General features: G+C 61.8%; 2 protein-coding genes and 1 long non-coding RNA gene across 7 annotated transcripts; 2 read left to right on the forward strand and 1 right to left on the reverse strand.

Moving 5' to 3' along the window:
• The first annotated feature begins 6,239 nt into the window (after positions 1 to 6,239).
• Positions 6,240 to 19,596, forward strand: ZNF469 (zinc finger protein 469). The gene has a single exon (XM_030820086.1). It carries the CDS (start codon positions 6,313 to 6,315, stop codon positions 18,172 to 18,174), a length of 11,862 nt encoding a protein of 3,953 aa, XP_030675946.1. The 5' UTR covers positions 6,240 to 6,312; the 3' UTR covers positions 18,175 to 19,596.
• Positions 19,597 to 25,266: 5,670 nt separating this feature from the next.
• ZFPM1 (zinc finger protein, FOG family member 1) lies at positions 25,267 to 114,001 on the forward strand. 5 transcript variants are annotated; one of them, XM_030820109.1, is made up of 11 exons: positions 25,267 to 25,757; positions 29,896 to 30,146; positions 64,405 to 64,509; positions 67,438 to 67,560; positions 93,560 to 93,693; positions 105,620 to 105,722; positions 106,841 to 107,050; positions 110,815 to 111,048; positions 111,460 to 111,555; positions 111,634 to 111,780; positions 111,995 to 114,001. In XM_030820109.1, exons 3-11 carry the CDS (start codon positions 64,419 to 64,421, stop codon positions 113,812 to 113,814), a joined length of 2,958 nt encoding a protein of 985 aa, XP_030675969.1. In that variant the 5' UTR covers positions 25,267 to 25,757; positions 29,896 to 30,146; positions 64,405 to 64,418; the 3' UTR covers positions 113,815 to 114,001. The 5 variants fall into 5 exon arrangements, with proteins under 5 accessions (XP_030675969.1, XP_030675955.1, XP_030675983.1 ...); XM_030820101.1 differs by lacking the exons at positions 25,267 to 25,757; positions 29,896 to 30,146 and adding exons at positions 32,171 to 32,230; positions 62,153 to 62,771; XM_030820095.1 differs by lacking the exons at positions 25,267 to 25,757; positions 29,896 to 30,146 and adding an exon at positions 31,844 to 32,230.
• On the reverse strand, positions 92,313 to 105,600 carry LOC115836942. Its single transcript, XR_004031954.1, has 5 exons — positions 104,189 to 105,600; positions 102,617 to 103,431; positions 101,558 to 101,648; positions 100,781 to 100,876; positions 92,313 to 92,882 (listed from the first exon to the last, which is right to left on the reverse strand). It is a non-coding gene; the product is annotated as an uncharacterized LOC115836942 (long non-coding RNA).
• Positions 114,002 to 138,480: the final 24,479 nt, after the last annotated feature.

The raw sequence follows: 138,480 nt of genomic DNA on the forward strand, positions 1-138,480 counted from the left end.
GGCTTCCTGGAAGAGGGATGCCATGCTTCTGAGCAAACGTCTGCTAGACACCGTGTGCTGGTTTGTGTGCTCCATGAGGTGGCTTGCGTTGTTCTGTTTAACCCTCTGACCACACCCTGTGAGGTCAACACTCTGATCATCCCCATCTCACAGGTGGGAAAACAGGCTCAGAGAGGCTGGGACGGGGCCTGGATCCCACAGTCAAGGAGTGTGGGATCTGAGAGTCAAGCCCAGGTGGAGCCGGCCCCAAAGGCCCCTGCGTGGTTGGCCAGGAGCGAGTGGGGGTCGGGAAGAAGGGAAAGGGGAGGGGCAACCCAAGGGATCTTCTCCAGCAGAAGCCCCAGGAGGGGCTGGGAAGGAAGGGCCAGGGTGGGGCCGGGGGTGGACGGGGGAGAACCTGGCTCTCGAGGGTGGAGAGGCCGTAGCTGAAACTGAGCAGGTTGAAAGAGGAGGTGAGGGGAAGAGGGTTGAGAGCAGCGGCCAGGGGTGGGGCAGAGGCATGGGGGCAGGAGCCCAGGTGGGAGCACCCCTCCTTTCAGGCACTGGCGTCCCCCACACCCCCAGCCAGAGCCACCCCGACCCGCTCTTGAGTTACCAGAGCGCTTGGCCAGCTAAAGAGGGGCCAGTTCCTGTTTCTGAGAGAAAAGGAGCCGCTCGCACCCCTCCGGGGTCTCCCTGGTGCCAGCCCTAGATCTGGGGGATAGGATCTCCCGACTTCAAAGGGGTCCGGCCTACTGAAACCCACACCGATGGGCTGGCACCAAGGGGCTTTGCCAAGAGCCTGGAAAGGGCCAGAACCCAAGGCCTGGAGCACGTGCCGTCCCCATGCCCACCCCAGCTCCAAGGACTGGGACACATCCCCGAGCCCCGGAGGGAGAGCTGGCAGCTGGCCCTCGAGTGCCCCAGGATGCTGCAGGCAAATGTCCCTGCTGTCCTCGGACAGAGGAAAGGGGATGGGATGGCCAAGTTCTGCCTGCAAGCTGGGCAGGCAGAGGCAGGGCCACCCCAGGGGATGGGAAGGACAGAGGGACAGGGTGTGGAGGCAGTGGGGCGGGGCCACCCTTTGTTCAGCACAGAAGCAGCACAGTTATAGGCAGTCCTGCCTTCAAATCTTAGCTTGGCTGTGTCAGTTGTGTGACCTTGGACCCATCACACCACCTCTCTGGGCTGCAACTTCCTCATCTGCAGCAATTTCTTGACTCACTGACTTTCTGGTCAGCCCAAGGCTGCGAATCTGTCACATCACTGTGTGCCCAGTGCCTAATGCAGCGTCCAACACAAATGTAAAGACCTGTGGATGGATGGGTGGGTGGGTGGATGAGTGGGTAAATTAGAGGGGATTGGCGGGTGGATAGATGAATGGGTCAGTGGGTGGATAGATGGGTGGGTGGATGAATGGGTAGAAGGGTGGATGGGTGGCTGGGTGGGTGGGTGGATGGATGGATGGATGAGTGGGTGAATAGATGCGTGAGTGATGGATGGATGGGTGAATGGGTGGGTGGATAGGTGGATGGGGGGACGGGCACGTGGATGGATGCATGGGTGAGTGGGTGGATAGATGGATGGGTGGGTAGATGGACAGATGGGTGGGTGGGCATGGATGGGTGGATGGATGCATGATGATGGATGAGTGAATGGATGGATTAATGGGTGGATGGATAGATGGACGGATGGGTGGGTGGTGATGGATGGGTGGATGGATGGATGATGATGGATGAGTGGATGGATGGATGGATGGATGGATGGATGGATGGATGGATGAGTGGGGTGGTGGTGGTGGATGGATGGGTGAGTGATGGATGGGTGGATGGGATGGATGCGATGGTGGATGATGGATGGGTGGATGGATGGATGATGATGAGTGGATGGATGGGATGGATGGATGGATGGATGGATGGATGGATGGATGGATGGATGGGTGAGTGGGTAGGTGTGTGGATGGATGGGTATGGGTGGATGGATGGGTGGGATGGATGGGATGGATGGATGGATGAGTGATGGATGGATAATGGGATGGATAGATGGGATGGGTGGGTAGGGATGGATGGGATGGATGATGGATGGATGAGTGGATGGATGGATAGATGAGTGGATGGATGGATGGATGGATGGATGGATGGATGAGTGGGTAGGTGTGTGGATGGATGGGTAGGTGATGGATGGGTGGATAGATGGATGATGATGATGATGGATGGATGGATGGATGGATGGATCAGTGGATGGATGGGTGGGAGATGGATTTGTGGGTGGGTGGATGGGTGGGTGATGGATAGGTGGGTGGGTGGATGGATGGATGGATAGGTGGGTGGATGGATGGATACATGAATAGATGGATGGGACAGTGTGGCAAAGGCTCTACTGCTGAGTCCCAGTGGCTTCCTGCAGTTCTTCACCCTCCCTGGGCCTCAGTCTATACATCTCTGGGTAAGGACACGCTTCCTCCCGTGATACAGTGACTCACATTAGGGCCTTTGTGTTCTCTACATTGCTAGGAGGGGCGTGAGTTAAGATTGACTATTGCTGTATAATAAAGAACAGACTGAAACAACAAACCTTTATTATCTCTTAGTTTCCAAAGGTCCGGATGCAGGCACAGCCTAGCAGGTGGTTCTGGCTCAGGTTCCCTTACAAGGTTGTGGTCAGAATGTCAGCAGGGGCTGCAGCATCATCCGAAGGCCCAGCGGAGGCTGGGGAAGCCACTTCCCAGATGGCTGCCTCACACAGCTACAGGCAGGAGGCCTCTGTTCCTCACCTCATGGCCTCTCCATGAGGCTGCTTGAGTGCCCTGAAAGCATGGCAGCTGCTTCCCCACATGTGTGATCTAAGTGTGCAAGGAGGAAGCTGCAAGGCCTTTTAGGGCCCAGTCTTGAAGTCCAGCACCCCTTCTTCCAGCATATTCTGTTCATTAGTGGTGAGGCAGTAAGCTCAGCTGTGTTCAAGTGGAGAGAATGAGGCTCCACCTCTTGAAGGGAGGAGGGTTAAAGAATGTGTGGCCATATTTTAAAACCATCACAGAGATTGACAATTGGACAATCTCCCTCCAAATGTCAAACACAGGTACCCTTTGATGCAGCTAGGCCCACAGCGTTTGGAGCACAGGCTGTCGCCACATGGTGACCATTGCTGTATTGTTTCTAAGGGCCGAATGCAGGCAGCAGCCCCGTGTCCATCCAGACAGGTCTGGGTGCTCTGCAGCCCAGACGCGAGGACGAGTGGACAGAGAGTGAGAAACCTCTTCATGGAATGTTGTGGAATTATCTACAGGATATGTTGCTAAATGAAAAAAGTCAGGTGCGGAACAGTGAGTGTAGCCGATGATCTTCTGTGCAAGGAAGGAGGAAAGGCAGTGTGTGTTCCTGTGTGCTGGTGTTTGCATCAAGGGACTCTGGGAGGAAACACCAGAAGCTCTTCTAGTCTTCCCAGTGGGACTGGGGAGGGATCATGGCAGGGATGGGAGGGGCAGCGTTCTCACTGCACCTTGTAATAGAGTCTTGAGCATGAACACACAATCTATGCATACATAAAGACCCAACAAAAAGAAATGTGAGATAGCCATCAAAGCTGCAGCTGAGGCAGCCAGGTGACCCCTAAACCCTTCAGGGTCCCCTAGGCCAGCTGAGCTGCCCGCTGAGCTGTGAGAGGAGCTCACCCATCTCCCGGTGGCTCTTGGTGGCTTCCTGGTGCCCTGAGGCCACAGCCGGCTCTGCCCGGGAGCCGCTCCCTCCCACCTGGCTCCTCCTGGGGCTCTTGGTCCAGAGCCATGCACCACATTGGCCCTGACATGCTTTCCATTTTCTTTGCAGCCAAGAAATTCTCATTCCTCAGGAAGTTGTGCAGCGACCCAGCTGAGAGGCCCCCGATTCCCCAGGTATGTAGCGGCAGCAGCCTGCGCCGAGGCTGGCCAGAGATGCTCTGGTCTTGATGGTCCTGAGGCCCCCTCCACCCCCACCCGCCTGGCCTTCTTCTCCCTCTCAGGACAATAATCGGGCCTGTCCACTGCCTCCCGAGAGCTGACTCCTGGGGCCTGCCGGGCAGGGCTTCCAGCCACAGCTCTGAGCCAGCAGGCGGGCGTGTCGCCTGATGTTCCTCATGACAGCCGCTGGGCCAGCAGGCCTCACTCCTTCCCTTGATAAACCGACCACCTCCTTCCCTTGACAAAGGCCACTGGGCACAGCTGTGTTCTCAACACTCCCCACCATCCAGGACTCAGTAAAAGCCACCTCCTCCAGGAGGCCTTTCTGATGCTCCATCTGGGCTGAGGTCTCCACTCTGAGCCCCCTCCTCCTCCATCACCTCCTGGAGGACTCTGGCCATGGATAGGGGGTCTGACATGTGGGACTGGGCTTCATGTGGGGCCTGGCTGTTGCTGTTCCTAGCCCCACCCCTGCAGCCTGGCCCCAGCGGGTGTCTGGGCCGTGTGGGACACGGCTAAGCCCAGTGCAGGGCAGGAGATGTGCAGGGCTAGGAGCCAGCCCTCCCAGGAGGACCCCGCCTACACTGGCTGAGGCCTTGAGCGGGTTCCCCCACCTCTCTGTGCCTGGATTCCTCACCCATAAATTCAGGGCGACAATCACAGATCACCTCTGAGCCACCGTGAGCACAAGGGAGGCAGTTCAGGAAAGTGCTCAGACGCCCAGCTGAGTGATTTACTCACTCAACAAACCTCACCTGTGAATCCTGGCCCCAAGGACTCCCAGGCCTTTGCCCCCTGGCAGTGGATCCCAGAAGAGGGAAAGGGACCCTCCTGGGGTCATGGGACAGGAGGTACCTCAGTGGTGGCGGCAGAGGAGGAAGGGGCACCCAGGCCCCCTAGCTGGCATGACTCTTCCTCGTGCTGTGATGTGGAGCTTGCAGGCTGGGACCTCGCCCACCCTGGAGACCTTGGCCCAAATTGGGCAGGACCCTCCTCCCCGGTGCAGGCAGTCCCTGGGCACAGCAGGAAGAGCCAGCCAGAAGTGCAGGTACCAACCTCGTGCTGGGGACAGAGGGCCTGCCAGCCTCTGCGTTAGGAGTCCCCAGGCGGCTGTAGCACGGGAACTCCGGGAGGGGCATGAGACACCACCAGCTCAAGCCGGTGGGAGGGTCCTGTGACCTCAGGAGGCAGCCCCCCCTCCACAGAGGCAGCAGGGTCTCTGAGAGCGCTCCAGGCCTGAGGCCTGTCCCTTCAGCTCCCAGCTGCTCTGCTGCTGGCTGTGTGACTCTGGCCAAGTCATCCGCCTCTCTGGGCCTGCCATGAGGACCCAGCGGTCACTGGCAAGGACGATGCCCACAAAGCTGAGCCCTGCCTTGCTGTCCTACGTAAAGGATGCCCGGTCCCTGCTGGGCAGGTCAGGCCACACCTAGCGGCTGGCGCACCGCGTGGCCACAGCCCATGGTTCGGGTCTGAGTCCTGTCCGCACAGAGGACAGTCCCATATGTCATGACATGAGAACAGACATGATCAGCGTGAAGCCAGCCCTGGGTGAGCAAGGGGCCAGGCTCCTCTGGGCGGGTGCCCCTGCTACATCTGGCATGTGCCAGAATGGGAGGCGGCACCGTCCAGAGGCTGGGGGCTTCCCGCAGCAGGATCTGGAGGTTACCCGGTGAGGCCTGGTGGCAGGGAGACCCTGGCTGACGGCAGGGGAGGTCCCGCTTGGAACCAGCCGCCCAGGCCCTGAGAGGTTCAGGTTGAGCCTCTGCTGCCTCAGTCCCCTATGTCCTGCAACGCAGCCTCCTGCCTCAAGGCCCTCCCCATGGCAGGTGTAGGCATCCACCTGGGCCCCCCTGGACGCTGCCAGGACCCTGCCCTGGGGCAGTTCCTGCAGGCTGGGAGTTTGTGCCCCACACAGGGGCCTGTCCTCTCCACAGCCTGGCCAAGGACTGCTCTGAGGCTGTAAGCGGCCTTCTCACACCCCAGAAAGCTCCCCCCTCCCTCCCCCCTCCACTAGCTCTCTGCACTCCACCGCCCCTCTTCTCCCTGAGACGGGGAAGGGTCCCTGCTCCATCTGGCGGGACGCCCTCTCCCTTCCTGCTTCTCCTAGGGGCTGAGCCGAGCGTCCCTTCTAACCTTGGAGCTTCTGTGATGGCTGCGCGCAGCCTCTTCTGCTTCTGGCCCGGCCAGACCCACATGGAGAGCCTGGAAGTTCCCTGTCTAGGTGAGGGCCATCCAGCCCCTCTGCCCCACTCACCCCTGACCTTTCCTTCCAGGCTCCACTCAGGACCATGAGCACAGGCTTCCCTGGGACCCATCAAGGGCTGAGGATGGCCGTCCAGCCCACTTCCCGGGGCCCCCCTCGGACAGCTGCGTCGTCCTAGCACCAGGACGGAGGGGCCATGCCTGGGGAGCACCCCCGAGGAGCGCCGCCCCCCACCATGACCGGAGACCTGCAGCCCCGCCAAGTTGCCAGTGGCCTGGGGCGCCCCTCCCAGCCCCCACTGGAGGACAACACCCCAGCTACCAGGACCACCAAGGGACCCAGGGAGGCTGGTGGCCGGGCCCAGGCCACGGAGCTCCGCGAGGCCCAGCCAAGGCAGGCCAGGGATGGGGAGCTCAAGCCCCCACCCCTGAGAGGCCAGGCCCTGAGCAGCACCCCTGGGAAGGGGGACAGCCCCCAGACCCCGCCAGGGAGAAGTCCCTTGCAGGCTCCCTCAAGGCTGGCGGGCAGGGCCGAGGGCAGCCCCCCACAGCGCTACAGTCTGAGCATCGCCAGCTCGAGGACCAAGCCCACCCTGGACGAGACACCAGAGAATGCACAGCTGGAGGCTGCCCAGCTCCCTGAGGCGGACGCCCCCCAGGGCCCTGGGACTGGAGCTCCACTCAGGCCGGGCCTCCCAAGGACTGAGGCCCAGCCCACCGCCAAAGAGCTTGGCTTCCACAGGTGCTTCCAGGAGACACCCTCCAGCTTTACCTCCACCAACTATACCTCACCAAGCACCACCCCCAGGCCCCCAGCCCCGGGGCCCCCACACAGCAGGGGCACCAGCCCCCTCCAGCCTAGTTCCTATCCCGAATTCCAGGCCAGTGGGGCCGACTCCTGGCCTCCCGCTGCTGAGAATAGCTTCCCAGGTGCTAATTTCGGGGTTCCCCCCGCCGAGCCGGAACCCATTCCCAAAGGCAGCAGGCCCAGCGGCAGCCCCAGGGGAGTTTCCTTCCAGTTCCCCTTCCCGGCACTGCATGGGGCCAGCACAAAACTCTTCCCTGCGGATGTGGCTGGGCATGCATTCACTGATGGGCCACTGGTGTTTGCCTTCCATCAGCCCCAGGGAGCGTGGTCAGAGGAGGCTGTGGGCACGGGCCCTGCCTACCCGCTGCCCACCCAGGCTGCGCCCTCACCCCTGCCCTGCTACCAGGGCCAGCCAGGTGGCCTCAACCCCCACAACGACCTCAGTGGTGCCCTCTCTCCCTCTGGAGCTGCTCACTCGGCCCCGAGACCCTTCTCTGACAGTTTGCACAAGAGCCTGACCAAAATTCTTCCCGAAAGACCACCTTCAGCCCAGGATGGGCTGGGGAGCACAAGAGGGCCCCCTAGCTCCCTACGCCAGAGGCACTTTCCAGGGCAGGCATACGGAGCCAGCAGGGTGGACACCAGCCGGGGGCCTCTGGACACCGAGCTGGCTGCCCCAGGGCCCTCACCCGCCAGGCTACCCCAGCTGTGGGACCCCACGGCAGCCCCTTACCCCACACCTCCTGGGGGCCCCCTGGCTGCCACCAGGAGTATGTTCTTTAACGGCCAGCCCAGCCCAGGCCAGCGGCTCTGCCTCCCCCAGAGTGCCCCCCTGCCTTGGCCCCAGGTGCTCCCGACTGCCAGGCCAAGTCCCCATGGAATGGAGATGCTGAGCCGGCTGCCTTTCCCCGCGGGGTCCCCCGAGTGGCAGGGGGGCAGCCAAGGAGCCCTGGGCACTGCTGGCAAGACACCGGGACCCAGAGAGAAGCTGCCAGCCGTGAGAGGCAGCCAGGGCGGCTCCCCAGCACTGTTCACCTACAACGGAATGACAGACCCTGGGGCTCAGCCCCTGTTCTTCGGGGTGGCCCAACCCCAGGTTTCACCCCACGGGACACCTAGCCTGCCCCCACCAAGGGTGGTGGGAGCCTCCCCCAGTGAGTCCCCGCTGCCGTCACCAGCCACCAACACGGCTGGCAGCACCTGCTCTTCCCTGTCGCCGATGTCCAGCAGCCCAGCCAACACCAGCTCAGAGGACAGCCAGCTCCCCGGCCCCCTCGGGCCCTCGGCCTTCTTCCGCCCACCCACTCACCCCCAGGAGACGGGCAGCCCCTTCCCGTCCCCAGAGCCCCCCCACTCCCTCCCCACCCACTACCAGCCAGAGCCAGCCAAGGCCTTTCCTTTTCCCGCAGATGGGCTGGGAGCCGAGGGTGCCTTCCAGTGCCTGGAGGAGACCCCCTTTCCCCACGAGGGCCCTGAGGTGGGTCGGGGAGGGCTGCAGGGCTTCCCCCGCGCGCCGCCCCCGTACCCCACACACCACTTCTCCCTCAGCAGCGCCAGCCTGGACCAGCTGGACGTGCTGCTGACCTGCAGGCAGTGTGACCGCAACTACAGCAGCCTGGCGGCCTTCCTGGCGCACCGGCAGTTCTGTGGCCTGATCCTGGCCAGGGCCAAGGATGGCCACCAGCGGTCTCCAGGCCCCGCGGGGCTCCCCTCGCCCACCGCTGCCCCCAAAGTCCCTGCCGACTCACATCTGGGCTTGCTCAACCACACGAAGACCTTCCTGTTAGCTGGGGACGTCCAGGCTGAGGGCAAAGACGACCCCCTGAGGACCGGCTTCTTGCCCAGCCTGGCCACCACCCCCTTCCCGCTCCCTGCCTCGGACCTGGACATGGAGGATGACGCCAAGCTGGACAGCCTCATCACCGAGGCGCTCAACGGCATGGAGTACCAGTCAGACAACCCCGAGATCGACAGCAGCTTCATCGACGTCTTTGCGGACGAGGAGCCCTCCGGCCCCAGAGGTCCCAGCACTGGACAGCCCCTTAAGAGCAAGGCGGGGGTGACTCCGGAGAACAAAGCTCCGCCCCCGCTCCCAGCAGCCACGCCGGACCCCCAAACCCCCCGCCCTGGGGACAGGGGCTGCCCAGCCCGAGGCAGGCCCAAAACGCGTTCCCTGGGTCTGGCCCCCATCGAGGCGGATGCGCCCAGCCAGGGCAGGCAGCAGAGGAGAGGGAAGCAGTTGAAGCTGTTCGGGAAGGATCTGGACACGGCCAGCGCAGCAGAGGGGTCGGGCGGCGGCAGCAGAGCCTCCGGCCTGAGGCCCAGGAGGACGGGCAGTCTCGGGCAGCAGCCCCCACCCCGCCCCCGGGGCCTTAGAACTCAGGCCCCCGAGAGCCGTGCAGACCCCGCCCCCCAGGTCCCGAGAGCCGCCGCCCTCCCCGAGGAGACCCGGAGCTCCCAGCGCCTCCGGCTGCCCCCCAGGAAGGACCCCAGGAAGAGGAAGGCTCGGGGCGGCACCTGGGGCAAGGAGCTCATCCTGAGAATCGTGCAGCAGAAGAACAAGCGCTACCGGCGGCTGGGGCGGCAGGCGGGCAGGCGCAGCTCCCTGGCGGCGGAGAGGCCCCAGCCCCGTGCTGAGGACCGCAGGCTCCGCGAGTACGACTTCGCCTCGGAGTCCGAGGAGGACGAGCAGCCTCCGCAGCGGGGCCCCGGCTTGAGAGGCCGGAGGTGCCGAGGCGAGAAGACGAAGGAAGTGGACTTGACCCAGGGTCCCAGAGACGATGAGCAACAGAAACCCGGGAAGGCAGTGAGGCAGGAAGCCGGCAGGGACAGAGCCCCCCCGAACCCCGAGGAGCCAGGCAGGCCTCGCCCGGGCCCCAGCAGGAGCCCTCAGGCCCATGGCCCATCTCGAAGACTGGAGGTGGGAGCAGCCGCCAGGGAGAGAGGCCCCAAGTGTGCTGATCGCTCTTCAGTGGCCCCCAAGGACTCCCTGCAGGTCCCCACCAACAGCGAGACCTCAGAGGAAACCCGCCCATCGCTGGACTCCCCCCAGGAGGCCAAGGAGCCTGAAATTGCCAAAGAATCACCCCCGGACACCACAGAATTCACGGAGGCTTTGCATTCTCCTCCAGCCGCCTGTGTGGGAGAAATGGGAGCAAGCCCCCGTCTCCTGACGCCAGAGCAGCCGCAGCCCAGCAGACATGACACCGGCGCCCCCAAGCTATCGGGAAGCCTCGCCAACAGGGCGGCCCACGGACGCTCACGAACGCCAGGTGTGGGCAGCCTGCTGGGTGGTCCTGGGTGCACACAGGCCCCAGTCTCCCCCAACAGTGAGGACCCCCCTGCCCACCAGCCTGGGGAATTTCTGGCACCCATGGCTAATGCCTCAAGTACCGCCTGCCCCAAACCCAGTGTTCTGTCTTCAAAGATTTCCAGTTTTGGCTGTGACCCTGCTGGTTTTAACGGAGACCCCTTGGGGATTCCAGTTGCCAAAAAGGGGCCTCAGCCCTACAGCAGCCCCCACAGTGAGTTGTTCCTCGGACCCAAAGACCTGGCTGGCTGTTTCCTGGAAGAACTGCACCCCAAGCCCTCAGCCAGGGATGCCCTGCTGGCCAGCAGCTCCTGCCTTTGCCAGGACGGTGAGGATGCCGATTCCCTCGAGCCACAGCTGCCGAAGAGCCCACCTGGCACGGATGAGACGGACCCAGGCAGAGCTGCATCGCCACTGACCCTGGAGTCCACATCCCTCTTCCCAGACCTGCCGGTGGACAGATTCGACCCGCCGCTCTATGGCAGCCTGTCTGCGAACAGGGACTCCCGGCTGCCGTTGACATGTGCCGACCCTCCCCAGAAGACGGTGCCGTCAGATCCACCGTACCCCTCTTTTTTGCTGCTTGAGGAAGTATCCCCGATGCTGCCTAGCCATTTTCCTAATCTGTCAGGGGGAAAGGTGCTCAGTAAGACATGTCCCCCTGAACGGACAGTGGCTCCTGGCACCGCCCCGTCTTTGCCTGGGAAGGGGAGTGGATGTAGTGTTGCTGTTATGAGTCACCTGTCCGAGGACGAACTGGAGATCCAGAAATTGGTCACCGAATTAGAAAGTCAGCTGCAAAGGAGCAAAGACACACATGGGGCCCCGAGAGAGCGTGGAGAACCTGGGTCTGTGGACAGGCTGGAGCTGGGCACAGGCACAGAGCCACCCTCCCAACGGCGCACCTGCCAGGCCACCGTGCCCCACAAGGACACGTTCTCGGCAGCTGACCTCACGCGCGTTGGGGAATCCACTGCACATCGGGAGGGTGCGGAATTGGCTGTGGCCACCGTGGAAGGGGTTCAGGGGAGGCCCGGGGGGACGTGGCCCTGCCCAGCCTCCTTCCATCCGGGAGACGCAGCCCTTCTCCCCTGTGCCCAGGAAGACTTGGTTTCTGGGGCTCCTTTCAGCTCCAGGGGAGCCAACTTCCATTTTCAGCCAGCGCAGAAAGCCAGAGCCTCCAAGACTGGACTTTGCCAGGCAGAAGGAGACAGCGGGCCCCCCCAAGATGTCTGCCTGCCTGACCCCAGCAAGCAGCCTGGGCCACAGCTGGATGCTGAGAGTTTAGCAAAGTGCAGCCCCGACCAGGAACTTTCATTTCCTAAGAATAAGGAGGCCGCCAGCTCACAAGAAAGTGAAGACTCCCTGCGGCCGCTTCCCTGTGAACAGAGAGGAGGGTTCCTCTCAGAATCCGGCACAGCAGACGGGCCCCGCCAAGAGGCCCCTGCTCCAGAAGCTTTTGGCAGCCCTGGTGTCCATCTGGCCCCTGACTTGGCATTTCAGGGTGACGGGGCTCCATCTCTGGATGCCACCTGGCCTTTTGGTGCCAGTCACAGCCATGCTGCCCAGGGACATTCTGCAGGCAGAGCAGGTGGGCACCTCTACCCCACGGCAGGGAGGCCTGGCTTTGAGGGTAATGAGCTTGCACCGCCGGGGGCGTCCTCACTGACTGTCCCCCGGGGCAGGGAGGCTTGGTTGGTTCCTGTGCCAAGTCCTGCCTGTGTGTCCAACACCCACCCCAGCAGGAGGTCCCAGGACCCAGCTTTGAGCCCCATACGTCAGCTCCAGCTCCCAGGGCCTGGAGCGGCTGAGAGTACAGATGGCATCCTGGGCTTGCAGGGGCTGACACCTGCTGCCCAGAGCCCTCCACGAGTGAACCCCTCAGGTCTGGAAGGGGGCACTGTGGAAGGAGGGAAGGTGGCCTGTGGCCCTGCCCAGGGCTCCCCAGGGGGTGTGCAGGTGACAACTCTCCCTGCAGTGGCCGGACATCAGCTGGGGCTGGAGGCAGATGGACATCAGGGCTTGCTTGGCCAAGCTGAGAAAACCCAGGGTCAAGGCACAGCCAACCGGCTTCAGCCAGAGAACAGGGTGAGCCCAGGGGGGACGGACAACCACGCCTCAGTCAGTGCCAGTCCCAAAACAGCACTGGCCAGCCCCGCCGAGGGTGCAGTCCTGCTAGAGAAACGCAAGGGAAGCAGGGCAGCCATGAGCCTTCAGGAGGAGGCCCAGCCCACCCCAAGCCCCCTGTCCCCTGATAGGGAGTCCCTGGCGCTGGCCTTGACAGCAGCCCACACCCGAAATGGATCTGAGGGCCGGACTCCAGAGAGGGCGTCCAGCCCCAGCCTGAACAAGCCGCTGCTGGCCACAGGGGATAGCCCAGCACCCTCTGTCGGGGACCTGGCTGCCTGCGCCCCCTCACCCACTTCAGCCACCCGCATGCCCTGCAGCCTTGGGCCCCTGCCCCATGAAGACCCACTTACCTCGCCTTCCAGTGCCACCAGGGCCCAAGGTGGGCTGGGGGGGCAGCTGCCAGTGTCTCCATCCTGCAGGGACCCTGCCGGCCCCCAGCACCTGCTGGCCTGTTCTCCTGCCTGGGCACCTCTGGAAGAGGCAGATGGTGTTCGAGCCACGACAGATACTGGGGCTGAGGATTCCCTGGTGGCCCCCCTGTCCTTGACGACAAGCCCCTGCGATCCCAAGGAAGCCCTGGCTCGTTGCCTTCTCCAGGGGGAGGGCAGCCCCCTGGAAGACCCGTCCTCCTGGCATCCTGGCTCCATCAGTGCTGTAACCTGCACTCACGGTGGGGACAGCCCCAAAGACAGTACTTTAAGAATTCCAGAGGATTCCAGAAAAGAGAAGCTGTGGGAATCTCCTGGCCAAGCCACCTCTCCTCGCCTGGCGGGGGCCGTCTCCCCCAGCGTAGCCGTCAGGGCTGCCGGCCTGTCCAGCACTCCCACCGAAGATGAGGCACAGGCAGGCAGGGGACTCCCAGGGCCAGACCCCCAGAGCAGGGGAGCCCCGCCCCACACCAACCCTGACAGGATGCCCAGGGGCCACTCCTCGTATTCTCCAAGCAATACTGCCCGCCTCGGCCACAGGGAGGGCCAAGCTGTCACAGCTGTGCCCACTGAGCCTCCCATGCTACAGGGTGCAGGGCCGGACTCCCCCGCCTGCCTGGAAGGTGAGATGGGGACCAGTAGTGAGGAGCCGGAGGAGCCAGGGACCCCTGAGACTGGGCACTCTGGTGTTACCAAGATGCCCAGGGTCACCTGCCCTTCCACAGGACTGTGCTTGGGAAGAACCACAGCTCCAAGCAGCACAGCCCGTGACTTCCAGTCTGACTCCCCCCAAAGCCACAGAACTGCCTCCCACCAGACTCCCCAGGGGGACCCCCTCAGCCCCCAAGACCTCAAACAGAGGCCCCGTGGCTATAAAAAGAAGCCTGCATCTACAGAGAACGGCCAGTGGAAGGGCCAAGCTCCACACGGGCCTGTGACCTGTGAGGTCTGCGCAGCCTCCTTCCGCTCTGGGCCAGGCCTGAGCCGGCACAAGGCCAGGAAGCACCGGCCACACCCGGGAGCCCCCTCGGAGCCGAGCCCAGCAGACTTGCCTGCTCAGCAGCCTCTAGAGCCCCTAGCCCAAAAGTGCCAGCCCCCCAGGAAGAAAAGCCGCAAGGTGCCTGGGAAGGAGAGACCAAATCACTCGCGGGGGGACCCCAGCCACGTCACCCAGCCACCGCCTGCCCAGGGCTCAAAGGAGGTTCTCAGAACACCGGGCTCCCCACACAGCCAGCAGCGGCACCCACCAAGCCCTACTGAACATGCGGTAGATGTGAAGGCTCCAGCCTCCAAGCCGAGACCAGACCAGGCCGGGGAAGATGAGCTCCATCCCAAACAGGCAGAGAAAAGAGAAGGCCGGAGGTGGCACCGAGAGCCCACCGAGGACTCTCCTAGCCACTCAGAAGGGAAGTCAAATAAGAAAAAGGGAAAGCCGAGAGGGAGAAGGCTCCGGGAGGAGAGCGCTTTTCCAGTCTCTCCTGATGTGATTTCAGATGGGTGCAGCTCCAGACCGTCCCCTGCAATGGCCAGTTACGCAGCCCCTCCGAGCCACTGCCTCTCTGTGGAAGGAGGGCCTGAGGCTGACAGGGAGCAGTCACCTCGCTTGGCCACTCTGGGACCTGGGGTGATGGAGGGTGCAGCGGAGACTGACCTGGAGGCTCTGTGTGCAGGGGAGACTGGGGCCCAGAAGCCACCTGGAGATGGGATGCTCTGTCCAGGGAGGATGGACGGTGCAGCTCTGGGGGAACAGCCAGCTGGGCAGAAGGGGGCCTCGGCAAGGGGGTTCTGGGGACCAAGAGAGACCAAGGCATTGGGTGTGTGCAAAGAGTCTGGGAGCGAGCCTGCAGAGGACAGCAGCGGGGCCCACAGCCGATCAGAGGAAGGCGTCTGGGAGAACACGCCCCCCTTGGGCCCCCTGGGTTTTCCTGAGACTTCCAGCTGTCCGGCGGACAGTACCACCAGCAGCTGCCTCCAGGGCCTCCCGGACAACCCAGACACCCAGGGTGGAGTCCAGGGGCCTGAGGGCCGCACTCCTGATGCCTCCAGCTCTGGCTCCAGTGCCAGGGATCCTCCCAGCTTGTTTGATGATGAGGTCTCCTTCTCCCAGCTCTTCCCTCCAGGCGGCCGCTTGACTCGAAAGAGGAACCCGCGTGTCTACGGGAAGCGCTGTGAGAAGCCAGTGCGCCCGCTGCCAACCCAGCCCAGCTTTGAGGAGGGCGGCGGCCCCACGCTGGGCCCAGCCCGCCTGCCCACGGACCTCAGCGACTCCGGCTCCCTCTGCCTCTGCCATGAGGACCCGTGGGAGGACGAGGATCCCGCAGGTCTGCCCGAGTCCTTCCTCCTGGATGGGTTCCTCAACAGCAGGGTGCCTGGCATTGAGCCCTGGGCGCCTGGCCTCAGCCTGTGGGCCCTGGAGCCCAGCAGGGAAGCCGGTGCAGAGAAGCTGCCCTCCCACTGCCCCGAGGACGATCGGCCCGACGCCATTCCTGAGCTGCACATGGTCCCAGCGGCTTGGCGAGGCCTGGAGCTGCCGGCTCCTGCCGATGACTCCTCCTCTTCTCTCGGAGATGTGAGCCCCGAGCCCCCCAGCCTGGAGAGAGAACGCTGTGAGGGTGGGCTTCCCGGGAACACCCACCTGCTGCCGCTCCGTGCCGCGGACTTTGAGGTGCTCAGCACCAAGTGTGAGATGCAAGACCTGTGCTTTCTGGAACCCTTCGAAGACCCCGTGGGTCTCCCCGGCCCCAGCTTCTTAGACTTCGAGGCCACGACGAGCTCACAGGGGCCACAGAGCCAAAGGACAGAGGAAACTGCAGGGGCAGGGAGGGCCCAAGGCAGAGGCCGGCCGGCCAAGGGCAAGCGGGCGTCCTACAAGTGCAGAGTGTGCTTCCAGCGCTTCCGCAGCCTGGGCGAGCTGGACCTGCACAAGCTCGCCCACACGCCCGCGCCGCCGCCCACCTGCTACATGTGCGTGGAGCGCAGGTTCGGCTCCCGGGAGCTGCTGCGGGGGCACCTGCAGGAGAGGCACGCGCAGAGCAAGGCGGGGCCCTGGGCGTGCGGCATGTGCCTGAAGGAGGTGGCCGACGTCTGGATGTACAACGAGCACCTGCGTGAGCACGCGGTCCGCTTCGCCCGCAGGGGGCAGGCGCGGAGGTCCTTGGGGGACCTGCCCGGAGGCCTGGAGGGCAGCAGCGCTGTCGCCCACCTTCTGAACAGCATCATGGAACCCGCGCCCAAACACCACAGGGGCAAGCGCTCCGTCGGCAAGGCCGCCGGGACCCCGGGAGACCCGTCGGGGCAAGAGGGAGAAGCCAGGAAAGAGAGCCCGGGCGAGAGGGCGAAACCCCGAGCACGCAGCGCCCCCAGCAACCCAGACGGGGCCGCGACACCAGACAGCGCCTCTGCCAACGCCCTGGCTGACTCCGGCAGCCCGGGCCCCCCCAAGACGACCCCCAGCCCGTCCCCCGACCCCTGGGCCGGCGGGGAGCCCCTCCCGCAAGCCACCCCGGTGCACGAGGCCTGCAAGGACCCATCCCGCGACTGCCACCACTGCGGCAAGCGCTTCCCCAAGCCCTTCAAGCTGCAGCGCCACCTGGCGGTGCACAGCCCGCAGCGCGTCTACCTGTGCCCCCGGTGCCCCCGGGTCTACCCCGAGCACGGGGAGCTGCTGGCACACCTGGGCGGGGCGCACGGGCTGCGGGAGCGGCCGGAGCTGCAGCACACGCCGCTGTATGCCTGCGAGCTCTGCGCCACGGTTATGCGCATCATCAAGAAGTCCTTTGCCTGCAGCTCCTGCAACTACACCTTCGCCAAGAAGGAGCAGTTCGACCGCCACATGGACAAGCACCTCAGGAGGGGGCGGCAGCCCTTCACGTTCCGCGGCGTGCGGAGGCCGGGAGCGCCGGGACAGAAGGCCCGGGTCCTCGAGGGCACACTGCCCAGCAAACGGCGCAGAGTGGCCATGCCTGGCAGCGCCCCTGGGCCCAGCGAGGACAGGCCTCTTCCCCGGGGAAGCAGCCCCATCCTGAGTGAGGGCTCCCTCCCGGCTCTGCTCCACCAGTGCTCGGAGGTGGCTCCCAGCACCACCAAGGGATGGCCCGAGACCCTAGAGAGGCCTGTAGACCCCGTGACCCACCCGATCAGGGGTTGTGATCTGCCATCCAACCACCAGGAGTGTCCCCCACCGTCTCTGTCTCCCTTCCCAGCTGCCTTGGCTGATGGCAGAGGGGACTGCGCACTGGACGAAGCCCTGGAGAAGCCAGAGAACGAGGCTTCCCCAGGCATCCCCGGGCCTCTTCTCCAGCAAGCTCTCCCTCTGGGGGCATCTCTGCCGCGGCCGGGAGCCAGAGGCCAAGATGCAGAGGGAAAGAGGGCTCCTCTCCTGTTCTCAGGGAAACGCAGGGCCCCGGGTGCCCGTGGCAGATGTGCCCCTGACCATTTCCAGGAAGACCACACCCTGCTTCAGAAAGAGAAGGAGGTGTCCTCAAGCCACATGGTGTCTGAGCGGGGGCCCAGAGGCGCCTTCCACAAGGGCAGCACCTCCAAGCCTGCGGGCTGCCAGAGCTCATCCAAGGACAGGTCGGCAGCATCCACCCCCGGCAAAGCATTCAAGTTCCCGGTGCACCCAAGGAAGGCGGTGGGGAGCCTGGCACCCGGGGAGCTGGCCCGTGGCACAGAGAATGGGATGAAGCCCACCACCCCCAAAGCCAAACCAGGCCCCAGCTCCCAGGACAGTGGAAGCCCTCGCCCCGGCACCAAGACAGGAGGTGGCAGCCAGCCCCAGCCAGCCAGTGGGCAGCTCCAGAGCGAGACAGCCACCACTCCAGCCAAGCCCAGCTTTCCCAGCAGGAGCCCTGCACCAGACAGGCTCCCCCCTCGAGCCCAAGCCAAGAGCTGCACCAAGGGGCCAAGGGAAGCTGGTGAGCAGGGGCCCCACGGGAGCCCAGGTCCCAAAGAGAAGGGAGAGAGCAGTGTGAAGAGGAAAAAGGGCCAGGTCCCAGGGCCAGCCAGGAGTGAAAGTGTGGGGAGCTTCGGGAGAGCCCCCCCGGGCCCTGACAAGCCCCCCCGGACCCCTCGGAAGCAGGCAACTCCCAGCCGTGTGCTCCCGACCAAGCCCAACAGCCAGAACAAACCCAGGCCGCCACCCTCAGAGCAGCGGAAGGCAGAGCCGGGCCACACACACAGGAAGGACAGACTGGGCAAGGCCTTCCCCCAGGGGAGACCCCTGCTCAGGCCCCCCAAGAGGGGCACAGCTGTCCACGGTGCTGAACCTGCCGAGCCGCACACCCACCGGACGGCCGAGGCCCAGAGTGACCTCCTCAGCCAGCTCTTCGGGCAGAGGCTAACTGGCTTCAAAATCCCTTTAAAGAAAGATGCTTCTGAGTAATTTCTAGGAGCAAGAGCCTGGGAGCAGAGCTGGGGGTTCCTGTCTAGGCCTGCCTCCTTGGCCAGCTCCGGCTCCCTGAGATGGTCCACTCTGTGGCCACTTGACTTCTTGTGCAACTGCTCAGGCCTTGATGTCAGAGCTGAGGTGGTGATGCTTTGAACAGGGCCCAGGGTGGGCAGCATTCCCTTTCTTGCTGGAAGGCTGGGGGTGAAAGACGGGGCCACTGCAGCCATTTTGAGTCCACACTGCTGTTTTCTTGGTACGAAGTACTTGAAGAGACAGCAGCCCATCCCCCCAGCCCGCACCCCTGCGCCCTGTGGGCACCGACACCATAGAAGCCAACGTTTGGAGATTTGCACAACCTCCCGTTCCCCACATGGAGAAGGGAAGTAAGTTGAGGCAGCCGTGGGATGGTGGCATGTTCCCTCTTAGTCTTGCTGCTGTTGCTGGAATTCCAAAGTGACCTTAGAAACCACGTGGGGGAAGGCAGTGCTCACTACTTAGAAGGGTTGCTTCTGAGCCGCCTGGTCCCCCAAGAGCACAACAGGCCTCCTCCCTCTGACCACAGGGTCATGCCTCCTCCCTCTGACCACAGGGTCATGCCAGCCTCCATTTGCGCTGCGGGACAAAAGCCCATCTCTAGCGCACCTTGACCCCAGGAACCGGGTTCCCATATGGAACTGGGAAGAAACCGCCCCTGTGCCAGCTCCCGCGGGTCCTCCCCGTTCCCCCCCAGCCTCCACAGCCGCCCTCTACAGCCTCCCTGCTGTACGGAGCTCTGGGCTCCACCTATCTGCAATGTTACTCTGAAGTTTCTGGTGCTATTTTCGTGTTGTAATGTGAATACAGGCTTCCTTGATTTTTTTTTTTTAATGGGGGTATTGGGTGGGACAGACAGGGTCAGGGAGGTCCCACCATGGCTGCATCGAGGGCACGGGCACCTGCGTGGCGGCGCTCTCCCTGACTCCCCTGCCGGGCTGCAAGCCCGAGGTCTGTGCTGCCGGATGGAGATGCTCAGGGCTGGGGCTGCAGAGCCGCTGCCCCGGCCAGGGCAGCCTCGTGCACTGACCTGACCCAGGCCCGGGACGCACGTGTCCTCTCACAGAGTCGTGCCTGTGAAGGTGGGTCGAAGGGTGAGAGGGCTTCCTTCTCTCCATAAGTATCTTGAAGATCCATGGTTTGTTTTGCTCTATTGTTTAGTTTTTACTTTGGGTGCAATGTGTATGTCAAAAGTTTTTATTTTGATATTTGAAAGAGACCAAATCAGGCCCAGACCACCTCTCTGGAAGGTGCTGTGGGCCGTTCAAAATGCCTCCTGCCTCCAGAGTGTCATAAACCAAGCGCGGAGGGTGCCCGAGGTCGTACTGTAAACATCATAGTGACTTGTCTTTTCAAATATATTCCCACTATTTTCGCAGAAAACCTCCAGTTGTGTGACGTCTGTCCTCCCGCTGGCCCCCACCCCTGGCCTGCACCTCCCTGAGCCTCAGAACTTGGCTCCCAGGTTGTCCGCGCCGGCTGCCACTCTCAGGCCACCGTGGGCCAAGTGCCCAGCCAGGGCTGCGGGGCCTCGTGCAGGACCCAGTGATGCAACCATGGCTGTGTCCTAAGAACACACCTTCAGCAGTGGGGGGTGGCCAGGTTTTCCAGAAAAGGGCAAGCCCACCCCAGCCATCCTCGCTGAGGCCCCCCCTCACCCCAGAGGAGGAACAAAGGGGAGGCTGAGGTGCCCTGGCACCCCTCCCCCACATCAGAAGCAGCCCGGGGGGCCCAGGAAGCGATGGGGCTGGGCTGAGGGAGGGTGGGCCTGGGGCCTGGGCTCTGCCACCCTTGGGCCTCCCCCCATGCATCCGTCTGGTGCGAGTTTTCCAGCCTTCACATGCCAGGACACAGCCCTCCCAAGCTGGGGAGACAGGCCCCCTCACCTACACAGAGATGCAGCCTTGTCCCCTCCTCCCTCCCACTCTCTGGTCCCTGCAGGTGTCCACACGTCCCTGCCTCAAAGCCTGCTCCCTCATGTGCCCTTCCAAGCTTCTCCTGAGACTGTCTTCTGGAATGTTTTGTGGAAGTGCCTGCCACTGACCATCGAGGCATCCTCTCATCTCCTTGGCCAATGGACTTGGTCAGCTTTCACCCCTCCCCCAGGTGGGCGCTGAGCCCACCGCTTGTTGCTGGTGGAACTCACACCCTGCGGGTGTCTGCAAAGGGACGCAGCGTGGGGAGGGCAGTGCCTGACCTCAAAGCCCTGCGCTCGGGGTGGATGTCGGACACTGTCATGCCAGCTGCAGGGGCTGGAGGCATGGGGAGCTCTAGACCCCAGCAGAACCTGGGCGGGATCTTACAAACGATTCCCAGCAAGGCAGTCACACCTTCCCGCTTGTAAACACATGAAGATCATGAGGCCGTCAGCAGCACTGCCTCAGTCTCCCGCTGTGTTTCCAAAACTTCTTGGCTCTGGGATGGCGTCCTCAGGGAGCAGAGTGGCTCCATTGAAGGGGACGCAGGGAAGGGGCCAGGGCCGCAGAAGGAGTGGAACCAGGAGACCCTCCCCACCCAGCCTCCTGTGCCCTACAGAGCCCCTCAAAGATCCCAGTGTCCGGGAGACAAGTGACCCTCTCCAGTGAGGATGGGTCAGAGTAGACCCTCGACTGGGCAGATGAGGAGGCTGCTCAGAGGAGGCCCCCAGCCCTCCCTGCCTCACCAGCCTCGCTTTCCTCCCCTCTCCCACGGGAATCGGAGCTCCTAAATGAGACACCTTAACCGGGGTCTCACCACTTCTGTCCAAGCACATGGTGCCCCTCTTCCCTGGATAGAGGATAAATTCACCTGCGGCCTGCGGCTGTGGTGCACCCACCCCCACCGCCTCCCCACCCGCCGGGCCCCTGCCTGCAGGGTTCCCTTTGCCAGGAACACTGTTCCCAGGCCCGCACACGGCCCCTTCCCTCCTTTAGGGCCCCTCCTCTCACGCCCGCCGTCCTTTGCCTGGGTGACTCTCTGCTCAAACCCTGGTTTTGGGGTCTTCCCAGCCCTGACGGTGGCAGAGGCCACAGAGCAGCCTGGGCCAGGCCTGCCTGCGGGAGGGGCTGGTGCGGCCATCTGCCCACCCCCTTTGCTCACGTTGCCCACCCACTGTGCAGTGAGCCTGGCTCAGGGAAGCCAGCAGACGCAGCCCCCAGGCGGGGCCTTCTGAACAAGTGCTGGTCTGGCACAGGGACTATGCCTGGTGGGTGAGCGGATGGCTTCATCTCCAGGGAGGAGGCTCCGCAGAAGTGCCGTAGACGGGGGTTGGAGGGAAGGGCATGGAAAGGACCTTGCCCCCCGCACAGGGCTCTGAGTTGGTGTTGGGGCAGCAGTGGGTCATGGGTCTCCGAGTTGGTGTTAGGGCAGCGGTGGGTCACGGGGCTGCCTGTCTGGGCTCAGCGTGTGAAAGGGTCCCATGGACTTCATGGGTGGAGACCCTCGAGGTTCTGCCAGGTCTGCAGTCTGGGACACTCGCTCCTGTTTAGCGCAGTGTGTCTCAGGCAGGGCCCCGGCCAGCAGCATCCAGGGCACTCCACTTGGGTCAGCGGCTCTGGGATGGGCTGGGCACTCGCTCCCACCAGCCTCGGGGGCTGATGTTGGAGGGCCGCTGCTCTAGGCCATCTGAGGCCCTGCTCAGGGACTGCCAGGAGTGAGCCCTGCCCCCTGTCCACTCACCCCTCCTCCTGCGGGGCCTGAAACCACCGTTTGGCTGGAGACCCACGACATGGACGGCCCCCGCCTGGCCACCAGGTGGCAGCATTCGCCCGGCCAGGGGGACTTCACCTGGGCAGGGCGGCCGCCTGCAGCCTCCAGAGGCACGGCACCTGCCGACCCCCCACCCACTTGACCTGCAAACCACCCACGTGCACACCCGGCACCTCCATACACTAAAGGGGACAGACAGGTGGGAAGCCCTCGACTGCACATATGCACACAGCACAGCCTCACCCCTGCGGACACCTGGGCATTCAGACGCACGCCCGCACGCACACATGCACACACGCCTACTCAGCCCCTAGGGTGCACTCAGGTGCCTGCCAGTCGCACACACAGCCACAGGAGCAAGTGCTGCGGAGCCCCTGCAGGTTTCCCTGAAGGACAGGTGTTTGAGCTGGGAGCAGAGGAGCACTGGGCGTGAGCTGTGCAGGCCCTGTGGGGACCCCTGAGAGGGAATGGACACTGAGGCCTCGCCCTGTGCACAGCGAGGCTCACTGTCCACACCAGCCCTCCCCCTGGGCACAGCCAGGGTCACCATCCACACCAGCCCTCCCAATCTGGGGACCCCGTCTCTCCTACCCAGGATTCTAAGGCCCAGTTTGCCCCAAGACTGCAGAGTCCCTCTGTGGCCAGCACAGCTGTTGGGCTGCCCCGAAGCAGCAGGGGGAGGCGGGGAGGCGGGGAGGCTATGAGTATGCAGAGATCTCCCATAGACAGCCGCGTTATTTCCCATCATCCACAGCTAGATTGCAAGGCCTGACCCCAAAGCCGCTGGGGAAGTGGTGTAGGAGAGAAGTGGGTGCCCTGGGCCAGGCTGAGGAGACAGAGGGGGCGGGCAGCCGTGGAGGAGACGCAGGCAGGGGAGCACATGCCAGGTGCCCTTGGGTCTCACCCTGTGGGGCGAGGAAGCAGAGGGAGGGTAGGAGGGTGCCAGTGGTGAGCGGCAGGCCTGGCTTCATCCCCGCACCCCGCCACACACAGAGGAGGTGTGCAGGGCAGGGTCGGGGGTTCTGCGGGATGGGGGCACACCCTCCTCAGGGAACAGTTTACCAGGACAGTTTACCAGAAAACTCATTATTGAAAGCAGGCTCTCCTATACACTCCTACACTTTGAAGCATCTGGTCTCCTGAGAAGATGTGTGGATGGCCGGGCTCACACAGTGGGGAGAGGGGGATAGAGAGGGCTGGCTCCGGGGAAGGGGCTGTGTCCTGGTGACTTTGGGGCAGCTGATGTGGGGATTCCTTGAAACCACCGGAGGTGACGGGACTTGGAGGCCCTGGAGCCCATGGGGAGCTCAGTGCTGCCTGCGTCCTCTGTCCACGTGCCACGTATGGGCCACAGAGATGCAGCTGAAGCTGGGGGTTCCAGCCCCAGTGTCTCCCCCTCCCGGCGCAAGGACAGCAAGCAGGTCACGCCAGGTTCCATCTGGGATGCAGCGGGAGGCAGTCCCCAATTCTGGGTGGATTGCAGCCCCAGGACAGCCACGCTGAGGCCCAGGGGCGTCTGTCTTTCCAGGCCTGCCCTGGCCTGGGTCCCAAGGCCACGGCCCCTTTCCCCAATGCAGCGTCTGTCTCACTGACCAGCTGCCGTGGCCTTGAGGAGAGGCAGCAGAGCCCTTTCCCCAGTGCAGTGTCTGTCTCGCTGACCAGCCGCGTGGCCGTGATGAGAGGAGGAAGAGCTGGTCCTCCCCAAGGCCCGGGGCACAGCAGGGAGGTGAACACACTGCCCCTTGGCCTGCGCTGCCCGAGAGAACCCCAGGGCTGCTTCTGGGCCCAAGGAGGGGGCAGATGTGTTCTGCCAGCACAAGGAGGTACTGAGGAGCAGCAGAGCCCTGAGCTTGGGGCAGAGTCCTCAGGCTGGTCACCAGCAACCCCCCACCGGGCCTTAGTTATTCCCTCCGTTAAATGGACCAAGTGACCACCAAGACCCTTTCCAGCCCTGGCTCCCAGCAGCTCCCTCTGAGGGCTCGATTCCAGGCAAGGAGCTGCGGCTCCCTGCGCCCGGCTGGATTTCACACTGCAGGCTCAGTTTCCCCTGTCTGTAAAATGGGCTCCATGAGACCTCCCGGGACTGTGGTGAGGAGTGAGATGGCGTTTGTGAACTGCTGGCCTCACGCCAGGCAGTGGCACTCTCTCTATGAGGAGAGAAGCACACGCCGCTGCTGGCGCCTTCCACACTGACCTGGGCCCCTGCTGCAAGGCTTGCGGAATCAAAGTCACGCGGTGCTTCCTCGCCCACGAGGGCCTGGCGCAGCTGGGGCCCTGCCCCTCTCCGACTCCATCTCCCATCTTCTGTCTCAGTCATCTCTGGCTGCATGAAAAGCCACCCCAGCACTCAGTGGCGCAGAACAACTGTCATGTCTTTTGCTCACAAATCTACCACTTGGGCAGGACGGGGTGGGCACAGCTCTTCTGCTGCCCGTGGCACCTGCTGGGGCTGGTGTCTCCGAGTGAGCTTCCATTGAACATGGTGATTGAGTTCCAACGTCGAGGGTCCCCAGAGACGAGACCCAGACGCCGCCGGCCTCTGGAGGGCTGGGCTGGGAGCCGAAGTGGCATAGCTTCCTGCACATCCTTCCGGCCAAGCAGTCGCAGAGCCAAAATCCAAGACGGGGCCTGGGTCTCCGCGCCCGCACAGAGGTGTGTCACAGATCCTGGAGCCATGTTTTAAAACCATCACCGTTGCCCTCTGGCCACAAATTATTTATATTCCACCCAGATGCAGGGCACACTCACCCCTCCAAAAGTCTCCCCAAAACTCTCACCGTGCCTCAGCGTCAGGCTCAGGCCCAGGGCCCTGACATTTAGATAGGGCCAGGCGTCGCTGAGGCCATCGAGCCATTCCTCCGGTGAAGCATGCCCATGCCTCGGGGTGCGGGGCACGGGGTGTAGGACAAACGCCACCGATGCCCCTGTCGGGAACTGGGAGGAGGGCGGCACGCATCAGTCACTGCCACAGGCAGTTCTGAAGCCCGGGCCCTGCCCCCGACAGTGACTGTGCTGTTAGCCCAGCCGCCTGGGGCCTGGTTCCACACTGGAGTGTCCTCTCCTCGAGGCGGCTGAGTCTGCCGTTCAGGGACCTCCCGTCGCTCCCCTCCCTGGTGAAGGTCATGGGGTCCCGGGGCTCTTCACACTCTGTGTTGTCTCCACCTCCTTCCATCTCATCTCATGGCGCATCCACCAGAGCAAGGCCCCTTCGACCTTCATGGACAGACCCTTCTCCACTCTGCCGGCCACGGCTGCTGTGTGGCCGAGCTCTTCAGATTCTGGAGGCCGATGTCCAGATGCAGCAACAGGGTCTTCCGGGGGCCAGACACGCGGTCTTGCAGCCACACCTTGGACCAGCTGCTCACTCTGAGGCCAGGGCTTCCTTAGAGCATCTTTCTCTGGCGAGAGAGACGGGAAATGCGTGGCAGTTTTCTCTGCAGCCTGGCATACCCACACTCTCGCATATTGCTCCTAAGTTCTGCTTGAAAACCAAACAGGTCTCCCTGCAGCATCGCCCAGGACCAACTACACAGGCCACGGTCGCTTTCGATGTCCTGCCCGGACCGACCTCGCCATGGCGCACAGCTTTCCTGGCTCCTCATCGTGCCTCGGGTCCTGTGCCAAGAGCTTCCCCAGCGGTGCCAGATGCGCAGCCACTGCGTCCCGCAGCCGTGCTCAGCCCCTGCCTCCGCTCACCCGCGTTCTTCTGCACCATCCACGCCCGTGTCACAAACAGCCCCCAAGCTGGTGGCTGAAAACAGAAGGACTGACGACAGGCCAAGCTTCCACAGGTCGGCTGGGCGGACTTTCTTCTGGCCTCACCTGGGCTCATTCTGGCAGCTGCCACTCACCAGCAGGTCAGCAGGGGCAGGGCTGCACACCTCCCACCTCCAGGCGGTTTTTCATCCTCAAGGCCCCAGGTCAGGCGTCCTCAGGAAGCCGTGCACACACCTGTTCCGTGAGCCTCTGCTTGCCTCCGATTTGCTGGCGCTCCACTGACCGAAGTGGGTCACAGGGCCATGGGGCCAAGCCCAAGGGGGACAGAGACGGGGGAACTGAGCTGCAGCCCACAGCCTGCCTCAGCCACGCGCTGGCTCTGCCCTCCTCCCGAAACCCTCCCCAAGTGTTACGGGGTCTCCCCTAGACACCTGGTCAGATGGCAACCCCTGCCCCACCTGATTTATAGCACATGGAAGCCCCCCGTGTCGTCCGCTGTCCACTCACTGCTGTTGGCCACCACCTCCGCCTGGTACAGTCCATCACACACAGTGACGACTTGTGTGTGTTCACTGCCTAATCTCAGTACCTGGGTTGGGAGCTCAAGACATATTTATGGATGGAAAGAAGGAAGGGAGGCCGGGTGCAGTGGCTCACGCCTATAATCCCAGCACTTTGGGAGGTGAGCGGGTCACCTGAGGTTAGTAGTTCAAGACCAGCCTGGCCAACATGGTGAAGCCCTGTCTCTACTAAAGATACAAAAATTAGCCGGGCATGGTGGCAGGTGTCTGTAATCCCAGCTACTTGGGAGGCTGATGCAGGGTGAATTACTTAAACCTGGGAGGTAGAGGTTGCAATGAGCGGAGATTGCACCATTGCACTCCAGCCTGGGGGACAGAGTGAGACTCCTGTCTCAAAAAAAAAAAAAAAAAAAAAAAAAAAAAAAAAAAACAGAAGAAGGAGGAAGGGAGGGAAGAGGGGAGGAGGAGGGAAGGAAGGAAGGAAAGGAGGGAGAGGAGAGAGAGAGGAAGGAAGCGAGTCCTATCTGTGATGTACGTGACCCTCACTCTCAGAGACTAAGAAATGTCCAGATCAGATTTCCTGTCTTCACTGGTATCACCTTGCCCCGCCGGATAAATGGGACAGACGGGCAGTTGCGTGAAAGGTCACTCCTGGCTGATATCCAAGGACGGTCTCCAGGCAAGAGCCTGGCCATGGGCTCTTGGAGGGCAAAGCTTGTGAGACCCACAGGAGAGGGGCTTATCCAGCGTGGTCCCGGGCCAAGCCCGCTTTCTGCTGTCCTCGTATGTCTGATAGATCAGATGGGTCCCGGCTGAGGGTAGGACTGCCTGAGCCCCGTCTCCAAAGCCAGAACCAGCCCCAGTGACGACGGGGCCACAGCAGCAGTCCCCGCCCGGGGCGGCCCAGGCAGCACCCCAGAGCCGACCAGAGCACCCCCCACGGCGGGTGGCCTCCCAATTCCTAACTTAATTTATTTTGACATCTTTGCTGCTGCCTGACCTCCTTATGGAGTCACGTGGTATTTAAAACTCATTATCCCCCCATTGAAACAGGGAGTTAATTAAACCCTTCACAGAGCCAGCGTGGACAAATGTCAGAATGGGCCCCTGGCACGGCTGCCCGGCGGCGCCAAGGCCTGGGGATGACTGGCAGTGGGGGAAGTGAGGCCCGGCCCGGGTGGGGAGCCCAGGACAGGTCCTGGGGTCCCTTCCCCTAACTCGGCTGCCCCTGTGCGTTTTAGAGCATGCGGGTCCCCGGGAGAGTCCTGCTCTGCGCTTCCCTGCTTTGTTGCTTCAGTCAAGTGACTTCCCCTCTCTGAACCTCTGTTTACGAATCTGGCAAATGGGAATTCTGGCAGCTCCTTCTGCAGAGAGCTGCTGTGAGCAGTGTGCTGACATATGCAAATGTGCAGCCTGGCTCAGAAAGGCCCTCCTCAGTGTCTGCCGTGGCTGCTGCTGTAGGAGGGCAGCGCTGGCTGCGGAAGAGGAGACAGCTGGGCCTGCCCTGCACGCTGGGACAGAGAGGCCTGAGCCTGCCTGGGGAACTCAGGGGATTCCCTCAGGAGGGGTGGGCAGACCAGGCCAGGCAACGGAAGGAAGGGTGCACCCGGCAGCCCAATAGCTTGTGCCAAGGGGGACCCCTGGACCCACATACAGGGAGGCTCCAGGATGAAGGAAGGGCAGAGCCTGAGGCTACGACACATGCCTCTTAGGAGGCCCCGCTGGCTTCAGCCTTCCATCAGGGACCAGCCAGGGTCGGGGAGAGTGGGCAAGATGAGGCTGATGAAGGTTTGGAGCAGGGTGGGAGGGGCCTCTCAGAGCCATAAGGAAGTGAAGTCACAGATCCTGGTGATGGGCCAGCTGTGGGGAGTGGTGGGGAGCAGACAGAGGAGTTGGGTGCAGCCTGGTTCCGAGGCCCTCACATGGCCTGACCTCCAGGTGCACCAGCCCTGCAGCCGCTGCGGCCCCGGTTGCACCCTCCCCGGCCTCCAGCTTCTGTCCCTGCACCCTCTCCATCAGAAATGCCCTTCTCTCTCCCATCACTCTTTTTTGAGCATTCTCCATCCTCATCCTTCAACGTCCAGCTTAAGTTCCTAGAACATTCTGTGGCTCCTTGAGTCACAGCTCAACAGTCGGCGTGGCACATAGGTGGTGCTACAATTAGCCCCTCACCCATCCACAGCTGCTGCCCAGCCCCCGGCGGCCTTCCTGGGCTGGGGCAGCTCCGCACTGGCCCGTCAGAGGAGCCAGGTCCACGGCCGATAGCCCACAGGTAGGAGGGAAAGTGGCAGAGCCAGGACTCAAACCCAGTTTTCCCAACGTCCCATTCAGAGTGAAGAACATGGGCTCTGGAGTTCCCGGGCTCCCTCCCAGCTCCAGCACTTCCAAGACATAGGACCCCTGAAAAGCAACTGGCCCACTCCAAGCCTGGGTTTCTGCATCTGTAATATGGGGGTAACTTGAGCCCCCACCCCAGCCAGTTGTGTAAAGGTGGCATGGACCTGGCACAGCCTGGCAGCACAAAGTCAGTGCTGTGCTGGTGATGCTGACACAGGTCCTGGAAAGAGGAGGGGAGGCTGGGGAGCTGGGAAGCCCTTAGGTCATCTCAGAGCGCCTCCTCCCTTACCTCCAAATGTACAGGGTCAGCAACGCACAGGAGAACCTCCCCTCAAACCGACCCAGCATCAGGGGCAGGGCTGAGGCAGAGTAGAGGCATAGTAAGGCATTTGCCCCCTCACACCCCTCTACTCCCAATAGAAGGCTGGACTTCCATATCCACTGGCCCAGCCCCCCTGCACACCCCCACTGCTCAAACCCCAAAAATGTCCTCTTTGGGCTGAGGTGGTTTTTGGAGGGGAGGCGGTCTCCAGGCCACTGCCAGACAGCACTTCCTATGTGTTCCAGGCCCTGCTCTCCTTGGGAGCCAGCAGGGGAGAACCCAGTGCAGGCTGAATGCAATTCCAACTTCCCCACCAGTGACTTTGGATGTGAATCTCAACACACCTCAAGAACGTGCAGGGGCAGATGGAAACTGGGGTTCACAATGGGCAGCAGGTGGGGGGTGGAGGTCCCAGGCGGGCTCAGCCTGGACAGCCTCAGCAACCCCACATCCTGTTCCTCTCCCACCTGATCAGGGACTCCTGGAAAGCCCCACTTGGATGTCACCTCCTCTAGAAAGCCTTCTCTGATTTCCCCAGGCAGAGATGGCTGCTCCTGCTCTGGGCTCCCGCAGGCCATCCTCTAGACAGCATGCCTTGTTTCTCTTCCTCACTGTATGACCTCCCTGAGGGTTTAATGGCGTGTGCAAGGTCCTGCAACTTTACCACTCGACATCAGCAGGCAGCCTCCCCTCTCGGCTGCGGTTTTCTCATCTGTAATAATGCCTGCCTCCGGGACAGAGTGTAGAAGGAATGTGCTACAAAAGCAGCCCTGGCAGGGTTAGGGGAACTGTGACTGGTGCAGGGGCACAGGGCCTGAGCTGGGAAGGGCACCACAAAGGGCTCAACATCCTGCCCTTGATGCCCTGGGGTTTTGGGGTTTTGATCAAGGGGGCTCCACATTTTCATATTTTCATCTTGCATGGGGCCTTGCGAGTGACGGAGCCAGGGCAGCAGGTGTGGTCTGGACCTGCCGCCTGCCCCCTTCGCTGGCTGCCCTGGGCGTGTCCCTCCATGTTTTCATCTATATATGGCTCATAGAAATAAATCAGATCAGGCAAAGCAACAGCCAAAATGATTCCCATTGTCTCCTCCTGCAGCCTAGACAGACATCAGTCGTGGATGATCCTGGCTATCTCCTGCTGACCCTCGGAATCCACCTCAACACAGATCTCTGCCCATTCCAGCAGCGCCAGCCTGGGTGCCACTTGCTGTGCGTGGAGCTTCAGACCCAGTCCAGGTGCCAGCCCATAGCCACCTCCTCCAGGAACTCCCCTAACTCCCAGGTCCACATACTGTAAAGTGGTCTCCTTTGGGGAAGGAGGCGAGGCCCGGTGGGAAACCCAGACAGGTAGTTGCTCCATCCAGTTGACAAGCATTGGGGGGGGGGGGGGGGGGTTGGGGGGAGATCCTGGGTTGAGTGAACCAATCAGACATGGGCCCCACCCCCTCCGGAGAGCAGCTGTGGGAAGGCTGTGCCCACTGGACCCTGGCAGAGAGCAGGAAGGGCTGGAGGACCCGTATGCCCCTGGGCAGCTCTCTTGGCTTCCTGGTCTCAGTGTTCCTGTCTGTCCATGGCAGTGGGGAGGGGCGGCACGTATCCAGTGTCGTACCCCTGCGTCTCCTACCCACCCGCCACTCTTCTGTGCCCGGGAGAGAGCCCAGGCTCTGAGGGTAAGCCCCCACTTCTCCCCTTCCTTGGAGCCAGGGAATAGGTCACAGAAGTTGGCACGAGGTGGGGTCTTAGGAGCTCCCAGCAGGCTGGCGGGTGGTGTGACTGTCCTGCTGTGCGATGATCTCATTGTCAGGTGGGAGGGGTCCTTCCTGTCTGCCCCTGGGCCCACTCACGCCCGTTTCTTATGAGTATGGGGGATGGGGGAGCAGGCAGCAAGTGTAGGCCTAGAATATTAAAAGGAGAAGATACAACTCAGCTGGGAGTGGGGGACAGACCCCCCAATGCGTGACCTTGAGTAATTCCCTGATCCTCCGTGAAGTGGGGCTCTTGAACACACCCCAGAGGGCAACAGTTCTCCATTTCCAGGCCTGAGCTGACAGCACCGCGCCCACAAACCTCGCTGACCTCTGACTGCTCCAAGAGGGTGCTGTGGCCCGCGCGGTGTGGGCAATTCCTTCGTGGGTCTCCTGCGGGGCGCCCTGGGGAGGCTCGGTTAGGAAAGAGGCCCCAAGTGGCAACGCCCAGTGCTGCCGGCTCCCGCGCCCCCTCCTCGATTTCCAGCCTGGTCTGAGCTCATGGGGGAAGACCCGAGATCCTACTCTCCTTGCTGTCCTGAAGGCGCAAACTGACACCATTTGGGGGCCACCGCAGGTGGGGGACCCCATCGCAGTCTGGGACGGAAGCCCCCTCCCCGGCCCGAATCCGCTCCACACCCCAAGTCTGGCCCAAGACAAACGTGGGCGTCATGGTCTCGGGCTTCCCGAGCCGGTTGTCACTGCCCCCACCGCGCACGTGGAGCGGGCGGCCGAGCCCAGGGGTCTGGGGAGGGAGCAAGGGCTGGGGGCGGAGTTATAGTGCGGGGGCGGAGCCTCGGCGTCTCAGGGCCCAACCAGGTCGGGGGAGGTTTGGAGGCAGAGCTGGCGCCGAGAGGCAGGGCGCAGGATGCGGTGCCGCGGGGCAGCAGAACAGAACCGAATAGGTCTCAGAGTCTCAGCCCGGCCTGGGGACATGGCCTCCGGGCAAAAGAGGCGTGAGGGAGGCTAGAGGTCTCCCCGGGGCGGGGGCGGGGCCGAACCAGGAAGGGGCAGGGCATCGAGCGGGGCGGGGCCAGTGCCTTGAAGGCCCAGCCGGACAGGGGCGGGGCCGCAGGGCTGGGGGCGGAGCCAGCGCGGTGAAGAGCTAGGCGGGCGGGGGCGCGGTCGCGGCTCTGGGGGCGGAGCCAGAGCAGTGAAGAGCCGGGCGGGCGGGGGCGTGGCCGCGGCGCTGGGGGCGGAGCCGGAGAGGTGCAGGGCCGGGCTGGAGGAGCGGGGCGGGGCGGGAGGCGCGGCGGCTGACGACGCTCAGGCCCGGCCCCGCCCCGCGCCTCCAGCCCGCCCGGAGCGCCCTCGCAGTGGCCGCCTGCTCCGCCGCTCGCCGCCCGCGGGTTCCATTGAGAAAAGCCGAGCGGCGGCGGCGGCGAGTGCGCGGGAGCGGAAGAGCCGGCACCCCCACGCCGGGCAGTCCGTGCGCCCGCAACGCAGGACCGTGGCCTCTCGGGCCTCCGCGGCAGCTCCAGCGGCTCCGGGGCTGGGCGCGCGGGCTGGGGGCGCGGGCCAGGGCGGCCGCGGAGACCGGGGGCCGGGGGCATGAGCGGCCCCGCGGCGCCGCCGCGCCCCCGCCGCCCGCCGCCGCCCGCCCGGGGCTAGAGGCGGCCGCCGGGAGGGCGCGCGGCGCCGGAGACATGTCCAGGAGGAAACAGAGCAACCCCCGGCAGATCAAGCGTGAGTCAAACTTTGCCCGCCGTTCCCGCCGCGCGCCCGACCCCCGCCGGGGCCCCGCCGCCAGCGCCGCCCCCGCCCGTCCCCGCTCTGCCCCGGGCGCCGGCGACCTTCACCCCGCGCCGCGCCCCCCGCGCTGTGCCAAGCGCGCCGTAATCTAATCTCCGCCGGCAGCCTGGGCCCCCGCGTCTCGGCTTGGGCACCGGGGGGTCCAGCCCAGGAGGAGGCCGCCCGGAGGCCGGGAGGAGGGTGGTTGGGGGCGCGGCCCGGGCAGCGCTCGGCCCCTCGCGGCCTGCCCCTCCCCCGCATCGGCGAGATGGTGCAGCGATAGGGCGGCCCCGATCTGGGCTCAGATAAAGTTTAAAATATTCCATTCTGCAAGTCCCGTCCTGATAAGATCGTTCTGTCGGGACGGGCTGAAATTGTGATCTTATCTCGCTCGGTTGACTCTCCCAGGCTTTGTATCTAGAAGCGAAGAGAGAGACCTGGGAGGGAGAGGGGACACCCGGGGCCGCGGAGATGCCTGGCCAAGTGGCAGGGACCGGCCCGCGCCCACACCCACCGGTGCCGTCGCAGAGCCGCAGGACAGGGGAGGGGGTAGAGCGCAGCTGCCGCAGCCTAGGCACTTGGCTGCAGCCCCCCAGACACCCCCACCCCGTGCCCTAGCGCTGGAGTCCTGAACCCAGGCCCTGCCTGCCTGGTGACACCTCCTGGACCCTGTAAGTGTCCCAGGCAAGGCGGCATGGGCAACAAATGTTGCCCTCGGATGCCCGCGGGCACCCCCTGGCATCCCAGGGGGCTGCTGTGAGTCAGAGAAGGGCCTCCCAGGACGCAGCCCCGGGCCGAGGTCGCCCCTGCACGCGACTAAGTTTCTCGCTGGTCCGGCTCCCTGCCCGGTCAGAGGCTGCTGCCCCGCCGCCACATTGCCAGTGCCCCCACGATGAGAACTGCGCTGTCGGGGCCACTGTCTGGCCTGGGCCTCTGGGCTATGCCAGGAGGGAGCAAGAGCACAGGAAGCTCCCCTCCCCACCCTACGCCAATAATAACTTTGTGCCTCACAGTTAGGGCCCAGGCACAGGTCTTCCTCCCCGGGGCGCCTCCCCGGAGCCTGACGGGCAGGTCGTCTGAACCCTGCCAGGAGGCCACGACGGAAACCCGCCCGCTGCCCAGCCGGGCACTACCTCCTTTGTCCACACGACCACTGCCGCCAGGACCCCTTGTGCGGGGCCTGTGGGAGCTTCCCTACTCAGGAGGTCTCCCGATGCGGGGATCACAGGCATGAGCCGGTTCCCGTAACCCAACTCCCTCGGCGCAAACGGGACCTGTTTTCCGAAAGTCGCCTTCTATCATGTCAACTCAAGTATTAAAAACCACCCACAGGTCCCGATCCGCGCTTGTGCTCTGGTTTCTTTTTCCTTCCTCCCCTGAGTGCCTGTGTTCGGTTCTGGGGTGTGTGTGTGTGTGTGTGTGTGTGTGTGTGTTTCGCTGTGATGAGAAATGCAGATAGCTCGGGCAGGGAGATCGCAGGTTGGGAACTGATCTCCAGCGCTGATAAGGCCGCCAGCGCCAGCGAGAGCCCGTAGCCCAGCCCAGCGGGGCGGGCAGAGCGCGCGCACTTTGGAAACTGGGACCGCGGCGGGTGCACGGTGAGCCGTCGCGGCCCATCCTCGTTGCGGCCCGGGACCGGGGCAGAGAAAGGGCCCGGACGAGGGAGGCAGGGCCGCGGACCCTCCCTGTCGCTGGCGGCCCGGGGCGCCTCCTCCCCCTGGCAGATCTCAGCACTTTACGATGCGAAGGCTGATTGTCACCAAGCGGCGGCGCCCGCCCGCCCTCTGCCAGCGCCTGTGCCTGCCCGCTGCCCTGGCCTCACCTGCGGCCGGGCCGCGAGTGCAGAGCGGAGGGGGCCGAGCGCTTCGGGCCGCCCACCCCCCACCCGCGCCCCCTTCAAAGCCCTGGCGCAGCTGCCCGCGCCTCTGTGCGCCTTTTGTTCCGTGCGGAGATAGATCTGCCGCGCTGATAAGGCGCGCAACCGATGGTGGCTGCGATAGGCGCTTCCATTTATTAACTTCAAACGTGGAAGCGGGGGCAGGGCGAGGCGGGAGCGCGGCCTTGGCCGGCCAGATGGCGAAGGCGATAGGCCGGGCTGCCGACGGGGAGCGCGGGGCCGGGGCAGCTCGGGACCCCCGGCGCCCCCAGCCCGCTGGGCTTTCCTCCCGCCCGAGTCGATGTGAGCTCTGATAAGCGCCTGGCCGGTCGGCCCGATGGCGATCGCCAAGAGCGATAACAGGCCTTATCTTTGGCCACCAGGCCCGGCCGGGTTGGAGAATAGCGCGGGGGCGTCGCGACTGGGGCGAGTGGGGGCATGGAACGGCCCGGGTTGGGGCCGGGGAGCCGGCGTCTCTGCGCTGGTCTGTCTGGGGGAGTTTTCTCCCCAAACACACTTAATTGCCAAGAAGTTGATCCTCCCCTGTGGCCGGTGGTACAGTCCGTCAAAATGAAAGAAAACTGGCTTTGCCAGGGCCAGGAGGGGGAAGAGGGAAGACACCCCGCCCCGAGTCCTCGTAGGTGGTGAGAGACCGCTAGAGGTGGGTTTGTCACCTTCAGAGGGAGAGAGGGTGTTTTCCCTTTGAATCATGCTGGCGTTGCTGGTAGTTCCTAGCAAGAACCAAGTGTACACTGCTTGGAGTTTTCTTGAAAAAAAAAAAAAAAAAATCAAGGTGGTTTCCATGGCCCAGGCTGCTTTGGGGGAGGCCCGTGTACCCTGGTGAGGAGTCACCGCAGACCTGCCTGGGCTGAGCACTGTTTGCCCAGCACTAATGCATAGAGGCCCTGGGTCCCAGTGGCAAATGAGAGTGGCAGAGGGGGCAGCCAAGGGGAGCAGGGGGCATGTCCAGTGGTCAGGGACACTTCTTGGAAGGGGGTGACCTTTGACACAGTAGGGCTGGCCTCAGTTTTCCGCTGCTGTCGGGGGAGCAAGGGCTGAGAGGTGCCTGGGGCTGGGGGGGGGGGGGCAGCCAGTGCCAGCAGGTGCGAGTGAGGTCAGGAGTGATGGAGTCGGTCAGGTCCTTGGTCTCCTACTCTGAAAAACGGAGTCAGGAATAGGTCCCCAGGGCTGTGGGGGTCCCCAGGTCAGGCTGGAGATATTGAGGGTCCACAGAGGCACTTTGCAGCGGAAGGGCCCATGGATCCCACAGGCCAGATAGAGCCCTAGGCCATCTGGGTAGGGCCTTCCGGAAGGAGCCCGGGAGGGGGGGGTCCCTGAGCCCCTCCTGTTCCAGCCCAGGCAGCTGCTGCAGCTCAGAAGAAGGTGTTTTTCACACACTCTCAGAGTTTGATTAAACAAATTATTGGTAGCCACAGGATGACTAATTCACTCCAAGCTTGAAAGTCACCCACCTGCTCTCCCCAGCAGCCCAACGCCCACCCGTGGGGCTGGCAGTGCCATCTGGCAAGGGCCAGTTCCAGTTCCAGAGAGGGCTGGGTTGGGCCCAGAGGGAGATGGGGTGGCTTCTGCGATGTGTTATGAACAGGAGTGGGATGTCTGCACAGAGCCATCCACACTGGCCTTCCATGTGTGGGAGGCACCCGGATGTTGAGGCTCTCAGGGGCCACCTTACCATGTTCATGACCCAGAGTGGTAGCAGAGCATCCAGGAAAGAAGGGGATTTGGCAGCCTGGCTGACCCTGGGGCTGAACCACAGGGGACAAGTTAATGTGACTTCCACAGCTCTCAGTTTCCCCCGTTGGAAAAATGGATATGGTAGTGTCTGCCATCCAGGGGCTGCCGGTCCCGCTCTCAGCTTACCTGGTCCTTGGCCCAGTTGCCCCGTCCCCAGTCACCACCCTGAGGGGAAGGTGCCTGCGGCCTGCTTGGTGCTTAGGCTGCGAAGCCATCGCTGTCATCTCAGAGTCCTGATCCCAGCCACGTTTTTCTGTCTTTCTTTCTCTTTTTTTTTTTTCTTGGTTAAAATTTTTTTAAAAAATAAACATGGAGTCTCACTATGTTGCCCAGGCTGGTCTTGAACTCCTGGGCACCAGCTGAGCTTCCCAAAGCACTTGAGGGCACCGCACCTGCCCTCAAGCCACATTTAGCAGAGGGAATTAGAGATCGGGAGGTACTCTCAAGGCCCACCACCCCTAAACCTGGACTCCAGCAGGGCCTGGCGGACCCCGGAGCCCACGCCATCACCCAGCTCTGGGCCGGTTGTGGTTTGCCCATTTTCCTGGGCCTTAGGGAAGGCAGCCAGCTCATGTTCATTTGATGGTAAGAATAATATTCATAACAGCCAATGCTTAAGAGCCCTCTCTGTGCCAGGCTGTGTATTAACTTAAAGCAGGTCCTCTTCTGATCACTATTTTACATCTGGGGAAACTGAAGCACAGAGAAGTTTCTCGCCCAAGCAAGTGATGGAACCAGAGTTGGAACCCAGGTGGCCGGGCCTGCGCTCCTTAAGGGTGTGTCTGTGAACACTGCGCTGCCTTCTCTCCATCTTCCAGCTTCTGTCTGCCCTGCCACCCTGGGCCTCTCTCAGCCTCAGTCTCCACATCTGTGAAATGGGCCTTTGGGACCAGAGGCCCTCTGAGGTCTTTCCCCAGATGGCCTCCTTCCTAAGACGTTACTGCACGGGGGACGGGGTCCCCTGGGAGGCTTATCCGGGCCTTCCTTGGGCCTGGGACCGCCGTCAGCCCAGCCAGCCCCTCCCTGGAGGTCACCAGGAACCCAGCGTGGCATCCAGCACTGCTGGGGATTTAAATGGGTCAGTTGGGGAAGAAAGGAGGAGGGAATGTGATGCCATTAATTGTGCCCCTTATCTCCTGTTTCTATGCCAACCAGACGTTCCTGGGCTTGACGGGATTGTGAATAATACTCCCGCTGGCCTATCTGCCATCGACAGCCTCCTTCTGGAGGCAGCTGTTGCCTGGCCGATTGGTATCGCCAACCCCACGGACCCGGCCCAGCCACACTCGGGGCCCTGGTGGGGCTCCTGCCCACCCAGCCACCATACCCCTGGGTATTCCTGGAGGTGCCCAGTGGCTCCCGACCCCATTTCACAGAGGGGGAAAGTGAGGCTACAGCCACAGGTCTGCTCTCCAGACCTCATCTGCCACCCTACACTCAAGCAGGAGTGGCCCAGACTGAAGGGAAGGGGGTTCCGAACCTGCAGAGGGGGTCGTCTGCGCCCCGCCTGGCTGCACGATCTTCGTGAGTCCTGCCGCTCTGGGTGCGCTGTCCTTGGTTGTGTCATTAGGAGGCAGATGACCCCATGGGTGAGGGATCAGCCACCTGCAAGCTGCAGGCAGTGTGTGTGGCCTTACGGACCAGGGGAGAGCCAGCGCCCGTCAGGGCCAAGCCCCTCGTTAGGGCCTGTGTGCAAGTTGAGACTTGGGTGGCTCCTCTCTGGCTCCTTTTGGCCCCTGGAATTTGCCTGTGTGCAGGCGGCCCCCATGCAGCTCAGCGCTCCTTCAGAGGCCCCGTCCACCCCTGCCTGATGGCCTTGCCAGCCCATTCCGCCACCCGCTCCCCTCTCAGGCCCACAAGCTCTCTGAGGGCAGGACTGGGTCAGTCCCGTCCCCAAAGAGTGGGCCTCCCGGAACTCTGTCAGATAAATGACCAGACGGACGCTCGGCTCAAAATAGGCATGGCCTGCTCACACCACAGCTCTGCCACTTACTGGCCGTGGAACTGTGGGCAAGGCCTGCCCATGTAAGCCTCTGTTTTCCCATCTGCAAAGTGAGCGTAATGATAGTACCTGCCCCTGGAGCACTGTTGTGAGACTAGAAGGAAAATACCTGTTATCCGAGACAGCTGCTACTAACCCTCTCCCCCTCCTCCCCTTCCCCTTCCTCCCCTTCCTCCTCCTTCCCTTCACTACCGCCTCCTCCTCCTCTTCTTCCTCCTCCCCCTTCTCCTCTTTCTCCTCCCCCTTCTCTCCCTCCTCCCCAGCAGCCTAACGCCCACCCACAGGGCTGGCAGTGCCGTCTGGCAAGGGCTTTCCTGCTCCCCCTCCTCCCCTTCCCCCTTCCGCTCTTCCCCTTCCTCCTCCTCCTCCCCTTCCTTTTCCCCCTTCCCCTCCTCCTCCCCCTCTTCCTCCCCCTCTTCCCCTTCATGGTCAATCACTTGGGTCAGATCTGTGGTTTCCAGCTTATCTGAGATGGAGCAATCCCTCTTCCCAAGCTGTCTCCCAGGACAGCCCAGCATGTGAAACACACAGGGGCCCTGCCTTGGAAGGGCCCCTCAACCCTGCTGGTCACTGCGCCGGCCCCAGGTTCCAGGTCAGGGCAGCCCCTGACACCCACCCTCTAGCTGGCTGGCCCTTCCCTCCAGCGCATCCCGACTCCCCAGGCTGTGTGGCCTTGGCATACTCTTGCCCTCTTTGGGCTGAGGCTTCCCTTTGGCGAGGGCAGCGGGCGGGACTGAGATGATGCTCCTGCCCGTGCCTGTCCACCTCCCCACCCGGCTCTGGGAGAGCCGTGTCCTGCCTCGTCCTGCCTCGGTTGGTTCAATGGGCACACCTGTTTTTCAGATGAGGATGAGAAGGTCCTAAGAGGCCGGGACTCGAGTCCTGCCCTGGTGTGAGGAAGAAACAGGGAGGTGGTCTGGTCCTGCCCTCTCCCCAACACCAGCTTTCATGTTTAGCACGTGGCACTGACTTAAAGACCCCAGGGTGAGGATGGGGGTGTGGCTCTCAGCCAGGTGGCCTCAGCCAGTGTCTTCCATATGCCCGCCTTAGAGACTCCTTTTTACAGTGGGAATAACAGGGTCTCTCCTATCCGAGCTGTGTTGGGTAGGGTAACAGGGCTGTTATACAGTAGGTGCTTAAATAGCAGCTGTTTGGAGCAGACCCCGGGTCCCAGGTCAGGAAAAGGACGTGACTTGTTCATGCCAGGTGACGTGGTGCTCCTACTCCCGTGGCCCTCGGCCTCCCAGCTGTTCATGGGGCCACTGGGTGGGCTAAGGACCGAGGGGCGGGAGGCCTGGTGAGGACCGAGGGGCGGGAGGCCTGGTGAAGACCGAGGGGCGGGAGGCCTGGTGAGGACCGAGGGGCGGGAGGCCTGGTGAGGACCGAGGGGTGGGAGGCCTGGTGAAGACCGAGGGGTGGGAGGCCTGGTGAAGACCGAGGGGCGGGAGGCCTGGTGAGGACCGCAGGGCGGGAGGCCTGGTGAGGACCAAGGGGTGGGGTGGGAGGCCTGGTGAAGACCAAGGGGCAGGAGGCCTGGTGAGGACCAGGATGCTTGCTGGGGAGCCCCCAGGTTCCCACCCCATCCCCACTGCAGGGGCTTTGCCCCACCACCTGGGCTGCACCCTCAGGGCTCCGGGCGGATGCCGGCCTTCAACTCTGGAGAAGGAGGTGACCAGTCTGGGGACCGCTTTGGACGACAGCGCAACCTCACGTCCTGGCCTGGCCTTGCTGTGACATTGTGGCCAGTGGCTGTGTCTGGGGCCTGTGTTTCTCTCTTGAAGGAGGAGCTTAATGAGAACACCTCCTTCCCGGCTGTTGTGTGGGGCTCAGGCTGGGAAGGTCTGTCCTAGGGACACGTGTGTGAGGGACTTCACTGCCTCTAGAGCCGCCGGTTGCATTATTGATACTTTGCCAAAAGCCCCGAGGGTGGACGTTTAGCAGAGCCCCACTGGCCTTCCCCTCCTTCGGGTGTTAGGTTTGGAAGGGAGGAGGGACTCTGCCTGAGTGTGCCCCGCCCTGGACTGGGCTGGCCTCACACCCCAGCCCCAGCTCTCCTCTTCTTGCCCGGAGATCTGGCCCACTGCTAAGATCATCCTTGGCATTGGCCAACCCATTTTACAGGCGAGAAGCGGAGGCCCTGGAGGCGTGGCATGTGTGAGGTTATGTGACGTGGAAGCTGGGGCCGTGGACCCCGGGGGTGGGCCCAGGTTTCTCTGGGCACTGCCCACTCAGCACCCCCAGGCCACCAGCCCCACTGCATCGGCCTGCGGCCTGAGAGGCCCAGGTTGCTCCCCATCTCCTCCCTCCCCAGCTGCCTCGTGTTTTGGGGGAAGGCAGTGGCCCTGCTGGGGCAGGAATGTGGCGGCTGACCTTGGGCAGAGCCCGGTTAGCAGATAAGCAGGCCCCTCCCCTCAGCCTCTTGTGCGTCCGTCTGCTTCCCTAGCTTCCCCTGGGCTGCTGGCTGTGGTCTTGGGAGCCGCAGCTTCCCCAGCTGTGAAATGGGTGTTGGGGGCTGGTGGGCAGCTTCCAAGAGCTCCGGCCCTGACTCTCCTGGTTCCCTCAGTTCCCCACCTGGGGCTGGAGTGAGCCCGCTGTGCTGAGGGCTCCTGTCTGCTAAGCGCCTTACGGGCATCCCCGTCCTGCCCTTCTCCAGCCACCACTTAGCTTTGGGTTCTCCACCAATTTCTCGAGCAAGAAAATCGGGGGTCAGAGGCGGTGGGTGGCTGCGCTAGAGTCTCACAGCACACAGTGGTGCTCTGGCTGTGGAGGCAGCAGCAGGGCAGGGTGGCCCTGCCCCAGCTCTCCGGCAGGCTGCCTGTGCCTAGGACCTCCTGGACTGTCTGGGGTGTGGCTTCCTGAGAAGGAGGGGGCAGCCACCGTGGGCTTCCGGGTTGCTCCGGGAGCTTCCCTGTGGGCAGCCATGGTTGGAATTCTGGAGTGGAGAGTCCTAGACTCTCTGTCATTATAGGGAGGTTACCTTGCTTCTCCAAACCTCAGTCTCCATCTCTGCAAAATGGGGGTATCGTGAGGCACCAGGCTGGGCTCCAGGGTTGCCCGGCCCTCGTGCAAGTCACTCAGCGACCCCGAGCTTCAGTTTCCCCACTGTAAAATGGAGCAGTGATGCTCACCTCACTCGGCTGTGAGGGGCGATGCCACCCAACATGGGAGCTGCAGCCCGTGCCAGGGCCCCCTGTGGTCTGTGCTGTGTAACAAAATCCACACAAACAGGGCAGGGGCCCCCCTCCCCTCCCTAGGTTGCTGACGTCCCTCAGGTGTGTCTGTCACGGCTGGCCTTGTGTGGGCCTTCCGTGCCACTTCCTTCTGGGCACCTGCACCCATCACCGCCTCCTGCCCCAACTTCCCTTTTTTCCATCAAGCCGCCACTCCCCAAGTCAGACCCAGGGAGCAGGAGCAGAGGAGGCCACAGGGCCAGGTGGCGGTGGCTCCTTCCCGAAGTGGTGCATGAGGAGAGACCTGCTGGGGAGTCCTCCAGGGACAGGGGACAGGGCCTCACGGTTGATGGCGCATCTATCCTGCACATTCTCAGCCCCCAGTGAGGGACCAGGTGCCTGCATCTGCCCCCTCAGCCTCTCTTGGGGTTCCTCTGGCAGCAGGCCACCCAGACCCTGGTGATGGGAGGGGAAGCCAAGACTCAGAGCCATCAGTGGCCACAGGGCCTTTCCCCTGATGTGACTCCAGGGCCTAAGCCCCTCTCCACACTCAGCCCCCAGGTTCACCGGTGTCACAGCACGTACTGGGCATTTACTACGCCCCTGCCTCACACTCAGCCACCATGCGCAGGATTTGGTAGACGTGGCCTCGTGTCCTTCTCCCGGCAGCCTTTGAAGGAGGCCCAGTGTGCGGATGGGGAAACTGAGGCTTAGAGAGTTTCAAGGTCAGCCCTAGCCCTGGAGCTTGAGCTCCTAGATCTGGGCAGGGAAACCACCCGGCTAATATTTTGAGGAGGGAACGAGAGGAGGGCAGCAGTGGTGGTTTTTATAGGAGACCTTTCCCTGCTCCCGCTGGGCCAGGGGACGCCCGTCTTCAGGCTGAGGAAACTGAGGCCTTCCCGTGTCTCTAGGCAGATCAAGCTCTGACCTCAATACTGTGTCCTCTGGCTGTGTGACCCTGAGCAAGTCCCTTCCCCACTGTGGGCCAAGGTGGCCACTGCAGCGCCTTAGAAATGTAGGAAAGAGATCAGAACCACGACTAGACCTGGCACACGTAGGGCAGGGCCAGCCCTGGGCACTTCCAGAAAGTCCTAGACTGTGGGATGGGGCTCCAGCCAGCCAGGAGCCCTCGATCGAGGCGGTTGTTCTGTACCCCGTGGTCCATCGGTCAGTCCTTGGGGGCTGGAAGGAGTGGATTGGAGGCTCCTTCTTCCCAGTGGACAGAGGTGCTCTGTTTAGGGTCTGGGTGCCCCATCTCGAGGAAGGGCCCTAAGGACGGGTGAGCAGCCCCTCAAAATTTAAGGGTGCACTGAGCACACCTGGGCCCGAGGGGCTGAGGCATGTGAGCCGTGCCTCAGGTTGAGACAGGCAGGGCCAGGGCATTCTCAGCCCTGCAGGGGCAGGGCCCCCAGGTGCCCCTGGGCTGCCTGTTTATGACTGATAGTTCCCGACCCCAGGCCTGGGCCCTGGATATGCTCCCAGAGGGGACGGGACACCCTGCAAGTCCCAAGGCAGGGGGACGGGGTGTTTGCACCTCAGTCCTGCTGCTGTCCCCAACGCCACCTACCCTCTTTCCACTTCATGGGCCTGAAACAGCTCAGGAAGGCTTGGGACTACCCCAGCCTTCCTGGGACCCTGAGGCAGTCAGCCTCAGTTTCCCCCATTGCTCATAGGCCCACACCTAGCTCCACCAAAACCAAACATTTTCCCAGAGAGCAGAGAGACCTCCTACCCCCACCGTGGCAATGGTCGGTGGGCACCCAGGCTCCCTGGGGCCCTGGCTCAAGCCGATCGTCCCCAGCTCTACAGGCTGCGGCCTGGTCCGCCCTGCACTGTCTCCTGGTCCGGGCCTCTGGCGGGCACAGGTTTCAGCTCCTGTGATAACTGGGAAAGTTGAACTGGCCCCATTACTGCGCCAAGATGGTGGGTGAGATACAGCCTTGATAATGGAGGAGATACCAGCTTCTCGGTGGCCAATAGCCCAGCCTCTCCACCCATTAACATTCCCCACAAGCGATCCGCCTCCTATCTCCTCCATTTCCACTCCTCCCGAAGATAAGAATGGAAATTCTGACTTCATAGCTCACTGATTAAAGTGTCTGGATTTCTTGATAATACACAGATAAATTATGTTTTTGAAAAAGAAGGTAGGGAGGAGAGTGAGGAGGATGGGGGCCTGGGGTGGGTGGGAGCCCTTGGCCGTCTCTCCCAGCCTCTTTCGGCCCCTGGGCCAGGCCGTGAACCACGGAGCATCCGGCTTACACCGCCGCGGCCTCTGCACAGACCCCGTGTCCAGAGGTGCAGAGTTAGCTCACAGCAGGGCCCGGGTGGGGAGGCACAGGCAGGGCGCAGTGTCTGCTCAGAAGACAAACAGCAGAAACACGTCGTAATGCTGGAAACGGGCTGGTGTTGGGAGCTAGTAACCGTGGTCCACAGGCCTGTGGGGAAGCCCTCTGTTGGGGAAGTGCCCCTCCCAGCAGCCTGGTGGTGGGGAAAGGGTGGAGGAAAAGCCAGAAGTCTGCGCCTGGCTGGCTGCGCCTACCTTGGACCATGTCTCTGCGCCTCAGTTTCCCCACCTGTCATATGAGTGGGAGCACGGGGCCCTCCTCACAGCCTTGAGAGCAATGCTATGCCCCAGGGTGGGCATTTGGCCTGGTTGGATCCCAGGTGTCCCCCGGTGCCTAGAACAGTGCCTGGTTATACAGTAGGTACTTAATAAATGTGGAGGGCCCAGGCAGAGCCCCATTGGCCAGCTGGGGAGGGGGAGGGGCTTGCCTGCATTGAGAAACCCTGCGTGCTCCCCAGCCCGGCTCCCACCCTGTCCCCAACCATCCCTGGCCCTGCTGCTGCACCTGACAGCTGCGCCCAGATGGGACTCAGGTGCCATCGCGGCGTCTGTCTGGATAAAGCCGCCTCCTTCAGCTGATCCGAGATCCGGCGCTGATGGAGCGATTAGCGGCGATTAGAGCCCGGCGTGCGGCTAATCCTCCTGCTGAGGGACAGGTGAGGCAGCCGTAGGGGTGGAGGAGGGACAGGTGAGGCAGCCATAGTGGTGGAGGAGGGACAGGTGAAGCAGCCGTAGGGGTGGAGGGGGCCAAGGGTCGCTCTGCAGGGGGGAAACCGAGGCCCCACAGCTATGATGTCTCCTTGAGGCAGTGGCCTGGCTGCTCCCTCGCTGGCAGAAAGGCTTCCTGTGGAGCCGCCTGGGCTCCCAGTGGGTGCAGGCCCGCTTGCCATTTCCCCCTTCCTGGATTTTATATTTTAAGTGATTCCTGGGAAATGAGATCCTCTGGGATCCCAAAGTCAGGATCCCTGGGGCAGTGTGGATGGTGACATTTCTGAGTGGTTCTGAGACCCCCAGTTGTAATAATCCTGATGGTGGCCGTGGTTAGGCAACAGCTCCGTTACCCAGCCCTGGCAGTTCTGGCATGGAGTACTCTGCAGCCCTGAAGGGGCGCCTATGACCTCATTCTCCTCCGAGAACTGAAGGCTCAGCAAGGTTGAGTAACTCACCCGAGATCACACAGCATGAAGAGAACAGAAGGTACCTTGGCTTCTGGCTTAGAGTCTAGCCGAGGTCAGAGTCTCCATCCTGGCTGGAGGTTCTGGGGTCTTTGTAGTGGGGGGCAGCCCACGAGCCTCCCAGGGGGTTCACCCCCCCCTTTCCGGGAGAACGGCCAAGCACAGAAAGGGCAGGGGATGACTGAGGGCCACACGGCCTGTCCTGGCAGTGGGAGGGGATGGGCGGAGGCTGGCCTACCTCTATTCTTGTCTCTTGGGTTCGTTTCATCTGTCCCCAGAAAATAAGCTCCTTTGGTGAGAAAGTTGGTTTCTTTCTAACTTTGGGGTTTTGTTTTGTTTCAATATTCTAAAAGGAAGTCAGCTATTTCCAGTGCAGTGGGGTGTGTATCTGGGAGAGGGGGGTAAATGTCAGCTCCAGTGACCAGCATTTAAATCCTGCCCCTTGGCCGGCAGCCTCTCAGTTTCTTCACTTGTATCATGGCATGATCACAGTTCCAGCCTCCTTGGCCTTTGAGGAATTAGGGCAGAAGTGGGTAAAGCATCTGGGGCCCTTGTGCAGCAGGTCTCAGTGAACCCCAAAACAGCAGTGGTATTAATGGGGTGACATGAGCTGGGGCGAGGTTCCCTGGGGTGGGGCCACCTCTCCAAAGCCCTCTCTGCCTGCAGCCCACCCTCCCTGAATCCTACTGGCATTCTTCCTGCACGGTTTTCTGCCAATGGGTCCAGTGTGCCGATGACCTCAGTGATGTCACCTAGGGCCTCGTCCCATCACACAGCGGCCAGAGTGGCTCCAGAACATTTGTCCCTGTGATCCAAGAGTCTACCCCTTGTCAGTCCCCCATAGTCGCCACAGTCACCCAGACCAGGGGCCACAGCAAACAAGCAGGGGGTACAGCATCTGCCCCCATGGCCCTGGTTCTCACACATATCCCAGAGGCTCAGGCCTCAGTTTCCTCATCTGTCAAATAGAGCCAACGCTGCCAAGCCTGCACTGCAGGCCATGGCCAACCCCCCTGAGGTCTCCCCACCCCTCCCAGCGGTGCCCACCCAGGGCTTCTGGAGGAAGGAGCTCAGCACTTGCCCCAGTGACACTTCACTTCTCTGGGCCTTGCTGCCCTTTTCTATAAAATGGGGGGCCGGTCGCCGTCTCGGAGTCCTTTCAAGGATCTGATGGTGTAGACCTAAGACCTGCCCTACAGGGCACACGTGCAGCTGTTCCTGTCATCCTGGGACCTCCGGACCCCGGGCCTCGCAGCCGCCTTGGATCCCCTCCCTCCTGCAGTCACGGGCTCTGGGCTGGCTGCTGGGCGTGTTGGGCACAGCGGGCCCTAAGCTGACCCGTGCCCTTTGTGGCTGGGACCTGAGAGGGGGAGGCCCCCACCCCCTAGTTCTATGGCTTTGGGAGGTGGGGGCGGGGTGTTTTCTACCCTACCACCCCACAACGAAAAAGAAGAAAAGGGAACTTGATAAAAAGGGCGATGCGTGCTGTGCGGTGGAGGAGCTGCTATCGCCGTTATCTATCTGCCTGCTCGAGCTGAGCGGCCCCCCTTCCCCTTATCTCACCCCACCCAAATGCCAGGAACGAAAGCGAGAAAACACTCTCACCCGCACACCCGCGAACCCACCGCCCCGACGCACCCGCGAGCCCACCGCCCCGACGCATCCGCGAGCCCACCGCCCCGACGCACCCGCGAGCCCACCGCCCCGACGCACCCGCGAGCCCACCGCCCCCGACGCACCCGCGAGCCCACCGCCCCGACGCACCCGCGAGCCCACTGCCCCCGACGCACCCGCGAGCCCACTGCCTACGGCGCACGAAGCCACCAGATCTACAGGGAGAGCTGAGCACTCGGGGTGCTCTGAAAGTCATCGTCATCATCATTTTGCAAAGAAAGCCCCCAAATAGCCCTCCCTGAGACAAGGCAGCCAAAAATAAGAAGTCGCCGTAAACAGTCTCCCCCAGGAGAAAAGAGGCCAGCCTTGGAGAGGGGCTGGGACTTGGGGCCAGGTCCCAGCTGTGCCCGCCTCTTGGCTGTATGACTTTGGGCCAGTGTCTTTCCTGCTCTGAGTCATCCCTGAATGGATGTCAGGGAGCCTTCGAGGAAAGGGGAGAGCCTGCACTGTAACTAAAGCCCCCCACCAGCCCCATGCAGCTTTCTGACCCTAGACTTGGGGCTGGGACCAGTCACCCAGAATCTGATACCCCCAGGGCCCCGCCCCCCCGGCCCCGCCCCCAGCCCCCCCCGAACCCCACCCCCATGGCCAGGGCACCACTGTCCTAACCAGCCTGTTGGCAGCCAATGGAAATGGGGTATGCAAATGAGCAGGGGTGAGGCCCAGGGATTGGCTGAGCTGCTGTGTGGGGGCAGGGCCTCCTCCAGGTGCTGCCCTTGACCTGGGGGAGTAGTTCCCACCCTGGTCCCTGCCCCAGGAAGGGAGAGCTCTGCCATCACCACCACAGACTATGGAAGGGCCCGCCTTTTAGGGGCCTCGCTGCCTGGGCACAGGCGGATGGACAGGCTGGCCTCTGGATGACCTGCCAACCCTCAGAGCCCAGACCCACATGGCCTGAGTTGGGGACCAGGACCCAGGAGTTCCCGAGAGGAGTGCAGCCAGCAGCCACTCCCAGATGGGAACAGCGAGTTTCACAACCCGGCAGGGACGGCCCGGGGCCAGCCAGCCTCCCTCCCACCCCCATGTCTGGGCCCACTCCAGACCCTCCTGCAGGCTGCCCCCCACCGCTCCACCCTCTCCGCGCGCAGACTTCCGTCCGGAACCTCATTCTGCCAAGCTTCTGAAGTGCCCGCTGGGCTGGGGACGTGGCACCATCTTAATGAATGACAGTCCCAACCCCTTTGCCCACCCTCAGCCTCCCCATCTGTAAAACGAGAAGGCGGTCTAGTAGGTCTGCCTCCCAGGATGGTTTCTGGGCTCTTCGGCAAGCCCCTTGCCGGCCTGGGCCTCAGTTTCCCCTTCCACAGCATGAGGCTGAGGTGGCAGGTTCTCTGGGGGTCCTCCTTCTGTCTGTGGCTGTGGCATAGCCTGGAAACCTGGGGTCTTCCACATTTCCCATTGTCAGAAATTCACGTGCCAGGAGACCACGTCTATAGGGGGCTCAGGACACCTTAGGGGGTGTGCGCATGTGTTCTGAATCCACCCGGACTGCACGGTGGGTCTTGTTGGCAAGACCAGGCTGAGGTAGGCTCCGCCGGCCTGAGACCTGGCTGGAGGCCCTGTCAGCTCCCACGGCACCTGAAAATCAGCCACAGGTGTGGGTGTTTGTCAAAAATGCGTAAGCGGAAAATAGTGGCGGGGCGAGGAGGGAAAGAGTCTGGGCTGAGATCCAAGGAGAGGAAGTAGGGAGGGGCTGTCCAACCAGAACCAGACATCACCTTGGCCAGGGCCCCACCCCCTAATGTGGGGTGCAGTGCCTCTCACGTGGTGAGGGTCAGAGGTGCGTGTTCAGCCCAGGGGATCTCGCCACGCAGCCCTCCCAGTCTGTCAAGGGGTCTCCACGCATGCAGGCAGCTCTATCCTCCCCCAGGACAGCTTGGGGCATACAGTAGGTGCTCCATAAATACTCCCCAGCTGATTTCTGTATCTGCTCCCTGTGCCTGGCTGTGTCCCCAGAGGCAAAGCAAGCAGAAGGAAAAAGGAAACGGAGAAAAAGCCAGGGCCTCCAGAGCCAGCATTGTCATGGGCAAAAGGCCCCTCCAGTGTGGGGGCATTGCCTGTGGAGAGCCAGGGTCCTTGTCCCTGTGCCGGGGCTATGACTCACTCCTGCGGGGTCCTTGCTGTCAGGGCCACCCCACCCGTCCTGGGGATGGGGGCTGCTGGACGGGCTGGGGCGGGCAGCCTCTGGATGCCCCCGGGTGTCCCCTGTACTCTCCAAACCTGTACTGAGTGCCTGCTGTGTGCTAAGCATGGATCAGGGACCCCAGGTGACCTCATGGAGCCCCAGCCTGATGGGGGAGAGTGAACACAGGGGTCTGATGTGCTCTGTGGCAGAACCACTGGGGAGGCTGTTGTTGGGGGACTGGTGGTGTGGAGGGCCGGGTGGTGACACTGAGTGACAGGTGAGGATGTGGCATGGTGTGGAGGGCCGGGTGGTGACACTGAGTGACAGGTGAGGATGTGGCATGGTGTGGAGGGCCGGGTGGTGACACTGAGTGACAGGTGAGGATGTGGCATGGGGAAACACGTCCTCGCCGAGCACACAGTGGGAGTTCCGAGCAGGGGATGAGGTCGTCCAGGAAGGGGCGGGAGACGCAGCGTGACGCACTGACCCAGGGCCCAGCTCAGATGCCAGCACCTCACCCGGTGGGGTCCAGCCTCCGCGACAGGCATTCCCTTCCCCGTGTGCCCTTGCCAACTACATACTGGGCTGCCCAGAGGCTGCCTTCTGAAGGAGCGAGACCAGACTTTTCCTCTCCACTTATTCTGCCCTGACCGCGATGGGTGCTGAGAATTCAGACAAGAGCTGGACTCCCTGAGCTCCCAACCAACTGACCCTCCAGGGCTCCAGCCATGTGTGACCTCCACCCTCGCAAAGGCCAGCGGACACAGGGTCTGTCTCGGGCTGTAGCATCTAGGCTCTGAGATGACCGTGGCCGTGGCAGCTCCAGCTCACAGTTCTGGACCCCGAGATGACCGTGCCCACAGTGGCTCCGACGTATAGTGGAGGGGCCAGGACCCCAAGATGACCGTGGCCGCGGTGGCTCCCACACACAGTGGAGGGGTCGGGACCCCAAGATGGCCGTGGCCACAGTGGCTCCCACACACAGTGGAGGGGTCGGGACCCCAAGATGGCCGTGGCCGCGGCGGCTCCTGCTCACAGTTGGGGGTGTCAGGATCCTGAGATGATTGTGGCTGTAGCGGCTCCCACTCACAGAGGTGGGGTCAGGGTCCCAAGATGACCGTGGCCGCGGCGGCTCCCACACACGGAGGGGTCAGGGCTCCCGGCTCTGAAGCCACATGGCCTAGGCAGGAATTCCTGCCCACCACTTACTCACACTTGGATCTGCCACAGACACCTGAGCCTGTGACTAAGACTAAGGTGGCCGGACGCGGTGGCTCACGCCTGTAATCCCAGCACTTTGGGAGGCCGAGGCGGGCGGATCACGAGGTTAGGAGATCGAGACCATCCTGGCTAACACAGTGAAACCCCGTCTCTACTAAAAATACAAAAAATTAGCCGGGCGAGATGGCGGGCGCCTGTATTCCCAGCTACTCGGGAGGCTGAGGCAGGAGAATGCCGTGAACCCCAGGGGGCGGAGCCTGCACTGAGCCGAGATCACGCCGCTGCACTCCAGCCTGGGCGACAGCGAGACTCTGTCTCAAAAAAAAAAACAAAAATAAGACTAAGGCTTCGTCTCCATCTCTGTGAAATCGGGGCGAGGTCCCCGCGGGCTGGGAGGGCTCTGGGCCTTGGGCTGACACTGCACCACGTTCCAGTGGGTTATTCCTGAGGGGACCTGCAGGTCCACAAGAGCCTTGGGTGGGCTGGGGCAGGGGCCGTGTGGTCTGCAGGGAGTGGAGCCAGAAGCCTGGGCCTCCCTGGTAGGAGCCCGGCAGGGCCAAACCCTGATGGGCAGCAGAAGTTTGTTGGGACCACTCTCAGGACAGGTCACCTCATCTGGGCTCCCACCACGCATGGCCACCGGCAACCCCACCCAATCTGTGGACCCACAGTTCATGGAGGGGGGTGCGGGGCTGAACCCCAGCGAGCCCCAGCCTCAGTGTCCACACCCACAAGTGGCCAGAGGCACGGTGGCGGGCAGGGCAGGTGCCCGCAGGGTGGAGCACACAGGCAGGGATGTGCCAGCTCTGTGCCTCAGTCCCAGGAGAAAGGGAAGAGGCACCAGAGCGCCTGCTGTGCCCACAGCACAGAGAGGGTGGCATTTCCTGCTTTTTTGTTTGAATTTTCTTTTTTTTTTTTTTTTTTTTTGAGACTGAGTCTCGCTGTGTCGCCAGGCTGGAGTACAGTGGTGTGATCTGGGCCCACTGCAACATCTGCCTCCCGGGTTCAAGCGAGTCTCCTGCCTCAGCCTCCCAAGTAGCTGGGACTACAGGCACCCGCCACAACGCCCAGCTAATTTTTGTATTTTTAGTAGAGACGGGGTTTCACCGTGTTAGCCAGGATGGTCTCCATCTCCTGACCTCGTGATCCGCCCGCCTCAGCCTCCCAAAGTGCTGGGATTACAGGCGTGAGCCACCGCGCCCGGCCTGAATTTTCTATTTTTTATTGTGGTGAAGTGTACATCACATTTACCATATTAACCCTTTTCAGTGTACAGCTTAGAACACAAGTGCATTCGGTGCTGGGAACCCGGCAGCAGTGGGTCCCCAGGACTCCACGCCCTCCCGGCACAGGCTCTCCCTGATGGGGGCTCCCACCCTTGCCCCAGCCCCACTCCGGCATCCTAGGCTCCGCCTCTGTGGATTGGAGGCTGATGTGTTAACTCCTGGTTTCAGGCGAGGAAGCAGGCCCAGGGCAGGCCTGCATCACAGAGCTCAGAGCTCTAGTGCCCCACAAGCTTCCAGGACGCCGCAGCCCTGGACCCCACCAGGACGAGGGGCCAGCTGGGCAGGAGGTCTGGGCGCAGGCCCTGCTGCGCTGCCACCCCCCGTTGGATCGGGAAACCTCCGTTTCTGCAGCTGTGCTGCCTGGGACCCTGGAACGCAGAAAAGGCTGAACCAAGCCAGAGGGCGTGACTTCTTCCTTTCTGAAAGGCATCTGAGGGTCTCGACACTAGGGTCCCTGGGTCTGGGGTGAATCCTGCTCCTGGCCCCCGTGAATCTCCGGGACAGCCCACTTGGAAGAGGATGGCAGGAACCACCCACCCTCGGGCTGTGGTTCGATGCTGTGAATGAAAGCCTGGAGTCTCCGGGGCTCGTGAGCTCACCCACCGCCCCTCAGGCCTCAGCCCAGCTGTACAGTGGTTGATGAGGGGCCCCTCTCACCATGGCCTTGAGAGCGGGGTGAGGTGAACCCACCGGCCTGGCTTCGAGGGCTGCAGGGCGGGAGGAGAGTCGGCTGCTAGGGAGGGCCATGTCGCCCCCGCTGCCCCGGGGTCTGGGCGCTGCGCCCCACCTCTCCCGTGTCCGGGCCCATCCTGCTGGAGCTCTGCTCCCTTCCAGGGAGCCAGATGCCTCCACCCATGTGACGCAGGCTGCGCGGCGACAGCTCCGTGAGCCGCGGCCCCCGCCCCATCTATCAGCCGTTATCACCCATCCAGGGAGGGGGTCACTCCCCAGCCCAGATTCTCGGGGCCGTGCCGGGACCGCTCCTCCTCCCCGGGCCTCCGGCGGGCTTGCAGCCGGGTGCGTGGCCGCAGCCACCCTACCACACATATGGCCTGACCCCACCCTCGCCTCCACCCTGTGCGGTGGTCTTTGCCCCTCACGGCCCCACGCGGCCTCGCCACCCCCACCCACATCCCATCCCTGGGCACCCCCTCGGCTCTTCCCCAGGGGTTTAGTAATCGGTTCTCCGGAGTGAAGCAATCTCATGTAATCTATCAGTGGCTATCAGGCCCATCGGAGGGCCGGGAGTGGCCGGGCCCAGAGATGGCGCCAACCTTCAGCGTCGATAAAGTTTCCGAGTTCAGCGGTGATGAATGTTGAGTAAGCGCAGGCCGCACCGATAGGATGTGGACTTGGCAGGCCGCGGCTCCGGCTGAAACCAATCTCTCCCCTATCAGCCGGGCTGGGCTTTCTCAGGCCTGGGCTCTTTCTTCCCTCCTCCTCGGCCTCCCTTTCTCTCTGCCTTGCCCCGCCCGGGCCCCTGCCCCTGGGGATACGGGTGGGGGACCAGCCCACTGGCCCTGGCCCCAGAGAAGGGGCAGGCTCAGGGCAGGGGGAGGATCCAAGGGAGCCCAAAGAGGTGTCCAGAGCTGGGGGGCTGCCTGGAGGTGGTGGCAGATGCAGCAGCTGGCCGGCCAGGGTTCCCCCAGCAGTCCAGGGACCCTAACACAGTCTGACAGGTTTTGGCATTCTGCTCAGTGTCTGATGGTGGCTTCCCACGGTGGCCAGAATAAAACCCCAGCTCCCTCCGAGGCCTCCGGCCCCCTGCCTCCCCGCCACCCGCCTCCTTCCATTCCTGGGCCGTGCAGGGCTCCTTCCCACTTGGGGAGGGGGGCTCTGTCTTCAGCGCTCTGTGCCCGGAGCTCTTCTCAGTCGCAGGTAAAGTTCACCCTCTGAGAAGCCCTGGTGACCACCCCATCTGAAGCCAGCCCCCCACACCAGCCCGCTCTTCTCCCTCCTGAACACTGTCCGAGCCTCCGTGGCATCCTCCGTCCCCACACACAGGACGTTCATTCGCTCCACTCTTAACGCCCCTGCTGCAGAACCCCCAGGGCTGTCGGGAACCCGCATCTGGGGCCCCTCTGCCTCCTGCAGAGCCTCCCATTCTCTGTTCACAGCAGCTCTTTGAGACTGATGAGTCCATACCCGTCGGCCAGATGTGTAAACCAGGACCTGGGCAGCCCCTATGCCCAGAGCCAGGCACTGGCTAGATTCCACTTGGCCCTGAATGGCAGCTAGCCTGAGGCCTGTGCTGGGACCATGCAGGCACAGATCTGGCTGCTCTCTGCCTCAGTTTCCCTACAGGCCTGTGCTTGATCCTGGCAGAGCTTCATAAACTGCGAAGGGCTGTGCACTCGTGTTGGTGGGGATCTGCTCAGAGGGATCCACAGCTCTGGGAGGAGACGTGCCCGGTGCCAGCCCTGCACCACGGCAGGCGAGAGAGCCACAGCTCTGGGAGGAGACGTGCCCGGTGCCAGCCCTGCACCACGGCAGGCGAGACAGGTTGACGGTCCTGTGGGGTGTCGAGGGTGCCCTGGCTTCAGCCATGCAGCAGGCACCTGGCAGGGCCCAGGCCCTGAGGAGCCGCCAGAGGGGAGGGTGGGCAGCCACACGGGGACTATGGCGAGGGTAGGAGCGCACGCGATGGGAGGGAAGGTGTGGGACCGGGGAGGGCCTCGCTGAGCTGTGATCCGCCTATGACACGGAGCCAGGAGGGGAAACTGAGGCCAGCAAGGGGAGAGACCACACCTCGGGCCTGGGAGCTGCACAGACCTGTGTCCCAATCCCACCCAAGTAACCCTGAGCAGGGGCAGGGGTCCGGGGAGGCACAGCCAAGAAAAAGGGCGGAGGAGGAGGGGAGAGCAAGCTGGCGCCTGAGAAAGCCCAGGTCCTCTCTCCTGACTGTGAGGACCCCAAGGACAACGCCAGGTACAGGGCAGGGCTCGGGAAAAGGGTGCAGGCAGGCTGCTGGGTCAGCACACCTGGATCTGTGCTATCTGTGTGGCCACCCCGAGGCTCGCTGGCCACTGCCCACTGTCCGCTGCCTACCACTGTTACTTCCTCTGCCCAGGAAGGGGCCGGGCTCAGAGGAGCCCGTGTGCAGGAGTGCCTGGGCCTACCATCGGCCCCCTGGACGGCTGCTCAGCCTGGACACCGTGCAGCCAGAGGCTGGGCATGGCTGTGGGCCCGGGGCAGTTAAGCCCACCAGGTCCACCCCTCGGTTACTGGGTCGTCCACAGAAGGAAGTGGTGGGGCTGAGGGGGTGTGGGTGCAGGACACCCTCCCAATGCTGGTGCCCCATGACCCTGAGTCTCATCCCTCTCCTCGTGGTGCCCCCACACCCACCCAGGCCTCAGACCCCACAGAGGCAGGTAGCAGGGCACCTTCAGCCAACCAGGTGGGGCTCAGCCTGGCTCATCCACCCCAGGGTGAGCAGGGTGAGACCCGAAGGCCCCTCACTGGAACCAACCAAGCCCCCATCCCTCTGCACAGCCTCCCTCCTGGGGGAGCCCAGGATGACCTAGCCACACCCCCTCCAAGCCAGCCACACCCCACCAGCCTGTTTCCAGGCCCTGACCCTTCCCGTGTCCATCAGCATTTACTGGGTACCTACTGTGTGCTGGGTGCCGTTCTAGATGCTGGGGGTGTGGCCGTGAGCAGACGTGAAGGGAGGGAGGGAGGGCCGCCAAGTGGCAGGGCAGCCATCATGGGAACTGGGGAGGGCTCAGGGAGGGAGGGGAGAGGGCCGAGCAGGTGCCTGCTGGAAGTTCTGGCAGAGGAGGCAGCCAGGGCAGGGCCATTTTCAGAAACCAGGTGGGAGCTGGGTAGGGGTTTGGCTTTTGCTCTGAGATCCCTGGGGGCTCATGGGAGGCGTTTGAGCAGAGGAGGTGAGGGGTTGGGGGCTGCTTACTGAACATGACCACAAGGCCAAGTGTGGCTGGGGAGGCAGGGAGACAGTTCTTCACACAGCATGTGTGCCGTGGAATCCAGGCTGTTGGCACCAAGGGAGGGAGCTAGACTCGACTTGAACATACGATGGGGGCCAACCTGGGCCAAGGAGGGCTTCCCAGAGGGGCAGGGAAAGGGAGGGCATTTGAGGGCACGAGACGGTCAGAAGCTAAGCCGGTGGCCTGAGGGCTCCCCACTCCTGACCCGGGACCACTTTTGGCTGCAAGAGCCCGGCCCCCCAAGGGCAGTGCTTACGCTAAACACACAGTGTGATAGCGATGGAGAGAAGATTTGGACCTGCGCACGCCCACGTGCCAGGTCCCTTCTCCACACCATCTGCAGACCAGGGCCACGCAGACCTTCCCCGCTGCCCTGAAAGTGAGTTCTGGTCTCTGCCCGCCCGGCTTCCCTGCCTTACATGAGGGAGTCGGAACGTGGACATAGAGGGAACCACAGGAGAGGAGAGGAGGGAGAGAAGCGGGCACAGTTCACATGCGTGCCGGGAAGGGAGAGCTGAGCAGCCACGTGGGCTGGGTGTGTAGGCTTTGGCCAGTGAGGGCCCCGGGTCAGCGGAGAAGGGCATGGGAAGGTGGCTGATGTTAGAAAGAGTAAGATTTTCACTGACTCCTTTCATACTCTTGAAGAGAAACAAGCACAGATTTGGGTCAGCGCGGTGTGTTTCTTTGCCTGAGACTGGGCCAGGTGGGGTCCTGGGTTTTATTTGGGCTGCATGTTACCACCATACCCATTTCCAGCAAACTTTCCTGCCTTTAAAAGCCAAACATGGCTGGGTGCAGTGGCTCATGCCTGCAATCCCAACACTTTGGGAGGCTGAGGTAGAAGGATTGCTTCAGTCCTGCATGGTGGCATGGCCCTGTGGTCCCAGCTACTCAGGAGGCTTAGGCCGGAGGATCGCTTGAGTCTAGGAGTTTGAGGATACAGTGAACTGTGATTGCACAGGTGTACTCCAGCCAGGGCAACAAAGCAAGACCCCGACTCAGAAAAGAAAGGAAAAGCAAAGCCAAGAGGATGCTTACGGGGATGCAGTTGGTTGTATGTGAATTCCATCTCAATTGAATATTTATAAGGCTGTCACTGGGAGTGAGTCAGGGTTCAGGGCCCCTGCACAGCAGCCACCTCCTTGAGCCTGGGGACATTTGATTAAGCAGCAGCTCCCCAGGCTTGGCCTGGAGGGCATGTTGGGCTCTGAGGCTGCTTCAATGGGCTTGGCCCTCCTGGAGCCCACAGCCCGAGGCTAACCTCGGAGGGGAGAGCGGGGAGAACAGACCTGGGGATGCGTGGGTTTGGGACTCAGAAGAAGCATGAGCTCCCCATGGCAGGGTGTGTGGGAGCTCTGTCTGTCTGCCTCTTGGTGGAGCCGCTCAACCCCCATGTCTCCCCTGCCCCAGGCCCGCTGACGTAGTTGAGGGGCGGGACCAGTGGGGGAGGGTGTCTGGGCCCAGAAGCAAACCCCGGGTGGTGGGCTCAGGCCACGTCCCCAACCTGCCACGATCCTCTGGGACCCTGGAGGTTCAGCCACGGGCTCCTGCGCTGGTTAGGGCGCTGCTCTAGTAAGCCGCACTCTCTCACCAGCATCCGCTTTTGTGGTTGCCCTGGCTGACAGCAAGTGCTGATCCTGAACTGACGGAGCTGCTGGTGGGCCAGGGGTGGGGCTGCTGCGGGGCGCCCTCCCAGCCTAGGCCTCTCATAGCCCCCAAGAGCGTCTTCATTCTTCATCTCCATCAGCGTCTGTGTCTACACAGCCATTCCTGCGTTCTTTCTTCAGCGCCTCGCGCCGGCATCCCTGTAAGGGGTCGCTGTTACGGTTGCCCGTCCTGCCTCCTGCAGGGCTCACTGAGCTGCTGTGCTGGGCCTACGGAGGCACACACGCCTCCTCCCAGTCCAGCCGGTGAACCAGTGTGACCTGCAAATAAACACGAGGCTCCGGCTGAGCTGGGGCGCTGGAAGGGAGGCCTGGACCGTGGGGGACGGACCTAGGCCGGGGGAAAGAGCCTCCGCCGGAGGGATGAGGAGGCCTCAAGTGCACAGAGAGGTGAGGGTTCCCATAGAGGGGTCGGGGTGCTGAGGCCCCAAGGCAGGGGCGGCAGGGGAAGGAGTTGGGGGCCAACCTGAGCACCTGTGGGTTTAAGCAGCCAGGTGACAAATGCTACCCGAGGGAAACAGGGGTGGGGACTTGCACAGGGGCCTGGACCCCACATGGCAGTGGTGGCTCCAGGCCACACCAGGCTGATGGGTTGGACGTGAAGGAGGCGCGAGTCTCCGAGGACGTGTGCCGAGCCTGGGCTCCCCAGTGGGTAGGTGGGTAGCCACAGAGGGCACCGTCTGCTCCGGGCTCTCCCAGGCTCTGTGCCCACTCCCTCAGCTGACCTTGTGCCTGGAAGTCAGCCTGGCTGCTCGATGGATTACACGTGAGGTACCGGCCACTTGGTCCTGAGGGTGTGGACGGTGAGTCCCGAGTCCCAGCCACGGGGCCGGGCTCCCCACGCAGGTGGAGCTGGGCTGGCGTCGCCAGCAGACCCCACTTTGACGGCGGGGCTGGGCTGCTGCTACCGCTGCTCTCTGCGCCTCAGTTTCCCTGCTTGGTGAGATTCATGGGATGAGAGATGCTCCTAGCTGGGCTGGGGGCTGTGGAGAGCATCAGCCACTCACCAGGGACCTAGGAGGGGGCTGCTCGGCCGGAGGTCATGCTGCCCGCCGGCCAAGAGGTCGAGGTGTAGACTCAACTCGGGTCAGCTTGGGGGACCCAGGCCCTCTGCAATGGCTCACCACAGCCCCCAGACCCGGCCTGGGCCCCAGTCACCCTGCCCTCCCTTAGCGTGGCCTCCACAGAGCGAGCGTGGCCGTCCCCGTCTCCTCTTTGTCCCCACCGTGGCCCGAGCTGCCCGCTGCCCAGCTGGTGGGAAAGTCTGAATCTGTTGCTATTTTCTGTCTGTTATCAGGGCCTTATCTGGCCGCTGTGTGCCGCCAGAGGCCAGGGTCTTTCTCCTGGCAATGCTGTGACACCCCCCCCCAACCAGCTACCCAGGGCCAGCAAGACCAGGAGGCCATCCCTGGGGTTCTTTCTCTTCTGCCTCCCCAGCCCCACCCCTCTTCCATCTCCCCATCCCATCCTCTGCCCCGACCTGTTCCCCTCACTGCTCCCCTCCCTGTCCCTCCCTCCCCCACACTGCCCCCCCACAGCACTTCCTCCCCCAGGCCTGGCCTTCACCCACTCAAACCCCCCGCCGAAGGGGGAAGATGGGGCACGTCCCTGCAGAGTAGAAACAGTGACAGCAGCTGTGGTGAGAACCTCACATCTGCGCCCAGCACCCACTGCCAACACCTGGCTGAATCCTGACGCCAGCCTTTGGCAAGACAGTTTCATCCGCTGAAACCAGCCTCAGGGAGAAGCTGCCTGCCCTGTGCCAGCCTCAGCTCCTGCTGTTCCTTCCTCCTGGAGCGCTTTTCCCTGGACCCGGTGCTGGCAGCCTCCTCCTCTCCCCATCCAGATTGCCACCCACTTGCTACTTCCTCCAGGAAGCCTTCCTGGATGGCACCTCTGACTCTTTCCTGTGGTGCTCATGCTGGCATCTTCCACTTTTTGGGGGATGGGGCTGGTCACTGCAGGATCTCTGGCACCTCGTGAGGGTGGGGCACGCCAAGGGCTCAGGAAGGGGGAAGGAGCCAGTGAAAGCGAAGGAGGAAGAAGTGAGTGTGTGAGGGGACGGGTGAGTGAGGGAGCAGATGAAAGAGGGAAGGAAAGAGCCGTGGTGCTGGTGGGGGAGGAGTGGGGCCGTGTGGCTGCCAGTGGCCACCCGCCCCACCAGCTGCTCACATGGGGCCTGGGCAGGCACCTGCACCTCCACTTCCTCCCCTCTAGACCGAGAATGAGAGGACTCCCAAGAGAGGCTAGCATAGGCAGCTGTGTCCCCTGCAGGCACCCAGTGGGGACTTAGGCTGGTCTCGAACCCTGAGCCAGGGCAGGGTGCTCCCTGGGCCAGGACCCTGGTTTTCAGGAGGCTTGCCCAAGGCCACAGAGCCAGGGGCACCGCAGGGGCCTCCCCAGGGGCCTCAGACTCCTCATCCACAGCCCCCATCTGCGCCCCACCTGGCATGGCCACCCTGGGGCCCACAGTCTGGGGGATGCCCCCTCTCCTCAGCGACTGGCTCTGGCTTTCCACAAGGCAGTCATTCAAAGGAGCCCCCCAGCGCCTCGCCATCAAAGCTGGGAGGGGCCACCTTAATCGTCGGTGTGGGGACTTGGATGGGAGCTGGGATCATCCCGCCTCACAGAGCCGGCTCCGTAATTCAGTTTTAAAGCATGAAAAAAGGGAGTTGATGAAATTCCGCTATCAGCGCCAAGCCAATATGCAAAATATCTCACCCCCAATCAAATAGCTATTATGTTTTCATTTCCATTTCGGCGTCCGGCTTAATGAGCAGGAGACGGATGGGCGCGCGGGTGTCTGCTGACTGTGATAACCAAGGGGCTCCGGGCACTGCAGGGGCCGAGCCCAGCGCTGCCCTGGCTGCCGGTGACCACCACCATGGCCTGTGGACACCCCCAGGCAGGTGCAGCCTTGGCCACTGACCTCTGCCAGGCCAGGCAATGGGGCTGACCTCACCCTCACTGCAGGTGGTCCCGGGGCGAGGGAGGCGTGGGGTCCGTGTCTGGCTCGCGGAAGGGCTACGTGCTGGGTGCAGGTCTGAAATCCAGCCCCAGTTCCTGTCCCACCACCCTCACCCCCACCCCCACCTCCACCCCCACCCCCCCACCACTGCCTCCTCGCCGGGGGCCGTGGACAGGGCAGCTCACAAGTCGGCCTTGCTGGGCCTTGGTTTACTCACCTGTAAATTGGGTATGACTTGGCTTCCCACTGTGGGTATTGGGATGTGGTTGGCGAGGGGGATTTCCACGATGGCTGCCCCGAAGGTCCTGCTTACCCTACTCCACTCCAGCCTGCCACAGCCATCACCAAGTCCCGTACTGTCCTCGTACCCCCTCCTCCATGCACCCTGTCCCCCTGCACTTTCCTGACCGCCCCTACCTGCTGAGGTCTGAGTGGGCAGCCACCATCTACACCGCAGGTTCCCCGTCCGAAATGAAATTGGAAGACCACCTCGCTGGACTACGTGGGTGGGGGTGGTTAGGGTGGCCATTTGTAAAGTGCTCAGCACCGCCCGTCCAATCTTAACCATTCACACCATCGCCCATTTCCCAAAACCTGTACTAGGCACAGTTCATGTTCACTGAGCACCTGCCCTGTGTGGGGCTCTGAGGACGCGGGCAGGCTGCACGTTTCATCTCCTGAGGTGGGGGCTGCTGTGGCTTCCATCTGTAGACCAGGAAACTGAGCACAGACAGTGGAGTGACTTGCTCGAGGTCACACAGCAAGGACGCAGCAGCTGTCAGCCTGCCTGGCCATGGGTTGGCCTGCTCCAGCTGTTGGCATCACTGGGCAGAGAGAGGGTCCCCAAAGAGGCTAGGGGGGTCTTTGCTAGCCCAGGGCATGGTGGGGGAAAGCAGCAGAGACCAGCCGTGGCTCACAGATGCCCCCAGCCAGTGGGGGCCCAAGTGCTCTGTCGCCCACCTGGACAGTCCCCATGGACCCCAGGTGGGCCACAGACGGGACCGGTACTGACTTAGGGGCTCGGCGGGGACCAGGCAGCTGCTCTCAGACACCGAGGCGGGCCCAGGGCAGCATCCGCCTCGACACATCCTATTTGTGGGCTGACAATTGTCTCCTGCATTATCAGAGCCGTTTTAATTGTGCTGGAACTGAAATTAGCCTGGCAGCCTCTTTCTCCATGCTCATCATCACGGCTTTGTGTGGAGCAGGCGCCTTTGTTCTTGTGTAAATAGGAGAACCCATCACCGCCCAGCGCCTCCCTGGGTGTCTGAGGCCCACCTGGGTGGGGCGTGGAGAGCCAGCCCGCCTTCCTGGGGCTGCAGCGGGTATGCATGGGGCTGTGTCTCCTTGGGCCCCAGGTCCCTGAAGGCAGGTGGCCTCGAGCCCATTTGCCAGAGCTGGTCACCAAGGCCCTGAGGCCCAACAGCTGCTCGGCAGGAGGAACCACAGCTCCCGGGCAGTCCCTCCCAGCTCCATGCCAGCCACGGAAAGCCCCGGCCTCTAGAAAGGGGAGGAGCCGGCGTGCTGGTGCTGCCGCCAAGGCGGGGACGGCCGCGCGCCTCCTGGCCTTCTGGATGGCACTGCCTGCTCAGGGCCGACCTCAGAGGTGGGGAGGGAGGCCGCCGTGGCTACTTTTCTGCCCTGGCGTGTGATGAGGGAGGGCACTCGGGTTGGGCCTCCTGTCCCAGGGGCAGGAGTTGGACCGGTCGGGGGTGGCCCAGCCCGCCCTGGAGCCTGCCCGTGTGGGCGCTGTAATGGGAGGCTGTGAGCCCTCGCCTGGGGCTGGCTCCTGTGTGGTCTGAGCCCAGCCCTCTCCTGTAATTACAGCTCTGCGGTGCTCTGAGGAGGCCGGGACTCATGGGTCCCAGCTAGAGCCCAAAGGCTGCAGCTAGGAGAGTCCAGCGTGCCCCTCCTGCCCCAGGCCCTGGCACTGCCCCCCAGGACCCCCCATGGCTCCCTGGTGGCCCCTGCCCCTCCTGTCCAGGACCCCCCATGGCTCCCCGGTGGCCCCAGGATGAAGGTCCCCTACTCCCCGTGGCCACTGCAGTCAGCACGGCCAGGACCCTTCCTGCCCTCAGCCTTGACTGCCAGCACACCCTGGCCCCTGACCTCCCCTTCCTCCACTACCTCTGTCCCCGCCCCGGGGCCTTTGCACATGTGGCCCCCTCTGCCAGAGCTGCCTTCTCAGGGGCTGGTCTCGCAACAACCACGCCGTTCCCTCCAAGATCTGCCGGCGGCAGCCCCTCCCCTCCCCATGTTTTTCTGTCTTTCTGTCGTGGCCCCTTCCCTCACTGCACTTCTGGAACTTGCTGTTGTTTTCGGTCGGGGCCCATCTGTTGTTCTCTGACTGTCCCCACAGTGGCCTGGACGTCCCCATCTGTTGTTCTCTGACTGTCCCCACAGTGGCCTGGACGTCCCCATCTGTTGTTCTCTGACTGTCCCCACAGTGGCCTGGACGTCCCCATCTGTTGTTCTCTGACTGTCCCCACAGTGGCCTGGACGTCCCCATCTGTTGTTCTCTGACTGTCCCCACAGTGGCCTGGACGTCCCCATCTGTTGTTCTCTGACTGTCCCCACAGTGGCCTGGACGTCCCCATCTGTTGTTCTCTGACTGTCCCCACAGTGGCCTGGACGTCCCCATCTGTTGTTCTCTGACTGTCCCCACAGTGGCCTGGACACCCGGGACAGTGTTCGGCGGTCTGGTGCACCCCTGCATCCTGGAACAGCACCTGGCTCTCGGGTGTCAGCAGAAGGCAGAAAAGGCGTCTGCCCCTCCAGGAGCAGTTTGGTTTAATGGCATCAGCCAGCCACAGCCTGCACATGATCAGAGGGGGGCTGGAGTCCAAATACACAGAAAACCCACCTTCCCGCCTCCCTGCTGCATGGAACGGCGCGATCAGCCTTGGACATCAGCCTGAAACTCAGTCACAGCATTTCTTATTCTCTCGCATCTTCAGGGGTCTCTGACACGAGGCAGCCTCTGAACCTGGCATTGGACGCTGGCGGGTGGCACGTTTGTTACTGGCTGGGCAGGTGTTTCGGGCATCAGCGGGCTCCACCTCTGACCTGCCCGTCTCCCTCCCATCTTCTGCCTTTCCCTGGAGAAACGGAGCAAAGCAGGGAGCATGAGGGGCTGTGAAGGAGGACGGTGGGGATTCGGAGAGAAGCTCTTGAAGCTGGGCACGTGTGGGCGCCTCGGTGTGTTTTTTTGGGGAGGAGCACCAGGTTTCATCAGATTCCCAGAGGGGCCATGAGGCAAGAACAGCCAGGAACCGCCGAGCCAGAGGTGCAAACCCCGAACAGTTCTCTATCCGTGCGGCTTGCTTGCCTCCAGGGATGGGGAGGTGGTTGTTCCAGCCTTCAACGCTCAGGCCTTCCCTCTGGTGTCTTCTGTTCTGCCCCACCCCCACTCTGCCCCATCAGGTCCCCTGACATGTGAACTCACAGACACGTGGTTTCCAGACGTTACTTGTTCGTGTTCTGCTGTGACCACGGGGCTTGGCGGCTGCGGGACCTGGGGTCTGGATGCAGGAGGACCATGGCCCCTCCCACTCCTGAGTGTGTGAGGAGGCTCTGCCCCCATCGAGCCTCACACAAGACAGTAGAAGGCTGGGCGGGTCAGGCCTTGCGGGGGCGGGCAGTCCCAGCACGCAGGCTGAGTCAGGGCCTAGGGACCCGGCGAGCAGTCAGGCAGGATATGGAGGGGCACCTCTCTCCTCTGTTCACGCTGGACGCCATCAGCCCCGCCGGCGGATGTCAGCACGGACACCTGCACTTAGCGCCACTCCACAGCCACTGTGGGGTCCGGAGCAGCTGCCTCCGCCCTTGGGCCGCGTGGCCTTGTCTCAGTCTGTCTTGTCACCTGCAAGGTGGGCTCCTGGAGTTCCCCCACCCCGATGTGTGAGTCTCTGAGGGACCCAGGCCCTGAGGCACTCCACCCCCAGGTGCTGCAGACACCTGTGCCCTGGTCGGTTTGTTCGCTCGACAAGTCTGCGAGCACCTGCTCTGTGCCGGGCCTGTGCCGGGCGAGGGCGTCACCCCAGGGAGTTCCCAGACCGAGGGAATGAACGTGAGGGAAGCGCACGGGGACTGGGCCCCTGGGCGGGGCATTGGCAGGTGATGCCGGGCGGAGGCCGTGGCGACGGCGACCCTCGGGACCTGGATGGATGCTGGGCCTATAGTACAGGGAGGGCCCGCTCGCTGCTCCACTGCTGCCAGAGCGGGTGGGGGCCTGTCCCCTGGTGCTGGGGGCAGCAGGTCGGAGAGAGACACAGGGACCTCGACTCTTCTCTGGCAAGAGTGGAATCCGTGGGCGTGGTGGAGGCCAGGGGTCAGGGCAGGTAAGGGTGGGTGGAGGCGACCCGGCAGCTTTGGAATTGTTGCAGAGGGTGGGGGATCGTCAAGGATCATCAGGTCTTTTTTTTTTTTTTTTTTTTGAGACAGAAGTCTCACTCTGTCACCCAGCCTGGAGTGCAGCAGTACAATCGTGGCTCGCTGCAGCCTCCAACTCCCAGGCTCAAGCGATCCTCCCACCTCAGCCCTCCTAGTAGCTGGGACTGCAGGTGTGCGCCACCACACCCAGCTAATTTTTGTATTTTTTATAGAGACAGGGTCTTGCCATGTTGCCCAGGCTGCTCTCAAACTCCTGGACTCAAGCCATCCTCCCACCTCGGCCTCCCAAACTGCTGGGATCACAGGTGTGAGCCACCGTGCCCAAATGTCAAGTCTTGAGGGACCCAGAGGGAGCCCCCAGCTAACAGCCATCTGCCCTTTGACCTCAGGGTGAGGGATGACCCTCACCCCTGCCCAGTTGCCAGTTCCGCCTCGGCACCAGGGCTGTGCCTATGCCAGGAGGGGTCAGGAGGCAGGAGCTGTCCCCTCAGAGCTCCTCCCGAACCCCCTTCGTCTTGTGTCCACAGGTTCCCTCGGAGACATGGAGGCTGGAGAGGAGGTGCCGTTGGTGGGCGCCAGCCACGTGGAGCAAAAGGCCACGGCCCCTGAAGCCCTGAGCCCTCCCAGCGCAGGTGAGTCAGACTGAGCCCTCTCACCGTGCCTCCAGCTGGGGCCTCCATCGCTTACCCGTACCATGCACTCAGAGCTCAGCGGTGTCTGAGTGGTGTGGGCCAACTATACGCAGGAGTCCAGGACAGGCGTCTTCCAGCCAGAGGCCTGTTGCCCGGAGGCCCTCGTTGGGGCTCGGGGTCTCCAGGAAAGGGGAGATGTGCACACCTGCTGCACGTGCGGCCTGAAATCCAGCCCTCAGACAGACGAGCAGACCCAGGCCCAGATGGGGCAGGTCTGGCCCAGAGTTGGATGGGAATCCATGCCTCTCCCAGCCTCAGTAGACCCTCTGTGAAGTGGGGACCATGAGGCCCCCTCCCTGGGGCTTGTTGAGCTGTGGCCCCTGCTGGCATGCTGCTTGGGCTGAGTGCACAGTGGGTGCTGGGTGCAAGTGGGTGCTGGGTGCACAGTGGATGGGTGCTGGGTGCACAGTGGGTGCTAGGTGCACAGTGGATGGGTGCTGGGTGCACAGTGGGTGCTAGGTGCACCGTGGGTGCTGGGTGTGTAGTGGATGCTGGGTGCACAGTGGGTACTAGGTGCACAGTGGATGGGTGCTGGGTGCACAGTGGGTGCTAGGTGCACAGTGGGTGCTGGGTGCAAGTGGGTACTGGGTGCACAGTGGATGTTGGGTACACAGCAGATGGGTGCTGGATGCACAGTGGATGCTGGGTGCACAGCAGATGGGTGCTGGGTGCACAGTGGATGCTGGGTGCAAGTGGGTGCTGGGTGTACAGTGGTGTCTGCTGCTAAGGCACCACGCCTCATTCACAGACCAGAGAAGTTTGGTGACTTGCCAGGGTCACTCAGCTTGCAAGTGCCCTAGTAGGGGTCCCACCCTGGTCTGGGTTTAGCCTGATTTCCTCCACCCTCACAGGCACCTCCACGTTCCCTGGGCCCCCCTGGTGGCTAATTCCATGGGGCAGGGCATTTCCCAAGCCGAAAAAAAGGGCCTGCCCTCCCAGGAAAGAGTTAACCTGCCATAAGGAGGCCTGCTGGAGCCAGCTGTACCCCAGACACATCCAGAGACCTGGGAGAAGGGGCCTCCCTGGGACAGAGGTGCCAGGAGAGGTCAGCATGCTCATCCCCATTTTCCAAGGTCCGAGAGAGACAGCAGCAGGTTGTGAGGTGGGCTCTGCCCAGCTCCTCCACACTCCACTTGCAGCCCCAGGCACCAATCTCATACCTACCCCATGCCACGAAACCCTTTGTACACAGACTGTGAATTACCCCCACTCCAACATGGAGGAGATGTGGCCATACCCGGACCGTTTGGGAGGGTGCTAGGTGGGTGACATGAGATGGGGTGGAGGAGAGATGGATGCGTGGGGCTGCCCCTGATGGGCGGAGGGATGCCAGGAGGCAGTGACAGCAGGTCCAAAGGCTCCAAGGCCAACGGGGGTGGGGGAGAGGTTTCAGAGGGGTCCGTAGCCGAGGGGCTGGGGTGGAGATCCCAGGCAGACCTCGGTCCCTGGCTTGGGATGGCGGCTTCTCAGTGGGGACCCCCACCCCAGCATTTCCCAGTCTAAGTGTCAGGGTCCCCACTGGGTGGGCCGCAGCCCCAAGAGCCCAGCAGGCCTCATCCCCCCATCTGCACATGCCCAGCCTGCTGTGCCTGGGCCCGTTTTTCTGGCAGCAGGCCCCGGGGTCACCAGAGCCAGTGGGACTTGACCCCAGGGCTGGGGCCGCCATCTCCCCCAGCTCACTCAGGGGCATCCCTGCCCCAGGACAGCCAGGCCGGGTGCAGGCGTCCAGCCCAGCCTCTGGTGAGGCCTGGGACCCGCTGGCTGCCACTCCTCCCTGTCCTTGCCGCCATCACCATCAGCACACACTGCTTGTTTGTGCAGCCAGAGCTCTCCCTGGCCGGACCCGGGGCCGGGCTCTTAACCCTCGCGGAGCCTCAGTTCCTGCACATGTGAGCTGGGCGCCAGTCCCTCGGTGGCTGGGGGGAGAGGGCACGTGTGGCACACGTGGACTCCGAGGCCCTTGGCTGTCACCGCCGCCAGCCTTAGTGCCACACACAGGTGCTGCCCGCAAGCTGCAGGGAGCCCTGATGGAGGGGCCGCAGCAAAGGGCAAGTGGTGGACTTTGACCCGGGCCGGCTTCCCGGGGAGCCAGGCTCCTTATCTGATCTAGGAGCCAGGGCTGCATGGGGGCAGGGGTGGGGCCCGGGAAGGAGCTGGAAAAAACAGCCAGGCCTGCACCTGGCACAGGCCATAGTGATAGCGTGGTGATGGGCGCGATAAGACAGCAGCGCAGGAGCTGTGTCTGCGGCTTGGCGGGTCCAGCGAGGCTCCCTCACAGTGGCTGGAGCTCAGATGCCAGCCACTTTGATTTATAGCCAAAAATAATAGGACTTTTATACTGTGTGATTGACTTATTTGATGTTAATCACAGCCCTTATCGCGGGTATTAATAATCTGTGGACACGTGACGTCATGCGGTGGGGGGGCTTTATGGGATCACATCGATCGGGGCCGAGGTGGTTATCAGGCCAGCTGGGAAGGCAAACATGCCCTTTGGGCTGGAATCGGTGCAGGGCCTGGTGGAGGGGCCCCCAGCTGCCAGCAGAGGGGACCGGGGAGCTGGCGACCGCGCATGTGCCTGCTGACCGGGGGAGGCCGGTTGGCCATCCTGTGCCCTAATTATCAACAGCAGCTGGAATAACAATTATCACTGAAACAATTAATGAGGGATGAGGGGTTTTAAAAGACCAAGAGGAAAACTTGGATGTCTGTCCCACCCCAGTGAGAGTGAGCCAGGAGATGGTGGTGGCTCTGGGCCCGAGCTCCCCAACCCGGCGCCCAGCGCCTCAGCATCCTTCCCAGCTACAGGGAGGGGCAGCTCAGTGCCCGGCACTCAGCAGGGATGTGACGGCGTTTTCCTCTCTGCAGATGTTAACTCACCCCCTCCGCTGCCGCCCCCCACATCCCCAGGAGGCCCCCAGGAGCTGGAAGAACAGGAACCAGAACCCAGGCCCACGGAAGAAGAGCCGGGCAGTCCCTGGAGCGGGCCAGGTAACCACGCGGGTGGTGGCGGCGGCAGCATCGCCTCCCGGGCAGCCTGGCCCGGCCCCTGGGAGCAGGGCCACGTGGGTGCTGGGGCAGGTGTGTAGGTTGCTGGAGACCCACTAGGCCCAGGCCTGTACCTAGTCCAAAGGTCAGCCAACCTGTGCAGCTGGTGGTACCACTGGAGCTTGGCACCCTTGCTCCAATCCTGGGCCTCACGTGCTGTTCAAGGAAGCGCTGGGGGGTTCCCTGGGTCAGAGCCTGGTCTGGGCCGCAGAAGAGGAGCTAGAGTGGTGGCTGGGAAAGAATCCTCAGAGGTGGGAAAGGCAGGGAGGTGGGAACAGGAGGCTGGATCTGAGCTGCCTGGGCCCACGGCCTTCCCAGCTAGGCCAGGATTCAGAGCTGTGCTGAGGTGCCCAGGCAGGCGCTCAGGCCTGAAGGGCAGGAGAGGACCCCACCCCACTCCAGAGTGGCTGCAGCCTGTGGGCCACGGAGTCTGATCCACATTACCCCACGGGGCCCGGGCCACGGAGTCTGATCCACGCTACCCCACGGGGCCCGGGCCACGGAGTCTGATCCACACTACCCCACGGGGCCCGGGCCACAGGGTGTGTCCTAGAGGGTGGTTTGGTGACTCTGCTGCGTGATTTGCAGCTGGAGTTCTGACTCCAGAAGTCCCACGAACGTGTTCTCCTTGTGGCCCCTTTGGGGACTGTGAATTCCATTCATTTATGAACACAGGAAACACTGGCAGTCAGGTTGTTTCTGTCATTCCTAATAAATCCCGTGGTCTGAGGAACTGGAGTAGCGTCTGGGGTGGCTTCCCAGGGCTGCCTGGCCGAGGCCATCATGGGAGCTGGTGGGTGAGGGAGGGAAGGGGCCCAGCAGAGGCGGGGTGGGGGTTGCAAGGTCCCCTGTGGAGGAGGGACAGCGTGGGGAGGGGCAGGTGCTTGAGCCAGACACATGTGCAGTTGCAGCAAGCATTTATTATTATTATTATTATTATTATTTTGAGACGGAATCTCACTCTGTCGACCAGGCTGGAGTGCAGTGGTGCGATCTCGGCTCACTGCAAGCTCCGCCTCCCAGGTTCACGCCATTCTCCTGCCTCAGCCTCCCGAGTAGCTGGGACTACAGGCACCCGCCACCACACCCGGCTAATTTTTTGTACTTTTAGTAGAGATGGGGTTTCACCGTGTTAGCCAGGATGGTCTGTATCTCCTGACCTCATGATCCGCCCGCCTCGGCCTCCCAAAGTGCTGGGATTACAGGCGTGAGCCACCGTGCCCGGCAGCAAGCATTTATTGAGTGCCTGCTGTGTGCCAGGCATATAGCCGGGAGCAGATGGCCGTTGCAGAGCGCGCAAGCGGCCATAATGACACCAGCAGGGCCCCGTCTGTGGAGAGAAGACGCGTGGTGAGGCGCTCACCGTGCTGGGGAGCCGGGAAGGCATCGCTGAGGCAGAGGGACCCCATTTCTTCCCGGGGGCCCCAGGGGCCAGTATGGAAAGGGGTCAGCGAGGTCCCAGCAGCAAGGGGAGAGTGCACGATGGGTCCGCGTGCCCGCCGGTGCAAGTAAGCAGCGGCACGTGCGTGGAGAGGACACCTGTTTAACACTGCCCCTTCCCGCAACAGGGCGGCCGGGGCCCCAGAGAGAGGGGTGGGCCTGGGCAGCCACAGCCAGGAGGATGACCCGGCCCCATGGGGAAGCTGAGTCACACCTGCATGGGCTGTGGGGCTGCCCAAGGCAATGCTGGGGCCTCGTGGCCACCGGTCCTCACAGGCTCCCCCTGCTGTCCCCCAGGAAGGGGGACCGGGCATCCAGCACGGCAGACGATGTGGCTTACCCACCTGGGACCCAAAGATGGTGGAGGTCCCAGGCGCCGTGGCAGAAACTTGTTGGCTGCGTGCCTTCCCCTCAGGGACACCAGGTGGGGAGCAGGCCCGGAAACACCTGTCGGGGGTCGGATAGGCGCTGGTGCCTTCGGCAGTCTTGGTCAGGCGCTGGTGCCTCAGGCCCTTGCTGCGGAGTCAGCCTGACAGGGAGGTCTTTTCACGTGCAGGGCAGGGCTGTGGGATCGGGAGGGGCCGCCCTGACTGCCTCAGTGTCCCTGGCTGTAGAATAGGGTAGCAGGGAGGGTGCCCACAGGCCCCCCTCAGGCCCGCAGAGCTCCCACACTCTTATCAGTGGAGACCACCCACACAGTGGCAGGGACCATTGTGTACCTGTGGGACCCAGTTGGCCACTGGGCAGATGGGATGCTGGGCAGTCCTCATACCAGCCCCAAGAGGGGCCGAGATAGGGACCCCAGTCTCTGGAGGAGGAGACCCAGCCCGGGGATGCAGGACGCGTCCACTGTCATGCGGCTGGGAGGTGGTGGAGCTGGGTTTGGGCCTGGAGTTCATAGACACTGGGTTGATCGCCACCCCACAGGTCCCTGTCCACCCCTGCGGTGTTGAGAGGGGTTAGATCATCCTCCTGTTCTCCAGACAGAGGAGGCCCTGGGGATGGAGGCTGGCGCCGGGAAGGGCTGGGCCCCTGAGGCCGGCCGTGGTTTGGGGCTGGGGCGCACCCCCGAGCTTCCTGTGCTGTGTGCATCCTCAGGACCGGGCGGTGCCCTATCGGCTCCCACAGATACGAATTTCTGTGCAGTGGGCGGTGATGGGCTGATACGCGGCCGCCGGCCAACCGCTGCAGTGGCCACGGCCTATCAGACCCACACAGGCCGAGCTATCACCCGCGGGGAAGCCAGGGAGGCTCTGTGGGCTGTTATCTCTTGGGGCGGCCCATGCGTTGATGGCCAGCAGGGTCAGTGGCCCCAAGGGCAGTGCCCGGCCAGGTGACCGGTCCAGTGGCCCGGGTGCAATAGGGGATCAGCCACATTTGCCCTGCTCCTCCTGAGCGTCTCTCCCTTCTGTCTCCAGACCTTCTTTCTGATGCTCCGTCTTGTGTGAGCGCCTCTCTCTCTCCCTGCTCGCCTTCTCCCTCTCTCCCTTCCTCTCTCCCTCTCTTTGCCTTTCCCCTCCTCTCTTCCTCCCTCCCTGCCTCTCTTTCTCTCTCTCTCTCTATCTCTCTCCGTGCCTCTCTCCCTCACCCCTGTCTCTGCCCCTTTCTCTCCCAATTTCTGTCTTATGGTTTCTGGCCCACAGCTGCTCCCCACCCCACCCATCCCCAAGGGTGGGAAACAGTGCAAGCCCCAGCCCCTCTGAACCTGCCCTAGCCCCTCTGAACCTGGCCTGGGGCCCTGTTCTTGAGGTGGCCTGGGAGGCGCCGTCCTCCTTTCCTATCTGGGGTGGAAGGAGCACCAGCTTGAACCGAGGGGCACTCTGCACCCTGTGGCTTTGGGGAAGTGACTGCACCCTGAGCCCATTTCCCATCTGTCCTGGATGTGGATGGGACCTGGTCACGCTGCAGCGCCCGGAGCCCAGGACCCTCATCTGCTGGCTGGACCCGGGCTCACAGGTGTCCTGGGAAAGCCCCCAGCCCCGACCCCGGTTAGACCCATTTCCCAGGGAAAGCGACTGGGACTTGTGGACATCCAGAAGGTGGACAGCGTTAGCCCGGCGGAGAGGCCCGGCTTGGTGCCTCCGCCAACAGCTCCACCGTGGGTCCAGCCAGGCTGCCCTGTGCCTGGTGATCAGGGACTCCCTGGAGGCATCCATGGAACACCAGGCAGAGAGGAGGCCTCCCAGCCCCTCTCCTCCTCCCAAGGGACACCCAAGAGGCCCCCAACACCCGCTGCAAACATAAGTGAGGTCCTGGGCGCAGAAGGACTTTGTAAGCACCGGAGAGTGTCCCGGGGTGCGGAGAGCTGTCCCGGTGTATGGAGAGCTGTCCCGGGGTGCGGAGAGCTGTCCCAGTGTATGGAGAGCTGTCCCAGGGTACAGAGAGCTGTCTCGGTGTATGGAGAGCTGTCCCGGGGTGCAGAGAGCTGTCCCGGTGTATGGAGAGCTGTCCCGGGGTGCAGAGAGCTGTCCCGGTGTATGGAGAGCTGTCCCGGGGTACGGAGAGCTGTCCCGGTGTATGGAGAGCTGTCCCGGGGTGCGGAGAGCTGTCCCGGTGTATGGAGAGCTGTCCCGGGGTGCGGAGAGCTGTCCCGGTGTATGGAGAGCTGTCCCGGGGTGCGGAGAGCTGTCCCGGTGTATGGAGAGCTGTCCCGGGGTGCGGAGAGGTGGGGGAGAGCTGTCCCGGTGTATGGAGAGCTGTCCCGGGGTGCGGAGAGCTGTCCCGGTGTATGGAGAGCTGTCCCGGGGTGCGGAGAGCTGTCCCGGTGTATGGAGAGCTGTCCCGGGGTGCGGAGAGCTGTCCCGGTGTATGGAGAGCTGTCCCGGGGTGCGGAGAGCTGTCCCGGTGTATGGAGAGCTGTCCCGGGGTGCGGAGAGCTGAGGAGAGCTGTCCCGGTGTATGGAGAGCTGTGCTGGGGTGCGGAGAGCTGTCCCGGTGTATGCAGAGCTGTCCTGGTGTATGGAGAGCTGTCCTGGTGTATGGAGAGCTGTCCTGGTGTATGGAGAGCTGTCCTGGGGTGTATGGAGAGCTGTCCTGGGGTGTGGAGAGCTGTCCTGGGGTGCGGAGAGCTGTCCGGTGTATGGAGAGCTGTGCTGGGGTGCGGAGAGCTGTCCTGGGTGTGGAGAGCTGTCCTGGTGTATGGAGAGCTGTCCTGGGGTGCGGAGAGCTGTCCTGGTGTATGGAGAGCTGTCCTGGGGTGCGGAGAGCTGTCCTGGGGTGCGGAGAGCTGTCCTGGGGTGCGGAGAGCTGTCCTGGTGTATGGAGAGCTGTCCTGGGGTGCGGAGAGCTGTCCTGGTGTATGGAGAGCTGTCCTGGGGTGTGGAGAGCTGTCCTGGGGTGTGGAGAGCTGTCCTGGGGTGCGGAGAGCTGTCCTGGTGTATGGAGAGCTGTCCTGGGGTGCGGAGAGCTGTCCTGGTGTATGGAGAGCTGTCCTGGGGTGTGGAGAGCTGTCCTGGGGTGCGGAGAGCTGTCCTGGGGTGCGGAGAGCTGTCCTGGGGTGTGGAGAGCTGTCCTGGGGGGAGAGCTGTCCTGGGGTGGAGAGCTGTCCTGGGGTGCGGAGAGCTGTCCTGGGGTGCGGAGAGCTGTCCTGGGGTGCGGAGAGCTGTCCTGGGGTGCGGAGAGCTGTCCTGGGGTGCGGAGAGCTGTCCTGGGTGGAGAGCTGTCCTGGGGTGCGGAGAGCTGTCCTGGGTGCGGAGAGCTGTCCTGGGTGCGGAGAGCTGGGGGTGCGGAGAGCTGTCCCGGTGTATGGAGAGCTGTCCTGGGTGTGGAGAGCTGTCCTGGTGTATGGAGAGCTGTCCCGGTGTATGGAGAGCTGTCCTGGTGTATGGAGAGCTGTCCTGGTGTATGGAGAGCTGTCCTGGGGTGTGGAGAGCTGTCCCGGTGCGCACGTGGCCATTGCCTTGACTTCCCATGATCTCCTGGCCCTGTTACTGCCCCCACCCCACCCCCTTCCTGGCCCTACCTGATACCCGGTGGTCCCCAGAGCCCTAAAAAGAGATCAGGGAGGCACTCAGTGGGTGCTGGTTTTTGTTTTCAAAAGTTCTGAGCTCTGTCTGCTGCGAGCAGCTTTGCTCTCGAGCGCCACGGCTTCAAATGAGGGCAGCTGTTCTGAGACGGGAGCACAGGCCCTATAGTCCAGCCTCGCTGAGTGACAGCAGGCAGGCCGCCTGACCACTCCAGGCCTCAGTTTCCGCATCTGTCAAATGGACATAAGGAAAGCCACAGCCGCAGGAAGCCTCCATGAGGAGGGGGGCTGCAGAGTGTGTAGCGCAGAGTGTGGCTGGAGCCGCTTCCCAGACCTCGGCTGCAGGCCTTGAGCTTGTCGACTGCCCCGGGGTGGCCTGGGTTCTCTCGGTTTGGGGGGTGCAGGCAGGTTCTATGGGGAGAAACCGCCATCTGCAACCTGGAACTCCCCTTTTCACGACCAAGAAGCGGCCGAGCAGGGGCCGGGAGCAGCCACCTTGAGCTCCCCCGTTGGTGGCAGTCACCATGGCCTCATGGCAGGAGGAGCTCAGCCCCCAAACCCCATTACCCGCCCAGCACCAGGGAGGCTTCCAGGTGGAAGCCAGAAAGGATCCACCAGTGGGGTCGTTGCAGTGGGACCTCGCTGTCCAAAGCAGGACGCCCCGCCAGGGTGAGAGGCTGCAGGCAGAGCCTCCCATCACCGGGACCGGTCACAACACACCAAACCCTGCCGTCACCACCCACAGCAAACCTGGGAAGCGAGGGTGAAGCAGGGAGGGGGCTGATTCCAGGAGGGGGTGTCCGCGGGCCTCCAGGGAGAGTCGGGGACCTGAAGTAGGGAGTGGAGGGTGCAAACCCGGAGAGCGAGGGGGAAGCAGGGAGACGGGCTGATTCCAGGAGGGGGTGTCCACGGGCCTCCAGGGCTAGTCGGAGCCCTGCAGTAGGGAGCAGAGGGGGCAGTAGAGGGCGCAGCCCTGCATGGGTAGGAGGCCGCAGGGACTGAGTCGGGGGCAAGGCAGGCGTGGATGGGCAGGAGTGCGGCCTGGTCACTGGGCCTGTGGCCTTGGACTCCAGTGAGGCAGCAGGAGGGGCTGGCAGGAGGAGAGAAGGGCTGAGGTCTGAGCGTGATCCCAGAAGTGGCCACAGAGAAGGGACCTCAGGTGGAGGCAGACCTGGGGCCACCAGGGCCTGGACTCCCTCTTCCTCCCTGGAGCCACCAGCCCGAATGCAAAGTGAAGGATGGGCGGCAGGAGGCGGAGAGCTCCTATTTCATCTTTGAAATGACCTTGTTTGCCGGAGGGGCGGCTGCTTAAGATTCTGCTATGCAAATGGCTAAGCCATAATCTATAATCCCTGCACGCGCTCGGGAGCAGCTCGGCCGTGGCGCATCCTGCAGGCCCGTCCCATCGTGGGATGTGGGGCTGAGTCCTGATGCTCCTGCCTCGGAAAATGGAGGCGCCCGGACATGCCAGCCCCACTAGGACTTGGAGGGGTGGAGCCGGGGTCCCATTCGACTCCCTGGGGTCCTGGGCTGGCCCATTTCACGGGCCCTGTGTGGTTGTCTGCCTGGAGAGTAATTGTGCAGGCTGGGCCACAAGGAAACAGGTGCAGGAAGAGGCTGAAGAGCGTGGAGGCTGGACCCTGGAGTGTAGAGTCCCCTCCCCCTGGAACAGGCCTCCCCCACCTCCCTCTGTGAGGCTGGGCAGAACTGAGGGGAATTGGGCTCTGAGGAAAGCTTCTCGCCCAGGGCTGCCTGGGGCACTGAGGAGGCCTCACTTGTCCGTCCTTCCTCTGGCCCCATACCTGCCCACCTGTGCCAGTGCAGAGGAGGTGCCTGGTCTGCTGGGTGGGCAGAGAGCGAGTCTCCCCCAGCTCTGCCTGTATCTGTCTGGGAGGCAGCATGGTGCAGGCACCAAGGGTGGGAAGGACAGCCTGAGACCTGACGCTAAGGGCAGGACTGTGCCAAGTGTGCCATGCTAGCCGGGGAGCGAGGAGGCGGCCTCAGAGGCCACAGGACTTTCCCACCACTCTGTGTGTGTGAAGTAACGTGAGGGCAGCCGGGGCTCTATGGGCCCCGGACGGAAGGTAGCGGCCAGGAGCCCAGTTGGGGGCCAGGGTGGTAGGGTCACCTTCACCAGGAAGCATCTCGGGGCCTAGAGCTTTTTCCTGGTAACCAAATGTATGAAACAAAATGCAAGTGGGCCATGGGGAGGGGGTTGTGCTAAGGCAGGGGGAGCACAGGGGTCTGCCTGTGAGGTGGGAGCTGGGGTGGTCTAGGGCAAAGCATGGCTGCACTGCACATAGACTCCAGGGCACGCTCCCAGCAGTGACTCCCGCGGCTCCCGCCTGAGCCTGGGCTCCATGTGGCCCCACGGCCATCTTTGGGCAGGGCTGGACACTCCATCCCAGAGTCCTCTGGAGCTGAGGGAGGAGGCTTCCGGAGGGCACCCAGCGGTGGCATCCACTGCCCTTGGAGGTCAGCGAGAATTTTCCCGGTGGGCTCAGCACACATCCCCTGCCTGGCCTCCTGGAAGGGTTTTCCATGAGGACGGACCAGCCTGGGCAGAGGTGAGAGGCCCAGGATGTGACAGCGGTGGGGCCGGCTTTATCCTGAGAGCACAGAGCTGGGGGTTCCAGGCTGGAGCCCAGCCTTGGAGACAGGCTGGATTGGAAAGGGAGGGCAGAGTGGGGCTGGGTTGGTGCTTGGGGACCCAACCCAGGTGCACCACCGACGTGCAGCCCCAGCCTGTGCAGTTCCCGGGCAAGCAATCCGCGTGAAGCCCAGACCCCGCCCCACCCCACTGACTCCAGGCACAAAGTGGGGCCTGCGAGGCTGGGCCTTTGGTGGAGGAGAGGCCTGGGGTACCCTGGAGCTGAGACTGAATGGGGGGCTCCCCTGGACCCTGAAGCCCCCACTTGGGAGCTTCAGGATGTAGAACAAAAGTTCCCACCTGCCCTGGCCCAGGGTGGGCCACAGGGGAGAGAAAGCAACAGAAGAGGGGTCTTGGGGTGGGGACGGGGACCCTCACCCACACACTGCTGGGCGTCAGAGCACACCAGCACTGCTCATGTACATAGGGCTTGAGGAGATTGCCTCTCGCTGGGCGTTTCCTGTGAGGGGCACTCTCGACTCCTGGTATAGAGGACCTCTCACGTCCAGCAGCCAGTCCTGCAGGGGAGGTCTGAGTTGGGTCCCGCTCTACAGTTAGGGAAATGGAGGCTCGGCGAGGTGAGGTGGCTTGGCCACAGTGGTCCAACCCTGAGTGGACATGGGGCTGGGACTTGGGCAGCACTGCCTATGGGTGGGGGGCTGGCAGGCCTGCCCTTGCCCAGGAGCCGCACACACCTGCTCCCAGTTCACTCCATCCGTAAGTGCCTCGGGACGTGGAGTTCCTTTCCAGGACCACTGTGGACAAGGTGAATTCTAGCCGATCACAGAAGTCATGACTTTTCCATCCCCACTCCGTCCTGGACCCTGGTGTCAGAGATGGGAAGGCTGGCCACGTCCCCAGGGCACTGCTGGCCAGCAGAAGGGACGCCCAAGTGTCAGGCTGGGTGTGAGAGATGGGAGGGGCGGCAGGTGGACGGCCCCGGCCTCAGCCCCATGCCAAGGTGTGACAGACACAGTAGAGGGGGGTCGGGTGTGCACAAGGAGCTGGCTCAGGGCCTGAGGTTCAAGTGGTCAGTCGTGGCTGGAGCATTAGGGCCCGGGCGGGGAAGGGGGTCAGAGGGGTCAGGGCGGGGGTTCAGTGCCAGGGACTGCAAGGAGCTGCCTCAGTTTTCTTGGCTGTAAAATGGGTATCCTGAAGGGTTTTGGGGGGGTGTTCGTCCAGATGCCGTGCCATGAGTGATCTTGTCCAGCATCCCGGCGCTGGGAACAGGCAGCTGCTGTGAGGCGGGAGGAGGGCTCTGTCCGCTATTTCCTGCCTGAGGCCCACAAAGGGTCCCCCGCCCCAGGGTCCCAACAGGGCCTGCCCGAGGCTGGGAATCCTCACCCGAGTGTGTGAGGGCGTCGGGCTGGTTATCTGGGCCGAGCTCTGTCTGACTAATCTCGCCCGCCGAGCGTCTATGCAAACCTCAAGGCCTGCTATCGGATGGAGGCTGAAGCGGGGGCCCGGCCTGATGGACAGCGGGGAGATGGGCAGATAGGCGACTGGCTCCCTCCCCACCCGGTGTGCGTGGGTGGGAAATCATTCCAGCTATTCTGCCTTATCAGCGGCCCGGCGCTGCCCCCGATAGCACTATTAGTCTTAGATTAACGGGGGAGGAGGGGGCCCTGGCGGACGGCAGGGGTCAGCCTGGGGTCAGCTCCAGAGACCAGACCCAGTGCTGGGTCAGGAGCCACCTCCTCTGGCTGTCCTAGGGAACAGGGACCCACCTGGGGGTCCCCAGAGGGAGCCTCAGACCCCGCCCCACTTCACAGCTGGGCAGAGGGGGCCCTGGGGAGCCGGGGCCAGAACCCGAGGAGGGGCTGTGTGTCTTGCAGCCACACCCCTTCCCTGGAGGTTTGCTGAGCACTTTGGGGCCAAGCGCATATCAGGTGCTGGATAGACAGGGATGGGCCTGCCCTGGACGTGTGTGGTCGAGGGACACGGGCCCTGGAACCAGAAAGAACATGGGTGTCCTGCCCAGGAGCGGTTAAGAGAAGGAGGTGGTGGCATGTTCATTCAACCAGCGTGTGTATGAGGGACGTGCTCAGGCCAGCACAGCCCAGACCCTCTGGGATCTGCTGTCTGGTGAGGGAGACACCCCAAATCATGACGAGGTAGGAACCCCACATGTCCGAGGGGCAGGCAGAGCCGGGCTCGCTGAGCCGACGTTTGAGTCCCAAATGAGTGAGGGTCGTCTGGAAACGGTGTCCCAGGCTGAGGGCGCAGTCCCTGAGCCGGGGACACCCCGCTGATCTGGAGTGAGTGCAGGGGTGAGGCAGCAGTGAGCTCAGAGCCTGAGGCCCCCTCACGTTGGGCCTGTGGCTGCAGAGAGTACTTACGTTGGAAACTGAGTTCAGAGGTCGCAGGCTGTGGCCGGCGTGACCCTGGGTGGTTGGCGTGGACACCTTGGCTGCCCCTGGCCCTGAGCCTTCCCATGACACCCTTCCCTCCCCTCTCCCAAGCACTGGCCCCAGGCCTGGGTGGGGGCTGCACCCGGGTCCTGCCTGCACCACCAGACCCCAGGCCTGCCTCTCCACGCAAGGCCCTGTGGGCGGAGCCCCTGGGCAGAGTTGAGGTTGGGCCAGAGCCATCTGCAGCCCTTGAGACCGGCTCCCCTTCCTTCATCCCCAGCTCCCCCCATGGCCTCCGTGGCTCCCCCATGGCCAGGCTGCCGGCATCCTGGGGCCTGGCTGACCTCCTGCACCCACCCCAGCCCTGGCCATACAGAAGCCGCCTCCTGAACCTGGCCCTGACTTCAGCCTCCACCCCAGGAAAGTCACCTGGGCCTTGAGGTCCCGAAACCGCAGGCAGAGCTGGCACTCACTGACTCCCTTGTACTTCCATTTATTGAGCACCAACTGTGTGCTAGCCCTGTGATGGACAGGGGGATGCATCGTGAGCAAAACACACCCTGATGCGGCCTCCAGAGCAGCCGCCGAGGAGGAGACAGCAGTCGCAGGGGCCACGCAGTGGGCCGGAGACACAGGCCGGTGCAGAGGAAGCCGGGTGCAGAGGCCTGGGGTGGGGCCGGCCCAGCTGACTTTGGGAGCAGCGAAGGGGCCAAGGGGCAGGCAGGACCGGGCACGTGGACAGGGCGGAGGCTGGTGCCTAGCAGGCTGGACACGGAGCAGGTCTGCGCACAGTGTGGGGGACCCCACCTGCGTGGCCCCTGACTCCCGCTGGCTAGGTGGAGGACGGCTCAGGGGCAGACGGAGGGAGATCCAGGAAAGGGCTTGGCTGAAGTGGGCACTGTGTCCCCATTCACAGATGGGAAACTGAGGCCAGGAGAGATCAGGTAGCCACCCCACCCCCATGCTGGGGAGGGGCCGAGTGGGCACGGAGCCCACAGGCCTGCCTCCCAGGGAAGGGCCCAGGCCCACCCATCCAGCCTTTCCGGGCCCAGGCCCCAGGGTCCCATGGGCTCCCTGGGCCCCTCCTCGGCCCCATGCCAGCTGAGGGTGAGCGGACAGTGGATGCCGCATGAGGAGGGCAGCCGGAGCCCTGGGTCTCCAGCCGTCCCAGTGGTTGGGGGGCGGGGGCTGGGCCTGGCTGCCTGCCGTGCTGCCCGCTGGCCTCACCACCTTCCGGGAGAGGCTATCTGTGGCCAGGGCAGCCTATCTCGGCCGCAGGCGCTAATCAAGCTGGCTTCCTCCTCCACCCTCCCACCCAGCTTCCTGCCCCGGCCATCCCCCACCACCAGCCCCCACCCGGGCCCCGCCGTTGCCCTACGGGCCCCTCCCAGACATCTCGGGGGCAGGCCCACCAGTGTCACCTGGGTGAGCCCCTGGAGCCCTGGCTGCTGCCCAGAAGCTTCCCTCCTTGCCCCTCCTCGGCCTGCCACATGGCCGGGGACACAGCCAGCCCTCCCCATGAGCTGGTGGCCTCCTCAGGAAGACAGCCACAAGGCGCTTTTGGGAGGACCCTTGGGACAGTGGGCAGGCGTTGGGCAGGCCACAAGCATGTCGCTGGCAGCTGCTGCCCCAGCTGCCCTTGTTCCCACCACTACGCCCGTGTCACCACCAGCGTGGGCACCGTGACTGTCACTAGCACAGGAACAGCACTACTAGAGAGTGCTGCTGCTGTCCTGGCCGCTGTCACCTTGCTGGTGCTGTTGCTGTCTGGGTCATGCTGTCACCTTGCTAGGACTGTTGCTGCCAGCAGTGCTGTTGCTGTTACTGGCACGAACCCTCCCGCTGGCACAACGGCAGACCCGGCTTCCAGGTGTCACCTCTCTCACCGCAGACCTGGGGCCTGTTGTGCCCTGTTCTGGGCTCAGGGTCCTCATCTGTGAGACAGGGACAGGACAGTACAGGCTGCCTGGGGCTGCTGGGGCAGGGCAGGGCCCACAGTTTCTCTTTCCCAGCATGTCTGCGTGGTCAGCTCGGATCTTGGCCACCCTGGGCTGAGGCAGGTCCTGGGCACAGTGCTGGGTCCCTAGACGGCACCTCGGTGTCCTCACCTGACCGACAGGTACAGCGGGCCCTCCCTGTGGGGGTGCAGCCTCGGCTGGGGACATGTCAGGGTCTCTAAGGCTGGCCCCTCCCCACACTGGCCTGACTTCTCCACCTCCTCCTGCCCAGGAGGGAAACAGACACCACTGCTGGTGATGGAGATAGCGGTCATGGATGCAGAGCCCTCCCGCCGGTGCAGGTGATGATGGAGGTAGCGGGCGTGGGTGCGGGGCCCTCCGGCTGGTGCTAGTGATGGAGGTAGCGGGTGTGGATGCGGGGGCCCTCCTGCCAGTGCTGGTGATGATGGAGGTAGCGGGCGTGGGTGCGGGGCCCTCCCACCAGTGCTGGTGATGATGGAGGTAGCGGGCGTGGGTGCGGGGCCCTCCCGCCAGTGCTGGTGATGATGGAGGTAGCGGGCGTGGGTGCGGGGCCCTCCGGCTGGTGCTAGTGATGGAGGTAGCGGGTGTGGGTGCAGAGCCCTCCCGCAGTGCTGGTGATGATGGAGGTAGCAGGTGTGGATGCGGGGGCCCTCCCGCCAGTGCTGGTGATGATGGAGGTAGTGGGCATGGCTGCAGGGCCCTCCCGCTGGTGTCGGTGATGATGGAGGTAGCAGATGTGGATGCAGGGCCCTCCTGCCAGTGCTGGTGATGATGGAGGTAGCGGGCGTGGGTGCGGGGCCCTCCCGCCAGTGCTGGTGATGATGGAGGTAGCGGGCGTGGCTGCAGGGCCCTCCCGCCAGTGCTGGTGATGATGGAGGTAGCGGGCGTGGCTGCAGGGCCCTCCTGCCACTGCTGTTTGCCGTGGGATCAACCCCAGCCCGGGAGGGGACTCCTGGGCTGATGAGCAAACTGAGGCCCAGTGAGTTCACGTGGCTCCTGCGAGGTGGAGACCAGGCCGGTGAGCCCTGACCCCCTGACCCTAGCCCTGCAAGTGCCCCAACCCACGGTTTAACCTCCCAGCAGCTCCTCCACCCCCGACGCGGCTCCACCCGCCCCCCTATTTATTTATTTATTTATTTATTTATTTATTTATTTATTTATCTCTCCTCCTTCTCTGCGTGTAACTTTTTATTTCCTCACTGCTCTTTTCCATTACAGCGGCCGTGGACGCAGCTGATAAGATCGGTCCCCGGAGATGGGACAAAGGGGCCGCCATCGGCTCGAGGGCTGGTCATATCCTGCCCGAAAGGGCCGAGCAGGGCCTGAGATGCAGCAAGATGCTATCTCGGGGTTTATTGTGTCTCGTGAGGGTGCCTCCCACCCCGGCCTCCCGCCCTCTCCCGCCCTGCCCACGGGCCCGGGCGCCGGGCACTCAGGACCCACCTCTGCCCCATAGGCCCGATGCCTCTGTGTGTGCCCCTCCACGTCTCCCAACCCCGTCCCTGTGCCCTGTGGGCCGCTTTGGGCCATGGACAGGGGCTTTGGCCCCAGGTTCCCATCTGGATCCACCCTGGAGTCACTGTAGGTCTTGGACTTGTCCCCAGCCTCCCAGAGCCCCACTGTCCCTTCCCAGCCAGTGCTGCTGGAGGCAGTGGCCTTGGTGACCCCCTCCCAGCCGAGGGTCCCCACCTCGCAGGTCAGAACCACCCGGTCCTGGCTGCCCCAGCGCCACCAGCTGCTGCCTCCCTTGACTCAGCAGTTGGCTCCTGGGAATTTATCCCAGAAAAATCATCCCGGCATGGGCGGGCTCAGGACAGCATGTCAAAGATGACAAGCCTTTTATTTTTTTAAATTTTTGCTGTCCTGCCACGTTTCTTCAAGAGAAGGAGGATGGTTCTAAGGGCAGCGGAGGCCACGTGGATGCCCGTTTGTGGGTCTCTGCACACACGGTGGCCGGACGGCAGATCCAGGATTGCCCTCAGGGCGCTCGCCACCCCCACCCGCCTTTAGCTGTCGTTCCCCCAACCCCACCAGCCGTGAAGGCCTCGTGGGGCTGGAAGGCTGAGTGCGGTCTCTTCGGCAGGTGGGAGGCAGCAAGGGCGCTGCTCCGTGGGGCAGGGAGGGTGGATGAGCACGGCGCCCCGGGACAGGAACCCAACCCCCACTGTAGCACGGTGCTTGATTCAGGGGCTAGTGGGGACCCCCGTGGTTCCTGAGCTGCGGCACAGGGGAGGGAGCTGTGTCTGGGGGGCCCACGGTTCCTGAATGGAGGGATCTGTGTCTGGGGAGGGGCCGGCCTGTTCTGCCTGCAGGGCTCCTCCTGCTTCCTGGTCTTCCCCACCCTCTGCCTGGCCTGCATCTGACTCACAGCCAGCTGCCTCTCTGTGGGGCCAGGTCCTCTCTGTGGGGCCCGGTCCTCTCTGTGGGGCCAGGTCCTCTCTGTAGGGCCAGGTCCTCTCTGACCTCAGTCTTCTCATCTGTGTTGGGGTGATTGGTGCCATGACAGCACTCTCTGTGGCTTCCCATAAAACCACACGTGGCTTTTAGAAGAGGAGACACATTCACAGTTCACGGAAGGACCTTCTGCCTCCGGGACTCACATGGGGCTGGGCTCCCCCCGAGGCACAGGCCCCGTACCCCAGTTAGAGCCTCGGGCTGCCAGGCAGACCTTGGGCTCCCGAGCCCTCCGTCTCCCCCTGGGTAGCACCTCCTCTGTGGAGGGGACGAGCCTGAAGGGTTAGTGAGGGCTCAGGGCAGCAGCCTTTTCTGGTAGGGACTTTTCCATTCTTAGGGGGTGGCAGTGTCCTGACACTCTCGGTGGGCACCAGCGTCCTCACCAGCACCTGCCTGGGTGTCCACGGCTGCCCTCAGTGGGGGTGGGTGCCTGCCAGGCTGGGTAGATGGTCTCGCCCAAGGCTGGGGCAGCACCCTGGGCCCTCACTCACCCTCTCCTATTCATGAAGCACAGACAGAGCCCCCAGGGGGCAAACGAACAGGCTGAGCAGGGGCCTGGTAGGAAGAAAGGGCCCTCAGCGGCATCCAGACCCTGGAAAAACGGGGCAGAGGCCAGGGCGCCCAGGCCGATAGGACACAGATAAGGTGAAGAAAATGTGTCCTGTGCAAACAGCTTATCTGACATCCTGTTTTCAGCCACCAATAGGACGAGGGAAGGCTGGGGAGGGCCAGGGACCCCGACCCCCGTTCTCAGGCCTCAGGGTCCCCGAAGCCCAGACTACTAGGGCCTGGAGGCAAATCGGCTCCCTCTCCCCACTTCCCAGGTAGGAAGACCAAGGCCCAGGACCCAGGGTGTTTAGCCTTCTAGAAGCCTAGAGAGGCCGCCAGTCTCCCAGCTTGGAGGTGACATGAGGCTGTGGCTCTCAGACTCCTCAGCCCTGGGGAGGCGCCGCAGAGTGGCAGAGACACCGCCCAGGGTGCATGGAGAAAGAGCCCCTCACTGGGCCCCGTGCACAGACCCCTTAAGGGTACATGGAGGGACACGGCCCCCCTGTGCACCATGGGCCTGTGCCTGCCAGTCCAGCTGCCCCAGACAGGGCCAAGGTGGTGGTGTCTGAGACCACAGCCCCCCAGAGAGCACCATGGAAGGGGTTCAGACAGGCAAGACCTGGCTCTGAGCTGCCCTCGAGGCCTCTGAAAGGGCAGTTCTGGGCCTGAGCACTGCCCCACTGCCCCTATGGGGCCAGAGCCTTGCCCCTTCCCTTAAGACACCCCCTCCCCAGGACAGGCCACTGGGCCTGCAGGTGCAAGGGCCCCCAGGTTCCTGCAGGAAATCTGGGCCCCACCCTGCCCTCCTTGCTATTCCCAGGCGGTCCCAGCTCTGCCATTAGCTGGGGCCAGGGTTCAGCCCGATAAAGATGGGCTGTTGTTCTGTGTCAAAAAATCAATAATTGCAGCGATGTTCCAGGCGATAGGAAGAGCAGTTCACAGGCACCAGCTGGCGGGTGGGCGGGGCGGGGCTGGGGGCTGCGGCACCTGGGGCCGGCCCTTCCTGCCGCTCCCTCGCCCAGCGGCTGACGCAGCTGCTCCGCAAGCCAAGCCAGGGCCCCTGCGCCTGCTGCTCCTTACTGCCCGTTTGTAGAAGGGCAGCCCAGAGCCAGCTAGGGCCTCGGTGAGGAGGCCATTCCCTCCTCAGGGTCCTCTGGCTGGGTCTTCTCCCAGGCCGTGGTGCCCTCCTCCTCCAAACACAGGCACTCAGGTCCATGGTGTCCCAGTGCCTTGGAGAAACAGCCGTCAACAGCCGGCCCTGAGGGGCTGACGGTTTAGCAGGAAGACAGAGTTAATGAAATCAAGACCTCTGCCCCTTGGTGCCCCCAGGAGGTGGTGTGCACTCTGGGGACCTGGGAGGCAGGGAGGAGGTGGGAGTGGCCGGCATCGCCCTCCGCACGGATGGCTTCCTGGGGTCCTGGCACGGTGCCATGTGGGCTGGCCATGAGGCAGCACCGTGCCTGGCACCTACCATTCCCTGGAGCCAGCACCCCCTGCCGTCAGCTCCCAGGAACGCAGCCCATGCCACCTGTCTACTGACCCCACCCAGGCCCCCTGCAATGTGGGTCCTGAGCACATCTTGGCAAGGAGACCACTGTGCTGGGTGGGCGGGTGCTCGGAGGGTGGGCACGCGGGGCGCGAGGCCCACCTCTAGCAGAGAGAGAGGCTCGGCACATGCAGCTGCTGCCAGGGCCCCCATGGGGCTTTCCAACCGCACCCCCTGCACCCCCGCACCCCCATAGCCATCCACAGTGGTGCAGGGTCTGAGGGAAACATCTCAGGAAGGCAGGTTCTGGGGTTCGAAGCCCTTTGTTAACCTCTGGTCTGGGGTGAGAAGAAAACCCCTGTCCAGGAGGCCTGGGGCTCTGGGCCAACCCCACCCTGGGCTCTCCACTGGCCTCCAGGGTGCTCTGAGGTTTGTGGCCCAGCAGAGGCCAGGCACCATGGCCAGGAGGCCAACAGGGGCCATGCCAGGCAGAAGGCAGAGGAGACCAGGGCAGGGGGTGGGGAGACCAGGGGCAGGGGGTGGGGAGACCAGGGGCAGGGAGACCAGGGCAGGGGGTGGGGAGACCAGGGGCAGGGGGCAGGGAGACCAGGGTAGGGGGCGGGGAGGCCAGACAAGGGGGTGGGAAGACCAGGGAAGGGGTGGGGGGGCACCAGGGCAAGGGTACCAGGGCAGGGGGCAGGAAGGGCAGGGGTGGGGCACCAGGAGCAGGGGGAGCAGGGTGGAGGAGCTGGAAGCCTCCCAGAAGGTGATGGGCCTGGGGTCTTCCAGGGCAGGCCCCTCCTTTGCTGCCCCTCAGTGAAATGGACTCAGGTCTTGTGCTGGGGCTTGACTGCAATGCTGGGCGCACAATAACACAGAATAATCCAGAAAGGACTGAATGGGGGTGGGCGGGCAGGGCAGGCTGTGCATTTAGTGTGCGTCCGCAGGGTGGTGGCCGTCACTGGGTGTGCACGGGGCACAGCTCTGAGGAGCAGAGCCATTTCCCTGTCGTGGCCAGAGGGCCCAGACATATGTGACATCTGGCTTTTCAACAGCAAAGCTGATCCAGTTCTCTACCCATCCTGGGCGTGCAGCTCCCAGGCTCCTCTGCTGCCTCTCCCAGACCCAGCCCTCCTGCAAGGACCTGGACCCTCTGAGGGGTGTCGGGGGGACCCAGGGGGAGGCAGGGTGGGAACCCTCATCAGGCCCCCAAAACCCGGGCTAATCTGCAGAGCCCTCGAGTGGCTTTGCCTCCAACCTCTGGGGCATCCATGGCTCCCATCACCCACGTCTCATCCGCCTGCGGCTCCGTCTCTGCGTCTCATCTCGCGGCTCCGTCTCCTTCTCTCTAGCGCATGTCACGTTGTTCCTTCTATCTCGGCTGTCCCGAGTGCCACAGCTGGGGCCACCGCCACGAGTGAGGGCTGCGGTCCTGCTGGCCTTTCCAGGTGGCCTTCTGCCCGCTCTGCTCGGCAGCCCCTGTCTGTGAACAGGGAAGGGGCTTCACAGAGGGCCCGCTACCCAATGGGTGGGATTCACTGCAGGTGGGGGTATGGCCTGGGCTGCAGTCATGGGTTTGCGATCAGAGGACCTGGGCTCAATTCTCCCATGCCACTTGCTGGCTGTGTAACCTCCGACGTGGCCCCCGGCTTCTCAGGCCTTGCTTTTCACAGGCGAGAACAGGAGAAACGGTCCCAATCCCCCGAGCTCTTGGCCTCGCCCCCTCAGCACTGTGTCCCAGCCTCCAGAGCTCAGAGATGGGGAGCTGAGGTCTGCGCAGAGGTGCCATGGCCATCAGTGACCCAGCCAGGGCTGGAGTCAAGCCTGGGCCTCTTTGTGTTTCTTGACTTGGCATTCAGGTGTGGCTTGATCCAGGGAACACACTGACTGATGGTGCCCCATGGCTCTGGTCTCCTGGTCCTAGACCTGGGCTGCCTGGGCTTGTCAGCCTTCTCCATGCCCTGGCAGGTTGGCTGGACGGGGTATGGCTCAGAGGACGGTGCTCAGCCTTCTCCATGCCCTGGCAGGTTGGCTGGACAGGGTATGGCTCAGAGGATGGTGCTCAGCCTTCTCCATGCCCTGGCAGGTTGGCTGGATGGGGTATGGCTCAGAGAATGATGCTCAGCCACTGTCCATAGCCTGGGTTGGGTCTTGTGGATTCTACAGGCCTGGGAACACCAGCCCCCATGGGAGATGCCATCCAGCTCCGGCAGATGTGGGCCTTGGGGAGAAGTGGCAGCCCTGAGGGGCCCGCATGGCTGTGGGAAAGGCCCCCTGCAGAGAGCCAGCTGCCCACAGTGTACCCTGACCTCACCCGTGCACCCAGGCATTCAGATGCTTACAAGGGACCCTTGTGAGGCCCCTCTGCAGATGGGCCCAGCCCCACAGCCCTCCTGGGAGGACACCCTTCCCCAGCCCGTCCTGGGCTCCACTCGGCGGCCTCCAGCAGCCACTCCCTCCTCTGGGCCTTGGTTGCCCCATCTGTAAACAGGAACCTAAAAAGGGGACCACAGGAAGGGGCCCAGTGGGCCGAGAATGTGTCAAGAAGTTGCTGGTGGGCCGGGCACAGCGGCTCACACCTGTAATCCCAGTACTTTGGGAGGCTGAGGTGGGCAGATCATTTGAGGTCAGGAGTTCAAGACAGGCCTGGCCAACATGGCGAAACCCCTTCTTTACTAAAAATACAAAAATTAGCCAGGTGTGGTGGCACGCACCTGTACTCCCAGCTACTCGGGAGGCTGAGATGGGAGAATCGCTTGAACCCGGCAGACAGAGGCTGCAGTGAGCTGAGATTACACTGCTGTACTCCAGGCTGGGTGACAGTGCAAGATTCTGTCTCAAAAAAGAAAAAAAAAAAAAGAAAAGAAAAGAAGTTGTTGGACCCCCAGCCTTGTCCCCCATCCATTTCTCACCAGGCCCGGGTTTGTTCCCAGCCAGATCTTGGGAGGACCACATGTGAAGGAGGCCATGACATCCACACAGGACCACCCTTTCTACTGGCCAAGAGGCTTCTGTGGCCGCAGAGCAGGCCACAGAGTCCAACCACAGGCCGTGGGCTCCACGTGGGCTCCCCGGCCTCTCCTTGGCACAGGCCCATCCCGACGCTCGCTCTGAACCTCTCCCAGATGTGGCCTTCGGTGCCTGCCATGGGCCCTGGTTGGTGAATCCTGGGAACCAGGCTCTGCCTCCCGTAGGTGGCTGCAGCACACAGAGTCAGGGCCGGCTGCTGAGGCTGCAGAGGGGACACAGACCTTGCGTGGAGGTCACAGGGCGGGGGAGGAGCTGCGCTTAGCCTCCCCTCCCCTTCTGTCGCCTCTCTCTGTCCTGGGGCCTCAGCTGCCACCCAGATTACGGGCTTTTCCACCCAGGAGGGTCTGACTTTGGAGCTGGTGACCTTGGGCAGGTCACCTGACGCCATTAAATGGGCTGGGGGCCCCACGGGGTTTGCCTGCGCGGGAACCGAGCACGTATGACCAGCAAGCGAATCTGCACACGGCGGGTTGTGGTGGACAGAGGGGCCGGCTTGCCCCGCCCCACGCAGCTGACCCCTGGCCACCCTGGTCTGCCTCCCATGTGACCTTGGGGAGCCGCTGGCCCCTCTCGCCTCGGTTTCTGTGTCTGTACAGGATGTGTTGGAAGCTGGTGTTCTCAGGGCCCACATGGTCTGTGCACCAGCCTCACTGCCAGCCAGCTGACCCACAGAGACTTCCAGAACCCCATCAGCCTGGGGTTTTTTTCTTCCCTCCCCCTCACTCCTTTTTCTTTCCTTTTTTGTGACTTTTATCAAAAGCAAACAGCATGAGCCCTGAGACAGGGCCGCTCCCAACAAAGCCGGGCCCAGCTGGCCTATGGGAACCACAGGGCGGGGCCGGGCGGAGCGATGGGGCCGATTAGATAAGTAGGTGCTGGGGTGACCCCACGGTGGGCACCAACCACAGAGCCCACCATCTGGGGTGGCTGGACTTTGCGCTCCAGAGGCTACCAGCCATTAGGCACACACGGAGGCTGGCCCCTGGAAGGTGGGAAGGCCAGCTGTGTGCAGGAGAGGCCCCAGTTCCCGGACGTCCGCAGACCCACAGGGTGACGACTTCACCTGCCTCCTCACGTCAGAGCTGTGAGCCAGCCTGCCGGGGCCATGGCTCAGGTGGAGAAACAGGCCTGGGGAGGCAGGTGGCTGAGCAGACTGGGTTCAGGAGGCAGAAGACCCTGGGTGTAGCCTTGGATCCTCTGTCAGAGAGCAGCTTCAGGGTCTGGTCTCGGGAGCAACTGCCCTCCCTGCTGTGTGACCCCCAGCTGCTTGCTGGAGTCTCTGGGCTTGTGGGATGGAAGCAGACGCTTCTCCACAGGCTTCCTGCCACAAGCGTGTCAGGAGGGGGCCATGGTTCCTATGCTGGGCACTGTTGGCCACGTTGTTGAGGGAGGCCACAGGGGCCTCTAGGGCCTCGGGGACAGAGCCAGAGCCCAGGGGTGAAGGCCGAGTCCCAGGGGGCAGCCCTGGGCTGGGCCCCAAGCCTTAGGATGCCCACCTGGTGCAGCTTCTCAGCCCATCTGGGCAGCTAGGAGAGACAGAACAGTGCTGGCTGAACCGGCAGACACACCCCCTAACCTCATGGCACGAGCCCGAGGGAACGTCATGCTGGCACCCCCTTCTCCATATAGGTAAACTGAGGCTCAGAGCACACACAACCGCTGGCAAGCTGGGCAGAGGCAGGACTTGGCCCCAGGCCTGTGGATTCCAAACCCCAGCTCTCCCTCCCCAGGCACCCCCAAAAGGCCCTGGACCCTGGCCAGACCCACTGGGCTCCCCTCAGCCAAGTTCCCCACTCTGTGGAGTTGGCTCAGCCAGCAGCGCCGAGCTCTGCCTGGTCCTCGGTCCCCCACTGCTTCCCTCCCCACGGGGTGTCATCGGAGGGTTGTAAGACCCATGTGGACCTTTCAATCATATAAATATGCAATGGCTGGAACTTCTCATTTGGTTCCTCGCAGATGCTTGGGGGTGAAATTGAATCCCAGCACAGCGTGTTTGTTCTGGAAATGGCGTGTGCAGTCTTGTTTGCCTGAATAAATTAGTCCTTGTCCCAGTGCTGTGCCTGTAGTGGCGGCCCCATGCCCCCGGCTGAGTTCACCCATGCGGCCTGGGGCCCGCCCCTCCTCAGGAGACCCGTCTAGAGATGGGGAAACTGAGGCCAGAGCAGGAAGAGTCAGCCACAGGGCCACCAGCCGCTCCCTCCTACCTCAGCTCAGCAGAGCCCTGGGGCTCTGGTTCAAACCCACCCACCCGCTGCCTACCCTTGGGCCAGCTGCGTAACCTCTAGGATCGGTCTCCCCCACGTACGCTGGGAAGAGTAACTTCAGCGCAGCTGGAAAGAATCCTCACAAGTCCTGCTGGGCCTGGCTGAGGCTCGGTCCATGGGGCAGGTACTCAGTTCGGTCCGTGGGGCAGGTACTGAGTTGGGTCCGTGGGGCGGGCACTCTTTGTTGGGTCCGTGGGTTTTTGGGAGCCACAGCTAGTGTCCCCATTCTTCAGCTGCAGAGACAACCTAGCTGGAGCTGGCAACTCTGCTGGGCTCACCCCAGTTGTTCTGGAGCTGGGGAAGAGGAATCAGAAAGACCAGTCACAGGAGGCTGGCAGGGAAGGACACCACCTCCTGGAAGCCCACCCTGACTGGCCCGCCCTCAGAGCTGTCGGTGCTAGTGGGGGTGTCTGGCCACTGCCTGTGTTTTCTGGCCCCAAGACCAAGGCTGTGGCTTGCCTGTTGCTGTCCCACGTGCCCCACAGGGTTTTGTGGCGGGACAAGCGCTGAGCTCACGGTGGGTTCTGGTCCCACCTCCAGCCAGAGCTCCCAGTGTGGCTTGGGCACTCCTCAGCCTCGCTGGGCCCCAGGCTTCCTGGTGGTGGGGTTGGGTGCTGAGCATCTCCATGGGTGCCACTGTCTGGATCCCCCAGCCATTTCAGAGGCCATTTAAAAAAACAACTGCCTGTGTCTTCCTGCCCCTTCCCACCCAGCTCCGCATCCCCTGGCCCTAGGCTCCAGGCCTCACCCTCACTCACGGACACTTCCATCCATTCTCAGCCTTGAGTCAAGTCCTCAGGAGGCACCCCATCTGCCAGGAGTAGGCGGCCTCACCCACCCCCACTTTCCAATGCGATTTTACTTCCGATTGGGAGAGGGTCTCTGCAGGAACAGGGGGCTGCAAATAGGTCACGTGAGCAGATGAGCGTTGAGAACCACCATGGCCTCCGTGTTCGGTTGCACAGGTCGAATGCTGCACAAGGGCACCTGGGGTGAGCTGGGGCTAAGATCAGCCATTCTCCCCTTAGCAATCCAGGAACCTTCGTGGCCCTGCATCCACCCCCAAGAGGCACCTTTCCCGTGCACAGCCCCTTGGAGACGCAACCTGAACCCTGGTCCAGGGAGATGGGTTGTCATGGTGACCATTGCCCTGGTCCCCAGCCCTACAACCCCTCCAATCCCTGGACTCCTTGGACGCCCCGCGCCCAGCCCCCGGCCATCCCTGAGTGGTGGGTTCTGCCCCTGGGCAAGTGGAACGGCTACCTTTATCAGAGCCAGCCCTCTCTGGCAGTGCGTGATACCCAGAAGGGGCGGCCGCCACGGGAAATGCCAGCCACGCTCTTATCTGGGAGGCTTGGCCGGCTGGTCCTGGAGCTCCGATTAGGGAGCAGGACCGTTTGCCTGTGGGTGCATCGTGGGCCGGGTAGGGTGGGCACCAGTTCTGCCCTCCCACTTCCCCATGAGGGCAGGGGGCAAGTGAGAGCCCAGGGCTGCCAGGACAGGGACCTCGGCACCCTTGAGGTGTGACGCGCGGCAGGTGTGGATGCTGCAGGCCCAAGCTCTTCCTACCCCTGGAAAGGTGGGCACCAGCCCCAGGTGTCTCAGGAACAGCAGGGGCTCTGGTCAGGAATGTTCCAGAACCTGAGGGGAAGGCATGCCACCCCTTCCCTCTCTGAAAGGAAGTCACAGCCATTCATGGGTACAGACGTGCCCTACGGGGCTTCTCAGACAAGGGTCCTCTTCGCCCCCCACCCCACCCTGCCCCGCCAGGCCCCAGCAGGAGAACAGAGGCCTGCATGCAGGGCCCACCCCACGAATCTCCAAGCGTTTCTGACGGTCCGGATGGGATTCCACACGCTTCCCTGTGGCCCCAGCCCTGACTCGGGGGTGACACACAGGCTCACTTGATGGTGGCACTCAGGACCCGCCGGAGGCCGGACAGACAGAGGGACAGATGAGCACACACCGGGAGCTCCCCTTTGGGGAGTCTCTTCTCTCCCATGCCCACCCCCAAGGCCTGGCCAGGTGGGGGCCAGAGTCACAGGTACAGCCAGGACATGAGGGGCCGGGCCCCCCCACCACTGTCACGCAGGGGTGCCCCTGGAGCCAGGCCTCTGGGTTTGGACCCCAGTGCCCCACTGCTAGCCGCATAGCCTCCAGGGCCTCGATGTCTTCGTCTGTGCGGGGGGATGACCGTCACAGGAATGGGTGTTCCTGGTCCCCCATGGGGCTGCGTGGTGCTGGCTGGCCTGTGTGACTGTGATGCTGGGACCCAGCTCACACTGGTCACCCTCTTGGTGCCAAGCCCTTTGTGGGGGCAGGGGAGGAGAGTGACCCGGTGGTCAGAGCCCTGGGCCGGGACCCAGGCATTCTGGGTGGGCTGGCAGCCCTGAAGCTGAGACGGCAGAACCGCTCCTGCTGCCCCCAGCCCCCTCTTCCCCTCCTGGGGGCTGATAAAGGGGCACGGGCCTCCTCGGCCTCTCGGTCCTGGTTTGCTGCCATCTTATCTGCCCTGGGGAAGACAAAGACCCAGTTAAAACGTTTTAGTACGGCCTCCCGGCGTATTTACATGTTATCTCTGCCATTAGGCAAGCAGCTATCTGATCATCAGGTCCATTAAGGCCACAGCCTGCCCAATCGGGGCTCCAGGAAGTGGGGCCGCCACAGCACTGCGGCCAGGGGACCAGGCCAGGCCACGTGAGGCCTCCATGGGCCCAGGCAGCCCTGGCCACAGGAGAGGTAGAGGTGGCCCGGCCTTCCTGGGCAGAGGGTGTGTGGCCTGGGAGGAGCCACGTCCCTGTTGTCCACCGAGGAGGCTGAGGCTCCAGGAGGCAGGTGAGGGCCAGGTGTGTGTGTGTCCTGGGCTGGGTGCTAAGTTAGCATGACCTGGGGCTTCAGGCAGCAGAGTGTGTCCTCGCACAGCCTGGAGGCACAGCCTGGAGGCTCCGAGTCCCAAGTCCAAGTATCAGCAGCACCAGGCTCCTTCCAGAGTCTCCCTCCTGCCACTCACAGCTTCTGGGGGCTTCAGGCGACTCTCATGGCTGCCTCCCATCTCCATCTCCATCTTCTCATGGTCTTTTCTCTCCTTTTCTGTGTCTCTTAGAAAGATACTTGTCAATGGTTTTAGGGCCCACCTGATAATCCCATTGATCTCAAGAGCCTTCATCTAATTACATTTGCAAAGACCCTTTTTCCAAATATGAGCATGTTCATAGACTGCAGGCTGATGTATCTTTTGGGGGCCACCAGTCAGCCATGACATAAACTCATGCCGGCGTTGCACTGTGCGGCCAGGCTCTGTGGGCCTGTCCAACCCGCATCCCTTGCTCTGGAGAACAACCATCGCAGGGCTCACAGCTCGCTCAAACCCAGCCACAGGCACCCTCCTGGCTGCGTCCCTACACCCAACAGTGCCCTAGAGAGCTTGCTGCAGGGCTGCCCGGGCCCCCAGGACCCAGCACCTGCCCGGCCCCTGCCACTCAGCCCAGGCCCCAGGACCCAGCACCTGCCCGGCCCCTGCCACTCAGCCCAGGCCCCCAGGACCCAGCACCTGCCCGGCCCCTGCCACTCAGCCCAGGACCCCAGGACCCAGCACCTGCCCGGCCCCTGCCACTCAGCCCAGGCCCCCAGGACCCAGCACCTGCCCGGCCCCTGCCACTCAGCCCAGGCCCCCAGGACTACCACCCTCCACTGCCCCTTGGGCGGACCCTGGCGGGAGGGGGGCTGGACAGGCCCCAGACTGGGCATGCCTCATGCCTGCGATGTCTCTCTGCAGACGAGCTGGAGCCGGTGGTGCAGGATGGGCAGAGGCGCATACGGGCCCGACTCAGCCTCGCCACGGGCCTGTCCTGGGGCCCGTTCCACGGGAGTGTCCAGACCAGAGCCTCGTCCCCCGGGCAGGCGGAGCCGGTAAGGAGCCCCCATCCCTGCCCCTGCCCGCCCACCCGATGCAGGGCAACACCGACCCAGGGGACAGGCCCAGCTTAGACGCCAGCCCAGGAGCTCTGGCCACTATTGTGTGGAGCCTGTGGGAAGATGTAGGCCTGAGACATTGGGACCTGGAGGGCAGGGAGGGATTCACTGCCTGGGGGCCCAGGGAGGGCTTCCTGTAGGAGGTGATATGGGGCCTTTGGTGCCTCAGGGAGGACTTCCTGGAGGAGGGGTTCTTTAAGCAGGACCTTGACAGATGACTGGGCATTGGAGCACAGGAGAAGAGCATTCAAGTGGAGGGAGGAACAAAGCAATGGCCCAGGCCTTGGGGTACTGGGACAGTGGGGATGCTGCAGCAGAGAGCGAGAGGGTAGTTCTGCGTCTGTCCCCGCGGACCCTTTTGACTACAGGCACGGCCGTCAGGCCCACGGTCTCCATGGCCTCGGCACGTGTGCTCATCTCCTTGGCGACAGCCCCTGCCTGGCAGAGCCTTCCAAGGCAGCCCCTCACCGCTAGACACAAAGGCCTGTGTCGTTTGTCTTGTATGCACTTCTGGGGCCACCTCCGACTTATGACAAGTCAGCACGGTTTCCTCCGAAGAGGGTATAATGGTTTCTTTTAAAACACGTCTCAGCTAAGAAAGGGCACTGGTATATAGAAACTTGTAAGTACGTGTGGGGCTGCGTCATGGGCGGCATAGGGTCTGGGGCCTCCTGGGCCATTCACACAGCCTTTTGCAGCTGAGCAGGCAGACGCGTGTCCCAGGCCACTCAGGGAGTCACTGGGAAGGTGGCCCAGGACAGAGGGCATCCCCCTTTGCCAGGCCCTGGAGTCTCCTGCCTTTATGCCATTTCCTTGCTGTGCATCCCCAGGCAGGCCCCTGCCCACTGTGAGCCTCCATTTCCTCAGCCTTTGGGACCTTGGGTGAGACACAGGGGCGCCTAAAGCTTCCTTTGACATCTGAGCCTGCAGACCCTGAGAGGGGGTGTGGGCAGGGCTGCAAGCTTATCTGAGGAGCAGGGAAGCCCAGGGCACCCCTGCCTGCCCGGGCAGCTGGGCAGCTCACGTGAGATGGTCAGGAGTGGTGGTTGACACGGGGCATGGCTCATGGGCACTGTGGCCAGCAGCCCTGCAGGAGGGGTGGCTGCCTGGCCCCGTGGCCTGGAGCAGGGAGGTGGAAGAATGGCGGTGGAAGCTCAGTGGTGGTCAGTGTTCTCCATGGAAGGAGCCACATTTCAGCTTCACCACAGGAAGCAAGCCATGGTGTTTAGAGGTGGCTCTGTGGGGCGTGAGCTCCCCATCGCTGTACACGTGCAAGCAGCAGTTGATCCTTCTAGGGTGCTGGCATGTGGGATGTTGGCAGGCATTTATGGTTGCCAGGAGGAATGAGTGGATGGGCTAGGAGTTCCATGGCTCTCATCTCTGGACTCTCAAAGTGTCAAGAAAACCCATAGGTAGAGACCAGGGGCAAAGACCGTAGGGGCTGAGACTGGAGGGCTCTGTGAGTTCCAGACACACCACACGCCCATCCTCACTTCCTCCTCCCCGCACCCTATGAGGTGGGTCCTGCCACTCCATTTTACAGATGAGAAAACTGAGGCTCCAAGACGTTAAGTCAATTGCCCAAATACCCAGGATAAAACAGCAGAGGGAGAACTAGAACCCACATCTGCCCAGAGACCCTCGCAGGCTCCTTAATGGTAGGGCTGAAGGGCTGGCACCAGCCCAGGAGTCATCCCCATGGGCTGCCCTTTGCCCTAGCTGCAGTCACCCCTCCCTGTCCGCCTGCCTCCGCATTTAGTCCTGCTCTGGCCTAGGGCACAGCCCATCCTGGGGATACAGGCGTGGGGTTAGAAACCCTCCCAAGTGGGGAGATAACGTCTGGGGGCACAAGGGGAGCGAAGGCCAGAGGAGCCGCTGAGGCTCTGCGGGGAGCCCGGGGAGGAAGGAGCCCCCGCTCCACTCTTCCCTCCTCTGCTTTATCTCCTGCAGAATTAAATCCTTGATTAACCCTTATCTCCCCAGCAAGGCGCTATCTCCGCCTTGGCGCCGAGTGTCCAGACACACCGTACAAGATGATTGATTTCTTCAAGATATGCACGCCTTTCCGATACTTCATTTATTGTCTAAATATTTTTGCGTCTCAGCGGGCCCCTGTCGCTCTTGGCTGACAGGTCCCAGTTCTCTCCCCGACCCCTCCCTGAGGAGGACGTTGCCTCCTGCCAGGATCGCCCCAGCTGCTGCCGGTTTTTTTCTCTCTTTGTAGAAGGAGAAGCGGGAGGGGTGCAGATGTGATGCTGTGACCCTCCCCGCTGGCCTCCACCGGTCTGGGGCTTGCTCACAGGCTGGGGTGAACAGGGACAGGGTGGCTTCCCCCTCGGTCCCCCACCTCTGGACATGGGGGGTGGGCATGCACGGAGGAAAACGAGTGCACAAGTCCCCCCTGAGTCAGGAGTGTGGACTCTGGCACCGACTTTGCTGTGTGACCTGGGGCAGGTCGTTTCCCCGATGCAGGAACAGCTCCCACCCCTGCCACACCAGGGGTTGGAGGAAAGGGGCCTGAGGGGCCCAGCCAGCTTCAGAATTTATAGTCAGATACAGAAGAAACGCTCATGGTGGATGGGTAGGTGGACAGATGGATGGGTGGATGGGTGGATGGATGGATGGATGGATGGATGGATGGATGGGGATGGGGATGGATGGATGGATGGATGGATGGATGGATGGGGATGGATGGATGGATGGATGGATGGATGGATGGATGGATGATGGATGGATGGATGGATGGATGGATGGATGGATGGAGGATGGACGGACGTATGCATGGATGTGTGGCTGGAGGGCTGGGTGGATAAGTGGGTGGATGGACAGATGAGTAGATGAGTGGGTGGGTAGGTGAATGGATGGATGGATAGATGGATGGATGGCTGGATGATGGGTGGATGGGTGGATGCATGGGTAGATGGATGGGTGGATGGTTGGGTGAGTAGATGGGTAGATGGACAGATGTGTAGGTAGATGGATGGACGGCTGGGTGGATGGATAGATGGATGACTGGATAGATGGATGGATGGATGGATGGATGGATGGATGGATGGATGGATGAGTGGGTGAGTGGGTGAAGGAGGGGTGGATAGACTAATGGATGGATAGATGGATAGGTGGATAGATAAATGAGTGGGTGAATGGGTGGCTAGGTGGATGGATGGGTGGGTAGATAGATGGTGGATAAGTGGATGGATGGGAGGATAACCAGGTGGATGGATGGATAGATATATGGGTGGATGGATGAGTGAGTGGGTGGATAGATGGATGGATGAATGAATGGGTGGGTGGCTGAGAGGGTGGATGGATGGATGGATGGATGGATGGATGGATGGATGAGTGGGTGAGTGGGTAAAGGAGGGGTGGATAGATGAATGAGTGGATAGATGAATGGATTGATAGATGGATAGGTGGATGGATAAATGAGTGGGTGAGGCCAGGCGCAGTGGCTCACGCCTGTAATCCCAGCACTTTGGGAGGCCGAGGCGGGCGGATCATGAGGTCAGGAGATCGAGCCCATCCTGGCTAACATGGTGAAACCCTGTCTCTACTAAAAATACAAAAAATTAGCCGGGTGTGGTGGTGGGCGCCTGTAGTCCCAGCTACTCGGGAGGCTGAGGCAGGAGAATGGTGTGAACCTGGGAGGCGGAGCTTGCAGTGAGCCGAGATGGCACCACTGCACTCCAACCTGGGCACAGAGCGAGACTCTTGTCTCAAAAAAAAAAAAAAAAATGAGTGGGTGAATGGGTAGAGAGGTGGATGGGGGGTGGGTGGGTAGATGGATGGTGGATAAGTGGATGGATGGGAGGATAACCAAGTGGATGGATGGATAGATGTATGGGTGGATGGATGAGTGGGTGGGTGGATAGATGGAGGGATGAATGAATGGGTAGGTGGCTGAGAGGGTGGGTAGGTGGATGGATGGATGGATGATGGGTGGATGGGTGGATGCATGGGTAGATGGATGGTAGGTGGATGGGTGGGTAGATGGGTAGATGGACAGATGTATAGGTAGATGGACTGACGGCTGGGTGGATGGATAGATGGATGATTGGATGGATGGATGGATGGATGGATGGATGGATGGATGGTGGGTAGATGGATAGATGGTTGGGTAGATAACTGGTGGATAAGTGGATGGATAGGAGGATAACCAGGTGGATGGATGGATAGATGTATGGGTGGATGGTTGAGTGAGTGGGTGGATAGATGGATGGATGGATGGATGGATGGATGGATGGATGAATGGGTGGGTGGCTGGGAGGGTGGATGGATGGATGGATGGATGGATGATGGGTGGATGGGTGGATGCATGGGTAGATGGATGGGTGGGTGGATGGGTGGGTAGATGGACAGATGTGTAGGTAGATAGATTGATGGCTGGATGGATTGATGGATGGATGGATGGATGGATGGATAAGTGGGTGAGTGGGTGAAGGAGTGGATAGATGGATGAGTGGATAGATGAATGGATGAGTGGATGGATGAATGGATGGACAGATGGATAGGTGGACGGATAACTGAGTGGGTGAATGGGTGGATAGATGGATGGATGGGTGGGTAGATGGATGGTGGATGGATAACCAGGTGGATGGATGGATAGACATATGCGTGGATGGATAAGTGGGTGGGTGGATAGATGAATGAATGAATGAATGGGTGGTTGGCTGGCTGGCTGGCTGGCTGGCTTGATGGATGGATGGGAGGGTGGGTGGGAGAGTGGGTGGATGGATGATTAGGTGGGTGAGTGGATGATGGATGGGTGGATGGATGGGAGGGTGGGTGGCTGGATGGATGGATGGATGGAAGGGTGGGTGGATGGATGGATGATTAGGTGGGTGGGTGGATGATAGATAGGTGGATGAATAGATGGATGGGTGGGTGGATGGATGGATGGATAGGAGGGTGGGTGGGTGGATGGATGATTAGTTGGGTGGGTGGATGATGGACAGGTAGATGAATGGATGGACGGATGGATGGTGGGTGGATGGATGTGTGGATGGGTGGGTAGATGGGTAGATGGACAGATGTGTAGGTAGATGGATTGACGGCTGGGTGGATGGATAGATGGATGAGTGGATGGATGGATGGATGGATGGATGGATAGTGGGTAGATGGACGGATGGGTGGGTAGATAGCTGGTGGATAAGTGGATGGATGGGAGGATAACCAGGTGGATGTATGGATGGATACATATATGGGTGGATGGATGAGTGGGTGGGTGGATAGATGGATGGATGGATGAATGAATGAGTGGGTGGCTGAGAGGGTGGATGGATGGATGGATGGATGATGGGTGAATGAGTGGATGCATGAGTAGATGGATGGGTGGGTGGATGGGTGGGTAGATGGGTAGATGGACAGATGAGTAGGTAGATGGATTGACGGCTGGGTGGATGGATAGATGCATGAGTGGATGGATGGATGCATGGATGGATGGGTGGATGGATGGATGGATGGATGGATGGATGGATGGGTAGGTAGGTGAATGGATGAGTGGGTGAGTGGGTGAAAGAGGGGTGGATAGATGGATGAGTGGATACATGAATAGATGGTGGATGGATGAGTGGATGGATAGATGGATAGGTGGATGGATAAATGAGTGGGTGAATGGGTGGATAGATGGATGGATGGGTGGGTAGATGGATGGTGGATGGATAACCAGTTGGGTGGTGGATGGACAGATGTATGGGTGGATGGTAAGTGGGTGGGTGGATAGATGAATGGATGAATGAATGGGTGGGTGGCTGAAAGGAGGATGGATGGATGGATGGATGGATGGATGGATGGATGGGAGGGTGGGTGGGTGATGGATGATTAGGTGGGTGGATGATGGATAGGTGGATGGATGGATGGGTGGATGGATTATTAGGTGGGTGGGTGGATGGATGGGAGGGTGGGTGGATGGATGGATGATTAGGTGGATGGATGGATGATTAGGTGGGTGGGTGGATGATGGATAGGTGGATGAATAGATGGATGGGTGGATGGGTGGGTGGCTGGCTGGATGGATGGATGGATGGGAGGGGTGGGTGGATGAATGGATGATTAGGTGGCTGAGTAGATGAACAGATGGATGGATGGATGGGAGGGAAGGAGGGAGTGTGGGTGGGTGGATTGGAGGTAGGGAGGGAGTGTGGGTGGATGGATGGATGGGAGGGTGGGTGAATGGATGGATGATCAGGTGGGTGAGTGGATGATGGACAGGTGGATGGCTGGGTGGATGGATGGATGGACGGATGGATGGATGGATGGATATACAGCCTGAGGCCAACCTCAGTGTTCCCTCCCCTCCTCTGTGCTGTTCCCCACCGCCACTCCATGCTGTTTCCCCCGCCTCCATGCTGTTCCCTCCTCCGTGCTGTGAAAACTAAAGGGAAAGTGGCCTGACTCAGCTCCCCAAGCCGAGCCCCTTCCCCTCCTATGAGATCAGGTTCTGCCATGGCGATGACCCCTGACACCAGGCTCTGGGGCTCCCTGCATGGTTTCAGAGGACTGCTCAGACTCTATGGTGCCTCCAGGGGTGCCAGCCCCATCCCCATGTGAGAAAGCCTCAGGCCATCGTGGGTCAGGGACCCCCTGCTAAGGTATCCTGAGCACAAACACCGTGTTCCCTCCACCGTGCTGTTCCCTCCCCTGTGCTATTCCCTCCCCTCTGCTGTTCCCCCAACCCGTGATGTTCCCTCCCTGGTGCTTTCCCTCCCGTGCTTTCCCTCCCCTGTGCTTTTCCCTCCCCCATGCTGTTGCCCCAACCCGTGCTGTTCCCTCTCTCCTGTGCTGTTCCCCCACCCTGTGCTCCCCCGTGCTGTTCCCTCCCCTGTGCTGTTCCCACCCCTGTGCCATTCCCTCCCCGTGCTGTTCCCTCCTCTCTGTTTCCTCCCCCATGCTGTTCCTTGGCCACCTCATATCCACACCCTCCCTTCCTCACCCTCCAGGTCTCGGCCAACATCCTGGCACAGCCACCCCCACTCCCCGTCTCAGCCTGTCCCGTGTCTCTGTCGCTGCCCCTCCAGGCGCCTACCTGCTGTTTCTGGCCGGCTCCACACTCCAGCACCCACGGGAGACGCAGCTCTGTTTGCTGTGTTCCCCACACCTGGCAACAGCTGGTGTGCAAGGCCTGCCTGCCGGATAAGGGAATGAGTGAGTGAGTGACCCAGTGGATGAGGTGGCAGCAGCGAGGGGCGGGGGTCTCAGGGACCTGGCTTGTAATCTTGCAGGCCTCAGGCCCTCACCTGGGAAACGTACTCCTTGCATGGTCGAGGGAGACAGAGGTACTGAGGGACCAGCTGGTGCCTCTGGTAAGGTGACAGGGAGGTGGAGGACTTCTCAGGATGGGCTGGAGAAAAGATGGGCTGGGGCCTCAGCAGCCTCAGCCTCAGCCTCAGCTCCCACCCTCCCATGAACCTGCTGCTGGCCTGCTACCCTGCAGTGGCCTGGGGATGGCCAAGCAGCCCCACGGGGCTTCTGCAGGACCAACCATTTGGCTCCGTGGGCCGGGCCACCCCAGCAGCCCTGCAAGCTGCTTCAGAGCTGCACAGCGAGGTTTGGAAACGGACTCAGATAAAGTTGTCACAGCGGATGCGGCACAGATAGGGTTTCCGATGACTATCGGTGCCACCGCAGAATCGAGACACTGACCTCTTTGTTGGGGGAAACAAGGAGCATTCTCAGGTCCGCCCGGGGAATTTAAAATGGCCGCTGCTGGTGGGGCCGGCCAGGGCCCGGAGGAGGGACAGGGCAACCCCAAGGGACTGCAAGGAGGGTGGGCTCTAGGGTCCTCGGCGGACCCTGGACATACCTCCCTGACCAGGCTGGGTACTGAGCCTGTGGCACCCTGGGAGGAAAGATGGCCGCAGCGCCCACATCTCTGAGAGTCTTGGCAGAAGGGCCTGGTTGGGAAGTTAAAAATAGGCCCCCTCCCAAGGCTGGGCGTAGTGGCTCACGCCTGTAATCCCAGCACTTTGGGAGGCCAAGGCGGGCAGATCACCTGAGGTCAGCAGTTCAAGACCAGCCTGGCCAACATAGTGAAACCCCGTCTCTACTTAAACTACAAAAATTAGCTGGGTGTGGTGGTGCGCACCTGTAATCCCAGCTACTCGGGAGGCTGAGGCAGGAGAATTGCTTGAACCCAGAAGGTGGAAGTTGCAGTGAGCCGAGATCGCACCATTGCACTCCAGGCTGGGGGACAAGAACAAGACTTCATCTCAAAAAACAAAAAAAAAAGGCCCCCTCCCCACTTGCTCCCCACTGCCTACAGGCGGAGCAGGGTCAGGAAGGGCCTGCAGCACCAGAGAAAGGGCTTCTGTTCCAGGCCTGATCAGAGGTGGGGAAAAAAGAGGAGACAGAGAAAAAAATCAACAGGCAGACCCGCGCCCAGCCAGCCCCTCCGCAAGGGAAGCAGAAGCTGAAATTGGCTTCCTGCCCCAGCGTCTCCTGGCCGCGGCCCCAGCAGTGGCTCCCAGGGTAGGCGGGTGGCCCCGGGCTGGCATCAGGGGTCTGGCCACTTGGCACCGGGCAAGACACTGGCTCAGGGCTGGCTGTGGCCACGCCACCTCCAGGCTGGGGACCCTGGTGGCCCCAGGCGAGGCTGTGCTCCCCTCTCCCCTGGGAGGTGTCAGGGTGGCCCCTGCATCCTCAGAAGCCAGGGCAGACTGGCAGGGAGGCCCTCACCCCTTCCCAGCCTGTGGTCACAGAAGTAGGAGCGGCAGGCCCCTCTGAGAGTGTTTGGCAGTGGGGGCTGTGGCAGGATGGCCGGAGCTGCTTATCTTGCACCCCTAGGTCTCCTACCTGTTCCCTCCCGGGTCGGGGGCGGGTGCTGGATGGGAGCCTCGCCCTCCTTCCCCATGCCCTTCCGCACCTGCACACCCAGGGCAGGCGCCCCATCGTGCCCCACAAATGCGGGGTGCACTCGGCAGGGCCAGGCGGGAACATGGCGCCTTCCCTCCACTCGGGACTGCCACAGAAAAATCGGGGGGTTGTGCAGCGTCAGCAAAGTTGCGGCGCGTGTTTTTATCATGCTGCGAACACGCTGCTCCTGGGAGTGATAAGCATTAAACCGACCGGGAGGCTGTCAGTCTCAGTTTGAGGGTTTAGAAATATTGGGACGAATAATTAGATTTCATATCGTTACCGCAGCACCCATCGGAGGATCAAGCAGATTAATTTTTTTCACCCTCCTCTGCTCATTAATATTCATTAGAGGCTCGGGAAGGCCAGGGTGGGGAGGGCCAGGCCCCAGCAGCCTCGCTGAGCGCTGCCCGCCTGGCTTGGGTGCAGCCGGGACACAGTAGCCGCTGGTCACCCACCTTTGTGCCAGGAATGTGCCTGCCCATTGCCCCTGGGGTTTACCCCCCAGCCTGCCCCAGCGGAAGCCCCCATCGGAGCCGGCAGAGCCCCACAGCTGGCGTGCAGCTCCTGAGCCCTGCTATGCGGCCCTGGGAATCACTGGGGTGTCCTTTAAAAGGGGGACACCCACCCGATGCCAGCCTGTGCAAAGCACCTTCTTTGGGGGAGCCACTCACTGCAGTGGACACTCAGCATGTGCTGCCCCAGATGTGCCCTGTGGACGGCATCCCCTGGGGCCTGGAGGCACCCCCTGCCCACTTTGTCCTGCCAGGTCAACCCAAAAGCAACAGCCAGGGCTGGAGCTAATATGCATCCCATGCTGGGAACCTGCCAGGCAGGCAAAAAGCTTCACACAGATCACGGCCTCTCAACATACCGGGAGAAAACTGAGTCACAGCAGATGGGACTGACTCCCCTGAGATGGCCCCAAAGGCTAATGGTGGGCTTGGGGTGGGTCCGGAGTGAGCAGGGGCTCGGCTACCCCTCTGTACCCCCAGCAGCCATGTGGGGAGAGGGCAGAGCCCAATCTGCAGAGGAGAAGCTGAGCCAGGGGTTGGGGTGGCTGCTGGGGATGGCTTCACATTGGGACTGCAGGGTTGCACCCATCCCAGCCAGGGCCAGCCCCCTGGCCAGCTTAGCTCTGCTCACCCGTTCTGTGGCTGAGCCATGTGGTAGCAGGCAGGAGACGTGGAAGCCACCTGCTCTGCTGGCCAGCCTGCCCCAACCTTGCCTGAGTAGTCACTCAACATCCCAGCCCAAAGGCCATATCTTGCTAGATTCCTGAGTGCCCTGCGGATGGGCCAAGAGGCAGGGGTGGCCCAGAGGGGTCCCTGTATACGGGTCTGGTCGTGCCCTGCCCAAGGTCGCAGCAGGGAGGCCGAGCCTGGCTGGGACCCCACTGCCCAGCTCTGTGGCCCACAGAGTCCCACGCGTGCTAGCAAAGTCCAGGAAAGCTCACGGGCTGGCACCCAGTGGGGAGGTATCCCAGACCCACGGGGGACACCCCTGCACTGTCACCAGCCCAGCCCCTTCTACCATGTCAGGGTTGGGCTGACTGCCGTCCTCACCACAGGGCTGCACAAACCTGTCCCGTGCCAACGGCAGCAATTGTAGGTGACACTGGCTTTTCAGGCAAAGGTCATGATGCAGAAAGTTTCTGATTAGAAGGCATCCATTTGTATAGAACAAAAAGTGTGTTTACAGGAAGTGCTGGAGCACGCGTGTGTGCTGTGCCTCTGGATTGGACACCCAGGTGGCTGAGCTTGGGGACCACCAGTGCAGTGAGCAGCACAGGGCTGAGGGTCAGGGCGCTGAGGCTGGGTCAGCCTTGCAGGAGGGACCAAGGCCTGAGGGGCAGTGGCAGTCACCCCTTCCCCCACCACCACTTTCTCCCCTTGAAGTCTGACCAGTGTTGGGCACCACAGAGCAAGGCCATGGACTGCCCGCCCCACCTCGCCCTGTTCCAGCCCCCAGCTGCACTGGGATGGGGCCCCTCGCATTTCCTCTGCCATTCGGCTGGGGGCTGGGGCGCAATGGATGCAGGAAACGAGGCGGCCTCCACGGGCTCCGCCGACAGCCGCCCCGAGGGCCGAGCCCAGAGTGTTTTCCTTCCAGACTTAGCCTGAGCCACCGCCGACAGCATGGCATGGCCCAAGGCTCTGGCAGGAGCTCTGTTCCTCCCTTTCCTGGGTCTCAGTTTCCTCACCCATGAGGTGGAGAGGAGCATACTGCCTGCTTTCCAAGGTGACAGTGAGGCCAGGGGAGCCAGGGCCTATCCAACACAGTGTTGGTGTCTCAGGCCCACAGGAAGGGGCCTGACCAGCCTCAGGGTGGGGACAGACCCTCTGAGCCCAGTGGGTGCTCCCCGGCATCCACCGTGTGCCGGCCCCAGGAGCGAGCGGGAATGCAGGCGGCAGGGAGGGGAGCCATGCTGTCAGGGGACACTGAGGCCCGAAGGTTGCTAGGGAGGTGCCGTATCTTCTGGGCTAATCTCGGCCCCAGCCCCCAGAGGTCATTCTGGAGGCATCTAGGGCCTGTGTGGAAGGAGCCTCTACCAGGTCCAGCCCCTGTGGGAACAGCGGTTTCACACCCAGCACGCCCGGGGCCGGGGTGGGCGGGCAGTGGGGAGAACACAGATACACAGATTCGCAGACCCGGGTGTGAGTTCAGGCTCTGCTGCTCACTGGCTGTGTGACCTGGGGCATGGTGCTCGACCTCTCTGGGCCTCAGTCTCCACAAGAACCCTGTGCCCGACCCTGGAAGGCACTACTCCCTGCCGAGCCTCCCAGCCCCAGCACGGTGTTGGCCCCGCCGGCCAGCTGTGGCACAGATGGCCCATGCCACAGCTCTGCCAGCTGTTGGGCCAATGACTGTCCACGGCCTGGCCTAGCAGCCTAGCCGGGAGGTAGATCCATGAAGCCGGGAGGCAGATCCACGTCACGGATGCCCACATACCGCGGGAACCCCCAGGCAGGCTGCTGATGGACCCCTCCCCACGTGTTCCTGCCCCCCCCAGAGCCCAGCCCTGACCCTGCTGCTGGTGGACGAGGCCTGCTGGCTGAGGACGCTGCCCCAGGCCCTGACTGAGGCCGAGGCCAACACAGAGATCCACAGGAAGGGTCAGTATGACGCGGCACCTCCGTCCCAAGCCTTCCGGAAGGTGGGGGGTCACTTGGCTCCCCCTGGGCTGGGCCTTTAAAGGGAAACCAGCCTGCTAGGGCGGGGGATGGGGGATGGGGAGCCACTGGCCCTGGGCGCTGCAGCGTGAGGCAGACGCTCTACTGGGACCAGTCAGCCCAGACCACGAGTCCGGTATGAGGGTCCCGACTGGGAGGCTGAGCCAGGACAGGTGTCCGTGGCGGGGGGGTGGGGGGGTATTCTGTCCCTCTGGGGGACACCATGATCCCCGTATCTCCTCCCTGCCTTGGCTGCACCTCTGGGAACCCACCAAGGGCAGCAGCAGGGACCCTGATGCCAGGCTGGCTGGCAGGTGCCACTGGACCATCCTCCATGTCGTCGGGCTGGCTCCAGAAACGGTCAAGGTGGCCGTCCAGGAAGTCGAGGGGCCTTACCGTGCTGCTGCTACTGAGGGTGGCATGTATGGGCAGCCTGCACCTCCGAGCACCCAGGGATGAAGCGGGAGGCCCTCTGGGCTTAGGCAGGGTCCACTGGCCAGTGGAGTCCCTGGCCCCAGTGCAGGGTGGGGGCAGGCTGTGGTGCGCATGGGCAGGGCCGGCTCAGGCCTGAGGGCAGCACCGCAGGGGACGCACAGCCCGGGCACCCCAGGTGAACAAGCCGGCCCCGCGCAGCCTGGGCTTTGTGGGCTGAGGCTGCCCCCTGCAGGCGGCTGCAGGAAGAGCCACCCTTGGACAGTTTCCTGGAGAACGGGGTCCACTCTAGGGCCCCACCTCTGGCTGCCTTCCCTGAGTGGCCACCCACGGTCTCCCCTAGTTACTCCACCACCCGCCCTCCACGTCATCCCTTTCCTGGGAGACTTCCTCAGGGCCCTCCCACTAGGATGGGCACAGGGCAAGGAGGCCTGGAGGCAGGCAGGCTGTGAGCACCCATGGGGGACCACCCAGCCTCGCCCCCCCAGGCACGACGGCCCTGGCAGCCAGCCAGCCACAGCTGTGAACCCGGGTGGCCGCTATCCTGACCCCATCCTCCACCCCTCGTTTAAGATGGGACAGGAAAGTGGGGCACAAGGTCCTAGATTTGGACACCTGTCTCCCTCCAGATGACGCGCTGTGGTGCAGGGTCACCAAGCCGGTGCCCGCGGGGGGACTCCTCAGCGTGCTCCTCACGGCCAAGCCCCGCAGCACCCCCGGCCACCCTGTGGAGAAGGAGGAGCCAGCAGAGCCCACGTGCCCGGCCCCCGCACACGACCTCCAGCTCCTGCCCCAGCAGGCCGGGATGGCCTCCATCCTTGCCACCGCGGTGATCAACAGTGAGTGCTGGGCTCCCCAGGCCCAGGGCAGCTGCTCCACCAAGGAGGGGCAGGCAGGGCAGGGGAGGGTGGGAGCTGAGGGTGGGAAGCTCGGGGGCCGCAGGCTGCCAACAGAGTGAGAGGGAAGGCAGGGAAGGAGGTGATGTGAGTGGTCCCAAGTGCAGAACACACAGGGACAGGAGGACCCCCAGAGCCCAGGGCCACCACAGGGAAAGCCCGTGCCAGCAGGCAAGCGGGCTTAGGCACAGACCCGGCTGTGCCCCACACACCACACCAGAAGCCTGCGCTTTCCCTGGGGGCGGACGTGGGGGCGGCCCTGACTGTGGGGCAGAGCAGGACCCTCACCCTGGCCCTCCTGGCATGTGGGGCAGGTCATTCCACAGTGGAGGTCTCCCTGGGCACCATGGGCGGTGAGCAGCAGCCCTGGCCCCAGCCCGCTAGGTGCTGCCACCACCTCCACCTCCAAGTTGTGACAACCAAGACATCTGTTGGTTGGGGTTTTTGTTGTTTTTTTCGAGACAAGGTCTCACTCTGTTACCCAGGATGGTCATGAAGTCCTAGTCTCAAGCCATCCTGCCTCAGCCTCCTGAGTAGCTGGGACTTCAGGCACACGCCACAAAAATATCTCTACCCGTGACCACATGTCCCTGGGGACAGAGCTGCCCCTGGGGACGCCTGAAGTGGACAGATGTCACTCTTGCAGTGGCTCTCTAGGAACCTCTGAGGGTGGCTGTGGGAATCATGAGTCACTCACCTCCGGCCGGGTGCAGGAGCCACACCCGTGATCCCAGCACTGGGAGGCTGAGGCAGGAGGACCGTTTGAGCCCAGGAGTTCAAGACCAGAGTGGGCAACACAGAAGACCCCATATCTGCCAAAAGTTTTCAAAATTAGCCAAGAGTGATGGTGTGCCCCATGCACCTCTGTGGCCGAGGGCAGCGTGTGGCCACCGTGGAGAGGCACGAGGCACGCGGGGGACACACGGCAAGTCTGGCCCCGGCCAGCGGCTGGGGCTTCCCAGGGGAACAGGGACTGCACCAGAGAGCGTTTGGAGGGGGACGGTAAAACTCAGGTTTAGCTTTGGTGACCACAGAGTCACAAAACTGGAAGAAAGGCGACCTTTGTGAGCAAGTCAGATGTGAAGACGGCTTGAAGTAGGTGGAGGCAGCCAGTGGTTGGGGCAAAGGGACCTGCAGGGCCAAGTGTGCGGCCGTTGGGGGGATGTCAGCCCGTATGAGAGTCTGGGGAGCAGACCCCCACTTTTTGAGTGTCCTGACCTCGAGACACCTGCTAGATGCAAAAGAGAAGCCACAGAGACCACTGAGGGACAAGGATGGGGCTCAGGGAGCCCTGGGGCCTGTGGACCCTGGAGTCAGGGGACAGGGGACATCTCCCAAGGTACGGAGAGTGAGCTGAGATAGGTTAGAGGGGGCCCTGGAGGGCGGCAGGTGGTCTGCCACATCCAGGCTGTGGCGAGACCAACGGCAGAGAAATGACTGCTGGAGACAGTGCAGAGGTCGCCATGACCCTGACCGAGGCCACTCCGGGGAGGGTCAGAGACGAGGCCTGTGCAGGGGCCAGCTGGCCAGAGGGGGCTGGGCTTGTGTGCCTGGTACCCAGGACATAATGGCCCATGTTATGTGCTGGTGGGAACGGCTGGTGACACTGGAGAGAAGGGGCCGAGTGGCCAGGTCCACACCTAAGCCCCAGGTTGGAGGTGGGGGCTGGGCCTGGGCAGGGCAAGCCACTGCCCCCGGGAGCCAGGAGGGCAGAAGAGAACATGGGCCGCAGGTGACTGAAAGGAGCCCGGAGCAAAGGGGGTCCCCATCTGCCTTCTCTTCCCTGGAAGGAGAAGGCGCAGAGGGGATGGGAGGCCAGAGCGCCCTTCCACCAGGATGGAGAGGGGGTGCCCCTATAGTGTCTCGGGGTGCCCGGGAGACCCAACTCCAGGGGAGCACCCCGCTGATAACGACAGTGACCCAGTGGGGACAGTAGGCTGGCGAGGGTCCCATCCTCCAGCAGGGTCCTTGCCCACACGGCCTGCAGAGCCCACCTCCCAGTCTCTGAGGGGCAGCTGCGGGTGCCCTCGGCTCAGCCTCTGCCTCGGTTTCCCCCTCGCGGGTCTGACATGCCTCATCCCCTGGCAGCAGTGTCCCGGGAACGCTGCTTTGGAAGGACACCACCGTGGGCCAGACATCTTGTTGACATTCCTAAGTCCTCCCCTAGCACTTCTGCAGCCACCAGGGCACAGCCGATGCTTGTCTGCTGCTCTGGAAGAGCCGTAGGAACCAATTCCAGGGTCAGATCCAGTTTAATTCTTGAGCCTCCCACACTCTGGGCCCATCTCACCTGTGAAGCGGGATGCAGAGGCACCTGCATGGAGGCCCCTCCGCAGGCCACCGGACTTGGCCTGTGGTCACCAGCAGGCGGGCAGCCTTTCTAAACTGCACGGCCACGGCCCCTCTCCCCACATCCCTGCAGCAACAGTCCCCCACAATGACCTTGGAGATGCAGAAACAAACCCAGCCAGTGGCCTCCCAGATCTGGGACCCAGCTCAAGCCCTCAGCTGAGAGAGGACAGAGCCGCCTGCAGCCCCCAAGTAAAAGGAACTTGAGAAACAGAAATCAACAGCACAAGAGGGAAATGTGAGCCAGAAAAGTTGCTAGAACCGCGAGGTGCAGGAGGAAGAGCCACCTCACCCAGGCACTGAAATTCCTCCCTAGAGGCAGAGGTGGCGAGCAGGCCGCAGAGGGGAGGGCACGGGGGCAGGGGCCACCCCTGCGTGATAACTGCAGACTCGGGATCAACATCGGAGAAGCCGGGTGAGAAACCAGCACTAACCTGCCCAGGCAGAAACCAGATACCACATTGGTCTCTAAGTGGAACGGGCTTGAAAGCCAGATAAGGAATCCCAGGGCCCCTGGGTTCCACACGGAGGCCAAGGCCAAGTTGAACAGGCCATCCCCTTCCCTGTCTTCAGCCAAGGGGCCGTGGGCAGATGGGGCAGGGCTCTGGGCCAGAGAACATCCCTCAAACTGCTATAAAGGCAAAGCGAGAACACGCTAGAGAAGTCCTCCCCCGCTGGGAAAACCACCGTAAGCAGACTGCAAGCCCCCGAAACTCTCAAGTTACAAGCAGCCCATGTGGGGTCAGTGTGGTGAATTCGGCAAATCTGACCAGCCAGGTGGTCACTGACATGGAGCCACCCAGGTGTGTGGGCGCACGGGGGCTTCCTAACTTCTGCACTCCTAGTCTCACGGCCACATCCCTAGAGCTGCAGTCAGCAGCCATCGTGTGCCCGAGTGCCCAGGGACGGTGCACATGGGTCTTCTTTGCAGCCTGGCACTCCCACGCACCTGCACGCACATCTGTACACACACGTTTCCTCTTCCACGGCCTCCCGGGTCCACACGGTCACCCCAGTATGTCATGGATGCTAGCCTCGCCAGCGGTGTCCACTTCTTCCTTCTGTCCCCATGAGGCCAAAGCATCTCCTTAGGGGCTCAGTATTGGAAGGGGACCCATGGGGGTTCACTCAGACCCCACTCCCCACGGGTCCCAGGGCTCCTGGGATCTACGGAAGGGAGTGGGGCTGTCACAGGAGCATCCAGGAGGCTTACAGTTACAGGGAGAGATCAAAGCCTCAGCTCCTGGGGTGGGGAGGACGGTGGGGTCCGTCACGGCCAGGCCCTGCCTCCGCCCACAGCCTTGCCCTGGCTGGCAGACCGGCCTTCAGCCTGACCGCACCTGCTTCCCACCCCACAGAAGACGTCTTCCCTTGCAAGGACTGTGGCATCTGGTACCGCAGCGAGCGCAACCTGCAGGCGCACCTGCTCTACTACTGCGCCAGCCGCCAGGGCACCGGCTCCCCGGCCGCGGCCGCCACAGACGAGAAGCCCAAGGAGACCTACTCCAACGAGCGCATCTGCCCCTTCCCCCAGTGCCGCAAGAGCTGCCCCAGCGCCAGCTCCCTGGAGATCCACATGCGCAGCCACAGCGGTGAGCCCCCACAGCGGTGAGCCCCCACAGCGGTGAGCCCCCACCCCGGACGCGGGTCCTCAGGATGCCGGCTCCTTCCCCACCCAGTCCCGCAGGCCGCCCGGGAAAACCCACATGCAAGCACACACGGTGCCACGGTTCACCTGTGCGATCTCCGGCACACCCAAGACCCCAGCAGGGGCCCAAAGCAGGCAGGCAAGCAGGCCTGTGGGCTATCTGGGTAGTCAGTGAGGTCTAGGCCCACTGGCAGTCCAGAGAGACAAAAGGCGGCGGAAGGGGAAGGGTTTAAAGACCCTTCAGCACAGGGTCCCCCGGCACAGATCACGGCCCTGGGCCCAGTCGCTTTCCTCATCCCTGGAGTCCCAAGGTCAAGCTGGCCCGGGCACCGCTCTCACGCGCCCTGTGTTCCAGGAGAGCGGCCCTTCGTGTGCCTCATCTGCCTGTCCGCCTTCACCACCAAGGCCAACTGCGAGCGGCACCTCAAGGTGCACACGGACACGCTGAGCGGTAGGCGCCGCAGGGGCCGGGGGGTGTGTGGGTCCCGCCCTCCGCCCTGGGCCTTGACCACCTCGCCATGGCCCACAGGTGTCTGCCACAGCTGTGGCTTCATCTCCACCACAAGGGACATTCTCTACAGCCACCTGGTCACCAACCACATGGTCTGCCAACCTGGCTCCAAGGGTGAGATCTACTCGCCAGGGGCCGGACACCCAGCAACCAAGCTGCCCCCAGGTGAGCAGCCCGTGGGGGCCACCCCCTGCCCCTGGGGCCCCCCTGAGCAGTGGGAAGGGAGTGGGCTTGTCGCCCAAGACAGGTGGGGGTCCATTTCAGCCTTCGCTCTAAACCACATCCGCCTACCCCTCCCCCTCCCGGAGCTGGCCCTCCAGCTCTGACCCGCCAGGTCCTGCCCCAGGCCTGAGGTGCCACCCCTGCGATCTCTCTGCAGACAGTCTGGGCAGCTTCCAGCAGCAGCACACGGCCCTGCACGGCCCCCTGGCCTCCGCGGACCTGGGCCTGGCGCCCACCCCATCGCCAGGACTGGACAGAAAGGCCCTGGCCGAGGCCACCAACGGAGAGGCCAGAGCGGCCCCCCAGAATGGAGGCAGCAGCGAGCCCCCGGCGGCCCCCAGGAGCATCAAGGTGGAGGCGGTGGAGGAGCCGGAGGCGGCCCCCATCCCGGGCCCCGGAGAGCCTGGGCCCCAGGTCCCGTCGCGGACGCCGTCGCCGCGCAGCCCCGCCCCGGCCAGGGTCAAGGCCGAGCTGTCCAGCCCCACGCCGGGCTCCAGCCCGGTGCCCGGCGAGCTGGGCCTGGCCGGGGCCCTGTTCCTGCCGCAGTATGTGTTCGGGCCCGACGGGGCGCCCCCCGCCTCGGAGATCCTGGCCAAGATGTCCGAGCTGGTGCACAGCCGGCTGCAGCAGAGCGCGGGCGCGGGCGCCGGCGGCGCGCAGACCGGGCTCTTCGCGGGGGCCCCCAAGGGCGCCACGTGCTTCGAGTGCGAGATCACCTTCAGCAACGTTAACAATTACTACGTGCACAAGCGCCTCTACTGTTCGGGCCGCCGTGCGCCCGAGGACGCGCCCGCCGCGCGCAGGCCCAAGGCGCCCCCCGGCCCGGCCCGCGCGCCCCCCGGCCCGCCCGCCGAGCCCGACGCGCCGCGCTCGTCCCCGGGCCCCGGAGCGCGCGAGGACGGGGCTGGGGGCGCGGCCACGCCCGAGGACGGCGCGGGCGGCCGGGGCAGCGAGGGCAGCCAGAGCCCGGGTAGCTCCGTGGACGACGCGGAGGACGACCCCAGCCGCACGCTGTGCGAGGCCTGCAACATCCGCTTCAGCCGCCACGAGACCTACACCGTGCACAAGCGGTACTACTGCGCCTCGCGCCACGACCCGCCGCCGCGCCGACCGGCCGCGCCCCCGGGACCCCCTGGGCCGGCTGCGCCCCCGGCCCCCGCTCCGGCCGCGCCCGTGCGCACGCGCAGACGCCGCAAGCTCTACGAGCTGCACGCGGCCGGCGCCCCGCCCCTCCCGCCGCCCGGCCACGCCCCCGCGCCCGAGTCGCCGCGGCCCGGAAGCGGAAGCGGCCCCGGCCCCGCCCCTGCGCGCTCGCCCGACCCCGCGGCCGACGGCCCCATCGACCTGAGCAAGAAGCCGCGGCGCCCGCTCCCCGGAGCCCCGGCACCCGCGCTGGCCGACTACCACGAGTGCACGGCCTGCCGCGTGAGCTTCCACAGCCTCGAAGCCTACCTGGCGCACAAGAAGTACTCGTGCCCCGCTGCGCCACCGCCCGGCGCGCTCGGCCTGCCAGCCGCCGCCTGCCCCTACTGCCCCCCGAACGGCCCGGTGCGCGGGGACCTGCTGGAGCATTTCCGCCTGGCGCACGGCCTGCTGCTCGGCGCGCCCCTGGCCGGCCCGGGGGTCGAGGCCCGGACGCCGGCCGACCGCGGCCCCTCGCCCGCTCCCGCGCCCGCCGCCTCCCCGCAGCCCGGGTCCCGTGGCCCCCGAGACGGCCTCGGCCCGGAGCCCCAGGAGCCGCCGCCCGGCCCGCCCCCGTCTCCGGCCGCCGCGCCCGAGGCCGTGCCGCCCCCGCCGGCGCCCCCCTCCTACTCGGACAAGGGCGTCCAGACCCCCAGCAAGGGCACGCCGGCGCCCCTGCCCAACGGCAACCACCGGTACTGCCGTCTTTGCAACATCAAGTTCAGCAGCCTGTCCACGTTCATCGCCCACAAGAAGTATTACTGCTCCTCGCATGCCGCCGAGCACGTGAAGTGAGCGCCCACACTACAGCCGCAGACGCTTTGCACGCCCCCCTGCGATGCGGGAAGGGGGCCGCCCCTAGGCCGCACGGACTCTCGCTCCTGGGAACCCCGCCACGCACAGGTCTTGGCGGAGGGGGCCGCAGGGGGCAGCGCCCGCCTGGACCCTTGGCACTTAATAAAGAAGTTCAGTTTGATGAGCATGGTGGTGGACCAGCCTAGTTCTCTGAGCCAGCAGGCATACGCAGCCAGTGTCACCTCTACCCCTGGTGTGTACGCAGGCCACTGTGGCCCAGAGTGGCTGGGCCCCTGCTGGAGTCACACCGCTGGTGGTGCTAAGAGCTAGACCGAGCCTCAGGTCGGAGGCCACAGCACACACTGAACCACTGCAGGGCCAGCCGCTCTGGGCCCACCCCACCCTGTCCGTACCCGCCTAGGGAGAGCAGGCTCCACACTGCTGACCCTCTCCACGGCCTACTTGGCCACCAGACACGGAAGGGAAGGGCACTGACCTGGCTGGCCATCCCCCAACCTTGCATCGTCCTGGGGATCCGATGTCCCCCATCCAGTCACCACCAGGGATGGCAGGGGTGGGGGCGCCCTGGGGAGGATGAAGCCCTGTGCTCGCCAAGGCTGGGGGAAGAGCAGGGGAGTAGGTGGACAGGAGAGGGAGACCAAGGCCAAAGCATTCCCTGGCCTCGAGGGGGTCCTGATGCTCACTGGTGGGTGTACCTCTCCCTCAGAGCCAGGGCTGAGGTCAGCTGTGTGGTGGAGTCACCTGTGGTGGCTGAGTCGGTGCACGGGCCAGGACGCCCCCGCCTCCCCCACCCCGTCTTCCCTCCCCTGCTGGGCTGTATGGGCTGGCCACGGTCAGCCAGGGTGTCACCTTGCCGCTTGCAGCTGCCGGCTGTGGGCAGCCTCTAGCGTGCTTTCTTACTGGAGAACAAAAACATTCTTCCGTTCCCAACGTCACTTAATTTTTTATTTTTGGAGGGGGGGGATCTCACTCTCTTGCCCAGGCTGGAGTGCCCTGGCATACTCATGGCTCACTGCAGCCTTGACCTCGTGGGCTCAAGTGATCCTCCCACCTCAGTCTCCTGAGTAGCTGGGGCTACAGGTGTACCCCACCATCCCCAGCTAGTTTTTGTATTTTTTTGTAGAAATGGTGTCTCCCTATGTTGCCCAGGCTGGGCAACCCTGTTTTTTTAGGGCTAAGGTCTTGCTCTGTTCCCCAGGCTGGAGTTCAGTGGCACCATCATAAGTCACTGCAGCCTCAAACTCCTGGGCTGAAACCATCTTCCTGCTTCAGCCTCCCAAGTAGCTGGGACTACAGGCTTGACCCACCACACCTGGCTGACTTTTAAAACATTTTTATAGAGACAAGGTCTTGGCTGTGTTGCCCAAGATGGTCTCAAACTCCTGACCTCCAGTGCTCCTCCAGCCTCAGCCTCCCAAAGCATTAGGATGACAGGCGCGAGCCACCACTCCCAGCCCATTTCCTACTCCACTTGAACTAGCTGCATTTTTTTCAACTTTGCGCAGCATCCCTGGTGAGTGCAAGCGAACAAGGCAGCGGCGTCTTCCGTCAGAAGCCTGAGGCACTTCCCGGCCGGTCCAGGGCTCGCTCTCCTGCCCGCAGCTCGTGGACCTGGGTCTGCAACGCTTTCAGGGGTCTCTGATGTTTTTGTCCACCCGCCCACTAGGGTCTGGCCAGATGGGGCCTGCGGCCAAGGCCACTGGACAGACAGGGCTCCCACCCCCCCAGGGGCCTGAGCTCCAGGGAAGGCAAGCAGCCTTTTCCTCACAGACACCCCTTTTGTTGAAGGCCAGGTGATAGCAGGGACGGGAGGCACAGACCCCTCAGCCTGCTCGTCATTTGCATTGTTCTGCATGAATTTGCATGGAGCGTTCAGGAGGCTCTGCCCCCAAGTCCTCCCCAGGTGCAGGCGGAGGGAACAAGATGTTCTAAGAAATAGAAACCGCAATGGGGGGTTGTCACTGTGTGTACATTTAAAAGTAAACTTTTTAAGGGTGCCCAGAAACTAAGAATACAGTCTCTGGTGAGCGACAGGTGCTCAAAGGGGGTAAAAAACACAACTCCAGTGTCCTCACCCGCTTTAAGCCCCACCCCAAACCTGACCAAGAGAGGCCCTGGAATGGAAGACGCAGAGGAGAATCTGGAAGACAGCCCAGCAGTGCCACACAAACCCGCCATGCACCAGACGCGCCTCAGTGTCCACACCTGTGCCACAGGAGTGGAAGTTCGTAGGCCTGGCAGCCCTTTCTGGGAGCTCATCTCAGAGGCAGCAAGGGCCCTGTGACCGGGACCCAGACCTGACGCCACCCCAGAGGGCCCCGCCATGGCCCGGACTCGAAGCTTAGGGCAGCACACTGAGCCTCATGAAGGGCTGCGTGCCTGTCCTGGCTTGCATAACCCCCCACTGCCCCCACCATGCAGGGCTGGGTACTGCTGCCATCGCCTGTCCCAGGTCATTCGCGTGTGGCCAGAGCCCGTCCCCATTGCACCCAGGACTCGCCTCTGGCACGCGTCTTCTGCGCTGACCCTGGGGCCCCCACACCTGGCAGATGCCATCAGTCACCCCTACTCCCTCAAGCCATCACCCCAGTCTCCCCCCACCAGTCCCCTGCCTGGGCCTCCACCCTATGCCTCCCCCTGCAGCCGCTGACTGGGTGATGGCCCAGGCCTTCTCCCGCCTCTCCCCAGGAAGCTGCCAGCCCTGCTGGCGGACACCCCCTCACCCCCCCAGCTGGTTATCTGCTGAGCCAGGTTCGAGGCTCTGAGTCTGCCCTGGTCTCCCCTTGAACTTCTCCCTCCACACTCCTGGGGTGGGCTCATGGTCGTCTCTCCACTAATTCTGTAGTCCAGCCTTGCCTCCTCTGAGCCCCAGACCTGCAGACCTACAGCCCCAGTGTCCCTCCAGGCCCTTGATGTACCATGAGTGACTGTAACCCCACACACCTGTAACTTCTGCCCACACCTGTGCAGGCGCTCCCCCGCCAAGCCCACCAATCTCCCCACACCTGCGCAGGTGTCCCCTCAGCCCACCTGTCTCTCCACACCAGTGCAAGCCCCCCCGGCTCACTGTCTCCTCCCCTCACCTGCACAGCATCACCCCAAGCCCACCTGTCCCTCAGCCAGCCCACCTGTCCCCCCACCAGCCCACCTGTCTCCTCCCCTCACCTGCACAGGCATCCTCACTGGCCCCTTGCCCCTCAAGCTGGAGAGCACCAGCCTTGCCTATTCACCCTTCATTGTGAAAGCAATGCTTGACTTGTCCAAAACCCACCACTTCCCAAACCCATCCACCATCGCCGACTCCCAGGCCTGGGACTTCACGCTTGAGTCTCTCTGAACAGCCGCTTCCAAATCTCGAGGGTCCACTCCTCACACAGCTGCCACCGCTCCCCTCTCCCAGGCACACCCTGCTCTGAGGCCCGGCCCCGCCCCAGGTGCCTGTGCTTCGTGTGTAAAACCTCTTCTGTTACTGGCCCCATCCTTCAGAGGTCAGAAGTCCCTCTTCTCTGCCTCAGCACAGAGGAGCGGAGCCTCCCAAGGGCGGCCTCTCCTGACAGCAGCCCCTCGCCCTACTCAGCCCACCGCCCCATGGACCCCCTGCTGCAGCTGGTTGCTCCAGGCAGTGCCTCCTCACGCCCTCTCTACTCCTCCGAGGCTGTCCTTGTCATCCAGCTCTCAGCTTAGGTGCCCCCTCAGACCTGTCCCTGGCTCACTTCCCGCGTAGGAACGGTCACTCTGCACCTCTGTCCCCAGCTCGCTCCCGCATAGGAATGGTCACTCTGCATCTCTGTCCTCTTGCCTGTTGCCTACTGGCCTGTCTTCTGTGAAAGCTGGGGCTGCGCCTGCTGGACCTCTGCCTCCCAGGCACCCGCAAGTGGCCGGCACAGAGGAGGGGCCTGCATACATTGAAGTCACAAGGGTGTGTGTGGACCACAGCCAGCCCCTCCCCATGCCCAGCAGTCAGTCCCACTGTCACAGCCCACTTTCCAGCCACACTGTCCACTCATGGCACACGGCCACCGTCACAGCCCACTTTCCAATCGCACTGTCCACTGAGTCCCATGTGTGACCTGAGCTTCTCAGATCTCAGACCCTTGCATTCCAAGCTGCTCCCTCCCCACCACCCCTCCCCACTCCCCCCCCTCCCCACTCCCACCCCTCCCACTCCCCTCCACACTCCCCCTCCCCTCCACACTCCCCACCCCCTCCCCCCCCCCCCCCCCCCTCCCCACTCCCCCTCCACACTCCCCCTCCCCCTCCACACTCCCCACCCCCTCCCCACCCCCTCCCCACTCCCCTCCCCTTCCCCACTGCCCCCTCCCCAATGCCCCCTCCCCACTCCCCCCCAGCTTTGCCTGTGAAACTCCTCCGCTCAAGACTGGATTAAAAGTTCCCCCTCAGGGCCACCCAGCCAGGATGTACCCCTGCCCTGCCCTGCACAGGATGGGCCTCCTGCCTCCACCCTCCTTCTTCCGGGAGGGCACCTGCTCCCTTCTAACTGAGCTGCCTACAGCTTAAAGCCACGTGCAGGCTGACAACCCCTAGGCAGGGTCAGCCCAACCTGCCAGAGTCCCTCACGCCACTTGGGACGCAACATCCACGAGATGATGCAGGGCAGCCTCGCCCTCCTGAGGCCCCTTCCTCTGCCAGGCACAGGGTCTGTCCTCTCAGCCGCACCATGGGCTGGGTGCCCTGACTGTGCACGAGGGCAACAAGGTTCTGTCGGGACATGCCTCCTGCCCAGGCACCTGGCAGGCACAGCTGGGCCAGGGCACATCCCTCTGCTGGCTTCCAGCACTCGGTTCTCGACCACCAGCCGTACTGCTGGGCTCTGGCTCCCAGCCAGACCCTGGCTTACAGAAAGCTCAGGCCTAGCAGAAGCCCACCCCAGCCCGCCTGAGGAAGGGTGGGAGTGGAGAGGGCCCCCGCTGCCGGCCCTGTCGCCCACACCAGGACACCAGCATGCAGAGCAGGACATCATCTGTGGCTGGGGGGCTGCGTGAGCTGGCAACCATCGGCTGGGTCTGCTCTGAAAACTGGTCCCCACCTGTTCTTCCCCAAGCCGACCCCCCGGGAGAGCCCAGCTTTGGAGTCTCAGGCAGAGCCTCAGGGCGCCAGGAGGCAGCAATGCCGGCCCGGCCTGCCCTGCATCTGCCGGGGCCTTGCAGAGGGGGAGGGAGGAAGGGCGGGAGGAGGCAGCCCCACCCCCGCAACACCCAACCCCCTCCTCCTTGGAGGCGCCAGGGAGAGGTGAAGAGAAGAGCAAACCATGCCGCTGTGGACAGAACTCGCCTCGGGACCTCGGGCTGGGAGTGTCTCAGAGGTGAGCCAGGCAGGGACAGGGAGGGTCGGGAGCTCGCGGCAGGGGTTACGGTTAGGACGGGACGCATGGAGGAGGGATGCGCAGAGCAGGAGGTCTCACAGCTGTTGGGAAACGCATCCATTTCCATGGCGAGGGAAGGAGCAAGGGAGGTGACCGGCCACCCGGGAGGAGCTTGGCCACCAGACGGCCAGGTGGCCCGGAGCTGGGGAGAGTGGCGAACCCGGCAGAATCCCAACCTCGCAGGGCTGTTCCAGGCTGCTTCCAACAAGACCCTGGAGGCACATCCTCTGATGCTGTCCTTGGGCAGGGAGCAGGGGCCTCCCAGGCATGGTGACTTGCCCAGGGTCACAGGAGTGACCACCAAGATGCAAGGGAAACACAAAGCCCTAGCCCTGCCTTGCACACAGCAGCCTTCACACCAGCGCGGCCTCCCCATCTGGCTGTCCCCTCAGAGCCCCAGGCCTCCCCAGCGCTGCCCACAGACCTGCAGCAGCTTCTCTCTGGCTGCTTCCCTCCCTGCCAGCCAGGGCCTGGGAATCTGCATTTAACCAGCTCCCAGCAGATTGCTCTCTGGCAGCTGTGAGAACTGCACACAGAGCAGGTGCCCAGACTGTGGGCGCCGACCTCACTAGCTCACCAGCAGGAGCAGACACAGCCCTGCTCACCAGGCCTTCATCAACTGAGGCAGGGGCGAGGCAGGGAGAGAGCTGGACCCAGATCCTATGCCCAGGGGCCATGTCCTGCCCTGCGCAGAGTGCATGCTTGGCCCTCCCCTTCTCTGATGCTCCTGGTGAACAGGGTGGCGAGGGCAGTAGCCCCACCCTCGAACGCAGGGCACGGGCTGAGGCTGAAGGAATGCCTAGGGGAATGTGGCGTGTGCAGGCAGGGGGCGGAAAGGGGCAGGGAAGGGTGAAGAGGGCCTTGGTGTCCTGGCCAATCTGAGTCCTCCATGTTGAACCCCACACCCCAAGCAGCCGGGAGAAGCTGGAGCAGGCCTGGCACACACCCTAACTCCAGTCTGAAATTCTGGACCCCTCCTGCACAACCCAGATCCCCGCAGGAGGCCGCTGATGGCTCAAAGAAGGTCTCGTGCTCTCATGGGCATATGCCACCAGCCTGAGGCAGAGCCAGGCAGGTGTGGTGCCTGAGCCAGAGACCCAAGCCCCACATGCCTGGTTATTGCCGTGAACCGGCAGCACATGGCCTTGATTCTCTTCTTGATGCAGGACAGGTGGGCCGCGCAATTGAGGCTTAGCCAGGAAAGAATTCAAGGGCAGGCTGGGGTGTTAGACGGCAGCAGTCTATTACCGAACAATTTTACTCCTTGCAGAGCAAGGCTAACTCTCTGGCAGTGCATCCAGAGTCCACAGTGCCCTTTGCAACTGTATTTATAACCACTTAAACCCACTTTCAATTAGATGCAAATTAAAGGGTGGATTAATGCAAACTGAGGAGCAGGTTACTTAGGACTTTCTTTTTGTTTGTTTTGTTTTGTTTGAGACAGAGTCTTCCTCTGTCTCCCAGGCTGGAGTGCAGTGGCATGATCTTGGCTCACTGCAACCTCCACCTCCCAGGTTCAAGTGATTCTCCTGCCTCAGCCTCCCCAGTAGCTGGGATTACGGGCGCCTGCCACCACGCCCGGCTAATTTTTGTATTTTAAGTAGAGACAGGGTTTCACCATATTGGTCAGGCTGGTCTCAAACTCCTGACCTCAGGTGATCACCTGCCTCAGCCTCCCACAGTGCTGGGATTACAGGCATGAGCCACGGCTCCCGGCTGTTACTTAGGACTTTCTAGGCAAGGGGCAATAACTTCCCCGTCATTGCCACGTAAAGCAGGTAACTTCCAGGCCGTTGCCATGGTATTTGTGAACTGTCATGGCGCTGGTGGGACTGTGTTATGCCACGAACAATGAGGCAGCCAGGGATCGCCTTCCTCGCCATCTGCTGGTTCCTGCTGTTTCCTTATTTTATTCTTTCTGGACCAGATCACGTTTTGGTCAGCAAGGTTGTGACCAGAAAAGTCCTGCTGGTTTCCTACCTCAGAACAGCTCGGATGCTGTGTGTGGGTGGCCCGCCGTTGGCCCTAACAGGGTCTCTGGCTATGGAAAGCAGGCATGGGCCTCTCAAGAGGCTGGGGGCCCTCCCTATGGGCTGTGCTCTCATGCCCCCTGCAATGCCTCTCCCCCACCAGCCTGCCTGGCCTGGGCACATTGATTGTTGGGCAACTGTCACTGTGGCTGCTGTCACCTCCCCTGAGGTTCTCCCCACTAACCAGCTGGCTGCACACCTCGTTAGACCCTGCCAACTGGGGGCTCCGAAGGGGCACGGAGTCAGCAAGTTTGTCCCTTCTGCCATCTGGTGGGAAGGGCCAGAGAACTGGCCCCTCCTTCCTTCCACAATCAAACATGGAGGTGGCAAGGAAGTCTCCAGAGCCTGGGCTTGAAGTTTCGAGTCCTGGCTTGGGATCCAGTGTCTGCACATCCCACGGGAAGGCCAGAGACAGGGAGGAGCATGGTGGGAAGACGTTGTCGGGGAGGGTGAATTATAAATGAAGAGATGCAACTCGCACCCATTGGATGGGCGGTGCGGGAATGGGAGGCACCAGGTGCCAGCAGCAGGTGGATAGGCAGCTCCAGTGCACCTGGCAGGCAGGTGCAGCCCCCTCAAATGCCACCTGGCCATGGATGGTAGAGGTTGCTGGGTCACAAGCCATCCCAGCACAACTTCCTGGCATTGCATTCTTTCTTCCTTAACAGCATCCTGTAAATGTTCCATTAATGAGGGTCTGACTGTGCAAAACTCTACTACTGTTTTATCTGAAAAGCCTTTATTGTGCCATAATTCTTGAATGAGAAGTTGGCTGGACACTCCATCCAGCTTGACAGTTCACTTTTCTCATTCTTTGAAGATGTGCTAGGCCGGGCACAGTGGCTCACGCCTGTAATCCCAACAGCTTGGGAAGCCAAGCCGGGTGGATCACCTGAGGTCGGGAGTTCGAGACCAGCCTGACCAACATGGATAAACCCCCATCTCTACTAAAAATACAAAAAATTAGCCGGGCGTGGTGGCACATGCCTGTAATCCCAGCTACTCAGGAGGATGAGGCAGAAGAATCACTTCAACCCGGGAGGCAGAGGTTGCAGTGAGCCGAGATCGTGCCATTGCACTCCAGCCTGGGCAACAGAAGTGAAACTCCGTCTCAAAAAAAAAAAAAAAAGATGTGCTTCCACTTTTCTCTGACTCTCATTGTTGATGAAGAGTAGTCAGCTGTATTTCTTTATCATCACCTCTTTCAGGATCTCTTCCTCATTAACAGCCTGCAATTTTAGTACAGTTCACTGAGTGTGTATCCTTCTTGGCATTCCTACATATGAGAATTCTTACCTTTCAACATTTTTGAAAAATCACCAGCCATTTTGTTTTTGAGTGTTGCCTCTCCGCATTCCCTCTGCTCTCCTTTCTGGAACTCTGATTAGATTTATATTGGATTCTCTTCTCTACTCTGTACCTCTTAGCTTCTCTTTCAGATTTTCTATCTCCTTATCTCTCTGCACTCCTAATGGATCATTTCTTCTGATCTACTTTCTAGTCAATAAATTCCCTCTTCACCGGTGTGTTATCTGTTGCTTAATCTGCAGTGAATATTTTTGATGGCATTTTTCATTTCTAAAGTTGAAAAGGCACATTCTGATGATGGTGGTGATGGTGATGATAGTGTGTGATGATGTTGATGATGATAGTGACAATGATGGTGATGATGAAAATAATCATTACAACTATCAAAGATTGGCCAAGCACGATGGCTCACACCTGTAATCCCAGCACTTTGGGAGGCCGAGGCAGACGGATCACGAGGTCAGGAGTTCGAGAACAGGCTGGCCAATACAGTGAAACCCCATCTCTACTAAAAATACAAAAATCAGTCAGGCATGGTGGCGGGCGCGTGTAGTACCAGCTGCTCAGGAGGCTGAGGTAGGAGAGTCACTTGAACCTGGGAGGCAGAGATTGCAATGAGCCAAGATCTCACCACTGTGCTCTAGCCTGGATGCCGGAGCAAGACTCCGTCTCAAAAAAAAAAAAAAAAAACCAACAAAAAACACTACCAAAGATTCGTCACTGTGGGCTGCACTTGTGGCTTCAGGCAAGTAGCCTTGGCGAGTCTGTTCATACCTCATGATCATTGGAGCTGAGGTTTGCAAACCACTCAGTGCAGCCCTGACTCCCTGTGAGTCAAAAGCCACTTTTCACATTGCCAGGAGCTGTGGTGTTTGTTGGGTGTCCATGTACGACTTTAGTTGTTGTTGTTTTAAAGTTCTACTGTGTGTGTTTTTTAAAGGACCAGTGAAATTTGAAAATAGCCAAGGAAAAGGAAACTGGTTCCCACAATCACAGACACCACCACAGAACACACCAAGGCAATTTCTTTGTTATAAAAATTTTATTATTAAGAGAAAGGGGCCGGGCACGGTGGCTCACGCCTGTAATCCCAGCACTTTGGGAGGCTGAGGTGGGCGGATCACGAGGTCAGGAGATTGAAACCATCCTGGCTAACATGGTGAAACCCCCTCTCTGCTAAAAAAAGTAAAAAAAAATTAGCCGGGCGTGGTGGCGGGTGCCTGTAGTCCCAGCTACTCGGGAGGCTGAGGCAGGAGAATGGCGTGAACCTGGGAGGCGGAGCTTGTAGTGAGCCGAGATCGTGCCACTGCACTCCAGCCTGGGCGACAGAGCAAGACTCCGTCTCAAAAATAAATAAATAAATAAAACAAGAGACAGGGTCTCACTATATTGCCCAGGCTGGTCTGTGAACTCCTGTGCTCAATCGGTCCTCCCGCCTCAGCCTCCCAAAGTGCCTGGATTACAGGCATGAGCCAGCGCACCTGGCCAACGCTGAGGCAATTTTTGATGCAATGTCTGCAGTGGCTGGAGGCAATTTTTCATGCAATGTCTCAGTGGCTGGAGGGAGCTGGGCTCCTGCTCACATCACACTTTGTACTTTGGTAGCTCCCACTTCAGGGCTGCACTCACCTTCCCTCACCAAACTTCAGACTTGGAAGAGGCTACCATGAAGGTGTGTGGGTTGGTTTAGACCTTGTTGACAAAGAAGTCGGTTAATCCCAAGTTCAGTAACTAATAAACATCAGCACGTGGTAACACACAGTCTAACTACTAGTTTTTTGTTTTTTTTGTTTTTTGGTTTTTTTTGAGATGGAGTCTCGCTCTGTCACCCAGGCTGGAGTGCAGTGGCTGGATCTTGGCTCACTGCAACCTCTGCCTCCCAGGTGCAAGCGATTCTCCAGCCTCAGCCTCCTGAGTAGCTGGGATTATGGGCCTGCGCCACCACGTCTGGCTCTGTGAGTCAGCACATGGAATCTTAGCATGGACGCTGCGGGGAGATGCAGGGCCGCTCAGGTGCACACACACACTAGATTCAAATACAGGCAACTGACATAGACAAGGATGCTGGGGGAGGGCAGCGGGCAGAAGAATGGCCCCAAAGATGCCTGTGTTTTCATCCCCAGGGTGAGCCTGTGAAGGCGCAGCCTCACGAGGCAGAGGAGAGTTAAGGCTGCAGGGGAAGTTGAGGTTGCTCGTCAGCTGACCCAAGATACGGAAATTACCCTGGATCATCCTGGTGGGCACAGTGTAATCACAAGGTTCCTATCAGTGGAAGAGGGGTCAGGAGAGAACAGCAGAGAGGTGGGATGGGAGGACTCGGGCTTTGAAGATGGGCGGGGGCGTGAGCCAAGGAACGGGGAGGCTTCCAGAATAAGGAGCTAGTTCTCCTCGGGAGCTCCCAGCTGGGGCCAGCCCTGCTCACGCCTGGACCTCAGCCAGTGAGACCCGCTTCCGTGAGCCCCACAGGAGGCTCCTGAAGGCCGCTGCACCCGACTCTGGATAGCAGGGACTTGGAGTAGGGTGCGACACAGGACAGAGAGGGCCTGCCAGGCTGCAAAAAGAGCCCAGTGGTACCTCATGAGCTGGAGGAGGGGTGCTGTGCCCAACCATCTTTCATCTATTTTTGTTTATACCCTTGCAATAATAATAATACAAGTAAAGTCAGATAAAAGTTCAGGAAGCATGAACATGGGATGTTCCAGTCTCCAACCAGCACGAGGAAATCATCACTCTCCAATCAAAGGAAGAGGGCGTACAATGGCGCCATCACGGCGCACTGCAGCCTCAACCTCCGGAGCTCAAGGGGTCCTCCCACCTCAGCCTCCTAGGTGCTGAGGACCACAGGCATGCACCACCATTCCCAGCTAAGTTTTTTTACTTTTTGTAGAGATGGCATCTCACTATGTTGCCCAGTTTTGTCTCCACCTCCTTACTTAAGCAATCTTCCCTCCTCAGCCTCTCAAATGCTGGGATTACAGGCATGAGCCACCACACCCTGGCCCGAGGTTGAGCTTTTGAGGAGCTGTCACCCTGCTTTCCACACCGGCCACACCGATTGCTGTTCCCACCAGCAGTGCATGCCAGGCCTCCACATCCCACCAACACATGCTGGGGCACTGTCTGACTTCAGCCTCTGAATGCCTGTGAAGGGGCATCTCACTGGGGCTGTGATCTGCATTCTCCAGTGACAGGCAGTGCCACCCAGCCTTCCCCGTGCTCACTGGCCACTGTGTGTCTTTGGAGAAACATCTGTCCAGACCCGTCGCCCATCCCTGCACTTTTCTGCTCATTTTGAAGGTGAGAAAACAGAGGGTGAGGAAGGTGAGGGAACAGAGGGTGGGGAAGGTGAGGGAACAGAGGGTGAGGAAGGTGAGGGAACAGAGGGTGAGGAAGGTGAGGGAACAGAGGGTGAGGAAGGTGAGGGACAGAGGGTGAGGAAGGTGAGGGAACAGAGGGTGAGGAAGGTGAGGGAACAGAGGGTGAGGAAGGTGAGGGGACAGAGGGTGAGGAAGGTGAGGGGACAGAGGGTGAGGAAGGTGAGGGAACAGAGGGTGGGGAAGGTGAGGGAACAGAGGGTGGGGAAGGTGAGGAAACAGAGTGAGGAAGGTGAGGGAAAGAGGGTGAGGAAGGTGAGGGAACAGAGGGTGAGGAAGGTGAGGGAACAGAGGGTGGGGAAGGTGAGGGAACAGGGTGACGACCGCCCAAGCATGAAGCCCATGGGTATGTGCTTGGGCTGCAGACACCCTGGCCTCACCCCACCTTGGCCCTTTTGAGCCATGAGACTGCACAGTTCCCCTCCTGGACCCTTGGTTCCCCCCAGACCCAGGAGGCATAGAAGAGACAGGACATCCTGTGGCCAGAAAGATGACTGGGGGTCTCCAGGGCACAGAGCCCCCACCCAGGCACTACAGTAGGGATTGACAGCAGCTTGACGGCCACCGCCGATGGCCAGAGGATCCCACCCCAGTGGCTCCAATCCCCACCCTCCACGTCAGCACCAGCCAGATGGTCACCGTCAGTGACCCTGTCACCCTCCCGGGGGAAAAGGCTTCCAGGCCCCTAACCCTGGCAGGTTCATGTGGTGGGGCACTGGCCCTGGTCCTGCCCCACCCACCAGCCCTGTGGTCTGGGCGCCTGGCTCACACCTCCCTTCCTCCCACGCGCACCAGCCACGGGCTCCAAGGTCTCAGAGGAACTCCTGGGACGTGTCTTTATCTGGCACCAAAGCCCGGGGCAGGGCCTGCATGTTGACCGACTGCCTTCTGTGCTCTGGCTGGACTGAACGGCTGGGCCCAGCTCCCTGCCAGGGAATCTGCCCCCCGCCAGGGTTCACCTGAAGGCACCAGTGAGGCAGCGCCACCCCGAACAGGGGTCCTCAGACTTAGGAAAAATCACAAACCAGAAAACTGTCAACAAGCACTTCCGGGTTTGCATAGGACTCGAACCTTACGTTTTTTCCAGATACTGGCATTAATTTTTTTAATTATTGCTTAATAGTCTCAATATTTCGTAAAAGCACCTGTTAGCACCAAATACAGTAGGGTAGCATAATCTCTGAACAAAAAGCCTTTTACATGAAAGTATTTTTTTTTTTTAATAGAGACAAGTTCTCCCTCTGTTGCCCAAACTGGTGTCAAACTCCTGGGCTCAAGCGATCCACCCACCTTGGCCTCCCACAGTGCTGGGATCACAGGCGTGAACCACCGCGCCCGGCCCACATGAAATGATTTATTCCACTTGGCCCTCCTTTTCCTCATTTCACTGCACATCGATGAAAACATTGGCACCAACGCACAGGTCCATGGATCAGAGTTTAGGAAAGTCTGTTCCAATCTTAACCCTTCTGGTGCTGGCTTTGTCTTACTGAAGAGGAGACAGAGGGTCCAAGTGGTTAAATCCCGAGCGCTGGCAGTGGCTGCACGAGGCAGGACTGCCTCCAGCTCTAACTGTACTGCAACTGCACCCGCCAGCCAGGGTCCGCCGCTTTCAGCTGCAATCCATGGACAACTCACCTGGCAAAGGGAGGAGACCAAGCTTGGGTTTCAAAATGAGCTGAAATATCAAAGCAGAATAAAGTTACCTCTTTAAACGTGGGGCCATTTCAGAGTTAATTTCACAAAAGGAGACATCGTGTTGCTTCAAACTGCAGTGCAAACATCAGAGTGACTCATTATTTAAGTCTCAGTCAGAAACACTGGCAGTCACTTCTGATCTGCGTTAGATTGTAAGTCATTTGTTCTCTTCTAAATAGAACAAGAGGCCAGGCGTGGTGTTTCATGCCTGTAATCCCAACATTTTGGGAGGCCGAGGCAGGTGGATCACAAGGTCAAGAGATCAAGACCATCCTGGCCAACATGGTGAAACCCCGTCTCTACTAAAAATACAAAAATTAGCTGGGCATGGTGATGCACGCCTATAATACCAGCTACGCGGGAGGCTGAGGCAGAAGAATCACTTAAACCTGAGAGGCAGAGGTTGCAGTGAGCCGAGATCACGCCACTGCACTCCAGCCTGGGGACAGAGCAAAATTCCATCTCAAAAAAAAATAAAAGAAACTCTGAAGTCAGTCTGAAGCCTGGGAGGGACAAAGTGTTTTGCAGGTTCCTGCAGTTCAGGCACCCAGCGGGGGCTCACTTGAGAGAGTTAAGAGGGTGAGTGCCTCGCAGGAGCCTTGAATCAAAACTTAGCTGTGGCTGAGTCCAACTGTGTGGTACCTCCCCAGCACAGCCCTCTGACCTGGGAACAGGCCCAGAGAACACAGACGGAGTGAAGGTTGGTCATCTACCCCTGAGGTCTGCACTCCTACCCCTGGCTCCTGATCCTAGCCCTTTGCTCTCAGAGAAAACAGGAACCTCACACTTCCTGAACACGCACAACGCCCCTATGTCTCCCCAAAACACGGGAGCTGCAGCCGGGCCTTCGGTCTCCTTCTGCTCCGTGCCCATTGCCATCTTCCGGAAGACACACATGCCTGTTCTCTCCTTCCAGGCCAGGCCAGGGGACAGGGTGGCCCCCACCCCAATCCCAACTCTGCTCCAACAGAAGGAGTCTCCTCCTGTGTGCAGCCCCGTCCCCAGCACGGCGCAGCTCTACCGCCAAACAGGCAAAGCACAGCCAGCTCTGATTGACCCAGGGAGGCCGGGGACCTTGCCCTCTGGAGCAGCCCATGTGGCCCACGGATGGCGCAGTGGCCCCCCGCAGAAGGCTGCCCTTGGGCTCCTTTCCGGAGTGGCGTGGCTCGGAGGAAGTGGCCAGGTAGCAAGGCCAGGCCACAGTGAGGCTGGCGGAAAGAAGAGGAAATGGGCGTGGACACCGTCTCCGCTTTTCTGCTGGACTTAGAGCCCTGGGGACTCAGGCAGTCTGACAGCAACCTTGGCCCATGAAAACACAGAGCCTGAGGGGCTCCCGGGAGAGGACAGTCTGAGCTCCGAGCCCAGCTGAGATGAGAGGCTGCCCGGATAATGACCTTCAGAGGGCTCTGCTCATCATTACATGAAATTATGCAAATGAGACTCTATTTATTTATTTGAGTCTCTGTCACCCAGGTTGGAGTGCAGTGGTGTAATCTGGGCTGATTGCAACCTCCACCTCCCAGGTTCAAGTAATTCTCATGCCTCAGCCTCCCAAATAGATGGGATTACAGGCGTGAGCCACCATGCCTGGCCGAGACTCTTTTAAAATGTGCATTCAGGCCAGGCGCGGTGGCTCAGGCCTTTAACCCCAGCACTTTGGGAGGCCGAGGCAGGTGGATCACCTGAGGTCAGGAGTTTGAGACCAGCCTGGCCAACAGGGTGAAACCCTGTCTCGACTAAAAATACAAAAATTAGCTGGGTGTGGTGGTGCGTGCCTATAATCCCAGCCACTTGGGAGGCTGAGGCAGGAGAATTGCTTGGACCCAGGAGGTGGAGGTTGCCATGAGCTGAGATCATGCCACTGCACTCCAGCTTAGGCGACAGAGCGAGACTCCGCCTCAAAAACAAACAAACAAAAAAAAACAACAAAAAAAACCCGCCCCATTAGCAGCCGCCTGCCTCTCCCCCTCCCCAGCCCAGACACCCCCAGTCCTCCCCGCTGCTGTGGCTTTGCCTGTTGTGGGTGTTCCGGAGACACAGAGGCACACATGTGCAGCCTCTTGTGACTGGCGTCTTTCACTCTGCGGAAGGGTCTCAAGGTTCGTCCCAGTGTAGCCTGTGTCAGGGTTCCGCTCCTTTTTATGGCTGAAGAATTTTCCAGGCACAGATGGACCCCGTTTCGTTTTTCCATTCACTCATCAATGATCACCTGGTCTTGTCACATTTTTATTTTTCATTTACTTGTTTATTTATTTACTTTTTGAGACAGGGCCTCACGCTGTCACCCTGGAGCGAGGGTGGAGTGCAGTGGTGTGATATCAGCTCACTACCACCTCAAATTCCTGGGCTCAAGCCATCCTCCTGCCTCAGCCTCCTGAGTACTTGGGACTACAGGTGTGCACCACCATACCCGGCTAATTGCTCTGTCGCCCAGGCTGGAGTGCAGTGGCGCAATCTCAGCTCACTGCAACCTCCGCCTCCCGGGTTCAAGCGATTCTCCTGCCTCAGCCTCCTGAGTAGCTGGGATTACAGGCGTGCACCACCACACGTGGGTAATTTTTTTGTTTTTGTTTTAGTAGAGACGTATTTTCACTATGTTGGTCAGGCTGGTCTTGAACTTCTAACCTCAAGCAATCCACCTGCCTTGGCCTCCCAAATTGCTGGGATTACAGGCATGAGCCACCACACCAGACCTAATTTTTTTTATTTATATTTTTTGCAGAGATGGGGGGCCTCACTGTGTTGCCCAGGCTGGTCTTGAACTGGCTTCAGGCAGTCCTCCCACCTCAGCCTCCCAAAGTGCTGTGTTTACAGGTGTGAGCCATCGCCCGGCCTCATCACATTTTTGAATGTGTTCATTGGCTGCTGACAGGTGCCAGCTCTGGACCGGGTTTGGTCGAACTGAACCCTGGACTCAAGCCCAGCTCCTTCCGCTCCTGGCTGAGCTCCTCCTTCTCAGGGCTTCATGTCATTGTTCCCGAAATGAAGGCTGAAAAAGCCTCTGCCTCCCAGGGACACAACCTTTTCCAGGGGCTCCACCGCTGGGAAGCCTGGCCTCGCTGATCCTCCGGGTCTGTCTCCCCCGGCAACACGCTTGTCCCTGGTCACGCCTGCCTGCCACGGGCTCTGTGGCTCCCAGCCCCACGCTCCTGCCCCACACATGACCTTCCACACCCACTGAGCCCACAGGGCCCTGCTCCTCCTGACGCACGCCTCCACCTGTGGGCTGTTCCAAGCGGCGGGAATGCCCTTCCCGTACTCCTCCATATCCAAATCCTCCTCAGCACGGAGGGGCTGGGGCAACCTGCCCCTGAAACCCCCTCATTTAGAGGCTGTTTTAGGTTGAGCCATGTCCCTAGCCACAGGACCTGTGAGTGTGGAACCAGGGTCTTTGCAGAGGTGCTGAAGGTAAGATGAAGGGTCACAGCTCTGGGCCTCTATGGCTTATGTCCTTATAGGAGGGGGGGGGGGGGTCAAGCTGTAACCAGCTGGGAGGCGAGGGGGGATCAGAGGTCAGGAGATGAGAGCATCTGGCTAACAGGGTGAAACCGTCTATAAAAAAAAAAATTAGGGGTGTTGGGGCCTGTAGTCCAGCTATCGGAGCTGAGCAGGAGATGCGTGACCCGGGAGCGGAGCTTGCAGTGAGCGAGATGCGCCAGCACTCCAGCCTGGGGACAGAAAACGCCAAAAAAAAAAAAAAAAAAAAAAAAAAAAAAAAAAAAAAAAAAGGGAGACAGAGACACAGAGGAGGGGCTGTGTGAAAACAGACAGCGAGAAAGCCACCAGCCAGGAGCTGGAAAGGCAGGAAGGGGTCTCCCTGAGCCCTGCAGGGAGGGCAGCCCTGACACCCCTTGGTTTCAGATTTGTGGACTCCAGAGCCGTGAGAGAGTAAATTTCTATTGTTTCAAGCCTCCCACCTCCCGGCTGGTGGTCATGTGTGACAGCAGGGGCAGAAACCGAGCCCCGGGCTTCACAGCTTTGCACCCGGGTTCTTGCTATTTAAATGCACACTGCACCCTGACAGCAGCGGGGAGGATCCTCCAAGACACAGCTGCAAGGTGGCTCTTTCTCCCACGACATAGCATGGCCAGAGGCCCACGGGACGTCACAGAGGTGGTGCCAGCCGGGCTCCCTGGGCTTTTCACAGACCTGGCATCACAGGTGCCACTAAGAGGAAACATTTTGCCAAGTCCTTCAGATCGTGCTCCCAAGAGCCACAGTCATTCTACTTTATTTTTCTCAAAGCCATGGTTTCAGGTGAGAGAAGAGTTTTCTCCGTCTCCCTCAAATCTGCCATGAAAAGTGAGTTAATTTGCCAGGCGCGGTGGCTCACGCCTGTAATCCCAGCACTTTGGGAGCCCAAGGCAGGCGGATCATGAGGTCAGGAGATCGAGACCATCCTGGCTAACACGGTGAAAGCCTGTCTCTACTAAAAATACAAAAAATTAGCCGGGTGTGGTGGCAGGCGCCTGTAGCCCAGCTGCTCAGGAGGCTGAGGCAGGAGAACGACATGAACCTGGGAGGCGGAGCTTGCAGTGAGCTGAGATCGCGCCGCTGCACTCCAGCCTGGGTGACAGAGCGAGACTCCGTCTCAAAAAAAAAAAAAAAAAAAAAAAAGAAAAGAAAAGTGAGTTAATTTCACACTCAGGAGGGACAGCATTCGTCATTTAATAAAGCTGCAGGAACTTGCCTAACTTCAGTGCAGTAACCAAAATTAACCAGTTTATACACTTTCCATTAAAAGACACTTCATGTGAATGTAGAGGGGAACGCGTGCCGAGTGGAGATCCGTTGCTGTTTTGTGGGATCTGGGGAGGAAGGAGTCAGCCCCGGTGGGTTCCTGCAGGGCTGCCCTCTGCAAGCTCCAGCCGGGGCTGGACGCACGCAGTGCAGAGCTGGGACGGATGCCCAGCTGAAATTCCAGCACTGTCACCTCCTCTCTCTCTGACTTGAGCCTGGGGTAGGGGGATCTTCAGTGAGGTCTGGAAAAAAAATGACAGAGATGTTATTGCTTCCGTGAAAACCCCAGTGTGCCTGGGGACATCGGCCCAGGCTCATCACTGGGTCCCCGCCAGAGGAAGGCCTCCGTGTTTGCTGGTGGCCTCATCACAAGTATAAAATGTTTACAGCCCCAGCTAGCAGAGAGGTGGGAGCCTGGGCAGGTCACCAGGGAGCCCCGGTCAGGCTGGGGTACCAGTGGTCCCCGGACGAGGGTCCTGTGGCTGCTGGAACAAAAGACCCCAGGATTCAGTGGCTTGAAACCACACAGCTTCCTCCTCCTCAGGAGGCTGCATCACGGTTCTGCAGGCCAGACGCTGACACGGGTCTCTCAGGGCTAAAATTGAGTCGTGGGCAGGGCTGCTTCCTCCTGGAAGGGCTCTGGAGAGAATCCGTTCCTCGCCTTTCCCAGCTTCCAGAGGCCGCCTGCGTTCCTTGGCTCTCAGCCCCTCCTCCATCTTCAGAGCCAGCAGGGCAGCCTCTCCTCTCCTCTCTGACCTGCTGCCCACCTCTTACGAGGATCTTTGTGGTTTAGGGGGACCCGCCCGGATAATCCAGGGTCGTCTCCCCTCTCTTGATCCTTAACTCAGTCATATCTGGAAAGTCCCTTTCGCCAGTGGGGTCCCCAAGGAAGAGCAAGGGTCAGGTCTGGAGCAGTCAGGAGGAGAGACTCGAACCTGGAGGTTATGGGTGAGTTCACACCAGGCCCCTGCCCTTGCCTCGTATCTCCAGGACCCAGTCTCTGTCCCAGCCCTCCTCCCTACTCCTTCCGCTGGTCCCGCCTCAGCCAGGCCCCTGGGAGCTTTCGCGTCCTCATCTGAAGACCCGCAGCAGCAGCCTCGGCCCCACCCCCAGGCCAGCTGGGCCTCCCTGACACAGCCTTCCCGCCTCCTCTCTTGAGCAGGGATGGGCAGTGGGCAGCTGGGAGCCAGGGAGACAGGGACAAAGGACTCCCCTTCCAGGGCTGGCCCAAGCCCCTCCACGCTGGCGCCAAAGGCCTGGTTGTCTTTGAGGGACGCCCTGCAGCTCCCAGCCTCCCCGCTCCCTCCCACAGCCTCCAACCCTCCACCAGGGAACCCTTGTTTGAACCATGGGCCACCCCCCTTCCCCATGGCCCTATTCCTCCAGCCTTGTCAAGGCCCCAAGCCAGGGGTATCTCTCCCTTTCGGGCCTCATCCTCTTGCACACCTGACCTTTCCCATCCCAGGTGTTACCATAAACTTTTAGCAGAATTTTGCCTTAATTCTCAGCATTTTTGGCTTTTTTTTTTTTTTAGATGGAGTTTGACTCTCGTCACCCAGGCTGGAGTGCAGTCAGGTGATCTCGGCTCACTCCAACCTCCACCTCCAGGGTTCAAGCGATCCTCCTGCCTCAGCCTCCCAAGTAGCATGCACCACCACACTCAGCTAATTTTTTGTTTTCAGTAGAGACAGGGTTTCGCCATGTTGGCCAGGCTGGTCTTGAACTCTTGACCTCAAGTGATCTGCCTGCCTTAGCCTCCCAAAGTGCTGGGATTACAGGCATGAGCCACTGCACCTGGCCCCCATCCCAGTATGTTACCATAAACTTTTAGCAGAATTTCCCCTTAATTCCCAGCATTTTCGGCTCCAAGTCTTAACACCTCCCCTCTGTCTTAATCTGGCTCCAGTGGCCCTTCGTCTGTCCCCTGCCCCTTCCATGCCTCCTGCGCCATCCCCAACCCCTCTGCCCACCCCCCAGCTCCTCTCCACCCCCGGCCCCTCCACAGCTCTTTGTATCAACCTCTAAGACTAGGGCTCCTGGAAGCAACTGGTCCTCATCTTATTATCATCCTGGTCTCCACAGAGCCCAGGACGGAGACTCACACAGTTCAGTGGAAGGTTGCCAAGCTCGGAGGGCATGCAGCACAGCACCCTAGCAGCACCTGCAATGGCACCTGTGCTCCCTCTCGGGAGGAGATGGTGGCCCCAGCTCAGGGCCCAGAATTCACGCCTGACTATGCCCTCTGCTGTGCTGGGGCTGCCTATGCCCAGAGAGAGCGGGGCTCACTCCCCAACCCAAAGGGTTCCCTAGAGTGTGGCCCCATCCCCAAGGCCCTGCCGCCCCCACTGAAAACCCGCCCAGCCCATGGTGAGCACCGCAGAATTCACCAGGCGCTTCCTGCAGACACTTTCTCCCAAGGGGGCCGTGCCTTCATTGCTACTCAGATCTCCCGAAAGCCACTGATGTGGTTTGGCCCTGTGTCCCCACCCAGATCTCGTGTTGAATTGTCATTCCCAAGGTTAGGGGATGGGCCTGGTGGGAGGTGACTGGATCACGGGGGCAGATTTCCCCCTCACTATTCTCATGATAGTGAGTTCCCACGAGATCTGATGGTTTTAAAGTATGCGGCACTTCCCCACTCATGCTGTCTCTCTCCTGCCACCACATGAGGACGTGCCTGCTTCCCCTTCACCTTCCACCATGACTGTGAGTTTCCTGAGGACTCCCAGCCACACTTCCTACACAGCCTGTGGAACTGTGAGCCAATTAAACCTCTTTCTTCATAAATGACCCAGTCTCCAGTAGCTCTTTAGAGCAGCGTGAGCCCGGACTCACACAGTCACCCATTTCCAGGAGCTTTACCACCAGGCCAGGCAGCTGCCACTAACTCTACACACAGCATCTCGTTTCCTAGCACTTGGGCGAAAGTGCTGCTTTCAGCCCTACTTACCGGCAAGGATGGAAAACCCAGAGGGCTCAGCCAGCCTCACCTGCTCGGAAGGGTACATCTGGGCCACCTGTGCTGCCTTAGAGGGAGAAAAAGAGAAACAGAAACAGGCTGCATGCTGGGGGCCACACTTCTTACCTCACCTATATAACCTCACAAGGACTGAGCACACCACGAGGGCTCAGAAACCAGGGCCGCCGCTCAGAAACTGGTCCCCTCACTCACACATGATGTGGCCACTGAAAATGGCCCCTAAAAGACATCCACGTCCCAGGCCAGGCGTGGTGCCTCACGCCTGTAATCCCAGCACTTTCGGAGGCCAAGGCGGGCGGATCACGAGGTCAGGAGATCGAGACCATCCTGGCTAACACGGTGAAACTCCGTCTCTACTAAAAATACAAAAAATTAGCCGGGCGTGGTGGCAGGTGCCTGTAGTCCCAGCTACTCGGGAGGCTGAGGTAGGAGAATGGCGTGAACCTGGGAGGCGGAGCTTGCAGTGAGCCGAGATTGTGCCGCTGCACTCCAGCCTGGGCGACAGAGCGAGACTCCCGTCTCAAAAAAAAAAAAAGACATCCACATCCCTAACCCTAACCCTGTGAACGTGACTGCGTGTGGAAGAAAGGTCTTTGCAGACATGATTGAGTTAAAGACGGAGAGAAAGAAGGCATCTGGACAGACCTGACGTGATCGTGAGTTCTCCTAAGAGAGAGGCAGAGGGAGACTGGACACAGATGGAAGAGGAGAGGCGTGGGACCACAAAGGCAGAGCAGGAACAATGCAGCCTCAAGGTATAGGAGCCACAGTTGCCTGGGGCCTGGGAACCTGGAAGAGGCAATGGGGAGCCTGCCCTGCAGCCTGCAGCCCTGCCCGTGCCTCGATTTCCACTTCATGACTCTGCTGTCAGACATCTGGCCTATAGAACTGTGAGGCGATATGTTTCTGGATGTTTTTGTTGTCATTATTGTTGTTGTTTGAGACAGGCTCTCACTCTCTTGCCCAGGTTGGAGTGCAGTGGCTGAATCACGGCTCACTGTAGCCTCGACCTCCTGGGCTGAAGAAAGCCTCTCACCTCAGCCTCCAGAGTAGCTGGAACTACAGGTGTGCACCATCTTTTTTAAGAGATGGGGATATCACTATGCTGCCCAGCTGGGACTTGAACTCCTGGCTTCAAGTGATCCTCTCGCCTCAGCCTCCCAAGCGCTGGGATTGCAGGTGCAGCCACTGTGCCCAGCCAGCTTCTGTTGCTTTAAGCCGCCCATTGGTGGTCAGTTGTTACAGCACACCCAGGACAAGCCACTCAGCTGAATGAGTTTAGAGTCTGATTTTACCCTTTCTGTGCCAGGAATGCCTTGCGGGGGCAGGCGGCTGCAGCTGAGCCTTCTAGACCTCTCTCTACTAAAAATACAAAAAAGGCGGAGTTTCAAGTGAGCGGAGATCATGCCACTGCACTCCAGCTCTCCATCTCAAAAAAAAAAAGAAAAGAAAAACCAAAGCAGCTATGGAGTAAAGGGAAATGACAAAAGAGTCTCGCTCTGTTGCCCAGGCTAGAGTGTAGTGGCACGATCTCAGCTCACTGCAACCTCTGCCTCCTGCGTTCAAGTGATTCTCCTGCCTCACCCTCCCCAGTAGACGGGATTAGGAGTTAAAGATGTGCTGTGAGTCCCGTGTCCCCCCATGCTCCGGGAGTGTGAGTCCCATGTCCCCCTGTACTCCTGGGGTGTGAGTCCCATGTCGCCCTGTACTCCGGGGGTGTGAGTCCCACGTCCTCCTGTTCTCTGGGGGTGTGAGTCCCGCGTCCTCCCATTCTCTGGGGTATAAGTCCCACATCTTCCCGTTCTCTGGGAGTGTGAGTCTCGTGCCCTCCTGTGCTCTGGTGGTGCAATGTTGAGTTCGGCACTGAAACTCTGTGAGCTTCATTTCTTACCATCAGTACCCTGCTTCCCAGGGCCTTTGGTAGGAGCAAAAGAGAAAGTTGGGCCAAGGCCCTAGCAAGAGGCCAGCCCTTGACAGCTATTAGCTGGTCTTTGCTCCCGTCCTGAGACAATGCAACTTCTGAACCACATGGAGCGCTGTTGGCCAGAAACTCAGAATCAGATGGGTCCCCATATCTCTGTTTTAAAAGTCACTCCAGACTTCTCCAGGGGACACCCCTGTGCTTCCAGGGCCTGCGGGGGGCAGGGAGGAGAGGTGGGCTAGTGGGGACACTCACAGGCACCTTGACTCCCCTGGGCCCCCTGCTGTCCCCTGCCCTTTTTTTTGGAGACAGAGTCTCACTGTGTCATCCAGGCTGGAGTGCAGTGACGTAATCTCGGCTCACTGCAAGCCCCGCCTCCTGGGTTCACACCATTCTCCTGCCTCAGCCTCCCGAGTAGCTGGGACTATAGGCGCCCGCCACCACGCCCAGCTAATTTTTTGTATTTTTAGTAGAGATGGGTTTTCACCATGTTAGCCAGGATGGTCTCAATCTCCTGACCTTGTGATCCACCCGCCTCGGCCTCCGAAAGTGCTCGGATTACAGGCGTGAGCCACCGTGCCCGGCCCCCAGGGCCTTTTCTTTCTTTCTCTCCCCTTCCTGTCTTTTTTTATTGAGTGAAATTCACGTAATATAAAATTAACCATTCTGGGCTGGGTGCAGTGGCTCATGCCTGTAATCCCAGCACTTTGGGAGGCCAAGGTGGGCAGATCACCTGAGGTCAGAAGTTCGAGATCAGCCTGGCCAACATGGCGAAACCCCGTCTCTACTAAAAATTAACCAGGCATGGTGGCAGGCACATGTAATTCCAGCCACTCAGGAGGCTGAGGCATGAGAATCGCTTGAACCGGGAGGCAGAGGTTGCAGTGAGCCCAGGTCCCACCATTGCACTCCAGCGTTGGCCACACAGTGAGTCTCCATTTCAAAAAAAAAAAAAAGAAGAAAAAGAATTTTTCAGCATCCCAGAGGCCCCTGGCTTCCCAGACACTGTCCCTCCCTTCCTGGAGGCCATCCACCATTGTGATGAAGAGAACCCCTTCTCTCCCTCAACATGCACCCCAAAACACCATCCTCTATGTTGCCTGTTTGTGATCCACACAGATTCCACAGAATCGAGCCTGGCCACTTCTGCTCGATGTGATTGTTTGAGAGAGGCATCCATGCTGTGCACCTGCAATTCACCTGTCTTCATT

Source organism: Nomascus leucogenys, chromosome 2 (genome assembly GCF_006542625.1).
Source record: "Nomascus leucogenys isolate Asia chromosome 2, Asia_NLE_v1, whole genome shotgun sequence".
Classification (NCBI taxonomy): Eukaryota; Metazoa; Chordata; class Mammalia; order Primates; family Hylobatidae; genus Nomascus; species Nomascus leucogenys.

What these genes read in the sequence shown, in the direction of transcription:
- ZFPM1 (XM_030820095.1), top strand. Translation starts at nt 32,191, where the DNA reads ATGTCCAGGAGGAAACAGAGCAACCCCCGGCAGATCAAGC. An exon ending in GCACACGGACACGCTGAGCG is followed by an intron (nt 111,556 to 111,633) that starts GTAGGCGCCGCA and finishes CATGGCCCACAG; the next exon opens with GTGTCTGCCACAGCTGTGGC. An exon ending in AGCAACCAAGCTGCCCCCAG is followed by an intron (nt 111,781 to 111,994) that starts GTGAGCAGCCCG and finishes ATCTCTCTGCAG; the next exon opens with ACAGTCTGGGCAGCTTCCAG.
- ZNF469 (XM_030820086.1), top strand. Translation starts at nt 6,313, where the DNA reads ATGCCTGGGGAGCACCCCCGAGGAGCGCCGCCCCCCACCATGACCGGA.